Source organism: Podarcis muralis, chromosome 5 (assembly GCF_964188315.1).
Source record: "Podarcis muralis chromosome 5, rPodMur119.hap1.1, whole genome shotgun sequence".
NCBI lineage: Eukaryota > Metazoa > Chordata > Lepidosauria > Squamata > Lacertidae > Podarcis > Podarcis muralis.
In genome coordinates this window covers 76686429-76830607 of record NC_135659.1, presented here as the reverse complement: position 1 = coordinate 76830607, position 144179 = coordinate 76686429, and the positions used below count along the sequence as shown (strand labels likewise).

Sequence of the window (144179 nt, the reverse complement as noted above, 5' to 3'; positions counted from 1 at the left end):
TTAAGGACCCATTCTTCTTCTTTTTTGGTGTTATGTTACTTTTCCATTGTTTAGCAATTACTATCCTGGCCACCGTTACTGCATACAAAAATATTCCTTTCATCTCTTTTGGGATGTCTGTTGTTAATAGGCCCAATAAAAACATTTCTGGGGTTTTTTGGGGGAAAGTATGTCTTAACATTTTCTTTAATTCTTCATAAATAGTATCCCTTTTTAATTTTAGGGCATGTCCACCATATATGGAAGAAATTCCCTTCTTAAGTGAAGCCACTACTTTAAGCTAGCACAGTGCTCAAGTGCAAATGGGTCATTCTTAACAGAATAGAGCCTTCAATTTGAAGGGCTTTTCAGTCCAGGTTCCATTTAAAGATAGAGAACAGTGAGGAGAGAGGGCCTTGAAATTTTCCGTCAACAGTTAACTCCTGAGCAACAGACTGAGTAGGCACAGGGGACACACTTTCGCAGTTTTCCCCACTATGTTGAGATAGACTGTAGCTCTTTTTAAATCACAGCAATAATTGGTAAACTGGAATCTTCAAATGTTGTGCAAGCTTTTGCCCTCTTTTGAGGGTGATGCAGGATGGGGGGGAGGTACCCTTCAAATAAGGAATTATAGCAAAAGGTTTCCGAAAGTGAGCACACATCATCTTCAGGAAGTTGCTGGGGTGAAACACACTGCTGACATCTCCCCACCCCACCTTAAGAGGAGAGTGCAAGGTAGCTGAGAGTCACTATTTGAATTGATTGTAGCGTAACATGGTTGGTTGGTTGGTTGGTTGGTTGGTTGGTTGGTTATACAGTCAAACCTCGTCCTGTGTCCGCCTTCGCTTGTGTCCATTCCTGCGAATGTGCACAGCAAACCCAGAAGTACTGGAATGGGTTACTTCCGGGTTTGCAGCTCGCGCATGCGCAGGAGCACTAAATTGTGCTTCGTTCATGCACCACAAAACCACTCCGCGCGCGTACGCAGACATGGCACTTTGGCCTGTATCATTTTTGGCTTGCGAAAGGGGCTCTGGAACAGATCACGGCCGCAAAACGAGGTTCCACTGTATTTACATTCCATCTTTCCTTCAAAGAGCCCATGGTGGTGCATATGGCTCTCCCCCTTCCCATTTCATCCTCAAACAACTCAGCGGAGCAGGTTAGGCTGAGAGACAGTGACTAGCTAAAGACCACCCAATAAGCTTCATGGCTGAGTGAGCATTTGAACCCGGGTCTCCCAGGTCCTAGTCTAACACTCTATTCACTAACCTGGTTGTCCACATTGCTTCATCAAGGGCATTGTGGGAAAATTAAATGGCCACTTCCAGCCACGGGACATTGCCTAGCACCAGGTAACCCTGCAAGGACTCGCCGAAGTAGGAAATGGGGTCCTTTGCCCTCTAAGAGTGGTTTTTGCAGCCAGACTTCAACCCTGACATGTCTTCTTCTGGAAATTAAGCACTGGGTATTTCTCATACGATTATATAAAATAATTAAGAGGGATGTTAACGGTCCCTGAAGTCACTCTGTGGACTACTAGGACAACCCTTAAAAATCAGCAGCCGATTCCACGGACAAGATACAATGCAGGCTTTCCCCCAGTGACAATGTTCCCAAACGAGACTATCCTTTCACTCAGGAAGAAGTTAGAGATGAGCAAACGAAACAATGATCTTCCGAATAAGTATTACAATAAAATGGAATGGGGGGGAAACACATATTATAAAACATCACCTCCAGGAAACAAAAATCACAAAAGTTATTAACAGTCTGTCAGAGGCTCTGTTGTTGCCTATCCTACCGACCCAGAGTTTTGTTAGTAATAAAGGCAGCTTCTTAATGTTTCCTGCTCTGAAATGCATAATTTACTACCCCCAAAGATGAGGCGTGGAGGAGGGTGGGGGGGAACATAGCATTTTCATAAAAGGCTATGAAGTTGTCCAATTTTCCGGACCTGCAAGACGACAGCATCTGAGTGCTGTATGGTAGAAGTCTGCTTATGCATTATGAATACATAGAGACTTTGCAATTCAAAGTGACAGAGCTTGGCTTTTGCATTGCCTGGCATTACTAGATTATATTGCAGCAACTACAGAATCACTGGAGACTGAGCAAGCATGCCCTGGGATATATAGTGGAAAAATCACCTGCCCAAGACCTAATGCCCTTATCCCAAGACATGCTGCGCCAGCTAATAAATACTTTGGATGAGGCTTATGATGTCTCCTGCTGCCTTAGCCTGAAAGTTATATTGCTATATTGCAGCCAATGTGCAGGGCACCCTATTTGTTGCCAGCAGGGTAGAGGAATTGCCTGCTACCCATTTGTCCTATATAAACCCTTCATACTGTGGGACAGGGGTGCAGGATTCAGCCACGCCCCCTTCCCTAATATATCCAGGTTTATATAAAAAGACACTAGAAAAGTGAGAGTTGAAGCAAATTCAACATTTGGAAAAAAGTCTGAATTGAACTTTCTTTTTGTCGTCTTGTTGGGCTGGGTGCGTAATAAAGGGGAGCCGCACAGGGGTGAAGACATCCTCTTTTGTTTTTTTGTTTTTTAAAAGATATTTATTAAAGTTTCAACATTTTACAAAAATAAGGAAAAAAAGAAAAAAGAAAATACAAAGTAAAAACAGTTAAAAACAAATCAGTTTTCCAAATCTTATCTTTCATTTGCTTGTTTCCCTGACCTCCTCACACCTCCCTTTTTTGTATTCCAGTTCAATTAGTTAGTTCAGCAAATCCTTTCCCTTTTTTATTTTATCTTAATCTTTTATCTTAATATATTATAGCTTTATATCATCACCTGTTAACAAACCATTTTATATATTCCTTTATAACATTGCTACTAAAAACCGCTTAACTTCAATCCAACATCATTCTAACATTCCTTAATTTTGCAGTGTTTCTGTAAATAGTCTTTAAATTTCTTCCAATCTTCTTCCACTGACTCTTCTCCCTGGTCTCGGATTCTGCCAGTCATTTCCGCCAGTTCCATGTAGTCCATCACCTTCATCTGCCATTCTTCCAGAGTGGGTAAATCTTGTGTCTTCCAATACTTTGCAATAAGTATTCTTGCTGCTGTAGTAGCATACATAAAGAAAGTTCTGTCCCTCTTTGGCACCAATTGGCCGACCATGCCCAGGAGAAAAGACATCCTCTTTTGTTTGTCCCCATGCTAGGTCAGTTTGTCGGTTAGCTTTTTTAGTTGGGCTGTTTCCCATACACAACAAGAACCCACCGACAGCATACAAATCGAAATTCCTAATTTGACCCAACAAGCTTTCCCCCCTCACACACGCAACCAACACTCACTGCAGTCAGAGGTCTTTTTCAATTCCTCTAAAAGCATTTCTTTATAAATTATTTTAAATGCTTGTTTTTCTCAAAACACATATTTTCAACGTATCTGTTTTTATTTAAATAATCATAAACCACACTTTCCTAGGAAATATAGCATGACGGTGTAAAACACAAAAACCCAAGTAAAAAAAAAGGGATTCCTAAGACCTGTCTGAACAATGATGTTTTAAAAAGATGTGTAGAATATTCATTTCTTTATTTAAACATTTTGGAATCGTGTTGCAACATTCAGAGAAGTGCAAAAAGCCAGTGAATAGCTAAGTTCTGATCTGCACTTACTCTGAGAGGTATTGATCAGTTTGTTTCATACAGGGATTCACCAAGATCAAATTCCTCCATTATCCCTGCTCTGTAAATACAATGAGGTGTGTTTAGATTTGAACTCTGGTCCTCCTTGAACCCCTGTTGTGACTTGGTTCCCAGGGCATCCAGAAAAGTGCACCATCTATGCTCAAGGTATCCGAGTCAAGATGAAATTAATTTGTATTGCTTTTCCTGTTGCAGATTTTATTCAGTGTTTCGGATTTTACCCTGATTCCATTAAGAACTCAATCTACTTATATATTTCGTATTCCCAAGCAGCCACATTAGTATTGATATTGCTGCGGGTTATATCAGCACAAACATGCCTGTCTGATGTCACATCAATACTAATAGAGGACTTTTCATGTTGGCCACTACTCTATGGGAATTTTCAGACACTATTGTGTATACAGCATAAATATTTATGTACATGCATTTGCTGATGTACGTATATGCACACAGAGACAGCTAGACCTAGTTAATCAGAGTCAGTTTGCAAACTTCATTGCTTGTAGATAAAGAAAAATATATGTGATATTAACATATCAATAGCATATACATGCTGTGAGAGTGATTACCCTTTACATCTCCAGGACACCCAGATATGCCATGGATACATTAACACTCTAGTTAAAATATTCTCTCTATTTTGGTATCTGTCTCTCCACTCTTCCCCCCCTCCTTGTGTTCTCTCTTACATATTCAAATTCTGTTATCTTTTTTGGGGGGTCCCTTTCTCTTTTATATGTCTTCCTCATCTTTCCCCCTCCCCTCTTTTTGGTTCCATTCATCTTCTTCACATCTTCATCCTCTATTCTACACTAATTCCCCCCACCCCATCTTTCCCTCCCGCACACCATCATCTCTCCCTCCCTCCCTCCCTCCCTCCCTCCCTCCCTCTCTCTCTCTTTCTCTCAGCTTGTTTCGCTTGAAAATCTCTACCTTGTGGTTGCGTACTGCTGACTTCACATTTGCTGTGGTGTGAACTTCACATCTGTGAATGGATGACAGGAAAGATTAATAACCCCACAGTTCCCCCTTCTTGTCGACTGTGGGCCTATCTAATGAATGAATAAACAAACAAACAAACAAACAAACAGAGCCATATATCCCCAATAGAGACCCAAAGCCTGGGAGAAAACATTTTGTTCAACCTATTTATTAAGAAAATGGGAGGTTTTGATTCTCTCTATTAAAAAAAACCCTTTATGATCATAGTCGGCATTTTTCATTTCAATATTTTATTTATTTTTAAGGTGAAAAGTTGGAAGGCAAGGAATTAGTTCCTTTTTTTTCTCTCCAGGGCAATCCAAGCAAGGAGCAGCTATACAAATGCAATGACAGCGAATATGCATAAAGTTAGGAAATCAATGTTACGAAATGCATGTCAATGTCACCAGGTTATTGATTGCCTTTTGTGCTTCTGTGGGTTGATTCTGTTCTAGAGCTATTTATTATTTTTTAGCGGAGATTGTTTGTTTCACATTAGAAGCAAGGGATATAACTGCACTTTATTATTATTTTTTTGGTCTAGTGGGATCTCACCAGGGTCAGGACAAGGTCATGGATGGTCATCAAACTAATGTTGCAGCAGCTGCAGTGTAATGTGTAGCTTGGCCTGAAATCAGGTTTTTGTTAAATCAGCTCCTAACAAGTATGAAAAGTCCTTAATGTGTGTACCATTTGTCTTCCCATATTACAGAACAGACTCAAATGGTTTTAAGCTGGGTCTACACACCCATTAAGAGTCTGTGGACAGCATAGGGTACAGCATCGCTCAAGAAAGATGAAACAGAATATCATTTTTGAATGTCCTGCTACATCATGAAGGAATGGAATCCTTGCAAGTAGAAAAGCACCACAGCCGTGAGAAAGGTTCTAGTCCGGCGTTCTCTGTACTGTGCTAGTTGAATGGGGGTGGGTGGAGAGTGAGAGTATGTGTATGGCAATATTCAACTAATGAGTCCTGTCAGCAGAAGCCCTGAACAACAACTTCCACTTGCACACTGGGGCTTTCCTTCCTCTCCTCCCCGCCCCCATGCCTCATGGGCCCCCAGAGAACCCCTAGATTAGACTGTGAGGGGGAAGAGAAGGTGATTGTTCCATCTTGCAATGCTCGCCCTTACAAAACAATTGCCTTATCACTATGTTGGATTCCTCCCATATACTCAAAATGGTGTTCTGTACCTGTAGTTATCATTGTGCCTATCACATCAGAACTCAACAACCACATTCTGTACTGTTCCAACCTGCATGTCACTTGTAAAAAGTACTTGCAGGACAACTGTGAATCAGAAGAGCCTGATTAGACCCAAAAGTGCTCAAGTGGCCACAAAATGCTGGCTGACTGTTAGAGGGGTGGAAATGGGAACCAGGGATGGGTGAAGATGGAATGGACCATGGCACGACCTTTCCAGTCACCCTAGGGGGAGCTCTGAGTTGATGTACATCAACAGGGCTCCCCCTACTGATGGTTAACCCTTTCTGCATGGCAGGCAGGCGTCAGGTGTAGTTGGTTCAGGTCCAGTGCCTAAAGCCAATACCACTCACATTCTGTAACCAATAAAGTTGTGGCCTTTATTAGCCCATTAACCTAAAATACTGATGTCCATGTGTTTTTATTCATTAAAGGAGGGGGTGCAGAGCCTTGACGCACAAAGCAGGGCTGGTTCTCAAGGGATGCTATCCAACTACAGTGGTATCTTGGGTTACATATGCTTCAGGTTACATACGCTTCAGGTTACAGACTCCGCTAACCCAGAAATAGTGCTTCAGGTTAAGAACTTTGCTTCAGGATGAGAACAGAAATTGTGCTCTGGCGGCACAGCGGCAGCAGGAGGCCCCATTAGCTAAAGTGGTGCTTCAGGTTAAGAACAGTTTCAGGTTAAGAACGGACCTCCCGAACGAATTAAGTACTTAACCCGAGGTACCACTGTATGTTTTCCCTGGAGTACGCCCAGTGAAATGAATTTACCTGAGGCCTTGTCCAAACCTCCATTTGCCCTGCTTTGTTCCCCTGGAAAAACCCGTGGTTCACTACTGAATTGGACCAATTGGCAACTGGGTTTTCTGCAGACTGTTGATTGTTCCAATTCAGTGGAACAACCTGTGGGAGAAACACAAAACTCCTTAGATCCATGCCCAGGAAGCAAGGGACAAGTGGAAAAACCTTAGTTTCTAAGAACAAGTGTGGATGAGTCCAAACTTTGTTATGTCCATTAATTTAAATGGGTCTACTGTGAGTAAAACTTAGTTGGATACCACCCAGGATCTGCACACAAGCACTCCAGGGGAGCTGCACAGTCAATGAAGCGGCAACAATCCCATAGGCAGGCATTGTCCTTTGTGTCTCTTGCACAACAAAACCATCAGCAGAGATGCAGAGCTTTGAGTATTCAGCAATGCTGCGGTCTTCTTTCGGAATCAAAAGTTCTCCCAGGGGAGCTTCTTGCAGAAACTATCTAGCAGGTTTATCAGGGCACAGTTTCATCAGGATATTTCGAGTGCATTTGTGTCATTTCCGCCCCTGCATAAAGAATGTGTTCTGAGAATGTGGGTCAAGGTTTCGGTGTGGCAAAGGCATCAGCAGCCTTTGCGTCACTGGGATCAGTGTTCATTATGTTCTGCTGCCAGAAAAAGGATTCCACCCCAGATACAATAGCAGCCTTTGCACCCCTTGAGCTCCAGAAAATTCAAACACTGCATTTGATTATGTGAGAACAAACCACTTAACTTGCAAAGCTGCTTGTTTTTCATAAACGGGATAAGTTTGCATGCTTTATTCTCAGTCTGGTATCGGGCCTGTTTCAGGACGTGATCCCCCTTCTTTTTGGCACAGGATGGTTCATAACAAGAATAGCTATGAGCAACTGGGAGGCAACTGAGGATGTAACTAAACATAACTGAATGCTCTGAGAGAGAGGGGACCCTATTGATCCAGTTTGGTTGTAAGTTCCTGGTTTCACAAACCATGGTTTATGAAGTCAGAAATGAGAGTCAGTGCTGTGCACTTTTCCCTCCCATTTTTGTGCTAGAGCTGGCTTGGAGTTCCCAGCTTGTTTTAAACCAGAATTCCTCACAGGGTCCATTAAACTCTGGTTCAGTGTTGGTTAACTAACCAAGATAATAAGCCCTGATTGTTATATTACATTGTATCTTGGAAGTCGAACAGAATCCGTTCCAGAAGTCCGTTCGACTTCCAAAACATTCGGAAACCAAAGTGTGGCCTCTGATTGGCTGCAGGAAGCTCCTGCAGCCAATCAGAAGCCATGGAAGCTCCATTGGACGTTCAGCTTCCAAAAACAGTTTGCAAACTGGAACAGTCACTTCTGGGTTTGCAACGTTCGGGAGCCAAAACGTTTGAGAACTAAGCTGTTCGAAAACCAAGGTACAACTATGTTGTGTTGTGTTGTTTCACATTATTATATTATATTGTGTTGTGTTGTGTTGTGTTGTGTTGTGTTGTGTTGTGTTGTATTATGCCCATAATGGAGAAGTCTGGTTTTAAAATAAACCGGGATGTCTGGACTAAAGATGGTGCAGGAGGGGAGGTCCTGATGCTCATTCCCAGCTTCAAAAAACACTAATTATGAAGCCAAGACTGTATATCTGAATTGGGCCATTTGGTCCATGCTCTGAACATTGTGTCCAAGTGTATAAGCAATCTCAACATCCATGAAAGCTAGAAATTAGGACTGAAATCTTCAGCTTTCCTAATTAGGAAACAGATACCAGAGTCAACACAAAATTGATGCCCATATAATTCGTGTGAACCTCACAACCATTTCACAGTTGAATTCTTTATTCCACTCTAGATCCGCATCAGAATTATTTTTCATATGTTTTCATTGTTTTATCCCACCTTGTTTGCTGTCCTAGGCTCCTTCGGGAAATAGGGCGGGGTATAAACTTAATTAATAAATAAATAAAACTCCCATCGTATTACTCTGTGCTCTCTATGCTGACTGGAGTTGATGGGAACAACATTGGGCCTTCATTGAGAGAAGGGCAGAGGGTGTGTGACCCCTGCAAGGTAGGCTGATGTCAATACCTCCACAGACAGAATCATAAAACCATAGAATTCTAGAGTTGGGAAGGACTCCGAGGGTCATCTAGTCACTGATGGAGGAAAGGGGGGCAGGGGGAGCGCACTGTTAGGATATAGTTCCGTTCCACCTTAAAAGGAACAGGCATGACTGTTGTGTGTCACATGCCTGTTTACATTCCAGCACAGCTCGCTGGGAACTTCCATTTGTATATTGCTTTTGCTATGCTATACTGCTTTTTGCTTGGACACGAAGGGAAGCAGACATGTTTTTTCCTTTGTTCCTGAACTATGCTGAATAAACGCCTGTAAATAATGCTTACACATGTCTCTGTCCGCCTCTTCCGTTGTGAGAAGTTATTCACTTTGCTGATTGTTGTTGTTTAGTCGTTTAGTCGTGTCCGACTCTTCGTGACTCCATGGACCAGAGAATGCCAGGCCCCCCTGTCTTCCACTGCCTCCCGCAGTTTGGACAAACTCATGCTGGTAGCTTCAAGAACACTGTCCAACCATCTCGTCCTCTGTCGTCCCCTTCTCCTTGTGCCCTCAATCTTTCCCAACATCAGGGTCTTTTCCAGGGAGACTTCTCTTCTCATAAGGTGGCCAAACTATTGGAGCCTCAGCTTCACGATCTGTCCTTCTAGTGAGCACTCAGGGCTGATTTCCTTAAGAATGGAGAGGTCTGATCTTCTTGCAGTCCATCAGACTCTCAAGAGTCTCCTCTTTGCTGATTAGAGCATGCCAAGTCTCTAAAGGTCTCTGAGGCTTGGTTCTCTGATTGATGCTGTTCTGAGAACCGGAGTTCGCCCAGCTGCTGGCCGGTGGCTGGAGCCAGCTGGGGGCCTGCCAAATGCCCCCGTCTCCCCGGACGCATCCCAACACGCACCGCCCCCAGCACCATCGGGGAGGGGGGTACCATTGCAGCCGCCCCGACACCTGCCGCGCACTCCCCCACCACACCACACGGGGCGACCGGGCAGCACACCACACCCCCGGGACGCATGCCATGCCCCCTGGGATGCACGCCAGCCATGCCCCCACCTGTTCTCCACTCTAGTCCAACCCCCTGCGATGCAGGAATCCTACCCACATCCATCCCTGTGTGGGCTCAAAGCACCGACCCTCTGGTTAGCAGACAGAGGCACTAATTCACTGCGCCGCAGAGCTGGGGGGGGGGGGATGAAGTCTTGCCTGAGCTCTCCTTGTCGGTTGCGATAGAGATGAGATTTGAACTGGGGAACTGCTTGCTTTACATTTCAGCCACTGCCAGTATACTGCACTGGCTCTCTCCTTGTTTTCTAAAGCTTGGCTAAAGCATCCTGTTGCCTACACCTTCACCCACACTAACTCTCAGCCAGCTCCCGATCACATCGGAATACACTAATTTTAAATCCAAGTACTAATGTGCCACCCTCAAACAAATTGCTAAAACAACAACACCCTGCCCCTGCACCTCATTCCACTTTAGTATGCAATGACATGGAGCATTTCCTTTTATTTGCTTATCGTCAATTTCTAGTGATGTCCCCCGGTTCATCTACCACTACGTATTACCAATAGCAAGGGCTCACTTGTTTACTGTTGAACAAAGCATATTTTCTTTAAATAGCGCTTCAAGGCGATTAGATGCACTTTCAGGAAAAGGTTTTAAAATAGTTTGTGCAACTCTGCTTTCTCCTTCAATAATGAATCTGACCTTTTATTTCAAATAAAGAAGCTTTACGATGGTGAAAGAAGCAAACCCGGCAGATTTATAAAAATGGCTCTCTTTGCATATTCGCATACAGTTCTTCTGAAAAGCCAAGTGCATGAAACACTTTGCGAGCTTCTCCTCAGCACACAAGTGGCTGCTAAAATGTTTTTGAATATTAACTTACATGGAAAGCCAAATACTGCGTTTGGGGGATCTATTTTTCCCAACGTGCATTCAAAGCATGCATGCCCACCCAACATGACACTGCTTCAGAATTTGATGCAATGAACTAATATTTCTCCTCAAAAATTATGCTGGCATCCCTTTCCTATTTTTCTATTTTACAATCAGAATGAAATTACAGAAGAAAATGGTTTGTAAGTAATCAATGAGTAATTAAATTTATTTTGAAACTGAACCAAAGTTCAAAGCGGGGGGAATAGCTAATATAGAATTGCACAAAAGATCTGCCTGTATAATTACTTATATAGTAGCAAACAAATCTCCTCTTATATGGATTGATTTCACAAACACACACACACTTTTTTGGAGATTGCATTTTGCACATCTGAACTGAAAATACTTTTTTATGAAACAAACACTCAGACGCCTTTGATAATACTGCAAGCTAAAGACCCCAAATAGATATTTAATTTAGATTGAACATGACACTTGCTGTGGCAAATAAATAGCAGTTTATTAATGAAAAGTCTCTTCACTAATGCTTAATGACTGAATCTAAATCTAGCATTTCTATTAATCCGAAATAAATGTGTTTAATAATCAATTGGCATTTGTTTATCATGCAATAATAGTCTTATTAAATGAGAATTAAATGCCCATTAGAGAATGTTAACTTAAAGCATCGCCACATCTTCTGAATGAGGCTACAATAATTAATTCTCTTGCTGTTTAAAAGGGAGTAGCAGATTTCATTGTTACAGTATTGTAATGTACATTAGAAAACCCATCACAAGAACTTTGAACTGGTGAACACAAAAGGAGAGAGATAAAATGTTTCTAAGAGCCAATTAAAAGGAATACTCATCTTTCTAATTCTAACATTCAAAGGACGTCTTGGGCTGGATTTTCATAACTTAACATTTTAAAATAAAAAATAATTGGATCCTCCGGGGGTTTATTATCCAGTAAGGAAACAGTGCTCAGAGTTTCCCTTTTATTAACATCAGAGACATTTTAACAAAGCAACGTATTGTACTTTTGTAAATCAACAAAGCATTTAAAAATAAGTTATTTGCAAGAGAGAACTCACCCTTTAAATGTTAAGGCACATGTATCCCCCTTCCAAAAGACCCTAGCTCAAAATTTTAAAGAAAACAAACTCTACCAAAACAACCCTCACTCCATTTCCCCCCATTTTCTCTCATATTCAAGCTAATAAACACATTTCAGTTAACTTGTAGTCTGAGCCCAAGAATGTGTAGTCAAAATAAAACCCACTCATTTCAGTGGGACTTACTTGTGTGTAAGAGTGCATTTGGATTGCAACCGGATTTCCTTGCTACATTTCAAGAAAGCTACATTATTTTTAATAAATGTAAAAAAATAAAAGGCATGGTGTTGTGTGTGTTTTTAACAACAAAAAGAAACAAAATGAGGGAAAGAAATGACCAGATGATAACCATATGTAATTTCAGGCAGGATCTTCGATAGATGAACTAGCATCTTCAGCACCTAAATATTTTAAAAGGATAACCTTCATATAAGCACAGCTTTTTAAGAAAAGATGTGGACCACCAGAAAGGGAATAACAGAAGGTCAAAAACCATTAAATTATAAGCAAGTAACTCAAAAGGAAGGTATGTGTTTTCTGAATGTAATGTAGATTCACCTCCGTATGGTGAGTGCAGCTATTTTTCTTCAGAGAAAAGAAAGTACAGTGGGAAATTGGTGTCTCATTACAAATGAGAGCAGTCGGCCCATTAAGGGAGCATTCAGATAATCTGGTAAGGTTTGTTGTTGTTTTTTCAGTGCACAAGCAATGGGTTTGTATTCTGCACAAGCTGTAACAAATTAGATTTCAGCTGCACAAGTAAATTATATATGTTCATGGCAAAAACAATTTCATCTACGTTAGTCTGAAACAGCTGACAATTTTTGACAAAAGAAAAAGTTTAACGTGTCAAAAAGATTCTCCCCTTCTCTCCTTCTATCTTTTCTGAAATCACTAAGTGTGGGGTGGAATTAAGATCTCCATACTTTTAAAACTGCCAATTTAATGAGCAGTGAGTGCACCATAACATTTTGGCATCATGCACAAGCACACAAATGTGTTCTCTGCTAAGTTTCAGTTATTGATGGATTGATTCTGCCCTGCATACCTTCCTGCTTTGATTGTATAATACCAGAAATGGGCTGGTAACATTCCAAAGATGATCACTGGGTTGTTTTTTGCACTTTTATTGTTTTCCAGCTAGTTTTACATTTGCACCAGACAACCAGTATATTACAGCATTTAATATGGTCACATTGCTTTAATTTTGAAAATACAACTCTATTTTTCCCACCACAAAAAAAAGAGCAACATATCAACATCTCTATTAGCCTAGTAGGCCACTCGGAGATCTGATAGATGCTTTTGTCCATATTTCACTGAACTGTTTGGATTTCAAATGCCTCTTCTAAACTAGTGACAGTTTAACTGTCGGATATTTAATAATTAAAACTTTCATCTACTTCTCTGTCTATTGACTCACCTTAGTATCTCTGCCTTGATCTAAACCCCCTTATCCAAAATTTGCACTCTGTACTTTATTTTTATTTACAAGCCTGTGTCAATAAGGATCCCATTCATTTCCACTTCTGATTATATTTTCTGTTTGTGTTTTTAAAATATGGGCAGAACTGCAAGTAACCAAACTCCCCAAACAGATTCCCCTAATTCTGGCAGTGGAAAGGATCATAATTAAATGCTCAAGATCTGTCACAACAGCCAGTCAAAGCTGAAGAGATCTGACATGCTTTGCACTCGTTGGCTTTGAAAAGTGCACTACAAAGGGGAGGGCATCCCTTGAAAAAACAAACTAACAGCTGAGTCTTTGAGCAAACATTGCAGGAATATAGGAACGACACGTTCAGTTGATCATACATGAGCAAATTATTAAGCTGTGTAAACTCTCATTTCAATATTAGTAGGCTTACTTGCTGCTAGTGGGCTCTAATATCCTGCTAAGAAAATGTAAGCTGGTTATATAAAAAAACTGAATTCCAAAGGGCCATTGATCTCATATTTCTTTCTTCCTCTCTCTTACGCACACACAATACACACAAGGCTATGGGTTATAGGCCTATAAGCAAACTTGCTTACCGATAGCCAGGCTTAGCTTAGGAAAGTACTATCCTTATGTTGATTGGACTTCAGATAAGCCACACAATATTTATCAAATGTGTGTATACTGATTTTGTATTATATGCTGCTGTAAATTCAGGGAAAGGTCTGAAGGCAAATGATTCAGAAAAAGAACAACTCCAGCCCTCTAAATTGCCTGGATTGTCAACTCCATAAGAATCATATGTATTCTGCTTCAAACTCTGCAAGTGTAACAAATAAATAAAAATATATGTGAGTGAGGAATGCATAACACAAAAGTTGGACTTCAACATTTAAAACAGTATAACCCTATTTCCCTTGCAAAGAAGTTCTGAAACATGGTCACTTCAAAATTGATATATCCTTACAACATAGGCCATATTTTTAAAAAGAAAAAAGTAGATACCTCTTTGTTTTCAGTAGTTTCATCCTCAAGATCACTGCAAAAATACTCAGAAGTTTAAAAAGGCACTTTCAAAACTGTATGTTGTGGGAGCAGCACTGAACGGTGCCATTCAAATTGATGTGCTTGAAGGTGCTCCAGCTTTGGGGAGATACATGCCTGGAACACTCTAGACATAGTTTTCCAGCTTACGGAAGTCAGATCAGTGCCTATGAAAGAGGTACTGGTAGCTGAAATGGATCAGGTATCAAAAAGATCGAACAGTTTAATTCTCCTAGAAATTTAGATACAAGAGAAAAGAATAAACTCACCCTGAAAGCAGAAAGTTCATTTCACTGGGGAAATGATACCCAAAGAGTAAGAAACAGTGGGCATGATTCAGGCTTCTGTACCTAGGTAGTTTTGATTCATGTTAACTGATAGTCAGATGTGAACCAATTAACAATATGATCCCCCCCCCCTTTAAAAAAAAAATCAAACTTGTTTTCTATGTTTCTTCTGGTAGGTACCAGGATAACCAAAGTTCAAAGCCCCAGAGTGCCACCTTCTGGCTGTTCCAACCTACAAGAGAATTGTTAAAGCTGGTAAATAATTTAACTGTTTCCATTGGCAGACAAACTAAGAGGTCAATAGATATAAAAGGCATATGCAAAAGATCTAGGGTTCTTTCCGAGTCCAAATGACTGTGTGGGCCTGAGGCAAAAGGGTGTCACTTGGCTTGCTATTCCGTCACAAATGTGGCATCCTTCTGCTGTAATGTGATGTCTACATTAGTTTCATGTACAGTAAACCCACAGCTTGTGCCCACTTTATGGAGGCAATCACATCCTTACGCAGGTGGGGGGGGGGAATAAACAAATAAACAGAGAGCAGAGAAAACCAACTGCTCCACACTCCATTTCTCTATTTCCCTATCCCACCCACCCACACCCAGCCTGTCATCCTTGCTTACTGGGCTTTGAGAAGGTGACGCAAAGGCCATGAGATGCTCCCAGAACCCTGGCACCACCTCTCCAAAGCCAGATAAGTGAGGTAGTTCTGGCAGCATTCCAGAGACCTCAATGTGTCATCCCAAAGTGTGCTAAACAGCATTCCTGCCTCACGGTGGGGGTACAATTCCAGGGAGTCTTCATATGATTTGCCGTTGCACACAGACCCCTGGAATCGAACCCTCATGAATGTGATGGGCCCACGGTACTCAAACAAGAGGAAGGCTATAGCAAGGGGAACAGCCATCGCTCAAAGGCAGAGTATCTGCTTTGACCGACAGAATGTTCCATGTTCAATCTTCAGCATCTCCAGGTAGAGCTGAGACATATCTGAAATCCTGGAGAGAAGCTTGCTGCCAATGTGACCAATACAAGGCTAAGTGGACCAGGTGGGAAGAAGGGCTGTAGTTCGGTGGCAGAGCATCTGGTTGTTGTTGTTGTGAATAATTTTAGCCTTGTTTGTTAAACATTATTTCAATCTTCAGGGGAAGCCGGATCCTTGTGCTGTTTCTCAGCTTCCTGTGTCCTTTGGTTGACCTTCAGTCCTGAATTCACTCTGTAGGCCTTGACTTCATTCTGCCATACTTCCAGGATTTCTGGGACATATCTGGGATTTGTCTATCGGAAATAGTATCTGGGTGGAACTGCCGAGAAATGGTAAAAATGTCCAGGGAAACCCGGGTGTATGGTAACCCATGTCAGAAGTGTTGATTTTTTTGGGGGGGGGGCAAATTATCTTTAAAAAGCTCAATAACTTTGCCCAAAACTTTTGAGTCCGGATTTTCACTTTTTTAAATATGGCAACCCCACCTCGGTTGATCTCTGACTTCTGCCCATCGCTCAGCCATCACAAAAGGGCTCTTTGCACAAGATCAGGAAGTCTTTTTTTTCAGCATTCCCACTAGTGTGGAGATAGTTGTACAGGTATAGGCTTCAAATGAACACCTAGAGGGCTCCCCTCCATACACTGAAAGAACACTCTTGCCAATAACTATACTTGGGTAGCTATAGGGATGGCAGAGAAATTCAGGTCTTATTTTAATATGAAACTCCCAAACCGGCATGTTCTGAAAAAAAATACACTAATGGAAATGCAGCTAAGCTTTGAAATTCCCACTTTTCTGCAGTTCTCAAACCAAATATTAGTGAGAAGCATGCATTGAAATGTTTATGTTGGTGAAAATAACCATCCAAAATTAGTTGCAGTATAAATTAGTTATACATGACAAAGCCATTTTTCACCTTCTCACCCCTTGCTTTTTCCTGTAAGACCTATTGCAGTCGTTAAGAGTCGTCAACAGGCTCATCACAGCTATCTGCCAATCACCCATTCCCACCACCCTTCTGAGTAATACCCCTCCCCACCTTCTCACTATATAGAAGGATCTGGCAACTTCTGTTTCAGTGTATCTGAAGAAGTGTGCATGCACACGAAAGCTCATACCAAGAACTAACTTAGTTGGTCTTTAAGGTGCTACTGGAAGGATTTTTTTTTGTTTTAATCCAAAATTATGTTATGGAAATTCGCTTGGGGGAAAAAATGTGTTTATCTGGAGAAATTCAGATGAAAATGCTGGTGAATGTTCATGATATTTAAATAAAATAAAATAAATAAATAGCCTACTTGAGAGTGGAAAAGTGAGAAACTGAGAGAAATCTAAATTGGCTTTCATCCATTCCTAGGTGGGTAGCATAGATGAAAAAGGAATCTGGTTAAAGAGCTGATTGACATAGGAAGAAGGAGTAACAGAATGTTCAGAAAGAGCACTTAGGGCATGGGTCAGCAAACTAAGGCCTGGGGGATACGGCCCAATGGCCTTCTGGATCCGGCCCACAGATGGTCTGAGAATAACCGCGTGGATCGGTGTGGGAATTCTGATCGTTTGGGCTGTGCCATTTCCACACACACACACACACACACACACACACACACACACACACACCGCAGTGGCGCCTCCTCCCTCCCTCCTCCTGGCTTCTCCCCGCCCTGCCTAGAGGAGGAAGGGGGCTGGGCTTTGTTGAGCCATGGTTGGCTAAGCGCCATTTTAAACAGCCCCTCTCCGGAGCCAGCCCTTTTGCGCCGCCCATCGCCCCTCTGCCACCGCTGCCACCAACCCCTGCCACTCACAAGGCACAGGTAAGCAGCCACCGGGGCTCATCCGGTGCTGTGGAGAAGGGAGGGGAGAGTCCAGGGGTTCAAAATATAGTCCAGTCCCCCACAAGGTCTGAGGGACAGTGGACCGGCCCCCTGTGGAAAAAGTTTGATGACCCCTGACTTAGGGTGATCAAGGGGATCAGAGTGGGCATTGAAAAGACTGAGCATCAGGACTGTGAGCTGGCATGGAAGACTCCATGGAGTTTTTAGTATTTAGCCTAAGGTGCAAGAAAACAATCCCTAAGGTTGGTCCTGAGTTAGCAGCATCATATGCAGATATCCAAGGCATGTGCTGGCTTCAATCACACTTAATGCAAAGCCATGGATTAGCATTACAAGGACAAGTCACAGTCAGTGTTGTTGCCTGCTACTGATTGCAGATTAAATTGCTCTTAACAGGACTGGGCCCTGCCATGCAACAGTGTGAAGTGACCTGGTTGACTATAAGGCAGGGATAGATGTATGCAAGAACTAGTGTCTCCAGCAAGACTTTTTAGAAAGTGCTGGCCCTAGTTGAGGGAAGGAGTATGCCACTTGCACTCCACTTCAGAAAAGCACTAATTTGTAAGGGCACATGATGAGGGGCTACCAACAACAACAACCTACACAAATCTATTCAAAATTTTTGCAAGCATAAGTTAAAACCTTGTTATAAAACCTAAGGCCAAAACCAATTATATACGAAAGAAATGCTTCACCCTCTCTTTCACCTACTGAATGTCCCCTGCCAATGGGTCCTGATACTATTTTAAGTCACTTTTCTCCTCAGACTCTGAAATAGGAAGGTTGACTAGCAAAAACTGCCGGGGGGGGGAGCAGTCTCCTCCTTCAAATGAGAATCAGCAGGAGCAGGAGGGTCAAGCACTCACACGCCCAGCCCATCTGCTGGGCCTCCCCTTGTAAGTTCCCCCTCACCTCCCCATTCCCTCAACAACCAGGGATTTGGGAACACACATTTGCCAAAATACTGCAAAATCTGCCCTAATCAGACAAAGGAAGCGTAGGGAGCAAACTGCCAAGACTGGAGGAAATAATTTTGGTTTGGGAAACAAACTATCAGGCCTTAACTTTAAAGTCAAGGCATTTGTTTGTTAAGCAATGGCCATTGGCCAGAAATAATAAAAAACTGACTGAAGTAATCATTTGTCCGATTCTTCCCTTGTTGCAAGGGCCCTTGGGGTCCTGATTAGGGCTGTTCCAAAATCTGACCTCCATTTCTTGAAGGTTGTTTTTGCTTTCCAAAGTGGCTTCCAGTTTTCTTTCCAGGAAATCTTTCTACAGCACTCTGTTGTCTCCCCAGCTATCAACACTCTGTGGTATTTTAAAAGCCCCATGGGAGGAATTAAAGATACAATGTCTTCCCCTGGGCCTTAACTGAAGTGTGGGCACCTGAAAAGACTGGCTAAATAATTTGTGCAATAAAAGAGACGACTCTCACAAACACTCCTTGGCTACCTGCAAAGTAAGGTTAGTGCATCAATAACCTTGCACACCAACTTTGAGAATTTCACCAAAATGTTTTCTCCCCTTTGATACTTTTGGAATGCAGTTTATTTTCTCATTAATTGATGGGAAATTGGGGAAGGGCGTGGCAGAAATTTTGAACACAGCACTGGTCTTAAAACACAGTTCTCTCGTTTGGGAAAACACAGAAAAACACATTTCTTAAAAACACAGAGGTCTATTTCCAGAACGAAAGTGACCAGATATCCACCCGTTTCTTCTACACTGGAATCAAGAGACTGGCGACCAAAGTGAAATATTGCCCTCTTCCTAACCCAGGACCATTAATGTGCATATGAGTTTCTGAAAATAGTTTTCAAAAGGAAAAAGAGAGAGAGAGAGGGAAAGGGACCCTGGAGTTTACTAATGTCTTATTTCCCTGTGTTTGCAATTTTTCCTATAATCTGGTTCTGAGGGAGTTAATGCACCTGCCATTCTGGTGCTGACAAACAGTTTTTCAGATGAAAATGGAACATTAAAAAAGAGAGAGAGGGAGAGAGAGAGAGACTCTCAAAGATTGCACTCTAGAGACTTCCTGAGTCCTGCCAATAACTAGCAGGTACCAAACACATGAACATTTTTGACTGCAGTGTGATTGATGGTGTGTATTTGTGGCTTGCTGCCTAAACCTCTCTTTTGCTTTGTGCATCTCGCTTTCCACTTCCCAACTCTCCTCCTCTTCTGCCTTGCTCTTCCCCACCTCCCTTATGTCTTCTTCCTTTTTCTTCTTTTCTTTTCTTTTCTTTTTTTTTTTTTTTTTTTGAATAAATATATTTTCGCCATTTGGGATAAGAGGAATGATTAATCTAGTGCTTTCTCTTTTTTGAACTGCTTTGTTCTGCTGGGAGTTTGGATGGGGAAATAAGTAATCGGTGGAGAGGAATGAAAGGTTGTTATAATGAGTGAAGGCCTTTTGTTTAAGGCATGCCCAAAATTTGTGCTATATAGAAGCATCCATAACAAAAAGCTTGTCAGAGGGAGACCAGGGTTGGCCCAAGACATTTTGCTACCTAAGATGAAGGAAAAGAGGTCCCCCACCCCCCAATTTCACACACAAAAGCTGACCAGACTGGTAGGTGAATTATATTTCAACATTGATGATGACACACCAAATCCTCCATCTCTCCTGCAGACAGCGGGTTAGCACAGGGCAGGCATCCCCAACCTTTGGCCCTCCAGATGTTTTGGCCTACAACTCCCATGATCCCTAGCTAACAGGACCAGTGGTGAGGGATGATGGGAATTGTAGTTCAAAACATCTGGAGGGCCAAAGGTTGGGGATGCCTGGCATAGAGGGCATTTGGCTACCATACGATATGACACATGACACAAACAGCGCCATCATCCAACTCTCACTCCTTCTCCCCAACTGCTTGAGATCTCACTCAACCTCCTTTCCAACCAACGCTCTTGGGTGTTGAGATCAATAGAGAGGCCCTCTTGGTAGTTCCACTGCCCTCTGAGTTTTGGGGGTGGGAGTGTCCCTGATGAAGGCATTTTTCATGGCAGCCCCTAAGTTGTGGAATTTGCTCCCCACAGAGGTGTGCCTGGCACTGTCCTGTTACAGTTCGTGTTGCTTGCTGAAGATGCACATGGTCAGTATACCATATACCAGTATACCGTCGGAGTATGCTGTCTGAATACCAGTTGCCAGAAACCACAGCAGTCAAGAATATTTGCATCAGGCTTGTGGGCTTCCCATGGACATCTGGTTGGCCGCTGTGAGAAAGGATGCTGGACCAGATGGGTCACTGGTCTGATCCAGCAGACTCTTCTTAAGTTCTAATGCTCCTCTTTAGAAAGACACTCTGACACTTGATATACTTAAGACCCATTCTATTGTTCTGATCGTAAATTGTTTCAATTGATTTTAATGTTCCGTCTTTACACTGTCGTAACTCACCCTGGGATATTATGGCGAACGGATGGTAAGAAATCTAAAAACCATAAATAATTATAATACTGGCCCTAAAAGAAGTCCTATCCTAAGAGGCCTTTTAAGCTAGAAAGATACTTTGAAAAGGTTGTGTGCTGTGAAGAACATAACTTCCTGTCCCTCTCTAGATTCTCAATATTCCATTGGCACTTGGAGTGAGGCTTGCCTAAAAGATACTTTCATCTACACAGAGGGTTTATTTTTTAGCATCAAGTACATTACAATTGTTTAATTTAACCCTACCCCCACCCCCAGGGTCTTGGTGCCTGTCCATCTGCAACACATACTGGCTCCATCCATTCTAAACAAGCTAAGCTGCCACCTTGTGGTGCCAGGCCAGGCCAGACCTTCTTCCTTGAAGAAATTCTCCTGAACTTTTTGTTTGGAGCCAGAACACTAAAAGCAACAAGACACCTCCTAGAAAGTGATCCACATTTTAAGTAAATAGCCAATCACCCCTACAATATCTGAAATACATGCCATAATTTGGGATGAGGGAGTTGTTCAATTTCGTTTGCATTTAAAGTTGAATCTACAGAATGCACAGTGTGCAAAACAATACAAGAACTGAAACAGAGCCATCCTTGGAAATTCACTCTGAACTTTTCAGTGCAGTTTTCCAGCTAAGTAATGTGTACAAAAATCCATGTCGAAATAAAGTGTGTGTAAAAAAAATACATATATTCATGAAAGCAGCACACAAAATTGCATTCTATTCAGGGAAATTGCTTTACAAAAATGTGTATATTGAATGGAATTGCAAACAAACATGTTACATTCGAAGAAATATGCACCAAAATGCTGATGAATTTGCATTAAAACTTTTTTTAAAAATATTGAAAACTGATGTAGAAATGGGAAGAACTGAACTTGAGACTGGAAAGACGAGAAACTGAGAGAAACCAAAATTGACAGACTTGCCCATCCCTGTCTGTGATGTTTCCAAGCTCCTGATTCAGTTTCATTAAAGAACTCATCTCTGATACCGAAGTGTGACAAGTATCTGTAATAAATCGGAGCAGACTATTAGTAGTTAAATATGTTAGATCATAGTTAAAGATTTATCCGCAGGCAACCACTTACTATTCTTCCCTGCACCCTGAAACATGTTTTACAGCATATATATAATCTTCTAAACATTAGCTTCTGGCTCCAAAAAGTCAGCTAACATTACCTTTCCTTCTCCTCCCACACACATCCAGATGGGGAGGGGGAAAAAACATTCCATGCTTCTTCGGAAAAAAGTAGAATGATGAATCATCTGAGAGCCAAGCAAATGGGGTGAGATGCAAAAACAAACACCAGAAGACCTTCTACAGTGGTAAGACACTTTGCTCAAGCATGTAGGCCAAAGTATCATTACTTATATTTTATGCCCCTTTCCAGTCTCATATGATTCCCAAGGCAGACAGCAGTCATCTCATCAGAGAGAAGCAAGGTTTGTGTGGGCAGTACAAAGGAGAAGCAGCTCCTTCCCCCTTAAATGGGTAGGGCAAAATGATGCCTTTTGTGCAAGGCACCTATAAAGCATTCCATTTCCAAGTCTGTCCATTTATTTTTAATGTGATAATTTCAGGAGTCTGAATTTTCAGACTAATTTAGGACGTAGTTCAAAAATACCTGTCACTACCTCCCGTACCCATTTTCACATGCCCTCCAACATTTCTCTGATGAAAATAGGGACATCTTAAATAATAATAATAATAATAATAATAATAATAATAATAATAATAATAATAATAATTTTATTATTTATACCCCACATATTAAACATTAAAAAGCTTCCCTATACAGGGCTGCTTTCAGATGTATTCTAAAGGTTGTATAGTAACTTATCTTATTGGCTTGAGGGGGGTCACTTAACTCCCTACTCCCCCCCAAATTTCTCTGATGAAATTAGTGACTTCCTAAGGAAAAGCAGGACATTCCTAGATCAAATTAGAAACTGGGACAGCTTCTGTAAATCTGGGACTGTCCCTGGAAAATAGGGACACTTGGAGGCTCTGTTCTCCCTTGAACATAGTTTTCTCCACATGTACATTTGTGGCAAAGAGGGACTTCCTTCCCAACAACCACAGTAGTTAGGGCAGGGATACTTGCATGCACAAACTCTGCACATCTGATTAGGAACGCTGCTTTTTACAGGAACCCATTCACATAGGCAGAGCCTACACACATACAAAAGGCCTCTTTGCATATCTGGAGCTGAACAATTGGAGGGGAAGGGGGCAGAAGATGGGCACACAATGCCTCTCTCTTTCTCCACAAGTCCATATCCAAAACACATGCTTTTAATTATTTCCATTAATGTGCTTTAAAATAATGCAGCACTGGGTGGGGGTGGGGAGAGAGAGCCTGGAGGACAAATAAAACATTTTCGCCAGATCTCTTCAAATGATAGGAGAGATCTACCAAAGCTGTGAATAAATATGCTCTGTTCACTACAGGGCAGAAAGAATGCCTGTTACAGACCTGAAGAATCTGCAGAGCAGTCCAAGAGTGTCATCTACAGGGCGGAAAGGAAGTTGCACATCTCAGTAGGAAATGGCTTGAGTTGCTATAGGCTGGAGACAGATGGACAAACAATATTTCTAAAAGAGCTGAAAGTGGTGATTCGGTCCATGTAGTGTAGTTTCTTTCTCTCCTGCCTCCTTCCCCCAGGTCCACCTTGAGATGAGCAGGCTTGGTAGACTTGGAAGCAATACAAAGCTGCCAGAACATTGCCAAAAGTGGGAAGCGGCCACACCATGTGGAGCAATCCTTCTTTCTTTCTTTCTTCCCCCCCCAAAAAAAATAATTTTTATTTGATTTTACAAGTGTGGAATTATAACAATACAAAACACATATCCATATTTAGAGACTTCTCAGAACTTCTAGACTTCCCACCTTCCCCTCCGTGGGTCCTATTATCAACCTTTTCAACTGCATATTATTTCATCACCCAAATTTTATGTCTCTCCATTTTGTCCATAGTATTTTCTACATTGTATTTTCTTGTCATGTTGCATGCTGAAAGAAAATTATATGTAAATGATGTACCAGTGGTATTTGACTCCTAGTAAGCTAGCAAAAACCTATACAGCAAGTACAAATATCTGCTGGAAATGTAAAGAAAAAGAAGGCGCCTTTTATCATATGTGGTGGACGTGTAAGGTAACAAAAGCATTCTGGGAAATGATATATAATGAATTGGGGGGAAATGTTTAAAATAACTTTAACCAAAAAAAAAGCCTTTTTAATAGGAATTGTAGTTACCGAGATCCCAAAGGAGCAGAAAAGACTTTCCATGCATGCAACAACAGCTGTGCAGATGTTACTAGCCCAGAGATGGAAAGAAGACAAAGTCCCCACCAGAGAAGAATGGCAAACTACGGTAAGTTGTTGGACTATGTCGAAATGGCAAAACTGACGGGAAAGCTCAGGAACCAAGAGGACCAAAACTTTAATAAAGAATAGGGAAAAAATTTAATTTACTTGAGAGACCACTGTAAGCAGACAAAAACATTAGCAATAATACTTGTTGTGTACAGCAATCCTTCTTTCAAATTGCACAAACTCTTTGGGGTGCTGTTTGAGCTCAGAAAAGGATCATACAAAGGTTCTATATTGTCCTGTGAGTTGAGGCTCAGGGGCCAATGCCTTCAAGCCTCTTCAAGCCTCTCAAACCTGGCCCTCAGGACTCTCCTCGTCCTGCTTTGGGGTTTGTCCCCATAGGCTCATTTGGGAGGAATGGGCAAGGTGGAAAAATAATACATAAATAAAACTCTTTGAGGTCTAGAATCACTGCCCCCAGATCTCTTCAAATTTAAAGCTAAATAGCATGCAGCCTGGAGAAAGTTGAAGGGAAATCGCCAAATTGTCCTGGCGACATTTGCAGTGGCCAAAAAGAACCTCATGGGAAGATTTGATATAATAATAATAATAATAATAATAATAATAATAATAATAATAATAATTTATTTGTACCCCTCCCATCTGGCTGCGTTTCCCCAGCCACTCTGGGTGGCTTCCACAAAGACCAAAAATACACTAAGATGTCACACATTAAAAACTTCCCTGAACAGGGCTGCCTTAAGATGTCTTCTGAATGTCAGGTAGTTGTTTATCTCTTTGACATCTGATGGGAGGGTGTTCCACAGGGCAGGCGCCACTACCGAGAAGGCCCTCGGTATTATGTATTATACCAGTTACTGTATTAAAAACCATGAGTAGAGTGCAAATCAAGATGGAAGGCCATGGACCTCTGTAGCACCATATAATGGAATAAATCACACAAATGTTGACCGTGTGGACTTATCCTTTAATAAAGGATATCTATCAGAGTCCCTGCACTGTAATACTCTGGAAGAATAAAGAACAAAAATAAAGTCTACCAGCTATAGTAAAGTTATCTATTTCATCACCTGGGTTAGCACCACAGGCTGACATGTAAGTGCAGACCTTTGCTACCAGGGGAACAGAGTGGTTGTGTCATTTTTATAGGGTTAAAGAAGTGGAGCCATTGCTCAGTATTAAACTGGAAAGGATAAATGTTTAGTTCCTCAGTCAGCTGCCAGAATAACAGGCAGGTATCCTCTTTGCAGGGAAAGAGGGCCTGGCAAAAATAGTCTCAGAAGGATAGTTGAGTCAGTGGTGTTTCAGAAAGAGCCACATGTTTTGTGGGCAACAGCAATGCTTATGGGATTCCCCTTTGCAGGTCAGGGATTTCCAGTGTGTCCTTACTCATTCCACAGGATGATGGTGCTGCCAATAACCTGGGCTAGGGATGGGGGAGAATTTTGTTTCAGTTCACATTTAAAGGTGAACCTACCTAATTTGTGCTTTCCAAAATAAGCTGAAACACAGCCATCCCTCAAAATTCACACTTTTGGAATTCACTTCTCCAGCCAAGTACAATGACTACTAACAAAATTGAATAAAAAATGCATATACTGTTATAAAATATTGCAGAAATGTATAAACTAGTGGAAAAGCTGCTTTGCAAAAAAAATATATGTGTAAATTGGGCAAAAATGCCTTAAAAATGTGTATTGTACTAACATCTTAATGGATTTTCACGATGAGCTTTATTTTATTTTTTTAATCACTAACTGTTATGGAAATGTGGAGAACTGAATATAAGATTGAAAATAAAAAAAAGGAACTGGGCTGCTCTCCATTTCTCATTTACGCAAACATAATCTTGGTTCATCATATTTCCATATATTTTTTAATTTAAAAAATCGTCCCCCAAAATAGTTAGTGTGCATATCTTCAAATTTTAGTGTGCATACCTTCAAAAATACACATTTTTGCAAGCAAATTTCACTAATATAATGTACCTTTTGTATGTTATTTTCACTAATATAAGCTTACCAAAAAAAATTCAATGAATCCAGGGACACTTTTCAACTTCAATGGGTTTTGTATGGGGACTGATTTGTAAATCCGGGGACTGTCCCCGGGAAATGGGGACATCTGGTAACCTTAGAATCATAGAATCATAGAGTTGGAATAGACCACAAGGGCCATCGAATCCAACCCCCTGCCAAGCAGGAAACACCATCAGAGCACTCCTGACATATGGTTGTCAAGCCTCTGCTTAAAGACCTCCAAAGAAGGAGACTCCACCACACTCCTTGGCAGCAAATTCCTTACACTAACATATACATTTTTATTCACACTTTCCTTTTTATGTTCACATTCATCTGAGATTAGGGAACTGCATCACCAAATTTGGGGTTAGAGAACTGCATCACCAAATTCGGAGAAACACAGATTTCAAGAGACATCTGCACTTCAGTCTGCAAATTATTTTGCAAGGTCCAAATTATACAGGCTTGCATTAAAATGGCAATTAAACCAGATTTCTCCACCACCCCTGGCAGGATCCATTTGGCAAGGCCTTTCTGCTCTGATGTGTATAGAGCAGTTGATGTATCCTACAGCAGTTTTCCAAGCACATTTCACCCCTTGTCATAGTGCACTAATGTGCCCAGACATACTGTTTAGGATCAGTGTCCTAAAATGTAATAGCAACAAGAAGCAAAAGATAAATAAATGACCAAACACAGTTCTTTTTCAATACACACAGTAAAGACTATACTTTCTCTTTCTCTCTTTTTTTTTAAAAAGAAAAGGAATAAAGAAATTAAAGCTTGAGGCGCTGGAGTCATTTCGGGGATTCGAGCAATTAAAAAAAAGAAAGAGAAGCATGTTTCACTGGCTGTTAATTTGTGGCTCTCTCTCTCTTCCTCCCAAAAAACACAGCACCACAATAATCCTAATAGCTGCAGCCCCAGCATTTACTGCACATTATGGCATCTGAGAAAGTGCTGACTGGGACAGCTGACAGCCATTCTGCAATGTAATTCACACCATAACATCATCTCCCAGCCTCCTGGATTTCTCATTGAAAAATTATGTGATTTTTCTTCCTTTCTTCCTTTCTTTAGAAACTCAAAACTGACTTATTGATATGCAGCAATACATGCACACTTGCGCAGAGAGAGAGAGAGAGGGAGAGGGAGCGAGGACACACTCCCCCAATTTCCAGCAAATTAGCTACGAGCTCCAAACAAATGTGCTTGATTTTTTTTTCCCCAGTCTCTCTCTCACCTCCCCCTCAACAGCAGTTTGAGTTTAGGAAACACGTGTGTTTCATTACAGGCATTCTATTGCTTCAACATCTGGGTAAGCTGCTGTATCTAACTTTCTCTCTATTACAGGCTGTTTAATCCCTTCTTAATTTCTCTCATGGGTGTTTACACAAGCAGCCACTTAGGAGCAGCCTTGAACAATTCCACCTTCCGTACACCTCCCTTGGAGGACTGGGTTTTTGTGTGTTTTTTCCAGTTAGCAAATAAATTTGATTCTCTTCCTTTAGGATGGGGTATCTAGAAAACAATTTTTTTAAAAAAAAAAAATTGACATATGTCTTCCCTGCCTCCCCCAATTCATTACTGAGCATAATATCAAGCATAATACAACAGAACAATCCTTATCCAACCAGTAAATCCAGTGGCTTGACTTGGTCATAGCTCTGCGTAAAATGATTTCAGATCCATTAGTTTTGGTATATAGAAGAAATTAACATGCATTGTGGCTAAAGGAAGAATGGATGATTTATTGATCTATTGATGACACACTGGTGTTCTGCGCTGTATATTTTCAATACAACACAATGCATCTATTAGGCAGAGTCTCGTTTTCTGTTGCATCACTTCAGAGGTGTTGCTGGTACCTTAAAAAAAGCCTATGAGACTATTTTCTACATAATGTCACATCTGCTAATTTGCATGTATCAGTGCCTACTTTCAGAGGGACAAAACAAACACTGGCTCTCGATGTCAGGGCTTACTCTGAGCTAACAGGATTCTCTGAGCCCAGTGCAGGAAATGTACATTAAGGCTCTCCACTCCAACACAGGAACACAGAAAACTGCCTATCCATCTAGCTTGATACTATCAACACTGAGTAGCAGCAGGTTTCTGGGGTTTCAAGCAGGAGACATTTGCAGCCCTACATGGAGATGCTGGGGATCAAACCAGGGACCTTCTGCATGCTTATGTATATATTAAAGCTAAATCAGGTCCTCCCTTAAAGAAGTATTGCGGTGAGACCTGGAAACCGACACCCTGTGTTGTGGGTGGGTACGATTGGTCAGCCACAACACCTGATTAGCACCCTTGTAGCTGGGTGCAATCTGGCCAATGGGACGCAGTCCAAACAGTTCGAGGGACCTATTTAAACCAATGCACGTGACCCAGAGCTTCCTCTTTCGGTGCGTGCATTCGGAACACCTGCCCACCTCTCCCTACTTTTAGGGTTTTGTGCTTGACCTTGCTATGCTGTCGTCTGTCGTTGGGACAGGGGCACGGCAGTAATTTACCCCACTTGGCTGATTGGCTGATGCCATTTGGGTTTCGCCTGCAGCTTGTAAGATTGCAGATAGGCTCTGGTTCAGGTGACAGGGATGGGAGAAAGCTCTCGTCATCCCTATGTGAAGGGTATTCTGTTAAAGGGATTCAGGGACTCAATGGTTTGGTCAACCCCTGAGAGGGGGTTGTGCCTGTGCCTGAGTCCAGGGGGACAGTTGGGTGGCGGAGATAACCTGTTCCCAGCTATCCGCTTATCCAGGTGTTCACCCTCGGCTGACCTATGCTGGAACCCTAGGTCAGCGCTACCTGCATGGCAGGGAGCTAGTCAAACCAGAGCCTGTGCAACCATTCACTTTCTGTAATCAATAAAGTTATGGCCTAAATTCTGCCAAAAAACCAAAATTTGAGTCAAGTGTGAATTTATTTGGGGGGAGGTTTCTGGGTCTGAACACGCAAAAGAGGTCTTGTCAAACATCTAACATGACTTTGCTCTTACACACCCTTTCACATATGCATATCCTTTCCCACCCCATCCAGCTATTGCACAAGCCTCTGGGAAAATTAAGATGGCGGCTAGTCCTCATTCGCACTGTACTTTGCAGTGTGTCCAGGCACCCTATGAGGAAAGTGTTTGTTTGTGTTAAAAAGTTTTATAGGGTGGGGGCAGGGATGAAAAGGAAATCTGGAGCCCAACAGAAAAGAATTGGAGCCCCCTGGGCTACCACTTAACAATATTAGTGCACCAGCTAATTTCTTGCCACATCTGGATTTGCTGGGTTTAGAACCAGGTACCTGCAGATCCATAGAGCAGTGGCTCTATGCAATGAGCTACTGTGACTGCAGGCTGGAGTGCTTGCTAGGATTTTAAACTACTCCTTGGGCTGTATATAGGCTCCAGAGGGACTATGCCCACAATGGTTTCCAAGTCCATCTGGGAATTTGCCTGGGGACCAATATTATCTGCTTTGTCTGCTGTGTGACATCCATTTTCCAACTCTCACCCTAAGAACCCAAGCACAGTCTAAGACCATCCAAAACTTGCATGCATGCAAGGAACCAATTACACATGACACAAAAAAGCCACCCGTCTTGAACCACCTCTAGCGTTATGAAACAGGCTGGATCCTTTTACAGGTTCAGCCAGAAAAGAATACTTTGGTCTTGTCTTTTCAAGCACTAGGCCACATCCCTTACCAGCCCAGCTCTGCACCTTTCTCAAGTGCCTGGCTGGAATGTGTCTTTGAACTGTGATAATGTCCCTTGCTTGCCCACATGGAGAGATGTACAAAGGCACAAGCCAGGTACATTGCTCCATCCACTTTTTCCTCCGGTACTACCCACCACTGGCACCCGCAGAAGATTGCTCATGAAGGAATGCAACCCTCAGGCTGCAAAGGTTCCCCACCAGTGACTTGCAGCATACTTAACATACTGGTTAGTCCAGTTCTGCCAGCCTCCTTTCATAGATAAGAAGTGGCAAGAAGAAGAAGAGGAAGAGGAAGAGGAAGAAGAAGAAGAAGAAGAAGAAGAGGAAGAGGAAGAGGAAGAAGAAGAAGAAGAAGAAGAAGAAGAAGAAGAAGAAGAAGAAGAAGAAAGAAAGAAAGAAAGAAAGAAAGAAAGAAAGAAAGAAAGAAAGAAAGAAAGAAAGAAAGAGCTATATAAAATTTCCAGACAGATGACGCTTTCAGCTAGATATGGCCACAACCATAAGCAATAAAAGACTACATATAGGAAGTTCCATAAGAAATTATTTCTTCAGGCCATTTACTGGGTTTCGATCCAAAAGCCACTTTTCTTATATATGTTGCAGTGTGGAGCAGAGGGCTGCATGGTTCAAAGGAGAGGAAAAGACAGAGCTTTCTACTTCCACACTACTGGTTCAAATCTAAAACCTTCCTGAATTACTGCCATTAAAAGCAAGCTGCTGTCTCTCCACTTCCACTCAGTAACTTTCTAATGCTGGCCACTGCTTGATAAGTGGAATCCATGGGAGTGAAAAGGAATCTGACAATCTTCCCCAGGGTTGGATGTGTGTGACTGAGACAGTCCATTGACCTGTTACTAACTGCCTCATTACTAGTGCCACTTTGTTGATTTCCAGGGCCAGGTGCAAACCAAGGCATAACAAGAGCAGGGAATGTTCCACAGCCTCTGTACTAAGTGTTTCCCATTGCCCAGAGGATCAACACATGAAAGGCTGGTTCATACATAAGATCCACACACATGTTCCCTCCCATGCAAGTGAGGGCAATTCAGGTGGCCCATTCAAGTCCTGCAGATCAACTTCAAATAAGTTGCCTCTGCAAGAGTTGACCTATAGAATGAGGACAGTTCCCCGCCCATACATTACACTGCTCATAAACCACACTTGTACAAGCTGTTGAAAGTGCAAGTAACTGAAGGGGTATATAACACATGGGTTGTCCTAAACATCTGACAGATCTCATAAGGTTGGGGAAAGGGTCTATTTCAGTTTGCATTTGGTGGAGAGGGGTAAGAAAGTAAGAGAAGATTTTGTCAGCTCCTTGTGCATTGATAAATGAAGCAGACTACAAAGTTAAATCAAGTTATGTCTTAGAGCTTGTTCATGTATGTAGATAAATTACTTAATTTCTCTCTACACTTGGACTAATAAATCCAATGCAATAGGAACCTGGCTTATACCAAGCCAAACCATTGGTACATCTACATGAGCATTGTCTACACCAGAGCTTTCCAAACTGTGTGTCACAACACAGTAGTGTGTCGGCTGCAGTGTGTAGGTGTGTCGCACGGATGCTCCCCATGGTCTTCCTGGGGCTGGAAAGGGTTAATTTAACCTCTGGTTTGCTAGTAAAGCTGAATTACTGTGTCACAAAATGACGCATGTCTAAAAAGTGTGTCACCAACTCGAAATGTTTGGAAATTACACTATAATTTACACTGTACAATATATGGGTGATACACAAATGTGATTAGAATGTAGATTGTAACCTAGTGACAGGCAGCAACTCTCATGAATTTCAGACACTGTGATCTCCCAGTGGTGCATGCTCTAGTTATCTCCTGCTTGGATTACTGCAATGCGCTCTACATGGGGCTACCTTTGAAGGTGACCCGGAAACTACAACTAATCCAGAATGTGGCAGCTAGACTGGTGACTGGGAGTAGCCACCAAGACCATATAACACCAGTCCTGAAAGACCTACATGGGCTCCCAGTACGTTTCCGGGCACAATTCAAAGTGTTGGTGCTGACCTTTAAAGCCCTAAATGGCCTTGGCCCAGGATACCTAAAGGAGCTATTCCACCTCCATCACTCAGACACTGAGGTCCAGCTCCGTGGGCCTTCTGGCAATTCCCTCACTGTGAGAAGTGAAGCTACAGGGAACCAGGCAGAGGGCCTTCTCAGTAGTGGCACCCACCCTGTGAAACGCCCTCCCATCAGATGTCAAGGAAATAAACAACTATCTGACTTTTAGAAGACATCTGAAGGCAGCCCTGTTTAGGGAAGTTTTTAATGTTTGATCTTTTATTGTCTTTTTAATGTTCTGTTGGGAGCTGCCCAGAGTGGCTGGGGAAGCCCAGCCAGATGGGTGGGGTATAAATAAGAAATTATTATTATTAAATTATTATTATTACCTGGCGTCTTTGAGGATAGAACCTGGGAACTTCTGCATGCAAAGCAGACACTCTACCGCTGAGCTGCAGCCTTCCCCCAAGTATGTGGCATTCTCTGAAATGACATAGCCCACAACTCCCAGAAAATCCCCACCCAACCCCCCCCCAAAAAAAATCAGGGTCATCCAGAGAAGTATTCCAGAAGGTTACAAAGGGCTGTCATCAGACATAAAAACCAGCCACCCTGTGATCCGTGAGTAGGAAAATAATAATAATAATAATAATAATAATAATAATAATAATAATAATAATATCACTCATGGACTCTCCAGTTCCTGGTCAATAATTCTGCACCTACACAACTGCTATGAACAAAGGGACGTTCTTACGCAACTCACTGTGAATGGAGGTGGTCTCCTCCATCCTGGTTTTGCTACCAGTTCCTTTCAAAGAGTTGACAGAATCAATGCATTTATACCATACTGTATATTTGTACTAGTTAAGCAAAAACCGCTCACCCACTGCATTTGAAGTGACAATCCTTCCTCCTTCTGATCAGTTGAACATGTTACCGCCATATGGCATTCCATAATCAACGGCAAAGTTCTACTTCAAGCTCAGCACTGCATTTATAATATTATTGTATGCAGCACAAACACCAATATTTAGGAAGAAAAATGTCCTTTTTATTGGACTCCTGCTGATATCCCAGCTGTTAGCTGGCGCGTGCATAGTTTCTCTCTCTCTCTCTCTCTCTCTCTCTCTCTCTCTCTCATTTTTATACAAAAAAAGCCCTAAGCACTTATTTATTTATTTTTGCAAAAGAAAAGTGGAGGGGGGAGAGTATTACATCTGAAAGGTACATTTTGCCCTGCCCCAGTAGGTCTGTATAACTATGCTAAAATGATTTTTTTATTAGATGAATTGCATCATTAAATTACATTATAAAAACTAAAAATGCACCATTAATTTTCAAAAACAATAGTAAATACATCTCATTTCTGATACATGATTCTGCATTTAATTTTTGCCCTAGGCCATGTTTTTCCCCCCCTCTCCAACAGCCATACTATACTATCTCCCATTATGCAGACTATACAAATAGAGCTAAATTGCCAAAGAGTCGGGGGGGGGGGTTGTTGCTGCTGCTGTTCTTGTTGCCAAATGTCTGTAATGTGAAAATAAATGAATTTCTAATCGGCTGTTGCAAAAAGAAAAATTACTTTTTGATCTCGGCTCAGCCAAGCAAGAATCTACCTACCTTGTTATAATAGGATGGTAGGCCAGTATACAGGGCGAAGAGAGACAAAGGCTAGACAGAGACAGACATGGCAGTAAATTAGGTTAGCACATTTCAGTTCTATATGAGTGGCGTTTCTTAATTAAATATATACAAGTTCCATTGAACTATATAGTCTCATTGCTGGAGGGTCTTCCCATTTAATGTAGCATTGGTTCTAAACAGCCATAGATCACATTGCTCTTTTGCTTCGTTCTTTTCGAAGCAAATGCAACGTGCCCCTTCCATTGGAAGGAAAAAGCTGATAAATCAAAGGAAATGGGGAGGAAACGTGCATGCAAAACTTTTGACTTTTAATCAGGCAAAAATAAATGTTTAAGCAATGTACGTCTGGTTATAGTTTGGGCTTGTCAATTGCATTGCTATCCGCTCAGGGGAAACGCCAAGATTCAGTCTAATATTATGAGACTGCACAGATGCAATGTTAAGTAATTACGGGTCTTCAGAAAATGACTCCTGGCCCACATTTTTAAAATGTGCTGCAACATCACACTATCTGCGCAAACTCCTCTGCCTGGCTCGCAGTTCTTTGCAAACTTTACATCAAAATTTGAAGACAGGAAATAAAAATATGATCAAAACAGTGTCAGTGTATGGGAGCAGTAGGAAGGAGGCAGGAAGGCAAGTGGTGTATACTCCAGATATTTCCAGAATGATTTTCACTGTTGTTCATCAAAAGAAGCTAACTTCACAAGCCCCAAATTGAGCAGATTTTGTGATGAGTTTAAATACCAGCTGTTCTGCAATCCCACTGTGTGAATTCCCCATCCCCCATCTCCAGTTACTTAATTCACACCAATCCTGCCATAAATTTAGGGCCCCTGTTGCATATTCAATATGTTTGTGCTCCCAACCATTCTCGTTTTTATTGCAGTTTGTGCCTGCAGAAATGTTGGAGCAGTCACACTGTTTCATTTCCATTCAGTGCCTATTCCACAATTTCCTGTGGAAATCCTGTAACTTCTTATGCTGCAAACATTTTTTTGTCCTGTATTTGTTGCTCTGTAGCCCATCTGAAAAGCAACAGTGTGAAAGCATTGGGGCAGCCTGGCAGAATCAAGTAAAGGTAAAGGTAAAGGGATCCCTGACCATTAGGTCCAGTCGTGACCGACTCTGGGATTGCGGCGCTCATCTCGCTTTATTGGCCGAGGGAGCCGGCGTACAGCTTCCGGGTCATGTGGCCAGCATGACTAAGCCGCTTCTGGCAAACCAGAGCAGCACACGGAAACGCCATTTACCTTCCTGCCAGAGCAGTACCTATTTATTTACTTGCACTTTGACGTGCTTTCAAACTGCGAGGTGGGCAGGAGCAGGGACCGAGCAACGGGAGCTCACCCCGTCGCGGGGATTCGGACCGCCGACCTTCTGATTGGCAAGTCCTAGGCTCTGTGGTTTAACCCACAGTGCAGAATCAAGTAAGGCAGAATAAATCCTCCACTAATCCAAGTCCATGTGGCAGAATCCATCCAGAATGAAACACCAGTCTGGGGTTGGGGCTCTGAAATGGGAAAGATCAGGCTATACACATGCTTAACTTTCTCCCACCAACAAGACTTAAGAGCTCTTAACCGTGGCTGGATTCTTTTAATGAATGGAAAGTTACATCTTTGATTATTTATAAAGTTTATAGAGCATGTCAGGGCAAACTGCGTCATCTCATTTATCCTCATGGCAGGTGAAGTTATGCCAGAAATGGCTGGACTCCTTTGAAAGGCTGGGCATGTACTGACAGGAACCAAAAGCATCAACTGGAACCTACCCTAAGAAGCCACCTGGACACTCTTGGTGGTTAACTGATACTTGGCACAAATGTTCCCTAAGCCTAATAGAGTTGGGTTGCTGCCAATAACATTTTATGCAGAATTATAGAAATGTCAGGGAGAATGCAATACTGCCCAGTCTTGGTGAAGCGAATCCATTGATTGCTTCGGATGATGCAGGTCCCACAAACAATCCAGGATAAAAGGAGAGGACAGGCAGGAAATAGGCAGGAGGGGTTTAAGCAAGGTTAGGCTTCCAGAAAACAAGGGCAGTCATAGGCAGGTCTTTCAGGATACCAGACAGAGCCCAGGAAGCCCAGAGCTTGCTCAGACAAGAGCTCCATCTCAACCTTCATTCCCTCTAGGCATGACTACCCTTCTCAGGCTCTGCAGCAGCCTAGCATCCCATTCCTACTCCACATTCTCTTGTGACGTGCCGCTGCCTGCATTGGCAAACAAGATCGATGGAGAGTTTGGCTTGGCAGATCACAGACTGAGCAGGGCTAAGGAACAAGCACGATCATTTGGGAATTAAAGAACCCCCCAAAAACCACCATATTTTCATCATTAATTGGTTGTACATCAAGTGGTGGGGGACCTTTTTCAGTCCAAGGCCCCTTCTAGGCCATGTGTTAGTGGTAGACAGGGCCAGAGACCAAAATTGGCAGACCCTCCAAGTCTCCCTGTTTTCCAGGGGCAGTCCCAGATTTACAGAAGTCATCCCGGTTTCTGATTTGATCCCAGAATGTCCTGATTTTCCTTAGGACATCCCTATTTTCATCGGAGAAATGTTGGAGAGTATGGAGTTATGTGACCAGCGATCCAAGGAGATAAGTAACTGTGCAACCTTTAGAAGATATCTGAAGGCAGCCCTGTATAGGGAAGTTTTTTAATGTTTAATGTTTTATTATGTTTTTATATATGTTGGAAGCCGCCCAGAGTGTCTGGGGCAACGAAGTCAGATGGGCAGGGTATAAATAATAAAACTGTTATTATGGAATAGGATGTCCCTGTTTTCGTCGGAGAAATGTTGGAGGGTATGACATGGGTGGAGCAACATGTATAAATTTTACCTTCTACAGTAAACTAGTGTCCACACACACACACACACTTCTAGCCTCCATCTAGGCTAGCACGAGGAATTATCAGAGCTCATGGATACATTCCAGCCTGGCAAAAATATTCAGGGTGCAAAGCAGGGCCAGCGAGGGTGGTGGCCTAAGGACTGGCCTCATGTGCCTAGACCAGAGATTGACATGCACACGATGCTCTCCCTTCCCTGAATTCATTTGTCCCAATGCTCAGAGGTTTATTCATAATGTATTAAATTGTTTGTTGTACTATTGGCAAATCAGACCTTGGAATCTTTTGCTACATCACCAGCTTCCTGAACTGCTGATTTAGTTTTAAGAAACCTCGTCTATTTTTAGAAGGCATATTAATTACCCCTAAGCAGGTGCAAATTTCACCACATGGCTCGCTCCCCATTCTGTTTATTATTATTTCCTTGCCTTCTTAATGGCAGTTGCGAGCAAATAAATCCAGCTAATGCAATAAAAGGATTTATTGTCGCCCAAATTTACACCAGCAGTTTAATCATAACACCTTTTCATCTGACAGACTTTTTCGAGAACAATTTGCCCCACAATTTGTCAGCGGGAAAATGGCCTTGTATAAAACGCCAGGAGGAAATGAATGCTAATATGTACCACCACCAGTCTTTCATTCTTCTAATTGCCCAGGGAATTTAAAGGAGACAGACTTATTTACTCACAGTAGGAAGTGTGCTGCAATAAATTATCACTATTATGGGCCTAAATAAGTCCCTGACATCGACAGAACAGGCTGGGAAGGAAGACGAAGTCCTGGAAATTTACATGCCAGTAAATGGGTAGCTGAGCTCATGTATCTCTGTGTGTTGATAAGAGGAACACCAAGGTGTCCATCCACAATACCCGTAAGACATTTTCTGCATTTCAAAATGATTGCCAGTTAGGGCTAAAGCATTTCTAAAGGGAAAAGTGACAGAGCATGTAATTTTAGCTCTACACTTTCCCTTCCCACCAACCACTCTGGCCCTGATGAAATACACACAAAGTCACATCTACATTGGTGATTTAAATTGGCTGGCACCACCCAGGAAAGAAATCTGAGAATCTCAGCATAATAAAGATGGAGGAATAATTTGCCTCAGTGCACATTTAAAGGTGAATCTATGTAATTCGCACATTCCAAAGCAGCATGCAACCCGAAACACATCTATCCTTTTGCAAAATTCACATTTCTTCAGATTGCTGTTCTGCAGCCAAGTAATGTGTACAAAAAGACCCTCAGTAGAGTAGGCGTGGTGAATCTTTGGGCCTCCAGATATTACTAAACTACAACAAGTTTTTAATATTGAATGCTGTATTGTTTTTAACACTTGATTGGGAGCCGCCCAGAGTGGCTGGGGAAACTTAGCCGGATGGGTGGGGTATAAATAATTTTATTTTTATTATCATCATCATCATCATCCTCCCTGGCCATTTGGCATGCTTGCTGGGGCTGATGGAAGTCCAGCAACCTCTGGAGGGTCAAAGGTTTCCCACACCCATACTAAAGATCAAATGCATACATCAGTGAAAATAAAATATAAAATTGTTTTGCATTGAGGGAAATTGCAAAAATGTATACATTAGGCAAAATCAGATACAAAAATGTGCACAAGAGAAGTTTGCAATAAAATGCACTATATGCACATATTACCCTAGTATGCATTATTTGGTACAAGAACTGCATTGCAAAATTCAGATAGGTGCAAACTTCAAGAGATAGCCACATTTCAGTAAGCATATTGTTTTCGAAAGTGCAAATTAGGTATGTTTGCCTTTGAGTTCGACCTGAATTTAATTGAGTGAGGCAGTCCGCTTCAGATCAATTCAGACTGGCCAGAGAGTGCTCCAGCATGTGCAAGGTCATCGAGGAGGCCAGGCTCACTGCACACACTCCCACTCACCTCTCCATGCATTCAAACTGACCACCAGAGGACGGCTATAGACTGCATCTGTACTAGCACAATGTCAGATTCTGTATATTCTCATGGACAGAGGTCCGCACCAGGTTTGCAAGAGCTGCAAGCAAAGTACCTTTCCCCCTCCACCACCAGCTCCAAGCTGTGCCCTTCTTCCTGCTCCTGATTCAACCTGACTGCCCCCATTTTCTCCTGCCCCTACTGCCTTGGTTGTTCTGTTCTTTTCCTACACTGCAACTGCCCCAAGATTTCTTTTTCTTTTCTTTTTAAAATCTTTGTACTCAACTTTGTAACTTTTTGCACAGCTGGGCTGCTTTCCCTCCCTCTGACAATGCTGCTTCCCTGCTTGCTTAAGTGACATGTTTGCGGAACCAACCGAAACTCCCAACTATCCACCATGTTGGTTTCCCACACAATCCCCAAGGTGTTTCTCAGGAGATGAAGATGGTAGATGGCTGGAGCCTGGCTGGCACAGTACAGACGTAGAATGCCTTGCGAGTCAAACGTTTTGGCTCCTGAACACCGCAAACCCAGAAGTGTTCCGATTTGCAAATGTTCTTTTGGAACCCGAACATCTGACGTGGGTTCTGTGGCTTCTGATTGGCTGCAGGAGCTTCCTGCAGCCAATCAGAAGCCGCGCCTTGGTTTCCAAACATTTTGGAAGTCGAACGGACTCCCAGAACAGATTCCATTCGACTTCTGAGGTATGGCTGTATTTTACTTCATTGCGCATGCCACAGCTTGTTGCCACACACACTCTAGCATCATTTTGGGCTCTGGCTCTTCCCCCCAAATCCTAGACTTTTCCCCCAAAGTCTGTAACCAATGAAGCCAATGGGCATGGAAGTTGAGTTACACACTCAGCCCTAGACATAAGACCCGTTCAAGAGCTGGGGTGCTCTTACAGTGAGCTTGACTTCAGCACGAAGTGGCTCAACTCCTGATATATTGAGAAGGCCCGTGTCTTGCTTTCTTGTGCAATTCCTTTACAGTCTCTCTTGATTTTGCTTGCTTCCCTTTCCTCTCTTTCAGCTGAAATTCTCTCATTCCACCAAAACAAATTGCCCACAGCTTGCTTTCCCATACATCACTGAGTCTGGACCGGGCCTTATCAACACCGCTCTGCTTTTCCCATCTATTACCCAGTTTGTTTGCCCTTTTATCCCATCGTCCTTGCACAGGGGAGAAACCATCCATCATCAGCACATCTGCCACCTGTCACGAAGCTGTCAGGAGTGTGACAGCAAACATGACAAAACTGTTGTAAAACCACACCAGCTCTGGGGCTCCAAGTTAGAGATTAAATGTTACACGGGGCTGGCGGGCAACGGCGACAAGAAGAGTAAAGATGTACGTAATAGTGCTTGGGAAGACATAAAACCTTCCAGGTCTTCAGCACGATGGGCAATTAGCATTTGCAGAAGCCCTTTAAAAGTTTGCATTGGCTTACAATAAAGAAACATGGCATTGAAGGTTAGTGCAATCTGAATAAGTTCTGTGTTGCAGAGCAGCTAGCAGATTGGCTCAGCTAAATGACCCCAAAGGTGGTTTTACACATGACTCTGCAACAAACCTTGGTGTGCCAGCCTGCCATCTGACAAATGCACCTGTATAATGCATGCTGTCTATCTGTCTCCCAAATCGGTTTTACTACCAAAGTAATTTAGGGGTACATCTGAAAATGCAATGTGTAAAGATCCTTCAAAGCAGAGGTGGATAAACTGTGGCCCACCAGATACTGTTGGATACCATCAGCTCCAGCCTGCATGGCCAATGATTATGGAAGATGAGAGTTGTAGTTCAAGAACATCTGCAGACTCACATGTTCCCCATCCCAGCTCTAAAGGCTTATGTACTCAATGTTGTGGTGATCAAGCTAAGCTATTCCTCCCCAGCCTGGAGCCTCCCATTAGCTTAGACTGCAACATCCATCAGCCTCAGCCAGCTTGACCAAAGGTCAAGTATGGTGGAAGTTCTACAGAGCACCAGGTTGGGACAGCCTAAGGTAGGCACAATTAATGGTTACTTTTCAGTGGAAATATTCTCTGCCACATTTAAACAAATAGAACTTAAACGAGAGCATGGCACTGCTCTTGCACAGCTCCCATTCATTTCTATGGTGCTTGTGCAAGAGACATTCCCAGTGGAGAATCCTAACATTTGCATCCATGCTATTCCTCTCACTGTTGTACATGTCTGTGTTGGATCCCTAGTTCTAGAAAAGAATAGCTCAAAATACAACACAGTCACACAGAAGTTGAATGAAGAGGAGCAGTGGCAGACCTTGGGGTCTCAAATTTCAGTGGCGCCCTTTGCGACACCAAAGTTCAGTGTCCCCTCCCCACCTCTCACCTTCCATTCTACATCATAGTTGTGGTGTCTATGCAGACACTGTAGTCTATGCAGTACCACCGAGGCTATACGTCCAGTATGACTGAACTAGTCACGCTGCCTAAATCCACCTCTGAGAAGAAGAGAAGACACACTTAGATATGGAAGAGAGACTTCTTCATCCCAACTTCCTTGGTACTGGAAGTGAACCACTAGGGTCTTCTACATTTTTCTATGGCGAGCAAGACAAGCTTTTTTCACACATTCACAATGTGTGTACAATGAACACATGGAGGAAGAAGTGGGATTATTCCTCCTGTCTTGCCCGCAACTTCTATACATTAATTGTTCCTACATGCACCTAGTCTTGCTCACATGCATTCTGCATACATAGTTTACTTCCTTGCAAATGCACCATGCACACAGAGAAAATATTTGTACATGTGGAACCTTTCCAAACACAAGAATGATAGATGAATGGAAGTTGTGGGCAAGGACTGTAGATACAACCATCTCGTCCTCTTCATACCCAAATTTCCATACATAGGGTTGAATTTTACCGGTAATCAAGATTTTCAAAGTGAGTTTAGGGAAACATACCCTGGACATTATACTAGGTTAGCAAAAGTCCACCTTTTACCTGAGCGGGGCAGAATTCGCACATGAGAGGATATATGCAGTCTTGCAGTCCAATTCCAAGGTTCCAGTTTAATATCTAAACTAGGATATAACCAGCTATGACTCACACATACATGTTTGCCATGTATATCACTTGGGTGATTTTTTCCTATATGCAGTGGCTAGTTGGTGGGTAGATAAGACACCACTAAAAAAGAAAAAGAAAGAGTGACAACTTCACCTGCAGTGCTGTATTTCTGATGGTTTATTTGGATATAACAAATCACTTGATTTTTCAGTTGTCATGAGTGACCCTATATTGCAACTCACAAGTATATATTCCAGATTCCCAAACTTAACTAATACCCTGAATCCTCCTCTTGTAGAAATTAAGCCATGTGGCTTAACAGTTTTATGCAGCACAATTATTTGCACATCACTAAGAATTCTGGGTGCAGAGCCTGGTAGAGAAGAAGTGGAAATCCTTTGATACATGCCGTTCTGATACATACCTAAGAGCTTCTAAGCAGACTGATGTTCCAAGTATTTTTAATGTGAAAAGAATAAGGAAAGTTGGACTTTAAAACAAATAACCAAGTATTTGCTGTCTCGCCTTAGATGCTGTAGTTTGGGTGCAAAGTTTGCTAAAAATGCTGGCAAATTATACCCAAATATCTTCTAAGAACTAAGAGCTGGAGAGGAATCAAAGGGCATTTTAAAAAAACAAAACCCCACTAACAGAAGGAAATGCGTAGAAAGTAAAAAAAGAACACTTTCTTAAAACAGTTTTCACCATCAAAATCTACAGAAAACATGGTTTCAGAAAATCATTTTGGAAATGAAGTACGTCTGAAAAAGCAGCACTGTCTATTAAGTTGCATGATCATAATGATCAAACTACATATTAATAGGTAATGCCGCTAATTAACTCCAATAGCAATAGGTCTTTACAATTAGTAAATAAGAGAAGAGGTCAGCCAAGATCTTGAAAGTGTGTACGTGAGTTGAAAAAGATAACCTGAAATCTTATAAGTTGCTTTTAAAACTTAAAACATACCAGGAGAATTGAGGAATAAGGGCACACACTGTCCATTTCATGAATGTAGCATCAATTCACTTTCTGAAGAACCAAGCTGAACCATTATATTTATGAGCAAAAGAATGTTTTCCGCTAGTCTATTTTCTTGGTGCTGGGGCTATTACCTTCCAAAGTCGCCCCATAATACTGCCTGACAATTTTGCTCAGCAGGAAATAAGGATTGTTATGGCTAAGAAAGCATGGAGAAGCTTGTGTGTTCCTTTCTCCTAACTCCTTTAGTGCTTCTGCTAAATAAAAATCCATTTTTATTCTTAAGGGAGCTGAGTGGAGCGATGTTGTTTTATGTTCCAGTTTTTTGCCACCAGTGATGTATGTCCCTTTTACAAACTTATCTCTGGGTTTTTGCTCAGTTTATAAGCTAGGGGCAATCTTTCTTTCTTAAAGCTTCCTTCCCTCACAGTCTGGAGGAACCTTGAGATTTCCTGCTGGTGATTTAAGGGGCTATAACACTTGCAGGCTAGATTTGTTTTAGTGTCCATAAAACTCAAAAATTTCATAAAACAATTGGCGAAAATAAAATTACCAAAAAATGATGTACTGCCAGCAGACTGTATAATAGTTACGGGGGAAATGGAGAATATGATTCACTGGGGTATAAAAATGACAATGTATTTATTGCAGCGCAGTGACAAGAAACTAATTTGTCCCTTTTACTTTTCAGACAGGGATAGAATTCCGATTTCCCCCCCTTCGCCTCAGCTGAGGCATAGTGCGGCTTGAGAAGTTGCAGGTCCTCTTTTCTTAAGGTTTGTTGCTCCCTGGCAATGCATTTCCTTCAGAGCAAGAGAACAGTGCAGTGATCACACTGTTCCAAAGCATAGCGTAACCAGTAATGGTGTCTTCATATTTTACACTAAATCAGAAGTTTGCAAACACTGTTTCTGGGCACCTCAGAAGTCCTTTTATCGGAAAGGTGGACAAGCTCTCCTGAAAAACAGTTTGCCTACCCAGGACTGCTCTGTCTGTGCATTTTGCAGCTGCCAGGGAGTGTTGCGTATGTTTCAAGGCAGTGGTTGACAGAAGGTAGATTAAAATCTACTGGTAGATTGCAGGTTGACTTCTTGTAGCTCCACAAAAAGCCTCCATAAAAATAACTCAGGTGTAGAATTGCGCTTGTACATGCAGGTCATTCTAGTATGTGACGTGTAGTTAGGTCATTGACTCCACCCTGTGAGCCACCGTTTTGCATCTGGCTCTGGTTGGTTGACATCAGGTTCTAGTAAAAATCCCACAAGTCTGAAGTCTGCTGACACCTGTTTTAGGCTGCACACTCAAGTCACACAGGGATATAGGCAATCCCAACAAGCTAGGTCACAGCCCTGTGTAAGCTGAGTAGGCATCCTAGAAACATGTCCCCCGGGGCCCTCACCAGAGTTCTCAGCAGACAAATCAATGCAGAAAGAGTTTGATTATAGACTTCTTGAAGGACCTGTTAGCCTACATTAAGCAGAACTTATACGGTGAAGTTAAACACTGTGCTGTTACAAATGTTCCATCTGCTGTTCTGGGGGTTTTCCAAACCACCCTGGGACAATTTTGGTGTTGTGATCTGGGGCATGGGTGGCAAGAGTCCAGGACCAGCACGCCGGAACCAGTGTATGAGCAGTAGCACTGGTAGCAGTCAAACTGGTGGGTCCACAGTCAGACGCAAGTCCAGCAGAGCTCAGAGACCAGAGGAGGCCAGGATGCAGGATAACTGGAACACAGGAACCGAAGCAGGCTACAGCTTGGCATAAGGCCACATTGTTGTGACACAAACCAAGGGTGAAATGCAGGCCTTATATGAGTCGTCCTGAGCTTGCCCCCAGCAGCAGCTCATCACATCATCTGAGCATGCCTGCCGGCCTGCACCTGATTCCCCCAAGGCAAGCATGGCCAGAGCCTGGTCCCTGCAAATCCTCACAGTGTTCATTACATTTGGGGACATGGGGGGCACAGAGGGAGAGGAGAGGGAGGACACCCTGCTGTGCAAGCAGAAGCCCTAGTGGAGGTTTTCAGCTGGTGGGGTTTGTTAGCTGAATCCCACTCATAGGGTCATTATCAGGGTTATTGGGGGGGTTTTCTGGTTGGGCTTCTGTCCTTTCAATGTTCTGCAAAAAGTGGCAGAAATTTAGCAGGAAGCTTTTTCAAAGAATACCATACAGAAATAGCAAGTGGAGCAAGTGGAGTTTCACCTCCTGCATTTCTGGGCACACCAAAAAGTAAACAGCAAATAAATTTTGACAGAAACAGAAAGTTAGCAACCCTATTTTTACTACTTGCCACACCCACAAATCAGAAACATGAGGAAGATGTGGAGCAGGATCATTTCCACTTCTTGCCTAGAATCACAGAAATGTAGAGTTGGAAGGAATCCTGAGGGTCATCTAGTCCAACCCCCTGCAATGCGGGAATCTCAGCAAAACATCCATGGCAGATGGCCATCCAACCTCTGCTTGAAAACCTCCAAGGAAGGAGAGTCCACCACTCCCAAGGGTGCTGCCAAACAGCAATGACAGTCAGAAAGTTCTTCCTGATATTTAGTCGGAATCTCTTTCTTTGTAGTTAGAAGCTATTGGTTCCGGTCCTGCTTACTGGAGTAGGAGAAAACAAGTCTGGTCCATCGTGAAATTGTTTTTATAGTGTTTGTTTGATATATTTGTGTGTGTGTGTGTGTGTGTGGAAAAGCAGCGTACACATAAAATAAATAAATGGTGGAATCGAAGGCCACTGAGAAACCAAGATCCATTGAAACCAACAGAACAAGTCAGTTGTGATTATTTCCTGTGCTGTTGCTTTCAATGGGACTGTCAAGATTAAATTTAGCTGAATTGAGGCCATCATCATATACCATATCTGCAAATCTTAAAATGGTTTTTTAAAAGTCACAGAGGAGACTTTTGAATAAGAATTATGAAGGCAAACTCATTTCAGCTTTGAATAAGTTTCTGAATTCCAATTTAATGCACCCATCATAAGTTTATAGTTCCTTCTTTCATTCCCTTCTCCCTACACTCATATTCTGGGGCTGAGAAGTCTATTCTTCGTGGCAGCATTGAGCTCTAGAGATGATAAGCAGAGTGTGTTTATTATTACCACATAAGGTTTAACTTCCCATGGCTAATTAAAACCTGTCTTGAAATCTTGAGAGGAAAACCCTTGATTTTATCAGTTCATCGCCTCCTGTCGTCCATAAGGAGTCAGGAAACTGCATATTACCATCAGGAAATTTAGCCAAGTGAAGCTAATGGCCTTTCAGCTGCTGTGCAAACAGTGAATGAGATATTAGAAAATAGCCATTCCCTTCCACTCCAAAATTAACAAGGCACATTCCTGGATTACCCACAGCTCTGAAATTTCATCATTGCAAGGAGGCCTTTGTGCTGTATTGATAATAGGATCCTCTTCCGGAGAGAGCAGGTCATCACCGCTCTCATGTGATGGCCCTGGAGAATTACTGCAATTCCAATATACAACGTCAAGTGGAAGGGAAAAAGAAGCAGATATCTCTTCCTGACGCCCAAGCAGATGGGCAATGCTACTCTGAGGGCCAACACTATCACAGCTCCCAGGATCTGTTCAAGAAGACGACTCACACCCTTCAAAAAAAAAAAAACCACAGCAGGGTAACAGCTGCAATGCCAGCTGAGATAAGGAACTGCCTAACAGATCAATTTAACCAAATAATGTGTGCAAATTACGTGCATATTAGGGCAAAGTGTGCACAAATATGCACCAATTCATGAAAATGACATATTAAAAAATGCATTATATTTGGGGAAACTACTGGCAAAAATGTGAATATGAGGCAAAATGGCAGACAAACATGTTTATATAAGAAGAACTGCACAGTTAAATACTGGTAAATTTTAGCAAGGACTTTTTATTTAATTTTTTAAATTGTAAACAGATACAGAAATGTGGTTAACATGAAGTTGAAGTTAATATTGGGGGGGGGGGAGAGACAAATGGCAAGAAACCAGAACTGACCGAGTCATCCATCCCTAATAGCTGGCAATATTTGACAATCTACATGTCACATATTTTTAGTAAGCTCCCCTAAGGTAAAGGTACCCCTGCCCGTATGGGCCAGTCTTGACAGACTCTAGGGTTGTGCGCCCATCTCACTCAAGAGGCCGGGGGCCAGCGCTGTCCGGAGACACTTCTGGGTCACGTGGCCAGCATGACATCACTGCTCTGGCGAGCCAGAGCCGCACACGGAAACGCCGTTTACCTTCCCGCTGGTAAGCGGTCCCTATTTATCTACTTGCACCCGGGGGTGCTTTCGAACTGCTAGGTTGGCAGGCGCTGGGACCGAACAACAGGAGCGCACCCCACCGCGGGGATTCGAACCGCCGACCTTTCGATCGGCAAGCCCTAGGCACTGAGGCTTTTACCCACAGCGCCACCCGCGTCCCCCGTAAGCTCCCCTAGCATACAGGAAAAAATAGTTTCTGCGTTACAATTTTATTTGCATGGTTTATACCTCCTGCTTTCAGACGGGCATTCAACGTGAGTTATAAAACACGAAAACACAATAAATCAACATTAAAATGGCGTAAGAACTATAAAGGGGCAGCATGAAATGCCAACTGATCGCTGATCGGATAAAAGACATCTTAATTACTTACAATCACCCCCCAAAATACCTTAAGTACCTTTACAATTTTGGCAGAATATGTTGTGTGTGCTACCTGTTCGCTCGAAGAGTTTAACAGAGGATGCCGTCTCACTTCCAGCCCCGTCCAGCAATGCTCCAGTTGGAAGGGAAGCATCCTGTTCCCTTCGGAGTCACTGTGTACAATCTGGCAGGTACAGCCTTCCAATCCCTGGCCAACCTCAGGCAGGACTGCTGCTTCCAGGAACAGCAGTGAAACCTAGCAGGAGTGGTACATGTAGCAGAAAAGAGATGACAGAGTTCAAAACGGGTTCCCCTGAAAGGCAGCAGACTCTCCTTCATTGGAGGTTTTTATACTGAAGTTTGGTGGCCATCCACCAGGGATTCCTCTGTTGTGATTCCTGCATTGCAGGGGGTTGGACTACTAGATGATCCCTAAGTAAAGGTAAAGGGACCCCTGACCATTAGGTCCAGTCGTGACCGACTCTGGGCTTGCGGCGCTCATCTCGCTTTATTGGCCGAGGGAGCCGGCATGCAGCTTCTGGGTCATGTGGCCAGCATGACTAAGCCGCTTCTGGCGAACCAGAGCAGCGCATGGAAATGCTGTTTACCTTCCCGCTGGAGCGGTACCTATTTATCTACTTGCACTTGACATGATTTCAAACTGCTAGGTTGACAGGAGCAGGGACCAAGCAAGGGGAGCTCACCCCGTTGCAGGGATTCGAACCACCAACCTTCTGATCGGCAAGTCCTAGGCTCATTGGTTTAACCCACAGCACCACCCGTGTCCCTTAGATGATCCCTACCAATCCTACAATTCTATGACAGAGTAGATCAGAGTGCAGCTGAGTTTTAAAATGCTTCCCTGAAAAAAACCACACATGCACACGCACAAAACTACTGCAGCTGAAAAATGAGCAAAGCCAAGAGGACTCTGAGATAGAATTTTGATTTGGCAGGGTCCATTCTTGTAGGGTTGCCATATTTCAAAAAGTAGAAACCAGGACACCCTGGAAGTTGGCAGCTTTTTTAAGGAAACCCCCAAAATTGTTAAGCTTTTTTAAGACAAACCCCAAAGTTGTAAAGCCTTTTTTATTTTATTTTTTACAAAAATGCCAAAAAAACCCTACAATTTTTTTCTTCACTTGCCTAAGATCCAGGACAAAGTGCCCCCTTTCAGAAATTCCCCCGGGTTGTCAATTCCGCCTTTGAAATCCCAGTAATGTCTGGGAAAATCCAGGCATATGGCAGCCCTAATTCTTGTCACTAGGCAAGGAATTTCTTTGTGTGATTCTTTGTATTATTTAGCAATATATATATCTATGCTACTGACTCAAAGATACCTCTAAGCCGTTTACAAAAGGCAATCTGAAACCTTCATAAAAATACTAATTAAAAACAAGTGACATGAAAAGTAAAATACGAACGAAATCAGTTATTTTAAAACAATTATACTAACTAGAATCACATGCTAAAATTGCACGATAACTTTACATGCCTAGGTAGGGTTCCTTAGAGGGGGAAAATCTTTTAGCAGGTGCTTAAAACAAAACAGTGAAGGAGCCTGCCTAAGATCAAAGGGCTCCAAAAAAAATTAAGCAGTCAAGTGGACACTTGCGGGGTAGTTGATCCTGGGAATAAACTGGCACTGAGCTGTTGAGGCCTTTAAATGCTTACAACAACACCTTGAATTTGGCCCAGTAAAAAATCAGGAGCCAATGAAGATCTCCCAGCAGGGGTGTTCAATTGTCCTGCAGCATTCTGCACTTCTGAACCAAAATACAAGGGGAGCCCAACATAGAGTGTTGCAGAAACCCAACATTGAAACTTCCAGTGCCTGAATTACCACAGTCAAGCTATCCCAGGCATTTTTTTTTAAATGTATCTGCCAACTGCAGAATGTAGGTTCAGGTAGGTAGCCATGTTAGTCTGACACAGTCAAAATAAATTAAAAAATTAAAAAATTGTCCAGTAGCATCTTAGAGACCAACTAAGTTTGTTCCGGAAAGCTTATACCCAGAACAAACTTAGTTGGTCTCTAAGGTGCTACTATGGGACACGGGTGGCGCTGTGGGTTAAAGCCTCAGCACCTAGGACTTGCCGATCGAAAGGTCGGCGGTTCGAATCCCCGCGGCGGGGTGCGCTCCCGTTGCTCGGTCCCAGCGCCTGCCAACCTAGCAGTTCGAAAGCACCCCCGGGTGCAAGTAGATAAATAGGGACCGCTTACTAGCGGGAAGGTAAACGGCGTTCCGTGTGCTGCGCTGGCTCACCAGATGCAGCTTGTCACGCTGGCCACGTGACCCGGAAGTGTCTGCGGACAGCGCTGGCCCCCGGCCTATAGAGTGAGATGGGCGCACAACCCTAGAGTCTGGCAAGACTGGCCCGTATGGGCAGGGGTACCTTTACCTTTACCTTTAAGGTGCTACTAGACAATTTTTTATTTTTTTAAATTTATTTTGCAGAATGTAGGGACAGTGCTGTAGGAGAATGAGGTGGTAGAACTGTTGGTTTTAGCCTGCAGGTGGAGAATGCCATTATTGAGAATGCTCCATTTGTGTGTTAAAAACAACAACACACAGGCCCTTAGAACTGGCATAGGCAAACTTCAGCCCTCCAGATATTTTGGCCTACAACTCCCATTATCCCTAGCTAACAGGACCAGTTGTCAGGGATGATGGGAATTGTAGCCCAAAACATCTGGAGGGCCGAACGTTGCCTATACCTGCCTAAGAATATAGAACTGTAGAGCTGGAAGAGTCCAGCCCCCTGTAATACAAGAATTTGCAGCTGTTCCATATAAGGCTCAAACCTGCAACCTGGGCGTTATCAGCAGTGCACTCTAATCAACTGAGCTACCCAGGGACCTTCTTTCCTGCTGTGTTGCTTTTCTAGACGCAGGCAGTGATTTTACCTTTGAAGAATTCAAAGTTGCATTCCCTCTCCACCTTGCACATACGTGCGCATGAAGCCTCCATTCTTCCTCTCCAGTATTCAATGACCTCAGTTCCTCTGGACTCATAAACCAGGGCAGGCGGGTTCTGAAGATTGGCTGCCTCCAGCAAAACCTCTTTTGAGTTCTAACTAGTGGAGGGTTTATATGTCTGTTCAATCCAGAAGAGCTCAGGGTAATTAATTTTAAGTCATTTTGCCCTTGCAGATGGCTGCTCTTTTGTATATGAAAAATGTTGCATGAAAAATGTTTTTCTTCCCCAAGGTTGTTGTATTTACATCATTAGTGCTTTCCCTTGAATTCTTGAACTTGATTACAAGGTCTTTAAGATCATGGATTTATTATCCAAATGCCACAAGTCTTATTATAAAAGTTGGACAAACTAATGAAAGATGCATATGGTCTTCTGGTATTTTTTATTTCTTTATTTTTTTATATAAAAAATACATTTCCTTGCTTGTACTCTTTGTGTAGAGTGTAATATCCGCGTAAAGTTGGAGCTCATAACTCATTTTGGGGGGAAGGAGGGGCAAGCAATGGGAATGAGGTCACCGGAAAGTCATCTGATTAAAAGCTGTGCTGCAATTGGACCATTAGAACTTGATATCTATATGTGGGTTGTTAGCACTGCTCTAACAAAACTTGTGTTTTTGCTTTTTCTCTTGTTTTGAGTTTGTTGTATTCCCCTACTCCCCTCATGCCAGGGTCCTGATCCAGTTTCCCCATATGTATCAGCTATCAGTATCAACTACTTGCCAATCATTACATATTACTTTGGTTCTTAAGGTCACAGCCACACCAACACCTTTAAAGCCATCTTATACTGTGTTAACAGTCATGGAGAATCCAATGAACTGCTGTTTGTTAAGGGTGCTGACCTCACAGACATACCATTCCCAGCACTCTGAAGAAATTGTAGTTTTCAGGAATCTCTGTGACTGTTAAACAAGTGTAAGAGGGCTTTAAATGTATGGTTTGGATGTGACCTAGTGGATTTGTAGAAATTAGCAGGGAAAGAAGGGAAGTAAGTACCATTATCTACTGATGTCTACATGTCTAATGGCAAGTTGCTGATAAGCATGCAAGTGCTGAGACCAGTCAAAGAAGACATTGGCAACCCTTGGGAAATATAGGCAGCCTTCGTAACAACACAAAACAGGTGTGAACAAGCTGTTACGTCGTTTGTGGTGTGTAGAGGCTACATGCCTACCATAAGCGAAGGGCTTGCTTCTCTCTAGAAAGCACAGCTGAGGAAAAATCTGGGATGGTCACAAATCACCACACTGAACACAATCCTTTCTTGAGTGGTGGGGTGGGGGGCTGAAAGCTGCAGACTTGTGCATAGAATCATATAATTGTAGAGTTGGAAGGGACCCAAATGGTCATCTAGCCCCATCTACAAGGATAATTTTCAGGGGGGGAGCACATAGAGAAGAAGTGGGTTGCTCTGTTGATATGCCTCTATCTCAGCCAAGATGAAGGGTGCAGTGGTAGATTTTAATGGCGGCTGCCATAAAGCTGGGTGCCTCAGCTCCACCCACCAAATAACAGATCATGTTTAAAACTGCCATTTGTACCTTGACAGCTTGCGTTCGTCCCTAGCACTGGGCTGCCGAATGCTTTTAAGGGAAGAGGGTGTGGGTGTCAGGAACCAGAGCTTTAAAGCTTTGATTAAATATAGGGAAAGTCCTGTGTGCCCAGATTTTACTGTCAATTTTATAATGGCATAAAACTTTACAGCTGCAGGTGACCCTGTACACCTCTGAGAACATTGCCACTGCTCACACAGCAAGCATGTTCAAACTGACCTGCCAGCTGCTCTGGCGTTCCTCGCTACCTCTCTCCATAATTGATTATTTATCTAAAGCAAGGCTGAAATTAAATCCTCATGTCAGATTACAGTAAGAAGGAGGGAACGGGATGGATGAGGCTGGAACTCATCTAATAAGGTATGGATTTCCTGAGCCACTGTACAGCTTTATAGACCTAATCTTTGAATCCTGAAATGATAGCTACACGTCTTATCAATTTCAGCAAAGAAAGCGCCTCTCCTCAGCTAAGCATTAGAGCAGATGGAATGGTCAGCCCAAGAACTAGCAATGCTATTACACCCTTATCAGGAAATGTTACTGCCTGCCCTGCTTTGCATCAAGTTGTACCAAGAATCCAAAGCCACAGAAGGAAAAGATTCTGCACACAAAGGCAATCAACTAACCAGCTCTTGACTTCCAATTCCATTCACTGGAAATTCCTCTTATTTAAGGGGAAGATGGTATCAGAAGAGGCAAAACACCAAAAGGCGATTCTGCTCCCAACCTTCCCCCACCACACTCACAATACAGTTGATAATATGAAAGCTCTTTTAATAGTCCCCATCTACCCATCTTGCAGCTTCCTCTGACAATTATAGGCTAGTCATTCCATTATACTGATTACATTTTGCTGTTTATCATATGTCAAGTATGTTACAGGGAAGATTCTATATGCATATGTGTAAATCAGTCGTTCACTGTAAATTAAGCAAAGAAACAGGAAGCTCAGTTCTTTGGATCAGCCTTTACTACACCAATGCAATTGGCGATTTCTGAGGACTCAAGAGACAGGGTGTAATAAATACATTTGATCAGTCAGTATGAATTCCTTGCAAACATTGGCTAGCCATAAAAATAAAGAGAAAATTTTGCAAAGGGGTGTGCAGTTTGTTGGTACAGAAATTCTCTGTTCCAAAATGCTATCCTGCCAATAACCCACGTTGAAATTCTGTACTTTAAGCTGTGTTGCTGACTTCCGTTTAGTAGCCCAGCAGTTTACAGATGGATAAAAGCACCACAGAGGATCATATGGAGTGGAGAAGTTCAGAATAGGTTACAGGAATTCTTACTCCAAATATTTATGCTGAGGTGTATATATTCGGTTGTCTCCACACCCTGTCCCAAGGGTTCATAGTGGGTGGCATATTCACAGCAAGTTTTTCCCCCCTGGGAAAAGTTGGTATAACTTATGTACTCCCTATCTCACATCAGGTTACTGATTGGTGCAGCACTTCTGGGTTGGATCATGGGAATGTGAGTTCTTCATTATGGCTGAGGTCCTAAGTATATTTGCTCTGGGATATATCATATTAAATGTGCTTCAGATCACACTGCACAGACATCACTAGGATTGGTGGGTCTGCTCATTTATCAGCACTGAAGGCTATCATGTAAAGAAGCATAAAAAAAGAAGAGCCATCCAGATTCCTGTAGGAGCAGGACCTAAATGTACGACACTCTCCCCACTTGTGATTCCCAGCAACTAGAGTTGAGAGGCATCCTATCATCAGCAGAGGAGGTGGGAAGATGTCCAGAATAGCTGTTTTCCATTGATACCTTCCATGAATTTGACTGATCTTCTTAAGCTATCCAAGTTAGTAGTTATCACCAGCTCTTATGGGAATGAATTACATGTGCCATGTGTAGAAATACTTTCTTTTGTCTGTCCAGAAACTCCCAACTTTCAGCTCCATTGGACGGCCCCAAGTTCTAGTAATATGAGCCACATTATGATTACGGAAGCATAAATCCAGTGACTGTAAGAGCTTCAGAGGCTGCCATTTGGAACAGGCCTTCCTAACTGAACAATACCAAGAGAAGGATGGAGAAGACACCATCCTCTGGACTAGAGCTTTGTAAAGGTAAAGGACCCCTGGATGGTTAAGTCAAAGGTGACTATGGGGTTGCAGCGCTCGTCTCGCTTTGAGGCCGAGGGAGCCTGCGTTTGTCCAAAGACAGCTTTCCGGGTCATGTGGCCAGCATGACTAAACCATTTCTGCTGCAACAGGACACTGCAATTGAAACCAGAGCACACGAATACACTGTTCACCTTCCCGCCGCAACAGTACCTATTTATCTACTTGCACTGGCATGCTTTCAAACTGCTAGGTTGGCAGGAGCTGGGACAGAGCAACGGAAGCTCACCCCGTCATGGGGATTTGAACCACCAACCTTCTGATCAGCAAGCCAAAGTGGCTCAGTGTTTTAGATAACAGCGTCACCTGCGTCCCAAGAGCTTTATATCCAAACAACAATGCAAAGCAACCCAAGTCTGCCATTCCCACTCCCTTTCTATAGCTGGGAATCTGAGTTTCCTACATTGTACAAAAGCAAAAGCAGCAGCAAGGAGTGCTGAAACTACCTTCCTCAAGGGCACAACAACACTGAGATTCTCCTATCAAGGCAACATCTGAGATGGATTTTTCAGCACCCTCTCCAGGCTCTGCCTTCTCTTCTGCTTTGCCTTTTGATGCTGCTTCCACCTCTTCTCTTTTTCCCACATCCAAAGCCAACTCTCTTTCTGCCACATCACATTGGATCTCGGAACCCTTTGGCTCCATCTGTGCATAAATATTGTTTTTAAAGGAGAGAATTCCTAAAAGCTTGGCAAGGAGTGTGAGAATGTGGAGCCAAAGACTGCTTCCTTGGTCATCCTGTGTACACATTTCAGCTTCTCTAAAAATAAATCTGAAGGCTAAATGCTCCTGCCCGAGCACACCAAAACACAGCGGGCATCAAATTGCATTAGAATGTTTATATTGAGGAAAATTGCATCCTGCAAATCTAAATTATCTCTCTCCTCCCACCTGCCATGGCCCATTTCCTATTATATTTTCCCCCCTAACAAACCAATAGATGCTTGAAATCACGGAAAGCCATAAAGAATTGGAATCAAATTAAGTCTACATTCTAACTGCATTAGGTGCTGTCAAGCATAGTTTACTCACTTTTCACAGTTCTATCTAGAGGCTAAACAATTTTGTACCCTTTTCTCTACTAATCAAAACTGATTACTCTGATAATGGACCCCTGACGCTGAACACTTTATGAAGGTAAATTATGCCAGATTGAACAGGAAAGGGGAATGGAGAAATCACCCAGCAATAAATAGGTCTAAAGATGCATATATTGATCTTGCCCTCATTCTTTATCTCTTTCAGTGCTTCACCATAGCTATAGGCCCAATCAATATTCTCAGTGCTGTAATGCCATCTTTCATAATAACATCATAATTGGCTGTTCACACACTTTGCCCTACAATGAACTTATACTAAGGCCTTTACGTTTCAGGTCTTTTGTCCTCATCACATACCCTTCCTCATACTATTCGGAAGTTTGCTGGGGGCACAGAGAGTTAAGAGGATGCAAATTTAAATGCATCCTATATCATTCTAAACACTCCACACTCTCTGCCCACAGTTACATAAGTTGCAATTGCTGTCTAACTCAGCCAACAAGTGCACTCTGATTCATTCAAATGATATACATGTATAAGCATATATGATGATCCAATGCATTGGTAATTTTTGTTGTTGCAAAAAGCAGTATCAGTTTGCTATACAGAATATTCCTCCTGGCCCAGCTAAAAACAAGAGGTTTCTTCGCACAGGGACTGGATACAGTGGTACCTCGGGTTAAGAACTTAATTCATTCTGGAGGTCTGTTCTTAACCTGAAACTGTTCTTAACCTGAAATACCACTTTAGCTAATGGGGCCTCCCGCTGCTGCCACACTGCCGGAGCACAATTTCTGTTCTCATCCTGAAGCAAAGTTCTTAACCCAAGGTACTATTTCTGGGTTAGCGGAGTCTGTAACCTGAAGCATCTGTAACCTGAAGCGTCTGTAACCTGAGGTACCACTGTACTGTTAAAACAGATTTCGTAATAGGAAAAGAATTCTGTTGGTCAGAGTGGACTGTGACTGAAAAATAAAAAAGCTAGAGGAATAAAAAACACAGAAGTCTTTTAGTCCAACTTAATAGCTTAGTTTTCAGTGAAGGAGCCAATCTAGACTATGGCACTTCAGACTGAACATTGAGGCTCATGTGATTGAATGTTCTTCCAATATAAAGAACACATTCACATAGACAATTAGCATATCAGTGTGAGGGCTATGTTGGAATCTTTCCCCTTGAGATTTCATTTTGTATGTGAAGAGGTTTTTTTTTCCTGTGGTGGAATATTTAAAAATTTGAGCACCTCCCTGCAAGTGGGACAGCCTAGATATAGATTTGCAACCTTTTACCCACTAGCTGTCTTTCCTGGTGGGATTCCCAGAAGTGGAATATATATCTATGGATACTTCATCTACAACCATGGTCCACTAGGGCAATGGGGCAACTTCACTGCAGACTCACCAGCTCTGAATGGGAAACACCTGGTTCAAGCTGATCTCCTCACTCCCTCTCCTGATATTCAGTGACTTACCCCATTTCATCTTCAGTGCCATTCCCTCCTAAGCAAGATAATTGTCAAATTAAGCGTTGTAAATTGTGAGTTTGCTAAAGCACACCAAACACTAAAACAGGCTCTTCCACCACCTCATAAGTACACATCTTGCAGAACTGGAACCGCTGGCTTAAAACAGAATTTCATGAAAATTATCTCTCCCATTCCCATTTTACCAGCAGACCTTGCAGAACTTTATCACAGAATAAGTACTTGGCATCCACACTGTGAAATATGAATGCACACCACATTTTGAAAATTTGTTACAAGCAACCAATATCTCTGAACAGGGTCTGCTCTAGAATTTAAACTATACATTGAACTAATTAAGAGCGCAATAGATGCCATGGCTGGTTTAAAGATCACAAAGGTATCTGATATGGAATCATCTATAGGTGATAATGATTGGAAAGCAATCTGGCTATCTAAACCCACGCAATCAGTTTCTGCATATACAGAACAACGTTGTAAAGCTCACAATTGAAAATATCATTGAGATGTGATTTCAGCCATACAGCGCCATCTGGTGTCACAGTGTTATAACAGATTTATAACCCTGTATTTTGACCACCCTGTAATGTGGTTGAGTCCACAGTAAGACCACAACTTATGCAGGGGTTACCATTCCAGAGATCACACCTAAAGCCAAAATCGAGTATAGTCAAAACACATTGTGTTCAATAGCAAGTGGGATTGCCAAAGCCTTTAACTTCTGAGATTAACTTGGCTGGTGCTATTCAAACCCAAACCAGAGAGGTGCTAAATCACAACTCGGTCTACACCAGTTCATACAAATATACAGCATATTTGTAATGTGCCTAATACCAGTTTCTGGTATTGGACAGGCCTTGACTTCTAGGTCTGTTTGGTGTAATTGTGGCATGACGAAAATACACACACATCAGCACAAGCCTTCCTTCTTCCACACATCCAGTTCTCTCTCACTCAATAATTGTCACACTTACATAATAGGAAATAATGGCCCTCCAGAATCAATAAGATGCAAAACATACTGCAGTCTGTTTTTCCAGGCATATAAAAGCAGGCTAAGAGTCAAGTAGCCATGCATCATCCATCATTTCATTTGTGCAGAAAGAGATGGGCCAGTGCAATTCCTCCCCCTGCATCCTGAACAGATGAACTTACAAGCTTGACCAAAGCCAACTCGCAATAGCAGAAACCATTCCCACTTCCTTGGCAAGCATTCTCTGCTCGGTGCCAAAACATGCAGCCTACAGAATTATTTTAGCCGAAAGCTGCTTTGCAAAGGCCACTAATCTGTATTATTTTCATTCTAAATATATTTACTGGAACTTCTTTTTTAAAAAAGCAAAAACAAACATGCACATAGCGGATGGGACACTTATAAGGAAGGCTATGGAAATGGCTACCTTGGTTCAGGAGAGCTGCTTCTGCTGGTCATTCCTAAATCTCAATCTCTCTCTCTCTCCACCTTCTCCATGGTGGCTGCTTCCATGGGGTGAGTCAATCATCTGAAGTGGCTCACTACACAGGAGAGTCTTTTGTCACCACATCACTTGTAGTTAATTCATTTCAAATCATTTTTATCCAATTTCCTATTGGGAATAATCAAAGCAGATGATGTGTATAATTCATTAAACAGCATAAAAAACAGCATTGTTGTTTTTTAACTGTCTGAATGTACTGTTTTATAAACAACACATAACCAACACGCACGCACACACCAGGAGTATTAAGCAAATAGCTTTTGTTTTATTATGTATTTCGTGTTTTCGTTTTATATTTTTATGTTTTGAACCACCCTGCGATCTTCAGATGAAGAGCAGTATACCAATTTTAATTAATTAATAATAATAATAATAATGTTTGACCAAACTGCAGGAGGCAGTGGAAGACAGGAGTGCCTGGCGTGCTCTGATCCATGGGGTCATGAAGAGTCGGATACAACTAAACAACAACAACAACAATAATAATAATAATATGTTGGGGATTATATTTCTTGGCAAGTCATTAATTGTCCTGCAATGAAGATCACTCTTATCTCTGAGCCTTTGTCACACTTAAATACTGATCTCAGTGACTCGGGAAAAGGGCAGAGATAGAGAGATAGGGCCCACCCTATTCCTTTGACTGTAATCTGTTTTACTGTTTGTAATTCTGAATTTTCAATTGTTAGGACTTGCTGCTGAAGGGTGGGCAATAAAATAACAATAATAACTAAAATATCCATGGCAGATGACCAACCAACCTCTGCTTAAAGATCTCCAATGAAGGAGAGTCCACCACCTTTTGTGGGAGTCCATTCTACTGTCGAATAGCTCTTACCATCAGAAAGTTCTTCCTCATGTTTAGTCGGAATCTCCTTTCTTGTAACTTGAAGCCATTGCTTCAAGTCCTACCCTCCAGAGCAGGAGAAAATAAACTTGCTGCATCTTCCATGTGACAGCTCTTAAGATGTTTGAAGATGGCTATCATATCATTCCTGTTGCCGCAACCCCAGAGTAGTCCGTGACTGGACCTAATGGTCAGGGGTCCCTTTACCTTTTTACTCCTTGATCTCAGGAACCATCATACAAAAGTTGATTAAAACCAGTGCAGCTTAAAAAGGTTCAGTTGGCCATCTTGAATCAAAATGGTGTCGTAGTCTCATTGCTGAGGAACAACGAGAAGAGCTCAGTGGAAGGGGAGGCCAGCTAACCAGAAGAGTCTCTGAGGTGTACTTGCTTGGAGGCAGAGTAAGTTTCCAAAGTCAGGTTCAGTCTTAGGGTCAAGAGAACATCAATCTGTGTGGTCAGATGGTCCAGGCATCAGGGAATCCAATGATCATGGGGTCAACAGTCAAGACAAACAGGAAGCAGCAAGGTAGAACCAGGAATGACAAGCATTGTTACCAACATCTGACTGCTTCTGGAATCTCTGCTTAGGAAGGCTGAAGCTAGCTGGTTCTCATCAGCGCCTTCTCCTCTGTGTCCTTGAAGGCTGATCAGCTGCTGGTGGAGTCACTCTGCTTTCTCCCCTTTCAGGTTGCTGTTCAGCAGACGAAGCTGACTCCTGGCCCCATGACAAATGGTGTCTAATTGTAAGTGAACATAGACAAAAACCTGCTCTTGATTCAGGAGTGCAAAATTTGGTTGGGTATCCAAATGCATAGTGAACAACCAACTTCCCAAAACATAAAGTGGATCATGCACCACATCACAGCCTCAATTTCAAAAGATGTTTTCCATGTGACATGGACAGGTCTTCTGTCTGAAAAACACTTGTTGAAACTGAACTAGCCATAGTCTTCTTTAGATCCACATCTACAGCTTGAACTATCAGCTTGAACTGGGATGTTGTTTTGTACAAGACATTTGAAATGAACAGGACTTGTATCAGAGCATGGGCTGTAGTATCAGAAAAAAGTAATCCCTTAATCCCAACAGGTTGTCAACCACAGAGTTGCAAGGTGCATGCATGCAAGTACAGTACACACATGCAGCCTGTGTGTGTGTGTGTGTGTGTGTGTGTGTGTGTGTGTACACAACATATTCCTATCTGCAGCTTTCTGCTCGTAGCTGAAGCTCAACAAGATAAATGTTCCCCTCTCAGAGACAAGATACCTATTCCACAAATCACTGCTCCCTTCCCTCCGCACCTTCCCTTCCTTCTAACCCTCCTCCATTACTCATCCACTGGAAGAAAATGCAAAGAGTAATAATAATTAGACAAGTACAAATAGCCAGACAGCGATATGGATGGTGTGTCCCACTAAATAAAGGGCCGTTACCATACCAACAGGCGGGCAGAGTGCTGATCTAACAGTGCTTGGAGGCGCTCAAGCAGTGGCACATCATCCGTTATCCGACAACTTGGGTCTGGCCTCTCAAAAACACAAAACGTTGCCCGGGACTATGTGCCCCTTCAGTGTAAGTCAAGGGAAACTACTGCTTTTCATTAAGTGCTAAATAAATAAATATTGTTGGTAGCAGCGGCAGCACAGGAACAGCCCTCCTGGATCAACTGCAAGGTCTTGTCTAGTTCAGAGATTTGCAGCAGGGAAGAGTTGATTCGAGTTAAGGATGCCCTCTTACTGTCCATGGGGGGGGGGGGACACAAAGAAGCTAAAGAGCAGTCAGATGTAAAAGTTAATTGTTCAATAGATCGGGTGGTATCCAACACACTTGTTCTGCTAGTGCAAGGTTATATGGTTCTGCAGTGGCATGGCTCCCATCACATTGCCCCAAACCTGCTCCAGGGGCTTGGGGAAAATCCCAGAACAGATTTAGGGGACATTGCGGGGGGGGGGGGAGATGGTGAAGGTTCCATTGCACCAGCTTAGAGCTATGTTAGATACAGGCCATAGTAACAAAATTAAATACTTTTTAAAAAGTATTTATATAGGTTATGTTTAGATCAATTAATGATAAAGGTTCACTAAGCAGCTTACAATGTAGCGCAAAAACTGGGGGGGGGGGGGGGCTTCTGCTGCTTATAAGCCTCCCCTGCAATAAGGATATGGGAGCCAGCGGTATGTCATCTAGCCTGATGAGAGGCCCCCCTCCCTTATGTACTGTATTTAAGACAGACTCCTTGCAGTGCAGGAAGACTAGTACCGTAAACTTTGTTGTCACTTAACTCTTGTTTTGCTTTATATTTATGTACTTAAACCTGTAGATGGGATGGGTTATTTGTAGCATTGAATTTATTCTGTGTTTGTTAAATTGTTGATTCATCATTTTTTTAAAAATTATCGATGAGCTCTGTATTTTGTTTATTGTGTTTTGATGTTTTGAGTGTTTGCTGTAAGCTGCCTTGAGCACAACTCATTGTGGAAAAGGTGCATATAAGTAAGCTCAATCAATCAATCAAAAATTTACATCTGGGAAGGGGGGAACAGGAGGGGTATGCAGAAAAGACAAGGAGTTGAAAGCCAACTATTTGGAAATGATCTCATCCGAATGCTCTGTATGATATGAGTGAGCAAAAAGACAGCAACGCCACTGTGCATCTTTTGAATCTTAAAACAAAACACCTGTTTGTCTTTCGAGATATAACAGGAAACATGCAGGCAGTATTCAACCCAACACAGATCAGTAAGAATCAATGTACACTTTACACAAAATGAAGCAGTAGATTTTGTGATTGGGATGGTGTGGTGTGTAGGTAGAATTCTGGACTAAACCATTTCAGACTCCAGGTAGGAAGACCATATTTTTAATGCTCTCCCACATAAACAAGCTCGAGCAATTTCCTGCATGTAGCAAACCAATACAGACAGAGAGAGAAAATAGTAGCCTTATATGTTACTTTTACATGCAGTCAATTAAAAAAAAATGTGGGAGCAGTCAGAATTACTCTCTCCCACCATCTGAAGTGAGGCAGTTCAGAGTTTTTAATCACCTCATTTTGGCAATTGGCTCTTGGGACCCAAATGTCACAGAGGGGACAATTTTCCTTCATATCAGGACACTCTCCCCCTCTTTCTCTCCTGTAACTCTTCTCTACTGAGACTTCAGGACCAAGCAGTAACCCAGGTGTGGAGAGCCTTTGCCCCTCTAAATGCTGCTCAGCTACAACTCCCATCATCCCTGGCCATCTGGCAGGTTAAAAGTTCTCCCCACTCAACAGTAACCTTTTACCCTAACCTTGAGGCCGCCCCATGCTCATAACCTGATTCTTGTTGTACTGGGCCTCCTTCTATCTCTACCTTAGGTTCTTAAGATGCTCACTCTGCAACCATTCCCTTCCCACAGGTCAAAGCACAAACAACCTTCAAAAAGGTTCAATCCCACTGTTTATAATCCCCTCATATTCTGACTCCTGAACACAACATTGGCCAGGTCATCATCTCTTAGTCTCCACACCTTACATCAGGAGCACCAATTATCAAGCCTGCCTCTTACTATATATAAATTATTTTCATAAAAACACAGGATAGTCTGCTGCTGAGGGAGGTACGCTGGTTGCTGATTTGCTACTAGGCCAAAGCCCGAAACTCCTCGGGCCCAAACAACCTTAAGGATGCTGACGCCTTCTCAGCGAGCACTTCTGGTGCCCCTGAAGTTTGATGTGACTCCTGTGGAACTGCCTGCCAGGAGAGGTTTGGAAGGAACCTTCCATTTCCCCCTTTTTTCAGGCATATTTTGAAAGCGATATTGTTCAGACAAGCCTTTGCAATATAATTTTTCTCATTTTAACCGAACAATATTGGTTTTGTCGATGTTTATAATAAGGGTGTTTATGGGGTTGGTTTTTTCACTGATTTTATTCTGATATGTTGCATACCACCTGAATGCATATTTTTCTGAAGGTGCGGGTTATAAATACATAAATAAATAAATCCTCTCCGCTCTGCTCATGTCTGGTGTGTCGCAGCTGCACTTACACTGTCCTTTCTCTGCATCACAAATGGCAGGATGCAGCGTCCAGTGTAACCATGCGAGTGCAAAATGGTACACCGGCACTTAAATGCAGTGTTATTCTATCCTATTCACTCAAGCAGCTTTGGCAGAGGATACAATTGCACTATTAATAGAAGATTAAGCCTGAGCTTGCGGATTGTGTTTCCACTCTTCCTGTCTGTCGAGTCAGGCAATCTCAACTGTGATAAAGTGAGAGAAATAGCTCTCACACAGAGACACTTGCCTCTATTTATAATGACTATGTAAAAGGCCAGCTGTAAGGCAGGCCAGCCCAAAAAACGTGAGTGATAAGGCTGACTTGCTTTCAGCTAATGGGCTTGAAAGGGAGATGCTGGAAACTGGACCACCAAAATCAGGAGAAGATGCAGCATGAGAAACAGAGGTAGCAGGTGCCTCTTGGGACAGGTAGGGCAGAGCACTGGTCAACAGCAAGTGGAGCAAGAGCTCTCTAGCCTACAAAAATATTTACTGCAACCAACTTTTTCATATTTAAGATGCTGCAAGAGTCTTTGTTGTTAGTGCAGGTATCATCCATATACAGTCAAACCTCGTGTTGCGTCCCGCTCATTACAGACTTTCAGCTTACGAACGCTGCAAACCCGGAAGGGTTCGCCACCCGCGCATGCGCAGAAGCGATCTGCGCACTTCGCGCACACGCAGAAGCACTTGATCGCGCCGCTCACATGCGCAGAAGAGGCACTCTAGTTGCAGACTTTTCAGGGTGCAAACGGCACCCCGAAATGGAATCAGTCCACAACTAGAGGTACCACTGTACAATAGCTGGAAGTTTGGGTGCAACTCAGTTTGCTGAGAGGGGGTTGCATGGGGTTAAAACAAATAGAATAAGAGACCTCCAGATTCCCAGGCTATCCCTGTGCCTTTGACCTCTTTGCTGACCTCCCTATCCCCTTGAAGTCTAGACTGATACATCTTAGGTTGCATCCTGTTTACAACCTCCTCACACTTCTCTTTTGGACCTCAAAATGAGAGGTCACCTTGACTCTATCCTCTGAGGGGGGGAAGGCACAAGCATGTCTTTGTCGTCTCTAAATTAGTTAGTGAGATTGGAGCTAGAAACCTGTTTCCACCCACGTTGTGCACTTCCTATCATCAACTACGTTGTTAATTTTCTTACGCCTCGAGCATCTCTCTGGGTGTGATCACAAAAGGGAGGTGCTACTCTCTCACCCAATTCACAAACCGTACGCTTGCATTGCATGCCCGCTCTGCCCATTTAAGAGCTCCGATAGGTAATGGGGCTCCTTTTCAACGTAGGTACCTGCTCACTTTTAGTTTTGATGTGCAAGGAATGATTAAGCCTCCACCTTGCCCAGCCCTTGCACTTCGCAAGACAAAGGAGACGGTTAACAAGAACTCTCACAGCTAAGCCTTTTTCTCCCCCCTCCCCTTATTTTTTAAGACCTTCGCAAACCAGCTCAATCTGATCTCATAGCCTTCTTGCTGATACGTCTCACTTTATTGGTGAGTTTGGCCTTGGGTGTCTCAGCTGTTTGATCAATATTGCAGGGGGTCAGTGATATTTTCTCCCTTTTAGTGTCTTGCTGCCTTTAACTTTGTCACCTGATGAACAGCGCTACCCCTTGAACGCTTATCTTGTATCGATTTTCTCAGCTCTCTTTCTGCATTTCCAACTGTCTCACCATTTCCTCTCCTGTCACCGGATGCCCATTTAATGTTAACTTATCCCCTTCTACACAAACTCCTTGTTCTTGCAGGGATCCTTTTTTTTTCCCTCCCTCCACCACAACAGCAGATTGTCAAAAAAACAATTTCCTCCTTTTGGAGGGGAACTGACTCATTGATAGCCTTCAGCCATTTATTGTCTGTCACAGGGATTCTTGCTTTCTCTCTTTGCCCCCATGATGATGATCACTGCAATTTCAAAAGGGAGAGGAACACTGTAAATTGAAGTTTCTGTTCTGTATTTTCGTTGCTCCATCCCCTGATAAGCCACTTGATTAAAGGGGCCTTGTGCCAGGGTGGAAGAGCAAATGGAGCCCATCCTCAGACATATTTATTCAAAATATATATAGCCCACTTTGCCAGCTCTTGTTCAAAGGAGCTTACAACAGCAGAGACGGGGCAGGGGAAGTACAATCATATAAAATGGATGAAATCAGAATGAAACAGGGGAGACTCACCTGTGTGGCTCTCCGGAAGTTGAACGTCAAATCCCATCATCTCCATCCAACATGAGCAACGGGCAGGGGTGGTGGGAACTGCAGTTCAACAATTTCAGGAGGTTCACAGATTAGCCACCCATGGAATAAAAAGAGATTGTGTGTGTGGTTGTGTATGTATGTATATATGCACACACACATCAGTCATTATGGGAAACTGACTAGGACAACTTTCCACAACTTGGTGCCTACTGGATAATTCCAGATGGAGGCTGATGGAGCTGGAAGTGGCTGATGGACTGCATTTTAAGCTGTTTTAAACTGTTTTAAGTATTTGTAATATTGAAATATTAATACTGTGTTTTAATTGTTGTAACCCACATTGGGACCTTAGGATACAGAGTGGGTAATAAATTGGGTTGCTGATGGATCTGAAGTCACCAGGAGGAATACAGTTGGGTCATACTGCTCCTTTGTGAGCATACTGATGACAAACTCCCTAGTTCAGCCCTGGAAACTAGCTTTGAGGACTCGGCCATGCCTGCCCCAATGGAGAGGAGAGCATTAAAGGTAAAGGAAAAGGGACCCCTGACCATTAGGTCCAGTCGTGACCGACTCTGGGGTTACGGCGCTCATCTCGCTTCATTGGCTGAGGGAGCCTGCTTACAGCTTCCGGGTCATGTGGCCAGCATGACTAAGCCGCTTCTGATGAACCAGAGCATCGCACGGAAACACCGTTTACCTTCCTGCTGGAGTGGTACCTACTTATCTACTTGCACTTTGACGTGTTTCGAACTGCTATGTTGGCAGGAGCAGGGACCGAGCAACGGAAGCTCACCCCGTCACGGGGATTCGAACCGCCAACCTTCTGCTCAGCAAGTCCTAGGCTCTGTGGTTTAACCCACAGCACCACCCACATCCCTTGAGGAGAGCATTAGAACCCCCCAAATTCTTCTCCAGTTCAGTCACAGACGACTTCCTAGTTTACCACACATCCATTCAGGACCCATGGACCTGGGGGGGGGGGGACAGAACTGACATGATTGGTCAGTTAGTTAAGTATTTCTATTGTTTTACTTGATGGGGGACAGCTGCCCCTCTTGACTACGCCCATGTCAGGACCCACCACTGAGAACCACTGGGACAAGAGATTATTTAGCAGCAAGTCACTGTTTCTCTCCCGCCAGATGTTTTTGAGGCCTGTATGATAAAGCGTGTTCTCCCTAGCAGAGAGCACGTGTTGCGGTTGGGAACAGGCCACCCTCCGGTGACTAGGCAAATTTAGTTGAATCCCGACCATTTAATGGTTAAACTGGGTTGCTGGGGTGTTTTGATTGTTGCCATTGCGGAGGAGGGGTCAGAGTCTATATATACAGGGGCCAGACTTTGGCACAGCCTCTTGGCCGTTTTGCATCGGATCACCCGCCCTCCCGCCCTTTTATAGGGTGGTTTTTTGTTTTGCTCGCTTGACCTTGCTATTGCCTGTCATGGGGTCGTCCGCCTTGGTGCGGGGGCCTAGTAGGAATTTTGCCATCTGGCTGATTGGCTGGTGCCATTTGGTTTTTGCCTACTACGTAGCAAATCGTCACAACTTGTAAGGTTGGCGGTTAGGCATTGGTTAAATTGGTGCTTGGAGGGGTAAGTGCCTACCCCTCCAAATGATGCGAATGGGAATTCCGTTAAAGGAAATCCAGGGGCTTGCCATTCTTTCGTCCTTGTCCCCGGAGTCGGACTTGGGCCGTGCAAGCCCCACAGGAACATGAGGGTGAGAAGTAATGGTCTGGTTCCCGGCTTTATTTCTCACCCAATACTTGTTTCCCACGCTGGCTTCCGCTGGTGTCCGGAAGGCCAGCTCTGTCCCTGAGGGCAAGGACAGATAGTCATAACCAATGCCTAAGCAACCACTCACATTTTTTGTATTTGAATAAAGTTGTGGCCAAAAATTATGCCAAAAACCTTAAACAAAAATTGATGTGTGAAGTGTGAATTATTGGGGGGCTACTGTGACTCAACACGCAATTGTTGCTGCAGAAGCCACTGGAAATATTCTTCCAAATACAGTGGTACCTCGGGTTAAGAACTTCATTCATTCTGGAGATCCGTTCTTAACCTGAAACTGTTCTTAACCTGAGGTACCACTTTAGCTAATGAGGCCTCCCGCTGCTGCTGCTGCCGTGCCACCACCACACAATTTCTGTTCTCATCCTGAAGCAAAGTTCTTAACCCAAGGTACTATTTCTGGGTTAGTGAAGTCTGTAACCTGAAGCGTCTGTAACCTGAAGCATCTGTAACCCGAGGTAACTCTGTATTATTGTCTTAGATGGTGGGCTTTACCTTTGCCCCCCCCCCCCCAGGAAAAAATGGTTTCCTGTGTGCAGCCCTTCCAAACAACCCCAGTACAACTGATGGCATTGTGCAATATCATCTCAATCTGTTTGTGAAAAATTTCAGAGTGATTTGGAAATGAGTCAAATCAATGTAATTTCTGAGCCAATTGGGCATGAGCTGGACGACTACTTTCTTTTGTCTATCTTGAATCTTCCAGCAATCCACTTCATTGTATGGCCTCAAGTTCCAATGTTATGAGAGAGGGAGACAAAAATTCTCCATCTACTTTCCCCACACCATACTTAATTACTGATTTCTCAGATCACATCTTCCTCCCATCAAGGCTAAACTGTTTCCTGGACTGGTTGAGCCTAAAGAAATCAGGAGATACCTATAGGTAATTGCCCTTAGACAAAAGCTCACTCTCAACTCAGAAACTAGCAAACTAAACTTTGTGTATAAGAATACAGCTCAGCCTTGGATGCAATATTTATAAATGGGAAGATGGGGGCAGGGTTAAATGGAGAGGTTTGGAAATACACATTTGTCTTTGCAGAGGGTGTAGCACACCATCATTATTCAAAGTGTGAAAAAGAGATATTGATTAAAAACGCCAGAGATGCAAAGAGATCTTGATAGGCCTGGATGAAGAGGAAGGAGCCCTGTGACCTAAACTGGACTACATCTTTCCATTTCTTTGATCCAATTATGCACAATTCTATTAACTTGTAAAAAAAAAAGTTGTCCCTGGGGACAGAAGGGGTTAGAAATGTACTGCACTCTGCTTTAGTTGTCTGGGAACTTACTGGGTAGTAATTTAGGTCAATACAATACAGTGAGCAGAGAAAGCCAGGCATTTCAGTGTCTACAATGTGATCTTTGCTTCAGATCCCTGATATAAAACAAGGTAGCCTATATTAATGGGACGTGGGTGGCGCTGTGGGTTAAACCACTGTGCCGCTTGGGCTTGCTGATCGAAAGGTCGGTGGCTCGAATCCCCGTGATGGGGTGAGCTACCATTGTTCGGTCCCTGCTCCTGCTAACCTAGCAGTTCGAAAGCATGCCAAAAAGTGCAAGTAGATAAATAGGTACCACTCTGGCAGGAAGGTAAACGGCGTTTCCATGCACTGCTCTGGTTTCACCAGAAGCAACTTAGTCATGCTGGCCACATGACCCGGAAAAACAGTCTGTGGAAGCGGACAAATGCCGGCTCCCTCGGCCTGTAAAGCGAGATGAGTGCCGCAACCCCAGAGTCATTCGCGACTGGACTTAATTGTCAGGGGTCCCTTTACCTTTACCTTAGTCTATATTAGCTTCCCCCAAATTCTGTCCTACAGATGCTTCCGGCTACAGTTCCACTCAGCCCATCAGCCCTATTGCTGCACAGACATTTCCCAAATGTATCTTCAACACTGAACATTGTTACAGCTCAGAATGGAATGCATGTATAAAAAGCAACAATGACTTGTGAATAATTTTATACTTGTCGGAACAATCATACTACCTACTTATATACCCATATATCGTATTGTTATCACTGTTTCAAGCAATTTTTTTCTTTTTGTTTTGCCTTGTTTTCCTTTCCTTCGCTTTCTTTCTCCACAGAAAAATTTCAATAAAATATAACTAAATTAAAAAGAATCATTACAGCTCAGAATTCTTTGAGGAAAATGTGTGCTTCGAATGTGCTTTAATGCTATAGTTGTGTATACAGCCAGTATAATATTGTTCTTAATGCTGTAACCTGCCCTGGGACCTGATGGTGAAGGGAGGGTCATTAGTTAGTTAGTTAGTTAGTTAGTTACGTATGAGGGAAGGATTCTCACATCTTGCCCCAGGGAAGATGTGCAAACCCTCTTCCGCAGGGGTTGGCAAGGTTTACCTCTCCTGGGCTGGTTCACTCCAGCGGAGATCCCTCCAGCGGAGATTTCTGGTGCGTGCACAGACGTGATTTCCGGTGCCACAGAAGCGAGTTCCCATGCCGCGCTGTGCCAGTTTAGTGCAGCGCGTGGGGACTTGCCAAGTGTGGTGCCCTGTCCCCAGTGAGCTTCTGGGGAGCGGGGCACCATCCTGTCCTTCAACCCAGAAAGCAAAATTGTTGCAAGTGCAGAGATGAAGTCTTCCAGTCAGCAAACACCGAACTTACTCAGCTACCATGCAAGGAGTACATGAGAGACACACAGTGTGGTATAGTGGCTAGAAACTGGATTGAAATCCCCCGTGCCCTCTTTCAACAATGAAGCTCACTCAGTAACTATGGGCCAGTCATGATTTCCCCCTCTAATGGTAAAGGTAAAGGACCCCTGGATGGTTAAGTCCAGTCAAAGGCGACTGGGGTTGCGGTGCTCATCTCGCTTTCAGGCTGAGGAAGCCCATGTTTCTCCACAGACAGCTTTATGGGTCATGTGGCCAGCATGACTAAACCGCTTCTGGCGCAATGGAACACCATGGCGGAAGCCAGAGCTCACAGAAACACCATTTACCTTCCCGCTACAGCAGTACCTATTTATCTTCTTGCGCTGGCGTGCTTTCAAACTGCTAGGTTGGCAGGAGCTGGGACAGAGCAACGGGAGCTCACCCAAATGCGGGGATTTGAACCACCAACCTTCCGATTGGCAAGCCCAAGAGGCTCAGTGGTTTAGACCACAGCGCCACCCGCGTCCTCTAACACACCTCACAGGAGCCTTGTGAGGATGAACCGGGAAGGTAGATATACCACCCTGAGGTAGTTCGAGGAAGGGTAAGATAATAAATTATTAGGAATCTTGTAGGACTCAGGGGTTTAATTCAAGCCAAACTATGGTTATAATTATTCTTTTCGGGAGTATATTTATGATAGGTTGTAATTGGATGATTTAATATATTGTGATATAAATTTGAATACGTGCGTTTGTGTGTGAAATTACCAGACAGTGCAACATACACTGGGCTAATAATATTTAATATTTTATCCTGCCCAGTTTTATTGGGTTTCATCCTCCCTCACCAGATGCAATGTGATTGTTGTGGAGGTTCTGCTTTTGGACCACAGCTCTGTCGCTGTGGGCTGTGGTGTTAAAAGCTGTGATTTAACATACACAGTCTCTTTTATTCATCTAACAAGTTTATTCCTTTGTCAGGTACTGCCTCGTATCAAAGGATTTTTACCGAGGTGGGCGTGCAGGGAATTTATTGCTGTAACAGGTTTATTCTTGCAACCTTTTATTCATTTATGCAGACTCCCTTCCATTTGGCGTCTCTCTGCATAAGTGGGCAAAAGATCCAAGACCGTGAGACCACAGCGCCCCCTTGTGGTCCAAAGCGGCACCTGACAGCCCGAACATTAATCATAGCAGCAGGAGTGTAAAATTCAATTTTACCTCTCCATTCATTCTGAGATGAGTTGAAGGGCGGCCTTGTACATATAAACCACACTTTACTTCATCAGAGCCCCGGTAACAAATGGTGTGTCTTCTTCAGGGAGTTTAACCATCAAAAAACAGCGCACCATTTAATTCCGCTCGCGCCTAGGGTCAGAGCAGGAGCTCTCGGCATCAGCAAATGCTTCAGCCCTCAGCTGCGCAGTAAACTATGTTTTAGAGATTGTTCCTCAATATGAAATGATCAGCCCATTTATCTGCTAAAGGAGCCCATCTCTTTGTTCAGCCTCCCAATATTTTTTTCCGCTGACCTGATCTGGACAATAAACCAGAGCCGTCTTAAGATATTCACTGTTCAATTTGTTACTTGAGCGCCTACAAGCTCGGCTGTCTCCCGTCAGAATCCCAGCGTCCAATTTCCACTTTCGCCAAGCTTGCCTGGATTCACACTTGGTTTGGCAAGACAAAGGGCTGGAGCCATCCTCAGAGATGGTCCGACAAGGCCACCAAAGATATAAAAACAAGAACCTGGCGCCCCAACCCAAATTATCCCAAAGTATATCACCACCATCAGTCTACCTTTCACTCTAAGGTTGGCTACAACATTAAAACTTTATACAGCAACACATCAATAAAAGATTTTGAAAGTTTAAAATAAATTGCAATCACAAGAATAGGGTGGGTCCCAAAACATACATCTCAAGTGCCAAAGACCAGTCTCTCCAACACACAGCAAAAACTGCATGGAGAAGGTGCAAGAAGAAACTCTGTGGGGAAGGAACTCCACATTTTAGGGGCTGCCACAAAGAGATTCCAAGCCACCAGCTCCTCAAGATTCAGAGGGTGGTGGAACTACTAAGAGAGTCCCCTGTGCTCATCTCTAACACCTGAAAGGGTTCATAAGGAAGGAAGCAGCCTTTCAGCTACAGTGGTACCTTGGTTACATACGCTTCAGGTTACAGACTCCGCTAACATAGAAATATTACCTCAGGTTAAGTACTTTGCTTCAGGATGAGAACAGAAATCGTGCAGCAGCGGCACAGCGGCAGCAGGAGGCCCCATTAGTTAAAGTGGTGCTTCAGGTTAAGAACAGTTTCAGGTTAAGAACAGACCACCAGGACAAATTAAGTTCTTAACCCGAGGTACCACTGTATTTGGAACCTAAGTGTAATGGTTCTAGGGGTTGCTTGTGTGTAAATCAACACCACCCTTGGCTGGTTGCCTGAATTAACCCTTTCTGTCTGGACAGCCACGCGCCCATGGCTGTCTCAATCGCTGGCAGAATCCGTTAGTGGGCGTTTCTTGAACTTCTTCCAGCAAAGAAGCTCTTTGACGCCTAGTCTCCGCCTAGCTTCTCTGCGCGGAAGCCTTCTGCGCAGGGAGGGTGTGGGCATCGGAGGACCAGTGCTCTCCCCACTGGTTCCCGGCGAGGAGTCTTGGAGCCACCTCACCGATTCCCCCATCTGCCCCCCTTCTCCACTGGTGTTACGCTGATTTCCTTCCCCAGAAGATGTGCTGCTTCTCTCCCTTCCGGGACGCTCTTCGGAATCCCTCTGGAGCCCTCCCTCTCCCTCTGGCTCCGATGGCAGTTCCCTGACACTAAGTTATTCAGAAATACTACCTTGGGTTAAGAGTTTTGCTTCAGGATGAGAACAGAAACACCAACATGAGCACCGTGAACTGGATCTGGAAACAGACTGGAACTGAGCCAGGATTTCTGCCCAAAGAAATTTTGGCTCTGGAATGTGGACGGGTGGCTAAAAGGGGAATATTACCATTCATCATCCCTGTTTTTACATTTATATCCTGTCTTTTCCCCAAAGAATTTTGAGGTGGCATGCATAGTTCTCTCCCTCCCCATTTTATCTCCACAACCACCTTGTGAGGTAGATTAAGCTTGAGAGTGAGTGATTGGTCCAGCGTCACTCATCGAGCTTCATGGCCAAGTGAGAATTTGAGCCCTGGTCTCCCAGGTCCTAGTCCCACACCCTAACCACTACACCCTACTGGATTTCCCAGACTCCCTCCTTTACCTTTGAAAGTGTATGGCCATATTTCATTTTAATTATTTGTGCCCCCCCCCAAAAAAAATACAGTGGTACCTTGGGTTACAGACGCTTTGGGTTACATACGCTTCAGGTTACAGACTCCGCTAACTCAGAAATAGTACCTCGGGTTAAGAACTTTGCTTCAGGATGAGAACAGAAATTGTGTGTCGGCGGCGCGGCTGCAGCGGGAGGCCCCATTAGCTAAAGTGGTGCTTCAGGTTAAGAACAGTTTCAGGTTAAGAACAGACCTCCAGAATGAATTACGTTCTTAACCTGAGGTACCACTGTACTGTCATCACCAGAGACAATGATGAGGCTCTTCTCAGTAGACAGAGGCCTTCAGCAACCTGTGTGCATTTCTGTTTGGGGTGTGTGTTGGGTCTGGATGAATCCCATATCAAAGAACCAAAGCAGGGCTTGTTGAAAGTTGAAGCTGAGAGCTCTGAACTGAAGCAGGGACCTCCAAATCAATTCAGATGTTAAGAAACGACAAACAGCATGTCTGCAAAAATTGAAAGGTTCCTTGCCATATAAGGAAAATTCCAAGGGATGAAGGAGAGCTCTTTTTTGTCTGACAAGTCTAGCTTCTCATCATTGGGGATGGCTTTACCAGGCCTCTCCAATCACAGCACTTCTCTGTTCCATCCACTTTGCTACTTCTGCTAGTGGTGCTTGCTTGGAAAACGCAGGGCATGGCTACATTTCCACTTCTGTCAAATCAGCTATGAACTTAAGGCAATATTCAACTAAATTTTTGCACAAGTGCAAGGTTTAGTGCTAGTGCAAGGGGATTCCCTACCTCTCCTTCTCCTCCACCCACAAACTCCACTCTATCCCCAAATCTGCTCTGGAGGGTTGGGGGGGAGCCACAAAGCAAATGTAGAGGACACATGGGAGAAGGAGAGAACATTCCACCCAGCAAGGAGAAATTCTTGCACTAATGATGGAACCTTAGCTTTAGTACTGCATTGCTTCTGTGACTTCTGGTGCGAGCTGAGCCGAACACAAACCTGAAGCTGTTTTCCATGGGTAGGCAAACTAAAGCCCGGGGGCCAGATCTGGCCTAATCGCCTTCTAAATCCGGCCTGTAGACGGTCCGGGATTCAGTGTGTTTTTACATGAGTAGAATGTGTGCTTTTATTTAAAATGCATCTCTGGGTTATTTGTGGGGCCTGCCTGTGTTTTTAAATGAGTAGAATGTGTGCTTTTATTCAAAATGCACCTCTGGGTTATTTGTGGGGCATAGGAATTCCTTCATTTTTTTTCCTTCAAAATATAGTCCGGCCCCTCACAAGGTCTGAGGGACAGTGGACCGGCCCCCTGCTGGAAAAGTTTGCTGACCACTGCTGTTTTCATTTTATTTCTCACAACCCGGTAGCCCATGCACCAAATCTTTTGAAATTTTGGAGTATTTTTACAATGTAAAGGATCTCTGACAGTTAAGTCCAGTCACACACAACTCTGGGGTAGCGGCGCTCATCTCACTTTACAAGCCGAGGGAGCCGGCATTTGTCCGCAGTTTTTCTGGGTCATGTGGCCAGCATGACTAAACCACTTCTGGTGCAATGGAACACCGAAACCAGACCTTCTGATCGGTAAGCCCAAGTGGCTCAGTGGTTTAGACCACAGCGCCAAACGTGTCCCCTCTACAATGTAGGTCATTTTTATTTTTAACGAATTTGTCCCCAAAACCAGAGGGAGGGAAGTTCAGTGGTGCCCCGCAAGACGAATGCCTCGCAAGACGAAAAACTCGCTAGACGAAAGGGTTTTCCGTTTTTTGAGTCGTTCCGCAAGACGAATTTCCCTATGGGCTTGCTTCACAAGACGGAACGTCTTGCGAGTTCTTGTGAGTTTGTTTCCTTTTTCTTAAAGCCGCTAAGCCGTTAATAGCCGCTAAGCCCTAAGCCGTTAATAGCCGCTAAGCCGCTAATAGCCGCTAAGCCGTTAATAGCCGCTAAGCCGCTAATAGCTGCTAAGCCGCTAGGCCGCTAATAGCCGTGCTTCGCAAGACGAAAAAACCGCAAGACGAAGAGACTCGCGGAACGGATTAATTTCGTCTTGCGAGGGCACCACTGTTCTCCCTACCAAATCAGTCTTAGAGGCACCTAGAACAAAAACTGCTTTCTTAGCTGGGGGTGCCTCTCTGACATGCTATTTTCATACAAATGGTCAAGCAAATCCGTTTTTACCCACTCCAAAACTGCAGTTACATGAAAACTACTGTAACTATCCTTGTGAAATGTGAAAGGATACATCTTGCTTGCAAATTTCATTCAATTCTGCCAAAAAAATGTGCATAACCCTTCCTTTTTTAAAAGGTGGCCGGCATCATAACAACAAAAACCCTAGGCTTAATACGTCTGTAATTTGGCATGACATGTCCACTCAGGAGGGCCTACTATGCCTGCAAAATTCATCTGCTTCTGCCAAGAAGCTGTAACCATTTTAAGAATTGCCTCATAATAGCAAATGAGACACAAAGTTTCATTTTTTTCCCAAAATGCACTTCTGGACTGACCTGAATCAGCAGCCTCTGAAGTGCCTTGGACCCAATCGGGCTGTTTTCTGAAGTGCTGACTCAGGGCCTGAACTGAATCTTGTGCTTGGTACACACCCCTGGTTTCTGCAGCACTTGAAGATTAATTCTTTGCATTACACAGAACGGCTAATTCAAGAGAGGATTCACGAAATGTGGGTGCCCCAAGGCCCATTCTAGCACATCAAGAAGTGCCATTTAGCCTCAGGTTTGTCAATATAGGGGCAGGAGAGGTTGACTACAGGCCATTTTGGCCTTGTGCTTTCTGTAGTGATGGACCTGTCACCTAAGCTGCAATAGAACAGGACCACAAGTTGCTTTAAACCAGGGGTCAGCAACCTGCAGCCCATGAGCCACAAGCAGCCCACGGGGGTCATTTAAACGGTCCACAGGCCACCCCTGAACCGAGCCACCCGCTCAGTGAATCCCTGCATGCTGTTCTAAACTAGCACATCACGGAGCAGGGACTCGCTTCCACGGCGCCAGAAATTGCGTCTGCACAGACGCAATCTGGCCCACGGAGCGATCTCCATGGGAGTGAACCGGCCCAGGCAAGGTAAACCTTGAAGACTGAAACACTAGTCCTGCTAGTCCTGCTCAGATTAGAGCCATTTCTATTACTGAACATGACTTAGGTTCATTAACTTCAATGGGTCTACTCTTGAGTAAAATGTTGTTGCTTGGGTCTGAACTGCAGAGAGCTGGAGCTTGTGAAGGGATTTTGGAAGTTATAGTGTACAAGAGGCCCTTTCAGATAGTGGGGGGGGGGGGGGTTTAGACGATAACCACAGGTATTTCCACTGACATATCAACCAAAACTAGCAACTTCTGAAGATTCTCCCAGTGAAGTATTCAGTCATGTAATCCAATTCAGGAAGCCATTCATCCCTCTGCAAGCTTAAATTTAATCAATGAGTACAGAACAAGGTGACAATGTTAAATAATATAGCCAACTTCAGAATGTGCCCCACACTTGTTACCCTTTTGTCTTTCTGCTTATCTGTATAATTCTGCTTGAGTGCCTGGATCTTTCAGAAGTTCCAAGCAGCCAATATTCAGAACTATTGATTGTCTTCCCATGATTCAACATTAAGTACAAAAAAAGCACATAATGAGGCTAATGGGCACAGAACCCAGCTTTCTGAGTACGTAGCCTTTAGAAAAATAATCTCTCACCTCTTATTAAAAGAGGGAAGTGATAGGCTTGATGGCGTGTATTATTATTTATTTGATTCATACGATTTCTCCCCTTTGTATTAAAAATGAAAGAATTGCACAAAGGAAAGAAAAATGTACAAATCTTGAAGTACATAATTTGGAACGGTCTCCTTTGGGAGGCCTGCTTCATTAATTCTCTTTTTAAAATGTAAAAAAATTATAAACATATTATTAAAACAATAAAACCTCTCAAGTAGTTTATAATAAAAAATCCCAACATTCAAAAAATTATCTAACAACTGGATAAAAAGAAAACAGAAGTGCATATCTCAAATAAAGATGAAACTGAGCAATGTATAAATAAAATAAAAAAAGTTAAAAGACCTGGAAAGAGCTTTTAAAAGGCACTTACAGAGAACAACTGTCTCCACCTCTTGAATTACCTGAGGGAAGGCATTCCAGAGAGTGCATGCTGTTAAGGTAAGGCTACCAGATTTTTTTCAATGAATCCGGGGACACTTTTCAACATCAATGGATTTTGTATGGGGACTGATGTGTAAATCCGGGGACTGTCCCCGGGAAACTGGGACGTCTGGTAACCTTATGTTAAGGCCCACTAAGTGACAAACTTGCTAGCTGTGGAATAACCAGCAAGATCTCCCCAAATCTTATAAGGCTTGGCTTGTACCAAGAAAGGTAGTCCACAAAGTACCGTATTTTTCACCCTATAGGACGCAGGGCCCATAGGACGCACCTAGTTTTCAGGGGGGGGGGAAATCAAGGGGAAAAATATTAATTCCCCCCCGCAGCTCTGGGAGCAGTGGACAGGCCGCACGCAGCCTGTGCGCTACTCCAATACCTTCTCCATGCTTTTGCAGGAGGTGGCGGAATTCCCCCACCTCCCGCAAAAGCCCACAGGAGCCCCGCGTGACTCCTGCGGGCTTTTCAACCAGGAGGGAGAAGGGACTGAAACGGCCAGTCAGTCCCTTCTCCCTCCTTGGGGAAGAGGCCCCAAGAGCCGCTCGCTCTTTAAAGGGTGCGTGGCTCCTGCAGGCTTTTCTAGGTGGGGGAATCCCCCCCCCGTAGAAAAGCCAGCAGAAGCCGCGGAGCCCCTTTAAAGAGCGCACGGCTTTTGCCTGCTTTTGCGGGAGGTGGGGGAATTCCCCCATCTCCCGCAAAAGCCCAAAGGAGGGTTGGAGAGTAGCGGCAAGGCGTCGCGCACCTTCCTGCTGCCCCCCATCCTCTGGGGCTGGCAATGGGGGAAGCGCTGCTTTCCCCGCCAGCCTCAAACCCAGGTTGGAGAGTAGCGGCAAGGCGTCGCGCACCTTCCTGCTGCCCCCCATCCTCTGGGGCTGGCGATGGGGTAAGCGCAGCTTTCCCCACCGCCAGCCTCAAACCTGGGTTGGAGAGTAGCGGCAAGGCATCGTGCGCCTTCCTGCTGCCCCCCATCCTCTGGGGCTGGCGATGGGGGAAGCGCTGCTTTCCCCACCGCCAGCCTCAAACCTGGGTTGGAGAGTAGCGGCAAGGCGTCGCGTCCCTTCCCGCTGCCCCCCATCCTCTGGGGCTGGCGATGGGGGAAGCGCTGCTTTCCCCACCGCCAGCCTCGAAGCCGGGTTGGAGAGTAGCGGCAAGGCATTGCACGCCTTCCCGCTGCCCCCCATCCTCTGGCGCTGGGGGAAGCGCTGCTTTCCCCCACCGCCAGCCTCAAAGAGCAGACTCTCCTGCGCAGGCTTCGGAGGCTTCGCATTGCTATCGCTGAAGCCAAGGAGTCTGCATTCGCCCCATAAGACGCACACACATTTCCCCTTCATTTTTGGAGGTGAAAAAGTGCGTCTTATAGGGCGAAAAATACGGTATCCTGCTTTGCAACTTCACCAACCCATTTTCCAACGAGTACAGTGGACGCTCAGGTTGCGAATGTGATCCGTGCAGGATGCACGTTCGCAACCCGCAGCAGTGTGTCTGTGCATGCGCGGGTTGCGATTCGGCGCATCTGTGCATGTGCGACCACCGAAACCCGGAAGTAACCCGTTCCGGTACTTCTGGGTTTCAGCAGTCCGTAACCTGAAAAAAGGCAACCTGAAGCGGCTGTAACCCGAGGTATGACTGTATTTGGCTTCTTTCGACAAAACTTTGGGCCTCATCTCTTGGTGACTCAGTGACTTTGTGGCTGTTGAACTGTTGGTAATTATATGTTTGTTTTTGCTTGTAGAGCCTGTGTGTGTGTGTGTGTGTGTGTGTGGTTTATTATTTGTTTTTAAAGTAATTACAGCTGTATGTAGGGGTAGGGGGGCAACACAATGGCAAAGTTAAAGTAGTTTAATAAGTAAGTCTCATAAATAAATGTATTTACTTCACAGCTTTTCTTGAGAGATGATTTTGATTAAGTTGCAGAGTATACATGACGATGCCAGTGGATGTATTTACAACAAATTCATTCTCCAAAACAGCTTCCCACTGGTCCATAATAAAACAAAGTCCTAATAAGTGATGCAGATAATTAACTTAAGAGGTTCCACAACTTAGTAAACATGAATAGGCACAACAATCCAATAGTTCTTAATTCCACAGCTTTATTTATTTTTTCTCTATAAAGTATGATACCAGAGGACAAAGCAACATGGAAATTTACACACTTTGTATCCGGGTCTTTGTAAGCTCCTTGAAAGGGAAAACAGCTTTTAGGTACAAGTTCAGATGCCCATAACGGAGCGTCAACAATATTCTGGACACCACACAGTACATAAAAATAAAAAGACAACCCCGGCTCTACAGAGTTCACATACAGAGAGAGAGAAAGAGAGGGACAAACCCAGTTGCATCAGAATTCCAGGGGTGGGAATGAAATTTTGTTAAGCTAATATATACAGCACAAAGACACTGAGTGGACCACATTCTGACAGAACAAGCTTCTTTGCAGGTTTGTGGGGAGCAGAATGGGAGGGAAGGTCTGAAAAAGTGGCTCTGAATGCACATCCAGGGCAAGGAAGACCCTTATTCTGTGTAAAAAAAAATAAAATGCTGTCATTTACATATGTTTTAAAAAGAGGCGAAGGAACAAGGTATTCAAAAAACAACAATAACAACAATAACAATCTAATGTTCTAAAACCAAACCCACACATTGAAACCACATCACTGTAAATTAAATGTTTTGTAAAAATAAATATTTACTTATCTGAAACTATATTGCTGATGCAACAAAAGGTTTTTGTGTGGAAAGGCAGCAACTGCAGTTTAACCAGTGCATGCTACAAAGACCACGCTTCACCCTTGAGGAAGGTAGTCATAACAGCTGCTAAGTTCACCATGTATCCTATACGCTGTTTTTTTCCAAGGTTCATGGAAGCACAATGGCGTTCACTGACCTAAAGGCAGCGCCATCAGATAGATTTCACTAGCTCACTCGGCAACAGGAACTTTTCCTGAAAACGGGTCAGTTCTACAAATTGCAAGCTGGGAACTTAAAACTTATTGCACTCATTCTAATCAGATACTACCTCTATTCAGGAAAATTTGCACTCAAGGAAAGGGATTAAGAAGCATAAGGAGATGAGAAGACCCAACTTCTCCTCATAGATCATCTTTCAATCTTATACTGTAGTGACATCAGAAGCAGAATAAGGAATGGTGTGGGTTTTTTGTCTGGAAATAACAGGAAGTATCTTCGAGACTCAGTGGAGGTCTAAGTGGCCCTACCTCTGTCCGACTTCCTGGTGAAAGGCACCTCTTCAACTTCCTCCTCCGCAGTCTGGAGAACAAAAGAGGACTTCCTCTCAAGATGGTCCTCCTGTGTCTATCTAATGATGGCACTCCTCACTGGTGTGCAGTCAACACTTTTTTCCTGCAGGTTCCCCCTTCCACCATCCCATTTATCATGTTATATGTTACCTAGATGGCTTCCAGGCTGCAAAGAGGTTTATACTTTTGTAAAATATATAATTGCCAATTGGTGGTGGCAATCAGGACTCTCACTCCAAAGCAAGATTTGCAAGACCACGGATCCAGCACGGCAGTTTTTCAACATCCACAGGATCAAAAAAAAGTTAGTAATACAACCAGATTATTTCTGCAAGAGGCGGCCCCTCAAGTTATTTCTCATTCTGAAACAAAAAGGCAAGCAACTTGCATCCAACCTTGCTTGCGAACGTAATGTACATCCTGCCCAATTAAACTCCTCTCTAAAAGAGCTTAAACTTTGGGGTGGGTGGGAAACTTTGGTGCACGTTAACACATCATGTTTATGGAAACAGGTTCGGCTTGAAAGCAAGTCATGAAAAAAAATGTGAAGGAGAAAAGAAGGGAAAGTCAATAAAGTATTAGAAACCTATTGCTTGACAGCAAAAAAAGGAAAATCACAGCAGTTAGGCACAATCACAGTTTCAAGGTTTTCATTGCAACCCATTAAGGTATTTCAAGGCTTTGCTTGTGGTCCCAAATCTGCCTACAATTTGCAGGCAGGTCTAGGATGACCAACAGCTTTCACAGTGGTCTAAAGGATCCTGAGCGCCACCTCCTCATTCTGAGGGTGTCATTCCCCACCCACCCACCCTCCCCCTTCCTCCCCAAGGGGTTCAAGTGTTGCTATCCACATATTGCGAAATTCCCTACAATTTTGTTATGTCTTCTTTTGTATTGTTAGTTTCAAACTACCTAGTTTAAAAGGAGCAAAATTGCCCTGGGGAACAGGAGCGGTCATCACATTTAAGACTGTAGGATAAAAAAATATCCACAATGCAAGCTCTACTTAAGTGTTACAATGTATTGGTCATGCAAAAATCCCTACAGGATCCTGGCAGGCAGGCATTTCAACAGTTATAGTTGATGTGGGGTCAGGTTGCTAATCAACTAATTGTTGGATGGACAGTAGCACAGTTTCAAATTGGCGGCAGGTTCTGCGTCTCGCGCTGAAAAGTTCCACAGCTGCGGCGAGTCAGTGATCATCCACTTTAGTTCTTTTGGCTTTCAGGGAAAGGTGCTGCAACAAAATGAAAGCATCGTTTTTGTTTTTCGTAAAATTCATAAATGCTCCAAGCGATATACTTTTCTATTCCAAATTACGTCAGTCTCCATGTTAGCAACAAACTCTACGCCAACTAAAATGTCATTTTGCAATAGCCTAGAAAACGCATCAAGCCCGCCAGCATTGCTAGTATAGGAATCAGTGCTATTTAAAAAGCCATAGACGACTTCACTGCCTGGTGCTTAAACAAAAACACCCCTGCACACCTGCAACATTGCTGAGTTTTGTAATAACTTGTCTTAAGGAAAACACCTGCTATATTGTTATCTACCATAACAGTATTAATGCTGTCAGGGTAATGCCTTTATTTATTGCAAAGACAATAGGTTATCACACCAACAGCAACTCTAGCATTACAGAGGCACCCAACCAGTCTTTCCAAGAAAAAGGTTTCTGCCTACCAGTGCATGCTTGTGGTGTGGGATCAAGCTATTTACAGGAGTTCTTTTATTCGAGGTATAGGCAAACTCGGCCCTCCAGATGTTTTGGGACTACAACTCCCATCATCCCTAGCTAACAGGACCAGTAGTCAGAGATGACGGGAATTGTAGTCCCAAAACATCTGGAGGGCCGAGTTTACCTATGCCTGTCTTATTCCTTCTCTTCTCTCTTTGTCTCCAGAACCATACTATTACCCAACCTCCAGCATGTAGCACTAGCAGGTACGCCTTAGGGTTACTTTGAATTTTACATGGAGAAATGTGGCTTCTGCCATCTTATGGTTGCTCCAACATTACTCCACAAGGTATAAAATGCTGGATCACGCCTGTTACACAGATCTGAGTGCATTTACACAACATGGTAGCAATAACTGCCTTGAAATTGTGCCCAAATCACTTCGGGGGGGGGGACCCTTATACTGCCAGGGTGGCGTGGGATACAACAATGTGGCACCAACAACATTGCTCCAGGTAACAGATAACGACTATTTTAAAGTCACTTTGCGCATTCTTAGAAGTGGTAAAAAGTAGGTATGTGAGTTACTCACATTTCTACTTTTCAAGCTTCAAAATAGGAAGCTGCATCCCAATATGGTAGGAACTCAGGATACCTTAGGGAACACCTCCATGCAACGATTTCTACCTGAGCTCTCGTATCTGGAGATGCCACTAAGTCTCACAATTTAGAGACTTTGCATCAAATGGTTCACAGAGCCAGATATCCTTAGTTCCTGCATTGTAGAACAGCCTCCTAGTTTCTTCTGTTGACTGCATTATGTCCAAAGATGGAAGCATTTTTAAAAGAAGAAGATGAAGTCTTCCTGCTGATACGACTATTATTTTCCAATCAGGACAAAAGCAGTCAAAAATAGATTGCCCCCATCTCCTAAAACCCTGGGTTGCATCAATCAAGTGATATTTAGAGTAGACACAGTGAAAACAACGGACTTAGGTTAACCATTTCCATTAACTTAAATGAATCTACTCTGTATATAACTAACACTGAACAAATTCTCAATTTAGCAAATTTCCGTATATTTGTGTAATTCTGACCAATCACACATAACTGATATTATTTTTAAATTGTGCCAGCCTTTTCACTGAGAAGTCTCTGCCAGAATTTCTAGTCATAGAAGGAGGTACAACATGCCTATGGAGTCATATAATATGAAGCTATGATAATTATGAGCAATTACTATAGCAATTGCCAGTTACTTTTGATTAAGTAATGGAATAATGATTTGCATAACTGCTGTGTAGTTAAAGGCACCACTTTATATGTGACACAGGGAGGCACAATATTGGAATATTTTAGTGCTATCAACTCACTTAATTACAGATACCGGATTCCTAGAAGATTTAATATAATGGTGGTGTTGGCTCATTTCCTTCTCAAACCATACCTGAAACACTTTTGCTAAGTGGCCAAAACCACTTCCAGAACTTTTTTATAAAAAAAAGTTACATAAAAAAGTTCTGCAGCACAACCGATTTGAATGCATTACAGGACACAAAGCAGACAATATCAATAATTTCAGGATGGGTTCACACACTGCCCAAGCATACAGGTTTTGTGTACTGGGTTGCATATGGTTACTGTAGTGCCGTATAACATTGAAAATGCAAGCAGCAGATATTCGTGTGAAACTGATTTTTCTAGATCCATTATCACTTAGCTTTCAGGCCACTGTTCTGAACATAAACTGCTCTGGTGAATTATTTGTACCAAGAACTCAACTGAGGGAGCACTGCTAGACCTCTAGAAGCCTTTGATACAATTGATCATCAAACTCTTCCAGACCAGTTGGAGACACTGTATTGCAATAGTTGTAGTGCACAAACTGGTCGGAGCTTTCGGCAACAGCTACACTACAACTTGGACTACTTATCCCATGAGGCACTGCTAGAAGAAATACTGTGATTTTAAGTTAATTTATCAGCATAATACTGTGATATAATCTTTATCTGGAACACAGTTTTATTAATTAGTAGTAACTGTCAAACAATTAAATAAATACAAGCAAAAGTTGGGGTAGTGGGGAGAGGGGATATACTTATGCAAACCCATTTTGCAAGCACAGGTAAAAGCATAGAATAACAAGAGCTGCCAATACGGCAATGGTACCGTTTGGAGGCTATGCCGAGTCCGTACCGTTCCTTGCTGGTAAAAGTGAGGGGCCAGTTCCAATAGCCAAGCAGATTCAATTGCTGTAACGTCTCGCATGTAATACTTGGAGGTCTGCATGACTTCATTGTAGACAACCCTAAAAATATAGCAAGAAAAGGCACATCCACTAAGAGAACATTTGGATAATATTGCACTTAATATTGCATTGGAAATGTTTCAACATCTAGACACCAAGCCTTAATTCAAAAGTCACTGGGTGGTATTCAACTAAGTTTCACCAAGAACAGACCTGACTTAGCCATGTCCATTAATTTCAATGGATTCACTATGTATAAAATATGAATACCACCCACTATCTTTATGCATGTTCCCACCTGAATTCCCTATATAAAAGATCCCTCTCTATGTTGCCTACCTACTCCTTATGACTTGATGTGGACTGGGTTACTAGCCAGCCTGGAATGTCATTCCCAATGGTTGGGAAACCATCTAATGCAAGTGTACGTTTTTGTACTGCAATCAAAACAAAAGGCAGCACTACCAGTTATTGCTCATTGCCTCATCCTTCAAAATTGGAGGATATGCATAATATATGCTGAATTTCACATGCATGCCTTCGTAAAGGCATTACAAACCTCCCCACTCTCATGGAAGCAAATGTTTACATCCTCTCAGATCAAAAGCTTCTTGATCCTGCGGTTTGGGAGGGAGAAACCAGCTACTTGGCTTCCCAGTCATGCAACAACTTCTACAACTTGTTGCTGGTAGTGCTCCATCTACCTTTATCGCTTTTTCTTGATGTAAGTGTAGTGTGGAATGAAGAGTACAGCACGTATTCTGAAGCCACAATCTACCAGATGGGCTGTGTTCTGTGAAAGAAGCAACTCTCAACGATGTAGAATGTCAAACTTAACCAGCACACTAATGAAAACCTTTTCAACGTACCAACGAGGAGGCTTCTCTGCATACAGCACTGAGGTGGGGTGTATATAAAGTTCATGGTCGTCGCGAATAGTCCTTGAAAGAAGAAAAATTATTTTAGACTTACAATATTTATTCATTACGCAGCAATGGGACTGTGCCTAAAAATACACCTTTCCCCCCTCAATTATAAGCCTGATCATAGATAAGCAAAACTATCAAAGGATGCTGAAAACTTGTTTATTTATTGGTGCCTCTTATTCGTCTGAAATATTGCTCAGTCCACTTATTGGACTGCTTCAAGTTTTTTCCAGCCTCTTCTAAGCTGTTGAAGCTCAACTAAGCCAGGAGACAAAATGCCAATTTGTTTCAACCTGACGTATTACCAGTTGATGGTACTGACAAGAAAGCATTATTTTTTTATGGCTACTGGCTTTCCAATGAGCCCTTTGTTAAGGATTTAAAGACAATTCTGATCTGTATGGCCCCACTATGTTCCCTTCCATCTTCCCCTTACTCTCAGAGTCCTGAACTACAGTAATTATCACTAGTAAAGCCAGGGCAGTGTTTTTATTCATTTTGGGATGTTTATCACAACAAACCTCACATTTACCTGTATGCTCCGGTAGAGTGAAATCTGGCTGCGTTAGCAAAGAATCCAGAAACTATACACCTTAGAACAGGGTCTGGATCTCCTAAAAGAAGGAAATGGACCAGTCATTCCACAAAGTTCATCAGATAAGACCAGCTTTCTCCAACATTGTGTGCTTCAAATGTTTTGGACTACAACTCACATCAACTTCAGCCAGTGTGGCCAATGGTCAAGAGCAAATTAACTGCCTAGTCAAATGATCGCAAACGAGCAGGGGGGAAAGTGGAACGCTGGAGGAATTTCAAAAATCTCACTTAATGTAGTACTCATTATTTGGGATGTTAAGCATCACATAGCTGTTTTATCTCTTTTGAAGCTCAATAGATGATTGAATTGTTATCACAACCAGATAAAATAGGTGGAGCTGATCATTTATCTGTGGAAATCACTTTCTGAGATGTGACAGATCTCTGACATCTTTTGGAAGGACCAAACTAAATTTTACATGGCAAACACATGTAACACGTTGTCTGGTTTTTTGTTTTTTAAAAAAGTTTAAACAAAAACCAGCTGTAGGAGTCTGACATTTTGAGAATAGAATGGGAGGGAATTCTTAACCTTTCTCTACTGCTGGTTTTCTGTTCAACGCCACTCCCTCCCCCCAGCTGCTCTTCCACTTGCAAAGGGAAATGATACAGGCACATATCCTTTTCTACCTAGGTGAAAAAGGAGCTGAGGGAGGGGAGGGCGTAGAGCCAGATGAAAAGTGGCTAAGCTCCCATCCCTTCTTATGAGTGTGCGTGCGTGTGCGCGTGCACACACACACACACACACACACACACACAATTCATCTGCAGAAATCGACATCTGCTTTCCATTAAAACAACAAAAATCACTGCATGCGTCTGCCCTAAGCTTTTCCTTACTGTGACAACTGTTTAACAAAAAGAGGAGGAGGAAAGCATTCTTCCAGACATCTTTCGGGGGCTTTTGTTTTTACATACATAGGGTGGTATGCAAGTAAGTTTTACTCAGAGCACACTAAGTCATATTAATTAATTTCAATGAGTTTCCTCTGAGTAAAACTTAGTTGAATATCACCTACAATTTCAGTAGTTTTAAAATACACTGAACTTCAAGTACTATGGCGGGTTACATTTTATTGTATTGTACTACAGAACTGGGTTTTTGTTAGCTATCCTGATAACTTAATTGAAGGGTGAAGAATAAATCTTAATAACAATATCCCTGTGATTACATTTATCATGTATGACCTTTATGTTTACAATCACCTGGAACCAAGGTATGCACACGTTTAACTTATGCCGAGCATGCTTCTGATTATTGTGTTCTCTTTAATAAGCACCTTCCTGCTTAAGGTACATAAGCAATTTTTCTGGTTAGGTGTGTTCACTTCTGTTTCCACAATACACTATACTGTTGCCTGGCTCCCCACCCCACCCCCATGCAACATATAATCTAGTCAAACGTAAATAGACTTTGCAGGAAAGAGGGAAGTCTCAGATGCCAAAAGGGCTGTCTGCAAGATAATAAAGTCTATTCCAGTTTCCAGAACCCATGAGTTTAAATAAATATTCTAGCTTGTTATACTAAGACTGAAATGAATGTAAAAGTGAGGAAGAGGTGCTCTACACTTAGTACATTAGAAAGTTTTTACAGTAGTAAAAACACAATATACATCACTGAAGCAAATGGATAAAAAAGATCATGCTAGAAAAAGCAAGAGTGGAATCCAACGGTGACTGTCCACTGATGGAAGGCTTTCATTCAGCAAAACAGGAGGCGGTAATTTTTGTTGGCACCCCTACCCATTACTGCAGTCCCTTATGACACACTAAATCTGCTCTGTAAGGTACCTCAACTGTCTGGAGCAGATTTAGAGTGGGCATGGGCTACAGGAAGATTGGGAGACCACCACAAATTGCCACATTCTGTTTATGGATTCTCTTCCATCAGCAGACAGCCACCACTGGATTAACGCACAATGGAAAGAAACCAATGCTACAAATGTTGTGAAGCTCCCATGCAGCTTACAGTTGGCAATTCTGGTGTTTTTTTGTACTAAACAGAGTATATGCAATAAATAAGAAATTGCTAAGATCTCTTCTCTCTTGGTTGTACCTTCACTGGACTTTTTTGGTACTTTGAACTTGACAAGAAGTTTTTTCAGCTGCTCTCTCACAGTTGTGGCTCGGACAAGGCCTTTATAATTCAGAAAGTGATCTTGACACCACTGGGAACTCTTGTTGTGCTGCAAAGAAAAAGGAACAGCTGAACGACCTTATAAAGCTTGCTTTATAAAGGTGTTAGCTCTGACTTTATCTCTAGGTTTCTTTTCCTAATATTATGGGAATGTGGATGCAAGCACCAGCCAAAATTCAGTTTCCAACAGGTCGGTCTAAAATCCTACAACTCTCCAGGCAAGAACAGGTCATGCTGAAGTCCGGAATCTGGAAAGGAGACTCTGGTACTTAGCTACTCCAGCAGTTCAAACACATCAGTTGATCCTGGGAGAATCTCATGTTAGGAATGTTAAGAAGAGCCTGGCTGAATAAAAGACACATCTAGGCCAGTAGGTTATTCTCACTGTGACCAACAAGATGCCTATGGGAAGGCCAGAAATAGGAGCTGAAAAGAACTTTTCCCACTTATGGTCTGCAACAACTGGTGTTCAGGAGCAAACTGCCTCCAATATCAGAGGCAGCACCATCATAATGGCTAGTAGCCATTGAGAGCCTTGTCCTCTGTGAATTTTTCTTAACAGCATTTAAAGTCATCTAATTTAGTGGCCATTACCATATCTGGTGGTAGCAAATTCCGGAGTTTAAATATGTTCTGTGTGGACATAGAAGATTCAGGACAGACAAAAGTTAACTAATATTCAGTTTCATTGGATGACCCCAGGTTCTAATGTTGTGAGGAATTATGTGTGCCACTATCAAATTTCTTTTCATTCTGAATCTAAATTTTAGTTGACAAAGCCATTATAGATGAGGGAGTTCTGCAGTCAAAGCATTATTATTATTATTTTACACTCCAAGTGTAAGTAAACATGATGGTAAACAAATATTCTACAAGGTCATGGGTTGGCAGAGGACATGGTCTGTGTGAAACTTGAGAGCCTCAGCATTTGTTTTAAATATCACAACATACACACACGTTCCTAGTCTTCACTGCAAAATTTACTTCAGAATGTATTGTCATAATATGCAGGGCATGCTGTGGATCTCTGAATTCAAAGAATGGATGAATGGAGCTTTTGGTAATGTACTCTAATACTTTAAATATATCTGTCAGGGGCTCAGGAGCAGAAGCGCAGGGGAGAGAGGAAATGGAGAGCGAAGGGGAAGAATCTGAGGGCAGCGGAGGGCAGAATGACAGTGACCCGAGAGATTCCATGAGCCTCTCCAGTGAATCAGAAGATTCCCAGAAGGGGGCGCCGATGGCCAGGGCAAGGGGGGTCCCAGGGGGGACACACCAGAAGCAGGGGGCCAGCGGAGACTCCCAAAGCAGTAGCTGGAAATCAGGGCCAGCTTCCCCACCGGAGCGTAGTGGGGGGGAAGAGTCCCATAGGTCAGAGTCAGCGTCTCCTCCGGCAAGCAGCGACAGGAGCAGTATAACGGTCAGAAGGAAGGTGGCAGGCTGGGCGCGCGCGCCAAGTTCAAATGTACAGGCGCGCGGGACAGCAGAAAGCCCGGATTGGGAACCAGGTCCTAAAGCCCGCCGGAGGGAGGGGGAAGACTCGGGGGAGTCAGCATCAGAAGAGTCTAGAAAGGGGAAAACCCCGGCGGACAGGCGGACCCAGAGGAAGAGGGAGCAGAGAAAGAGGTGGAGCAGGGCTAGGATCTTAAACTGGTGTCTGGGGGGAGGAGACTCAGACGGAGCTTCGACGGTCTAGGGTTTCAGACGTAGGGCTGCGCGCCACGGCTGTCAAACCAATAATGAACTTCAATAAAGACTTCTGTATATAAAGAGGAACTGGCGTTGGTCCTTTGTGAGCTGGGACCAGGGGCAGCTCTGACAATATCTAATACCAGTGGGGCTGTGATGTTACACCCCAGGACAAACCTAGCTCGATTTAGATGAATATATTCTCCGATCAAACTAAGTGGAGCTTTAGGGCTCTGTACAACTCCCTGCCTACATCAAAACCAGAACTGACTTTGCTTAGCTCACAACACACATCTGATCCTGTTAATTACTATGTTGGACGTCCCCAAACTTCTAACATCCACAACAACTGGATTCAAGGCCGACAAAAATCTCATACCTCCTTTTGAGCTTACTTACTTTTATAAAGGCTTCATACGCATTAAGCATAGTGAGATGGTCGCCTTCCTCCACAGCAAATTTTCTGTGTTCTCTGATCTGAAAAGGAGGAACATTTTGGAAAAGTGGCAACATCAAAACCCCACAGACATCCTTTAGACAAAAAACCACATTCAGCAATATCAATAGGACTCCATTTGTGAACAAATTTGAGAACAGAAGCCTCAACCTTTACAATTTTCAGTGCATCTACCCTCACTGCTTATTCCTTTCCGCATTTAGTACTTACAATTTCTTCTATGAATAACATTATTTTGTTAAAAGCATTTTTAAGGGAAATAGCACACATACCCAGTATTTAAAACTACTATGTATTTCTAATAAATCTTTGGGGAAAAGTTAAACATACTGTAATTTTCTCATGCTCACCGCTTGCCACCAGAAGGTATGCACAAATAAATGTAATACAATGTTTTCAACTTAGACGTAATTTGTATGTCTGTCCAACATTTTTTTAGTGGAATAATCTCTTTAGCTACTGAATCATTCATTTTCCAACCTCTCAAAAAAAGTTGAAATGAGTATTTCATTCCTTTCCCCACACCCTGAAAGCAAGCAGCTCACTCAAAAAAATATTCTATTACACCTTTCCACTTCTTGCAAAATATGCCCAAGGTGCTTAACAGCAACAAAGATTAAATAACAATCACAATTAAAATGCAAAGCAAGAAGCATCATATGAAAACAACAGAACTGAAAGAGCCAGAAATAATGAGAGCCAAGGCAACAGAACTGCTGGAACAACATTTTTTCAGTTTGCATTTCAATACCAGTTAAGCAGTGAGGGCAAACAGATTTCCTGGGCAGTGAGTTCCAGTGGCTGAGCACCAATGTAACAGAGCTGAGTTCAGAAATGGCACTTACAGCTTGTGTCTTTTGGTTTGGAGGAATCATAAAGATATTCTGGATCTGCATCATGGCTGCAATGCTCAAGATCTCCTGTGAGCAACCAAAATTCCCTGCAAAATGAGTTTAGGGGAGAAGGAACTTTACTTTTACACTGACAACACAAAGCACATTAAGAAAATTTTATCTTCCTCACACTTGCTGGATTAAAAATAGCTAAAGCAGCTTTCACAGAACTATATGACAGGAAACACTATGGGTTATATAAAGTGGTGGCTCCATCTAAGAGAAGTTGCTTCTGCAGGGCTGGGCAACCAGTCTTCACCAATCCCTCTAACTTAATACAGTCCCTCTTCCCACCAAAAAAAGCTTCCCTAAAGGCTAGGTGACTCCCTGGAACTGTATGAGATATAGCATAGAGGGCCGCAATGGGTTCGAGGGATTGGTGGAAATGTGTTGCCTCACTTTGTGCAAACGGAAAAACTTTCGCTAGCCGGATGCTATCCCTGGATACAATCCTAATATTTGGTTTCTGCTATGTAGTGGAGAACAGAAACTCTAAATGTCATTTCAAAATGCTTGTTGAAGCAGCTATTTTCTAGGCTAGAACATGCTGTAAACAGCCCTGTGATCTTCGGATAAAAGGCAGTATATAAATTTAATTAAATAATAATAACAACAACATAGTGATAGCAGGCCAAATACCAGAACAGCAGCTGCTGATGGACTACATTTATTTAATACACATGTTCAGTTCTCAATCAAGTTGAGGAAGGGAGCGCAGGATGTCTGCTCATCACTAGCAACCACACAGAAGATAATCCAACTAAAATCCCATATTGCTTAAGATTCTGGCAGCAGTCTAATACCATCTACTGTGGAGTTGCCTGTTACATCTCCAGAGCCATGCAGTGGATTAAAGGCTTCCAGCTCAATGTAAAACCTAGGTATGCAAACTACTTTCTTCACTATTCTCTGTTGCATCCGGCATTCAAAGACTTATTTGTTCACATTATGGTATCCAGCTCGAACAACAAATAATCAGTTTACGGCAACAAAACCAAACACAATAGAGGTGGATTTATTTATGGCACTTGCATGCCATGTACCACAACACAGAAGTCACTGGGAGACTTAAAGCAAATTAATTAAGCTGGACTAATGATACACAAGCTGATTTACAGTTGCATGGCACTGGCATTACCTGATTCTAGGAGCATCTTTGCAAACATGGGGTTCAAAGGAAACTCAGCTATCCTGATTCCAAGAGGTTCCGTGAGGCGGCAATATTTATCAAGCCCTGCAGGAAAAAGAGCAGCAATATAAAATGCAAATACATACTGATGACTCAACACAGGGTTATAAAGTATTTCAAAACAAATTAATTATAGGCATGACTCTCTCCACAGAGAGGTACTGTGATACTGCATGTACTATTCTGCGGAACTAAAATTCTAGCTAAAATTTATTCCTGCGCCTAAAAAGCAGAAACTGTGAGCTGCTGGGAGAATCAGAGACGAGCCATTCTGCAGCATGCAAGATGGGTTTCTTGGGCACTCCATGGGATTATAGACAAGCTGCTGTTTATTAACTCCACCAGTAAGCCAAAAGCAGCAGCCTGAATACCACTGCAGTACTGACTTCATCCACGAGGCAAAGCAGAAGCATTTTTATTTTACTACATTTAAGCCCACCCTTCTTCTACCATGGAGCTAAAGGTGGTAAGCACGGTATTCCCATGATGGCTCCCATTCAGCTACTGACCAGACCCGTATCTTCCCAGCTGCCGCAAGGTAGCTGCCTCACATGGTCTCTGATCTTGTAGCGGCACATATATAACACACCCTTACTTCTTTTACTGTAGGATTTAATTATGCATGCTTTGCAAATAGATCTGATAGCAACCTCAGATTATAGGTATTATCACAGAGGGCAAAGAGGGCTCCTGGAGCTTCTAGCCAAAGCTACTATTAGCAGACAGAGGCCTAGCTATCACTCCCAACTTGGCTATATAAGTTAGTGCCTTCTTTTATATAAAAACTACATAGTCAATATCCATATAGGCTGAGAATAGGAAAGAGAGAGGGTTCTAATGAAAACCCCACACCTTGAAGGACTGCTTTACTTATTATAATTCTCAATTACTCCAACGGACTATATAATGAGAAAGGCTTGTTCACATGTCTGTACTTGCAAACCACCCATGAAAATCCATCAGCGGCTTGCCTTGCACATGCGTCTCCATACGAACCAAACAGAATTATTATTATGGGAACACAATGTGAAAGCAACTACAGAAAATCTGAGCATGGAAACCCGACTCAGACAGTGATTGTAGAGATAAATGACTATCTTGAAACCACAACACCTTGTTTAAAGAAAATGCATTATCTCCCAGCATCTCAAAAGCCTGACATGCTCTTCATGAGATGCTAATAAAAGTCTACTATTACAGTTCAGTTTTGCTTTTAACATTTTGGAGTTAAGTCTAAAGGTGCAGGGCCTTAATGAACTTAACAGCATTGCTGGCAACGGTGCACAATTCAGCTGAAAAATATGACGGAAATCAGCAGAGGAACCTTACCTCCTAATGCATAGAGCAGCTCCAAAGCTTGCACCATTGACTGAGCAGGTGGAGGCTGGGGGAAAAACACATACATACCATTTGTTCTGCCTACTGTAAGGACATTTATTACATTACAATGAACTCAAGGGACACAGATAAGGGCTCCCATGTGATCTCTCACCCAGGTCCCGCTTATGCCTGCAGGTATTTCCAGTCAAAAACCTTTCTAGATATTTCCTGAAAAACGTCGTGAGCCATGCAGGTGAACACTGCTTCACAGCCTTGTACAGGCTGCGAACATCAAGACTTCAAAATCCTCTGGTTTTGCTAGCTACTCGAGACAAATTTCTCTAGCAGTCATGCTGGATAACATCTCAGCAAACTAGAGCCTTGCGCTCAAATGGTTAGCTCAGGTGTCTTCAACTCGGTGCCTGCAGGTGCCAGCACCTTTCATGGCACCCATAAACGATCTCAGTAAAAATCCACAAGAGACTGTTTGGCTTTCCTGCTTAGTTCTTGTCCACAATGCCTCAGCATCTTTTAATTAAACAAGCTCCCTTAAACATGTCTACATTTTATTCAATGCAAGATACAAACAGCTTCTCTCTGATGTGGGTTCCTTTAACCCATTATTGATGGGGCAGCTGATAAGAGGAAGAATGGCTGCACCATTTTGTGGTCCCTTTTCTTTCTTTTTTGCTCTTTTAGATGTGGCAGATGTTTTGTGTTATGCCATGCCCACATTTTGTGACTGTTGCCCACTACATTAAAAAAAAAGCTGGTGACCCCCGATTAACATGAACAGAGTTTCAGAACTGCCTTGTGGAGGCACATAAAGCACAGAAGTCCAAATATTAAGTACAAAACCAGAAACTTTAAATATTCCAGAACTGCAAAGGGTAAGGTGGCACTGGAAAAAGGAAGTTATATATAGGATCTAATAAATCCAAAGATTTAGAAAGCTGCAACTAAAACATCTGCTAGTGGGGGAAATTATTTGAACAGTACAAGTATGCTTACATTTAATATATATGTTTTATTAAATTGCTCATGACAGCTGGAGTGTGTTGAAGGGATGACAGGGGGAACACTGCAAAACCTAGAACCATGTGCTCCAATACTTTGGACAGAGACTGGTATTGAAGGCTGGGATGAAAAGAATCAGGAATCAAAGAGACACTGGACTTGTATGAGACGGAATCAGAGCGAAATAAAATTTTAGTGAATCATCTGCCAAAGCTGCCCACAAGGGCACAATGGACAACTCAACTGTGCTAGACTGATGCAACATCTTTCCATGCTACATCACCAAAAACTCTCTCTGTTGGAACTGACTATATTTGTTCAGTGCAATTTCAATGGCTCCTGGTCAGAACAAGTCCAGGGTGCTGTGCTGCTCAAAGACAGGGTGCTCTGGGCATGTGGAACCTGACCAGTGCTGCTGTGACCAAAAGCTATTCAGTCCCAGGTTACTCTATATTCTACATGCTGCAGCATGTTGGTAGCCATGAAGACCCCTAGATGTCCCCATTCAGCAAATAATGTTCAATCACAAGCTAAACATGGGAAGAGATTGTGAAATCTAGTTAACAGATCTATATATTTATCGTTATATACCACTTTCTCGGCTATTCAACATCTCAAAGTAGTTTACATTTAAAACCACAACCACCAAGCAGTCTATTGGCAATAACACCAACATTGTCTGCACCAGAGGGGCTGCAAGGCAGAGCAAAGGTAGGGTAAATTCCACTGTGTAAATTAACAAAACAGCAGCATTGGATTGGAAAGCCATCTGAAAATGGATGCTTTATTTTTATTTTTCTGTGGAGGTTCCAGAGGTGCTTGCTTTCTTTACTACAAACACAGGGCTCTTCAGAAGCATTTAGGCAAACACTCGACCTTGGTGTTAGGTCCACCCTATCCTACTGCCTGAGTGTCAGAGCAATAGTTACTAGGCTATGAACCATTGACCTCTGATGGTCTGCTACCTACTAGTAATGTTCAGAGAACATTCGAGACTTACAAGCTCTTTTTAACCTCTCTCCTTATAGCCTGCAGGCATTTAGAACCTTTATTCCAAAATAGCCATGAGACAGGCAGAAACAAAAGAGGACATAAAAGCAAAGGAACACTTCTTAATCTGGCATTTAACAGGAAGATATGCATATGGTCCACGTGAACACAACAGGACAGCAGACCTTGCAGTCCTTGTAAAATGGCTTATACCGTGTAGACAAAGTTGACAAACCACAGAACACGGAAAAATTAAACAAGAATCCCATACTTACCGAGAGGAAAGGAAATCTAAGCACATTGTCAATTCCTAAAGCCTTGAGCTGCAAGATGACTGGTGCCAGGTTACTGCGCTGCATCTCGGGAATGGTGGACTGTGGCAACTTCTCAAAGTCTTCCTCTGTGAAGAGAGCACACGTTTTAAAATGCAAATCTTTTAAGTCAAAAAACCTCTACAACATTCCAGAACTTAAGAAAAAACAAAAACACACGAGACATTCCTAATGTTAACCATTATGCTTAGTAAGGAATTGAGATAAACACGACTACTTAACTAAACAAGACAATGTTGGCAAAAGGTGTTTGAAGAAGGTAATTTTGCAGTATCTGGTGCCTGAGAATTTTTATCTAAATGCAAAAGTGAGTAGTGAACATGTCAAGCATGTAGAATCAGAGGTGGAAGGGTTTGAATCAGGTGAAACAGGCCTGCAAAGTGAATGTTTCTGAGAAATGTAAACAGAGGGAAACTGATGGAAAGGGGTTTCCCCATCCCTTCTCACCTGGGCAATCCCTGGTGCCCCACCCCCCACCCCAAATACAGCAAGCTGGTGGGTCAGGGGACACCACTGAAGAGAAGACGAAAGATTTTTAAGTACAGTGCCACCCAAGCCACAAACAAAAGAGCAAAGCTTTAAGTTTTACACACACTTCACCTGTATAAAGTCTGTAGCATTTTCCTGAGCGGTTCCGGCCTGCACGACCTGCTCTCTGATTGGCAGAGGCCTTTGATACTGGGACAACCACAAGGCATTCAATAGCTGTTTTGGGATTATACGCACGGAGTTTCACAAAGCCACAGTCAATCACAAATGAAATTCCATTGATTGTGATGGACGTTTCTGCAATATTAGTGGCCACTATCACCTGAAAGAATAAATAAAGCCAGTTTGTTTGGGATTTATTATGCTTGCTGATTCCTGACTAGCTAAGTTTAAGAAAATAAAAGCAGAAAAAAGTTTGATATAAAGGGAGAATCACAATAATGGGACTCTAATTCAAAAAGTTTTCTAGGAGTGGTTAGGCTAGCAGCAATAATGCTTGCTTCAAAAACTGCATTAAAAAAAAGAACTAAGCACACACACACAAAACCCTGAAGGTGCTGCAAAAAAGAGAGCCGTTGATTTGTGTAAGGGCAGATATGTACTCTGGAGCTGAGAAGAAAAACAAAAAGTCTTCAAATAATTAAATAAGATAAAATAAAGCAACATATTCACTACAAACAACCTGGGTGGGCATTGTTGCAGGGCAGGGGTTGTAGTCTTGCATTCAGCATTTTGAGGGAAGTAAATGAGCTACCATGAACTACAGCAGCAAAGCATTGAGATGATTAATCTCTAAGTCAGCCCTTCTCAACCTTGGATCACCGTATGCTATTGGACTACAACCCCCATCATCCATAACTAGCAGGGGCAGCAGTCAGAGATGATGAGAGTGGTAGTCCAACAAGATCAGGGAGCCCAAGGTTGACAAAGGCTGCTCTAAGTTGATCCCAAGAGGGAGACTTACAGAAAACCCTACAGCATCTGTTACCAAATGCAACGTGGGGAAACACATTGTTACCATGCGGTTACCAAACACAGTGTGGCGAAACATTAATCGATGGTGGGCAATGCCACCAATTCGCAAGCACAGTGCCCTATTCATTTATGACAACGGAAGCAACTTTACCTTTCTAACGTTGGGAGATACCCTCTCAAACACTTTCATCTGCTCAGTAGCAGGTAATCCTGCATACATTGGAAGAACTCGCAGGTGTCTTTTCATCCCTGTGCGAGCAAGGACCCGGGCCTGTTCTATCAGCATAGATGCAACTGTTTCCACTTCCTCCTAGAAAAGCATCAATATAAGAAACAGATCAAAATGCATTTAAGCATTTAAGCTCCTATATCATATCATGGAGACTGAAGCAGATTTAGAGAATTTAAAAAACAAAATACAGTAGCGTCTTGCTAGAATTTCTTCTCAAGTGCCAGATGACCGGCGATCTTTATCCAATACTCCATGGGTAGGCAAACTAAGGCTCAGGGGCTGGATCTGGCCCAATCGCCTTCTAAATCCAGCCCACGGACGGTCTGGGAATCAGCGTGTTTTTACATGAGTAGAATCTGTCCTTTTATTTAAAATGCATCTCTGGGTTATTTGTGGGGCCTGCCTGGTGTTTTTACATGAGTAAAATGTGTGCTTTTATTTAAAATGCATCTCTGGGTTATTTGTGGGGCATAGGAAATCGTTCATTATTATTATTTTCAAAATCTAGACTGGCCCCCCACAAGGTCTGAGGGACAGTGGACCGGCCCCCTGCTGGAAAAGTCTGCTGAACCCTCCAATTACTGCATCTTATCGTTCCATTCCAGCAGACAGACAAGAATGAGAATCCGACTTTGCAGTTCATGCTTAAAGGCTGCATAACATCCAACTTCCGAATCACAACCTATCAAGAGGTCTGCTTTGTATACAACAAAAAATGACAAGATGCACAAGTGATTTCTGCTTTTTCTCTCTCTTGACTGAACTAAGATTTTCTTGTGATGAGAACTGCAAGCTTCAGCAGTTAGCTGGACCACACAGTGGGATAGTTCCAGGAAACCCCCCTTCCACATTACAAGCTGTAGCAGGGAAAGAGAACTTCTGAGCTGCAAATACTTTCGTTTAAGTGCTGTAAGAAACAGCTCAGCCTTTCAATTGACCCAAATAGCTATGCTATCTCCATTTCTGGAACTCCAAAAAGGTATTCGCACATAATTATTCCATACAGGTAATACAGTTGTTCTGATTAATTTAGAGGTACTGTAATAAATTTTCTTTCTCCCTGGGTAATAGAACAGTTCATACTAGCAGTACAAGTGACAGTCTTCAGAATCTACATGTTTTAATGGCATCTCCGTTTGAGATTGCAGCTTCCAAACATCTGAAACACACAGGCCAAATTCCCTCTATATTGTCAAAATTATTTCAGGGAATTTTTAACACTTGTGATTTGCCAAGTCAAGTGTGCACCACTGCATCTCCTGTCACTACAACCTACATTGTATCTGTGCAACAAGGAAGGCATACTGTGTTAGAGACAGAAATATACATGGTGCTACAACCGTGGACACAGTTTGTAGAGGAGGAAGCGTAATGCTGGTGTAGTTCTCTCCTGTACATCATCATTACTACTTTCACAAGTTGCTGCTATGATCAATTAAAGCCAAAGAGCACAGGCACCAGTTCAGACACATCCAGAGCTGGAAAAGCAAATGGAAAGGACCACATCTGAGGATCTTAACAGAAAGGAATGCTAAATTTGCATGGTATTGTTGTACAATAGGAGTAGCTTGCGGAGTAATAATAATAATTTATTATTTATACCCCGCCCCCAATCTGGCTGAGTTTCCCCAGCCACTCTGGGCAGCTCCCAATCAAGTGTTAGAAACAATACAGCATTAAATAGTAAAAACCTCCCTAAACAAGGCTGCCTTCAGATGTCGTTTAAAAATAGGATAGCTGCTTATTTCCTTGACATTTGATGGGAGGGCGTTCCACAGGGCGGGTGCCACTACCGAGAAGGCCCTCTGTCTAGTTCCCTGTAACTTAACTTCTCGCAATGAGGGAACTGCCAGAAGGCCCTTGGCTCTGGATCTCAATGTCCAGGTAGAACGATGGGGGTGGAGACGTTCCTTCAGGTATACAGGACCAAGGCCATTTAGGGCTTTAAAGGTCAGCACCAACACTTTGAATTGTGTTCGGAAACGTACTGGGAGCCAATGCAGATCTCTCAGGACCGGTGTTATATGGTCCCGGCGGAGTAAGTGGGAAGCTCAAGCTGTACCGAAATACAACTGATTGAACGAACTGAAATATGGCTGATGAAGCAAAACCATAGTAAGCAGGTGGAAGCAGGCGACTTAGAAGCTTCCCAAATCAGATTAGAACCACAGTGGTATTTCACAGTTTAGTATAACCCCAAACAGGTGTATGCAGCAACCCTAAATTCTAGAATTATTGAAACTGTCATTTTACATCCTTGCTCCCTCTCACACACATTCTGCATAAAAAAAAGTTTTCAGAATTATTGCACAGCACAAAGTGAACATATCTTATACCAAAGTAACAATTTCAACAGGACAAACATTTCTTTTGTGTCTACCTGGCCAGTTAAAAATGCCAGTATATCCCCATCACCTTCTGTCTGATGAATTTTCATAACAGTTTCCACAGTTGATTTCACATAATCTGGAACAGGACTGTTGGAAAAAGCATAGACATGAGTTTCAAGTAAGGAAGGCAAAACTTGCTCTTATCACCAGGATAAAAAAGGGTATAGTTAGATTTTCATAAGTAATACAGACAGCTCACATACTTGAAGTATGCTTGATACATGACCTAAAAATTAATCCTGGCGCTAGCTGCACCTTTCTGAATTCTTCACAAGTCACTTAAAATAACTTCACTAGTTTCTTTGACATTATCACAAATCCTGAATGTCTGTATCGAGAGAGTCCTCCATCTCTATATCACATACACGCACAAGAATTTATTTCACAATTGCAGAAAAACAGTTCAATCAATATATTGCTTCGACCTCTAAACAAGTTACTTTTTTAAACAGTTCAGCTGTACTAATATTTGCCTACAAAGCACTCAGCATTGTACAAACACACAAAATTGCTTATTACCTGAATAAATTCTATGCATCTATTATAAGGGCTTGCAATATCCAATTTAACACAACAAGCAAATTTTGAAAGAGCCTCTAACATGCAGAGAAGGAGTTCATTGCCCTATATGAAAATTTACATCTAACTATGGACTGGCTCACACATGGAAGCTTATTACTCAATGCCTGCATCATGTGATCTTACATATGCAAGAGGGTCATCACAGATACAACGCCATCCACAGAATTTCCATACCACATCATACAAAAGCTTTCCAGTGAAATCAGTGCACCCATTCAGCTGGTAGGACCAAGCATATAGGAATCAAGTTATGTACATGCACATATGAGGCAGCCCTATATGCACTAGCAAGTAGCCACGTGTTGTTGTTGTTTTAAATCAAATAGCTGTCCTAGTTTTCCTCAGAAAAGAATGGAAATTTGTATATTTAAAATATTAAAATAAAAATTGGAGAGATTGGAAACTCAAGCCTCTAATATTTGCATAATACGCCATCACCTCATACAGTGTTTAAGGAATGAAAAACAAAGGACTAAATAACTACACCCATATATACGCACTGCTTCATGCATCTAATGATATAATAAGCCCTGAAGACTGTCTGCTGGTTCAGCTACCCTAGACTAACATGGCTACTCCCCCAGAATGCTTTGCCACTGTTACTCGAGCATTCCTCAAAGATGCCTGACACAAACATAGTAAGGTCGCAAGAACATAAAAGGGACACGATTCACAAAGCACACGATTATCCGCCTATGACACCCACATTTCCTTGCCCAGCGCAAGCACAAAAGCAAGCACTGTGTGTGCAGGGGTAAAAAAACGAGCCCACTTCTGCCACCGGACCTGTCCATCTCCTTCTGTGGAGGAGGAGGAGAGAGGGCATGAAGGTGCTGCCAGGTTTGCCCATATCCCTTCTGTGGAGGGGGAAGGGAAGGACTAAGATTCCAGGGGAGGAAAAGCATGAAGATTCCACCGAGTCCCCGTAGCACTCGTCTGAAGTCTGCTCCAGCTGGCCGGTGCAGAAGGGGACGGGGGAAGGTTCCCGAAGCCCTCCTCCACTGAAGTCTGCGCCTGTTGCTCACAAAATAGGAGAAAGACACATTCAATTGGAAAGCAAGATTTCAGGTTTACATCCTCAACGTGCCGGCACCCATGTAAAGACAACTCTTTAAAATAATACCTAAGGTCCGTTTAATGCTTCCCTTTCCCGCCCAGACTTTTGGTCGACAAGCGGGTGTCACAAGATGCACGCTCCTCTAGTCACCACTTACGAGTATTAAACAGGAACAGACCTCTGAATGTAGAAGACATCCACTGGAAATGTTCGCCCTTCCACTGTAAGGATCATGCTGGTATCTTTGCTTGGGTCACTGGTCTCATTTTGGTTAAAGAAATCCCTAAATTTCTAGGGCAAAGATAGCAAACAATTTTTTGAAAATCAGTGCGTTATTTAAGAGAGTCCAGTTCCTAACTCAGGAGCCAAAGGTAGGGTGTTGCTACTATTCTCTTTCAAAATATAAGCATAGGGAGGGACCTAACTAACTCGTTCTGTCACTGGCAAGGATTTCTACTTGAGCAATGGACCTTCCCCCATTCATCTCCCTGAGGGTGTTCCTTGCCCTCCTCACATCTGCTCTGGAGGACTGGGGAAACCCCCAGATCAAATTTAAGAGACACATGGCGAGTTCCACTGCGCAAGTGAAAATCCTTGCACTGACAGAGCAGATTAGTTGGATATCACCTGTTATTTTCTGGAAAGCAAGACATTACAGTGAGCAACTTATGTTCCAGGTGACTTCATTTACTTATCCACATATGTATGGAAAAGCATACATAGGTCCTGGGATTTAAGAAGAACTTTTCCTCCTAGTGTTGTGTTGTTATTGGGAGGAAAAAACATTCCACGTAACCTGGCAAAGACACCTATAATCCCTCATGTATCGCTGCAAGCAGTTGGTGACAGGATGCGCAAAGAGGGAGAAGACTTCTGACACAGATTTTGCTGGTGGTGGTAAATTAAAGTTAGTTCCTGCTAGGCTACTTAGAATGACTTGGGCAGGTCTGACCCAGCTTGCAGGCTCAGATTTGCCACCCCAGCCCAGAACCTATGGAGGTCCAGCAATAATTTAATCCATCTCTGTGAACTTCTGATATTTTATGCTGCTACAAAACATACTTCAATATATAACCTAATAACATTAACAAGTACATTTCCCCATAACTAGGGCTGAAATATTTTTCAAAGTAGCAACCAGTCTAGGTATCCTTGGTTTTGTAATTTCTTCCTATTTTGCTTAATCTAGTAATTATCAGATGTTTTGGATAAAATATGGCTGACATCAGAAGTTTTAAGTTGTGTCATCAATGTAAATGTTGCAGCTTTTTGATTTTTAATCAAAAACAGGGGGAAAAACAGATCAAACTGAAAGAATGCAAATTTGCAATTTCTGCAATAACTATTTCATAAATATGAATAAATCTCATCCCTTTTAAAATAAACTGACCACACAATTTCACAAGCTGGGTATTATCTGCTCTAAAACCTTCTTAAAAGGATTCATTTCACAGAGTTCAGGGAAATAGCATGTAGTGTAACCCAAAACTAACAGCAATTAAGCTTAAACTTCATGCACATTAGTACCAGCAGATTAAGTGTAGGCAATGCAATCCAAATTTTATTTTACTTGGATTGGAAATACAAATCTTAGTGGCTTCATAAATGTTCACCTCAATGGAAGGCAAGCATTTCAGCTGTGCAAGTTCTCTGGGTGAGATTAAAATTCAAGCTGAAAACCCTTTCCCCATTCCACCACCTCCAAAATTTTCATTGTTAAGAAATTAGTTCCCCTGCCCAAACTGAATGGGGGTAGGGGGAGAGACCCAGTAAGTTAATGGGAGTGAACATAAAATCTTAACAGTGATTTTGTTCAACTGCCATCTATTCTGATGGGGTTTGGTCTGCCTCTGCATGAATGTGTTGATTAGGCTACCATGTCCCATACTCTACTGAAGAGAACCTCCAGATGTTATTAGCCTCTAACTCTCATCAGCCCCAGTCAGTATAGCCAGTGATAAAAGATGATGGGAGATGTCAACATCTGGGGGGCCACAGGCTCCCCATTACTCTTCTATAGAATGAAATACAAGATGATAATTGTTTCACTTTCTATCAGAAATAAAACAGGAAAATTATTTGAATCTAATATGTTAGTTCTACCTCTGCATCCAGTGTAGCTGATGCAACAATCAGGCGAAGGTCTCCTCGTTTCTTTTGAACCTGTGAGACACAGCAGGGGTTTTTTAATGCTCAATTATGGTTAATCACCACAGAATCCCAGAACTGTTTGTCTAATTTATGAAAGACATTGGTCTCATATGCATACAAAAATAGCAAAATCAAGTATCTCTATTTTTCAGGAAATGACTTATCCTATTCAGAGTCCATGCACCACAAACCAAGCCAGATATTCCCACGTTTGAAAATCATGTAGGTGTATGAGCTTAAGTAATATGATACCACACGGGTGGCGCTGTGGTCTAAACCACAGAGCCTAGGGCTTGCCGATCAGAAGGTCGGTGGTTCGAATCCCCGCAACGGGGTGAGCTCCCGTTGCTCGGTCCCTGCTCCTGACAACCTAGCAGTTTGAAAGCATGCCACTGTAAGTAGATAAATAGGTACTGCTCTGACGGGAAGGTAAAACGGTGTTTCCGTGCACTGCTCTGGTTCTCCAGAAGTGGCTTAGTCATGCTGGCCACATGACCCGGAAGCTGTACGCCGGCTCCCTCGGCCAATAAAGCGAGATGAGCGCCACAACCCCAGAATCGGTCACAACTGGACGTAATGGTCAGGGGTCCCTTTACCTTTACCTTTTATCACTAAAATAATCCTCACCACCAGTGTATCATGCTTACAAACCTTAGGAAAATGTTTTATGAAATGATGTTTGACTTAAAGCCCTGTAAACTATTAACAAGTATGGTAGGATTCATCTTGCTGTTTCCATCAGAACTGTTCCTTCTAAAATAGCATCCATTATGAAAATCAACTCAAAATTAGCACCACTGCAAGCTTAACAGAGCAGCAAACTCTTTGATAGTAGGGCCAAGGTAATTAAATGTGGGGGAATGGAGGTAGGATGCACAAAGAGAGCTCTAACCTTTTTTAATAAGCCAATGGCAATATCTGTATATAAGGTCCTCTCATGGGCTTCATCCAACATGATGACACTGAATCAAAGAGAAAAGAGCAGAGTTCCAATTATGAGATATGAAAGCTGAAATTAAGTCCACCTGAAAAATTCCAATTTACCAAGTGTAACACATTATATAATAGGCACAATTCAAATAATTATGGAAGTAGTATGCAAGCTGATCTTGAAAGTCACACATTTATGACTCAGCTGAATTTAAAACTCCAGCAGAGCTGCAATAACCATAAATTAAACACGACTGTGGGGGGAAAATGGAATGGGTAATAAAACGCTAGGGATAGTTCTTCTTAAGCCAACGGTAAAAGAAGAGTTTGGATTTGATATCCCGCTTTATCACTACCCGAAGGAGTCTCAAAGCGGCTAACATTCTCCTTTCCCTTTCTACCCCACAACAAACACTCTGTGAGGTGAGTGGGGCTGAGAGACTTCAAAGAAGTGTGACTAGCCCAAGGTCACCCAGCAGCTGCATGTGGAGGAGCAGAGACGCAAACCTGGTTCACCAGACTACGAGTCTACCACTCTTAACCACTACACCACAAAATGTGAGGCCTGAAGATTGTGCATGCAAGTTCATTTATAACGGACAGGGAACCAGTTTCAGTTTAAGGGCCACATTTCCTTATGAGCAACCTTTGGGAGGCCGCACATCAGTACAGGTGGGGACAGAGGTAAAACTGGGTGTGACTACAGTACTGGGTAATAAAAGTTGGTGGAGCAACAAATGTGACTCTTTCCTCGGTTCAGCACAATACTGAGAACAGAACAGAAATTGTGCCCCATTAGCTAAAGTGGTACCTCAGGTTAAGAACAGTTTCAGGTTAAGAACGGACCTTCAGAAAGAATTAAGTTCTTAACCCGAGGTACCACTGTACATTCCAACCACACAAAAGTCAGGGGTTTCCACACACACACACACATCCCTTCATCTTCCTCCTAGGCAAGAAGGCGGCATTAACACAGTTCAATGACACATCTATGCCTGGCAAATGAAGTCAAGGACAGCACAGAGCAGGACTGGTGAAGGGTACAGCCTGGGGCAAGGGTGTGTGGCCTGAGAAGAGGCCCAAGAGCTGGATGCAGTAGCCTAGACAGCTGTGTTAAGCCCCCAGGACAGAGGTTCTTCAACCCTGACAAATTGTGGTATTCCTCTGGGATCAAGGGCACTGTACTTCATTGGTGCTGCTCCTAATTTGATGCACAATTACAGAAGGTGGTGCTCAGAATTTATTGTTTTATTAAGTTCCGTAAGTATCCATGGCAAATTACAGAACAATAAGCAAAATGAAAAAAGTTAATCACTGCTGCCAAACGAAAGATAAATGTGAGCAAAAGGAAAAGGTGGGGGAAGCCTTACATCATTCATGTATACAGCAGTTAAAAGGGTTGTTAGCCTAACCTGTATCTTGTTAGCAATGGATCAGCCATCATTTCTCTCACCAGCATCCCATCAGTCAGGAACTAAAACACAGATACAAGAACAATCGATGACTTGTTCAGCAACATCAGCAGCACAAAACTCTAGGCAACAGATACACAATATCCTGCATTTCCAAAGTTCAGAGCCAAGAATGCAACTTTGTGAAGCCAGGAAAGCAATATCCACATACAAGAAGGTACCAGCGTGATTGTGGGAACTCCAAATTGTGTAGAAGTGACAAGCAACTTTATCTAACAACAGAAAGCTAGGTGGGGGTGAGGGGAAATGGAGTCTCCTGGAGAAGGGCATGGCTAGCTGTCTGGAATACTGAACAGATGCTGCAACATGTACATTTTTGCAGGTTTCTCTTGCGTCTAATGCGTTTTCTCAGCCTATGAATCTCTACTGGCTATGTGTGGTGCTATGTATAGTGCTGAGTATGGAATAGTGTTTTAGTGCTATGTATGGAATAAAGAAATGGGTATACATTTCACTGGATTAGGAAGATAAAGGGACACAAATTTCTGCACCTATGGGTCACGGGCATTTGTTCAAAGATGTTACCTTAATCCTTGTAGCTTGTGGATCAGTACAATCATCAAATCGTATGCAGTACCCAACTTCATGACCCAGCAAGGCACCCCTTTCCTCAGCTACCCGGCCTGCGATCTAATAGAAGGAGGAGGAGGTTTAAAACTGTAGACATCAAACAAAACTTAATTCTTGAACTAGGCCTCATTAATAATAATTGACATGTGTCTGTAGTTAGAAACTGAATTCAGCTAATTTGGCTAAACTGAGCTAATCCTGTTGGACAATTATATAACTTCTGCACAAGCATCCCTCGTATGACAGGGATCTTTTAGGATCAGTGGAGTTGCAATTACTGTGCTTCTACAGGGACTGCACAACCTACAGGTTTAGCACAACCTATATTTGAAAACTCTACTCATATTAGTGACTCAACACAAGGTTTTGATTGCCCAAACAATAATAGTAACAAATAAATAATATTTTTTATTATTTATAAACACCATCAAACTCAGAAAGCTGACACTGGAACATCAATGTAGCTAGAATCCATTTATACAGCAGGCAGGCTATTTATAATGCATGTATTCCCTCAATTACAATCAACCACTTGACTCTGGATGAATTCTAGTTGTGCCAGATGTAGCCCCAGGATATAACGGCCTACAATTGTATTAGCAGTTAGGCTGGCACTTCATGATGTATTAACACTTTCCCTGGTATCCCTCAGTGCCTTGCATGCATTGCAATATTTCTCAAATGGTCACAGATAAAAACATCTCCTCTCAGGAACCACCTATACAGTGCTGGCTTACTGTCAGCCTATGTGAATTAAAAAATAGGATTGATGAATGGTTAGAAATAGGAAGGTGGAATCACACAGTCAGCTTAATTCCTGGATATATGGATTAACAGCTAGCTTTCCGCCCTCTCAATTTTCATACTTTCCTAATTCAAGAGAGAAAATTTTGAATGGCAGAAGTCTCAACATTAAAATGCCTGAACATATACAACTAGGTTTTTCAACCCAGAAGGCCACTGCTCAAGGATAAGGGTCTAAAACACACCACCAGCTTCTAGCACCCAAAAGAGTGGGGTATACCCACCAAATTTTATGCCACAATACATTCCTGCCATTTTTTAAGTGTTGCAGAACTTTCCTGTTTTGGAACGGGAGACTAATATAACTACTTCTACAGACCTATTTTTAGAATGCTTGGCTATTTCCAAAGCATAAGTTGCACAAAAGCACTGAAGCCTTTTCTGTGTACATTATCTTCCCATTGTCCCTTTCTTCTTGACTCCATGTTTTCAGGCAATATATTTTCATCTCCTGCACTCCCAATATTTCCAGCTTACTGAAGAGAGAGAGAGACTAACAAGCTTAAAACCCCTCACACTTCATATGAATAGAAAAACTGCATTGTACAAAGCCAAACCACTTGTCCACTAGCCCAGTGCTGTCTGCTCTGTTTGGCAACAGCTTTCCTACAGAGGAAATTCCTAGCTCAGCTACCTGAACTCCCTTAACTGGAGACGGCAGGCTGAAAATTGAATCTGAAGTAGCCACTCGAAACTGAAAATCGAATTCTCTGCAGCCACTCAAAAACTGAACTAGGCTTCCTTCCCATGTCATGCTTATGTTTCTTCAAGACTGCTTTCTCTAACAATGTTCTTATCAGCAATAAGCAGCCCACTCTAAAAATCAATTTCAATTAGTTATAGTGCTACAAATGAAAGCACAAACTGGATCCATGAAAGGCTCTTGTGCCAAAGGCTGAAATATCCAGGCACGTTTCACATTTGTTCATCAAAATGGGCCATATGGTAAAGCTATGCAGCCTTGAAACAAACTAAAAACAAGCATAAAAATGCAAATCCAAATTGTGTGTAAATACACAGCCTGGAGCACATTTTAGAAGAGGCAAAAATTCTCTCTAAACAGAATGCCTGTAATATAGCATTCTCTCTCTTTCTCTCTCTCTCTCTCTATATATATATATTTATAAAATCCCTGCACATCATAACTGCTAGTTCAATATTTTGTAAAATAACAATGACAACTACCCTTCTGGCAAAGAACAATCACACAATAAATGAACAACGGCTGCAAAAATGTTAAATATTTTCTGCACCCTACTTCAAGCCCTTGTAATAAAAAATATATGAACCATGTTTTAATGGTTACATGCTTCTTTGGATCCTGTACAAAGCTGTTCTCACCACCCTAACTTCCTACTTTTAATTACAGGTAGATAGCTGTGTTAGTCTGCCATAGTCGAAACAAAATTTAAAAATTCCTTCCAGTAGCACCTTAGAGACCAACTAAGATTGTAATTGGTATGAGCTTCTGTGTGCATGCACACTTCTTCAGACACTCAGATCATACCAATAACAAACTTAGCTGGTCTCTAAGGTGCTACTGGAAGGAATATTTTTTATTTTGTTCCTACTTTTAAGCTGATGAGCTTTAAACTGCTATGCACTGCATCTCCTCGAAGTAAAATCTTTTGCTTGACCATGATGTTATTCCAGCAAATGGCTTCCTTTGAGAGAACCACAGGATGCGGCAGTTTAAACCCATTGACAAAAAACTGGAAGCAGGACAGCAAACCCTGAGAAAGAAGCTTTCACCAATACTTGCTCAGTGTTTCAGTCAAAACAAGAAAGAATTCTTCACCAGAATTCATGCTCAATTGTGATGGGGAAATAAATAAATTACTTTGTTCTTACTACACACATCATTAGGAAGGAGGGAAAACTGGGCTAACACCCTATTGCAAAGATTTTCACTGAAAACATAGGGCCTTAAGCAAGTCAGCATCTGTCAGACTCTGTATCAGAAGACAGTTACGGAGCCCAGTTAAGGTCCCATTACCACATGGATATTAATGAGATTCAGGAATGCTTAGCTATGCACTGGGTTGTGTCAAAAGTTGATATAAATGGTGCTATACAAAAGGTTGGGACGCAGGTGGCGCTGTGGGTTAAACCACAGAGCCTAGGACTTGCCGATCAGAAGGTCGGCAGTTCCCTGTGACGGGGTGAGCTCCCGTTGCTTGGCCCCAGCTCCTGCCAACCTAGCAGTTTGAAAGCACGTCAAAGTGCAAGTAGATAAATAGGTACCGCTCTGGCGGGAAGGTAAATGGCATTTCCGTGCACTGCTCTGGTTCGCCAGAAGTGACTTAGTCATGCTGGCCACATGACCCGGAAGCTGTACAATGGCTCCCTTGGCCAATAAAGCAAGATGAGCCCAGAGTCAGTCATGACTGGACCTAATGGTCAAGGGTCACTTTACCTTTACCTTTATATTATCATTCCCCAAAAGAATAATACGTAGACAAATAGTTTGAACTGGAGGCACTCACTGAAACACAAGCAACTCTCCGGGGTTGTGTTACTCCCACCACTCTCCCTTCGGCAGTCCAGCCAGCTTCTGTTAGATACTGTAATGAGGAAACAAAGTTATTAACATAGATGGTATAAAAATTCTAAGTTAAATAGTTGCACTAGCGGAAGCCGGTGCAACAATTCCTGTTAGCACAAGGAACCTTCCTGCCTCTCCTTTCTATCTAAGTTCACAGCCTGGGGCCAGGGTACCTGAAGGATCACCTGTCTCCACATGTTCCTGTTGTTCACTATGATCCTCATAAGAGTTTCACAAGTTCTCCTACTATCTAGGGCATTGTGAGGGGTTTTAAGGGGGGGGCAGTCAGTGGTGGTGCCCCAGTTTTGGAATGCCTTCCTCAGAGAGACTTTTCAGGCACATAATGAAGACATCATATTATCTCATAACTTTTTTATTTCATTTGATCCATTTTGTAGATGCTGTATTGCACCCAACGCTGTCCATGCTAAGAGGCTCATGCAACAGGACTTCAAACTTCTTCATCTCTCCTCTGCAGCCTTCTAGGTGCCCTCAAAATCTGCTTTAGCACTAGGGAACCCTCCAGAGAAAATATGGACAGCATGCAGGAGAAAGAAAGGTGAAGTCCCATTGTTAGAGCAGAAGTCCATTTATACAATGTTGGACTCTGTTCTTTGCATTTATGCTGCTTTTATATATTCTTCTGCTTTTATTGTACTTGCAAACTACCCTCTGTACTGGATTGAAGGGTAAGAGTATAAATTCCTACAGATGAAGAAAAACGAATCATTTCATACTCACTTGAGGAATCTGAGTGCTTTTCCCACATCCTGTTTCTCCAACAATCACCAATGTCTGATAATTTTCTACCAGATAAAGGATGTGATTTCTAAGCTGAAAGAAAAATAGATATTCAAATGTGATTTAGAATGGCTGAAGAAAACAAGTTCAAAACATCAACTGAGAGAAGTGTTTGCGCAAAAACAGCATAGATTACAACCTAGCACAAACTCCTTAAAACCCACTGAATCCAACATGTGCCTAAACTGATAGTGGGACGTGTGCATTTTCATCCACTCAGAGTTACTGTACAAAATAATTGAATGTTCTAAAAAATTATTTTGTCAGAGGAAATGCACATTCTATGTTGCAAATGCACTATCAGTTTTCATACTGCAAAACAAATGTAGAAGAAATGGTAAAATACCCAAAAGATAATGTGCACAATAATTCAATGCAAAGTACTTAAAAGAAATTGATACCTTAAAAACTGGTAGTTTTTGCCTCTGTTGTTCAATAGAAAGGGAAACATACGGATTATAGATCACTGAAACACTAGAGCTTTCGCCAGCGCTCTGCCTCTCCTCTGAAAGGCTGACACCAGGCCCTTCTGTCCCTGTATGACCAAATAAATAAATGTCACTACTAATAGGATGACAAGACTTTTAGACAAATGCAAAGAAAGTGGAAAATTAAGTTTATCAGAATTAACCTCTGTAGCTTTTGTAACATCCAAGGCTATCATGCAAGGGAGAATTACAAACCAGTGTGAATTCTAAGATATTCAAAATTTGTTTAAACCACTAGACATAGCTTGCATGTGGCCCTTAGCCAGTCTCAGTACAGCACACCAAGCCCCAGGAAGTCCCACCCACCTTTCCCCACTGCCCAGCTGATCTTCCATGGGGAGGATTGAGTATCTATACATAACCAGTGTGTGTCTGTGTGGGCAATGCAAGGCCTATAAAACCTTGTCCCCATTTTTATGTAAACAAGTTTTACCGAGTTAAATAGAGCCTTCCAAAACTGTCACTCTATGTGGGTGGTATTGGCTGTCAGCTGGGTACTTGTGATATAGAATCCTCCATGAAGTTTTAAATTTATTTTTCTGTCGAAAACTTCGCTGGACTGGTCATGTTGTGAGGATGCCTGATGATCGTCTTCCAAAGCAACTACTCTATTCCAAACTTAAAAATGGAAAGCGTAATGCTGTTGGTCAACAAAAAAGGTTGAAAGACTGTCTCAAGGCAAATCTTAAAAAATGTAGTATAAACACTGACAACTAGGAAACACTGGCCTGTGAGCGCTCCAGTTGGAGAACAGCCTTTACCAAAGGTGTCATGGGCTTTGAAGACACTCAAACTCAGGACGCAAGGGAGAAACGTGCTAGGAGGAAGGCACACTTGGCAAACCCACACCGTGATCAACTCCTGTCCGGAAACCAATGTCCCCACTGTGGAAGGACGTGTGGATCCAGAATTGGCCTCCACCATCACTTACGGACTCATTGTTAAAACCGTGTTTATGGAAGACAATCTTACTCGGCTACGAGTGATCGCCAAAGAAGAAGAAGAAGAACGTAGAATCATAACTTCCATTGCAAAGGATCCAGGTGTCTACTCCATTGAACAGAAAAATCTGGAACTTAGGTCTGGGAGTCTGCCGCTGGCAGCCATCCAGCTCCAAGGTAGTTATGAAGCTGGAACAATCCACGGGAAAGGATATCACACCATATAAATATTGCCAAGTAACGTGTCGGTTAAGGCCCTTAACAGCTGTAATTTCCTGACATTTTGGAGATTGAGTGAACATGGAGAGCTCTTAAACACGACATGTTAAACCAAAAGGTTTTAGTTATTTGAATTTGGGTGCATTCTGAGAAGGCTTTTCCTACAACTCTCTCATCAGGCAAACTTAAAATTGAAAATGAGAAACTGGTGAGAAAAGGGAAGAAATACCCACATTAAAAAGAAGCGAGACACCATTTAGAACAGCAGGATTGCCTATTGGGACCAATTTAATAATTGAAATAAGGTTAGAAAAACGTGTTCCAACATTTTCCTAATCATGCCCCTGTGTCTTTAATGGGGCTGCCACTGTTTGTAACAACTAGTGTATTCAGTGACATTAGCAGGGGGTCATGCTGGTTCTCATAGCGTACAATCACCCCAGCTAATTTCTATGGCTGTTAAAATCTCAGAAGTGACTGGGGGGTTTCTAGGTAAGTTGGCAAGCCTTTATTTAAAAGCTTGCAAAATAAAAAAGGAGAAAATTCAGCACATGTCATTTTCTAACTATAAGACACAGAACTTCCCCACTCCCTCATTTCTCTTTATTAATGATGGAATGCAGTTCACCACAGTCTAACAAATTATGCATTTATTTATGAGTAAGCCCTACTGATATCACTAATGATTACTTTTGAGTAGGCATGCACAGAAGCCAACTGCAAGGCCCAATCCTAAATGCATTCATTGAATAGGGACCTGAAGACAGCAATTCTATGTACGTTTATTAAGAAATAATTTCACTGAATCCAGTATGGCTTAGCTCCTTAAGAAGTGTGCCGAGGATGACAGAGCCTGCTCAACTCAGAAGGACTTATCACGCATATAGGATGCATGTTTCAACATGTTTTATCTTTTCGAAGGCTCACTTAATAATGCCCGCAACAACTACAAACAAACTACAAACAAACATTTAGTCAGAAATAAATTTACCTTTCAAAACCATATCATTAATCCTTGTGGATTTGCTGCAGATTACTAAAGAGCTACTGACAGCTGTAAGTGCTGAATCATGCAACTGATGTTCCAAGGAGAAAACAACACCCCCATCATTATGGATATGCATAATTTGCAGTTTTCCCTACGCAAGTTCATTGAGATGCCCTTCAGTTTGTAGGAGCTATGCCATATGGTTGCAGAACACAATAAATGAAAACCTCTAATTATGCCAGGCTGACTTAGGCCCAGTCAGGATACATTTCCAGGATGGTATGAGCAGTACTCAAGTAGTATGTGTGTGTATATATCTTTGCAATCACAATTTTGAAGATCCCCATGCACCAAGTTTTTTCCAAAACTTGGTTTTCCTGACATATTTGTCCATATGCATGGGGTGGTATTTGACTAGGTTTATTCACAGTACTCCTACTGAATTAATGAACATGACTTGTTGTTGTTTAGTCGTGTCCGACTTTTCGTGACCCCATGGACCAGAGCATGCCAGGCACTCCTGTTTTCCATTGCCTCCCGCATAACGTGACTAAATTAGGTCAATTAATTTCAGTGGGTCTTCTCTTGAGTAAAAGTGTTTTCTGTTAGTATAAACATGTATGTCTGGTTACATACATATGTGTGGTTATGTATGTCATGATGGTCAAGTTGTTATTTTGTAGAGTAGCACTGTTTATCATTCACGGGCTTCTCAGTAGTTGGTTAGTTTACAGCCCAACCTTCTACTTCATTAAGCTCAGATGTGATGGTGACTTTTAGTTCTAGGAAACTTCAAAGATTTCGTCCATTTGTCAAAAGTAGTTCAGAACTGCACAGCCATAATGACAAGCATGAAACTTTCCTCACTATGCATCAGCATCCGAACACATTTGGTAGCCAATATGCTTCAATTGGCTGTTCTTCGTGATGTTTTGGACAAACTGAAGATCATCTCCGGGTGATTTCTTATTCAAGGACAAATCATTGCCATGGCTTGTTTTTGACTCAACTGTGCAGCACTAAATGGTCCCAAAGAAACCAGCACTCCTCAAACAAACTTGAGAAAGGTATCAACATGGGGACAATACAGGCATAATGCAGAATTCAACACTTGTCCTGCTAATGGACCCATTGAAGTTAATAAACGTGACAACCTTTGGTTTTATCAATTTCAATGGGTCACTGAGGAGGGCTTAATTGTATACAACTCATAAATGATAGCTAATGTTTCACATTCATTATACATCTGCCACCATATTCTAAAGGTAAAGGTACCCCTGCCCGTATGGGCCAGTCTTGACAGACTCTAGGGTTGTGCGCCCATCTCACTCAAGAGGCCGAAGGCCAGCGCTGTCCGGAGACACTTCCGGGTCACGTGGCCAGCGTGACAAAGCTGCATCTGGTGAGCCAGCGCAGCACACGGAAATGCCGTTTACCTTCCCGCCAGTAAGCGGTCCCTATTTATCTACTTGCACCCGGGGGTGCTTTCAAACTGCTAGGTTGGCAGGCGCTGGGACCGAGCAGCGGGAGCGCACCCTGCCGCGGGGAATTGAACCGCCGACCTTTCGATCGGCAAGCCCTAGGCGCTGAGGCTTTTACCCACAGCACCACCCGCGTCCCCGCCACCATATTCTACAGGTACACAAAAAATGAATTCAGGCAATAACGAAGTAATTGGTCACTTCCAAATTATTCCTGCAGAGGCAATAAGAGCCATTACATCCCGGCCTGTTTCTCGTCAGTTCCAATTAAAAATATCTGAGAGTTCAAGCACAATCTTTGTTAAAACTTGGCTCATGCTGGTGATCAATAGAAGCAACACAATGTCCAAAGATGTATCATAAATATATATGGCATGAATCATGTACGTCACTTCTGCAAATGCAATGTTCTTGTCAGTAGCTAACAAAAGAATTGGTAGAACCTAAAATCCAATCAAATTATAGTTTCTATGGCAGTCAAGGTCATAAGAGTTATAAGGTTTAATTTGCAACATTGCCTGTGGTAAATAAACGGCAGTATAATACTTAACAAAAAATAGTTTCAGATTAAATTTACCATCCAGTATGCTCAAAAGAACCAGTTTCAAAAAGCAGCAGTAATTTCCTCAATGCCAATCAATATGTGTAGATAAAATTACCAAGCATATAGAAGAGCAGGTCTTGCTGGAGCAAGACTGACTAGCATCTGACTAACCTTTCTGACTGTGTCAGTGAGCATGTAGATAGGGGAAATCTGGAAAAATATTGTGTACTTGAACTTTCAAAAAACTTTTGGTGAAGTCCCTCACCAATGACTCCTGAATAAATTTGCAATCACGTAATATGAGGCAAGAAATCCGCTTTATGAATCAGCAACAGGTTAGAGAACAGAAAACAAGAATAGGAAGAAACATCCAATTCTTATGCTAGGGATCTTTAGGAAAGGAACTGAAAACAAATCTGTTAGTATCACACTGCCTTCATACAGATATATGGTTGACTACCCTAGAAATATTACAGTGGTACCTCGGGTTAAGAACTTAATTTGTTCTGGAGGTCCGTTCTTAACCTGAAACTGTTCTTAACCTGAGGTACCACTTTAGCTAATGGGGCCTCCCGCTGCAGCCGCGCCGCCGACACACAATTTCTGTTCTTATCCTGAAGCAAAGTTCTTAACCCGAGGTACTATTTCTGGGTTAGCGGAGTCTGTAACCTGAAGCGTCTGTAACCCGAGGTACCACTGTATTTACATTTCCGGTTGCTATTCCCAAAAAAAGGATATTAAACAGAAAAGGGTGCTGAAAAGAGTAAAAAAAAACAGTGCTGGAGCAACTCCCGGATGAAGACAGATTTTTTTTAAGGTTAGACAGAAGGTGAGTAAAGGTCACGGTAAAATTAGGCAAGGTCTGGTGAAGGTTTTCTCCCTCTTCCATAATACTAGAATTTGGGGACATCCAATGAAGCTGAATGTTGATTTAGGACAGTCATAGGACAGTAGTTGCCTTAAGTTTCCTAGCCTAGCTCGAAGATCAATCCTATCAGAGGCAGTTTTAGGGTGCGGCGCCACAACAATGCTGCAGAACGGAGCGCAAGTGAGGGCACCAAATTTCAGCATCACAGAGGGCAGCGCTGAAATTTGAGAGCCCACTGATCCTCTGCATGTTGATTCAGAAAAGAGACCCACTAAGTAGGGACGCGGGTGGCGCTGTGGGTAAAACCTCAGTGCCTAGGACTTTCCGATCATATGGTCGGCGGTTCGAATCCCCGCGGCGGGGTGAGCTCCCGTCTTTCGGTCCCAGCTCCTGCCCACCTAGCAGTTCGAAAGCACCCCTAAGTGCAAGTAGATAAATAGGTACCGCTTTATAGCGGGAAGGTAACCAGCGTTTCCGTGTGCTGCGCTGGTGCAGGCTCGCCAGAGCAGCTTCGTCACGCTGGCCACGTGACCCGGAAGTGTCTCCAGACAGCACTGGGCCCCGGCCTCTTAAGTGAGATGGGCGCACAACCCTAGAGTCGGACACGACTGGCCCGTACGGGCAGGGGTACCTTTACTAAGTTCAATTGAGCTCCCTCTCAGGTGCGTATAAATAAGATTGCAATGACTTGACTTCAACAATTTCACATATACCCAAAACAAACATTTACATAACAATAACAGTGCAATCATATGCATTTTTACTCAGCAGTAAATTTAAATGTGTTCAGTTGGCCTTACTCCCATGTAAGTGTGTATAGGATTGCAGCCTAAAGGCTATTATTTATATTTGTTCTACCAAAGTGGAAGCATAACACTCCCAATTACTTACACTCCTGTGCAGCCCTTTCTTTATGATAGAAACAGTCCAAACAAAAACATGTACTAACTTCTGACTAGGCACAAAGAAATATACACTAAAAGAAACTATTACTACAAACACTGTTCTTGAATTTTTGGGCAGGTTAGCTCCAGACCCCAAAGTGAGCAATACTCTAATTTAAATAAATATTAATAGGCCTATAAAATTTCATCCACGCAGTGAAACACTGTCTGCTAATTATCCTTCACGCCAGGACAATCATCTCAAGAGCATCATGCATATATCAAAGAGGTAGCAATGCAGATTGCTTAGCACTGCAGAAACCCTTTACTGCTAAGTTTGTATTGTTTCATAAGCCATGAGCCAATGAGGACGGTATCTAATTTCACCAGATGAAAATGTTGACCTTGTTGCTTTTTCAGTCACACACAAGCTTTTCCTAATATTTCACAGATGTCCCTTATTTTCACATTTTGCCCTTTTAGTAATGTACAGAGATCAATATGGAAACATTCCATATTATTATTACAGCTCTGTGCAACAAATTACATATATGGTTTAAACTTCTCCCATTTGTTTGAACCACTGCGTTAGCACTAGATAACATCTGTTGAAACAAGCATTCTTTCATTTGATAAACTGCAGGCAGAAAAGATGCAAATCCAATCACTGCTAGGTTTAAACTGAAAAAGTCCCATGGTTTATAATGCAGCTTTATTCCAAGTGGCAGGATAGAAGAATGACAATTAAATATAAGGATTGCAGTCTTGCCATATGTACATTTACCCCAAGGTAAATTCCACTGAGCAAAACGGAGTTCCTAATGAGCCTGGTTCGGAATGGGAACCCAGAATAAGGTTATTTGCCTATTAAGCTGAGTGTAGGCTCATTATGCTTCATTCATTCATTCATTCATTCATATTAAATTTCTATACCATGCTTCATCTGAGGATCACAGGGTAGTTAACACAAAAATATACTACATAGTAATAAACACGATTTCTACCCCCCCCCCCCCCGAGTTTAAAAGGATAGATTGTTTAATTAGCTAGGGAGAAGAGGAATGTTTTTGCCTTATTATAACATACGATGGGGGGCAGGGGTTCAAAGCGGTTTTGAGTACCTATTAACAGGTAGCAGTGAAACTGAAAGAGGACTCCAACACAGACCCTCCCCCTCACTGCAATATACTATACCTATCTAGTTATCTATCCAGTGCTTTTTTTCTTCTAAAATAAATAAATGGGGTACTCTCATTTTCTTACTCATATTGAAATAATGCCCCTCAATGAGGCCAAACTTAGATTCACAAAATGTTTAGGGGTATGCGTCCCCCTAGAAAAAAGCATTGTATCTATTTATCTCTATCTATATCCCACCAGGAAGCTGGGAGTAGCGCTATAAGCTCCGTTTACAGCACAGCTCACTCGAGCACCCGTTTTTTCAAACCAGCAGCAACAGCGTAAGGATGGCGCGGGTGAAGGTGCTCTCGAGCACGTGCAGAGTACCCCCTCTCACGCCGCCACGTTCCCAAGGAAGGACCGCTAAGTCCAAGGAGCCTCACACGCCTGCAGTGTTTTTATTTTGGTTTGTCCCACGAATACACGGCCTGGGGTGGCGGTGGGGAGATGGTTATCCACCCCCCAGACAATGCATCCTTTGCAGCGCCGGGGGAAAAGAGAAATAGGCTTCTCCTCCTCTCCGTCCTCCGCAAGGAAAGCGCCTCGCAACATCCCGGACCCCGCCCACCGAGCCCTCCAGCCGCGCGAAAAGGCGCTTCCTCCAAAACTTCCCCCAGCGGCCCCCCCCCCCCCACCCTCAGCTTCTTGCACTCCCATCCCCCCTTTCCCCAAGAGGTTCAGCCCTTACCCGGCTTCCAAAACTTCAGCGGACCGACGGGCGCCGCCATCTTGGGGTGAAAGGTCAAAAGGAAGCGAAGGAGCCCGCTCCGCAACAGCGCGGCCCCGGAGTGCGCGTCACGTGCCCGGGGAGGGCTTTGCTATTGGGTGCGGGGTTGCCATGGTTGCTTTAACTCTCAGGCTCGAGCTACCGCCGCCTCCTTCCCAGCCAGGCTGGCTGCGAGGGAGAGCGGGAGCTTTGCTTTTTTTGTACGGTGCTGCCTCATGAACAAATGCAAAGCCTTGCGTGGTATTTGCAGTCGGCCCTAATAAAAGCCCTGTCCTGTTGTGCAGTTCTGTATCCAAAATAATGGCTCAGGCGTCTCTGCCGCTTTGCTTCACTTGGCTTTGGTTGCATTTTGTCTTTTACTCCGTTGCGAAACCTGGCGAATTCCAAACGGGCTCTCTGCATCCCATAAGGAGCAGGAATCGCTTTATTTTGTCCTTTTCACCACCATTTGCGGCGCAGGAGTCCCGTGGCAGGCAGTTAAGACTAGCACGCCATGAGCGAGGCACCCAAGAAGCTTGCCCTTCTTATTTATAATTTTAATAATAATTTTATTATTTGTACCCCGCCCATCTGTCTGGGTTTGCCCAGCCACCTTGGGCGGCTCCCAACAGAATATTCAAAGCGCGATCAAACATTAAAAACTGCCCTAAACGGGATTTTTAGAGCCCTGAACCCGCTTCCCTCGCTGGAGGCTTCTCCCAAGTTTCCCACGTTGGCTAAGGATGGAGAGATGGATGGGCGTCCTCTGGATCAATCTGGGAGCGCTGAGTTCAAGTCGCTCCTCCTCATCCCACGTACAACCCACGCGTTCCTCACCCGGCACGTCTGAACTGGAAGCTGCGTCCCGTTTGACAGGTCCCTTGGGTCGCAGCCCGAGGCGCCTTCCCTCGCTGGCACCCGGAGGTGGAGAGGAACTGAGTCAGGCTGTGTTGGCCGAGCGACGCCACCAGCTTCAGACAAGACCAGGGCGGGATTTAGGTTTGATGAGGCCCTAAGCTACTGAAGGTAATGGGGCGCTTTATATGTCCATCTGTCCTTCGTCAACAACAAATTGTTGCTGTTTCTTTGTGTTGAATATATGCTATATGGTAATTTATGGATCTAATAGGTATCTAAAGCCATTTGCACGTAACAAAATACATATTTCATCAAAGCTTGCTTTTTATCTTACATTTTGGAAATGTACATCAAGTATTTTTTCCCTTTAAAAATTTTTTTCGGGGGGGGGGGGGGACAAGAGAGTGCGGCCCTAAGCTACAGCTTGTTTAGTTTATACGTAAATCTGGTACTGGACAAGACAGAGGGGTTGGGCAACACAAGCTCACTGTTCGGGGAAAGTGCTTTATCTGCAGTCAAGTCCATTGATCCATCAAGATTAGTATCACCGACCCTGGCTGGCAGCAGCCCTCTAGGGTAAGGTTACCAGATTTTTTCCAGTGAATCTGGGGACACTTTTCAACTTCAATGGATTTTGTATGGGGACTGGTGTGTAAATCTGGGGACGTCTGGTAACCTTACTCTGGGGTTTCAGCCAGGGACATGTCTTGCCCTACCAGAAGATGCCAAGATTCAAACCTGGGGCTTTCTGCCAGAATGGTGGATGCTACTGCAGTATGGCCCTTCCCCCAGGCAGATGCGCTCAATAAGAGGTCCTTCTTGCAGTTGTGGGGATCAGAAATGGCGCTACAACTGGGCCTGTGTGGCCAAGTTCTCACAAGGTGAGGTTCAATCAGGGCTTCTTTTTTTCAGCTGGAGCTCAGCTCCAGCACCAAGTTCACAGTGAGCTCCAGCACCTCTTTTTCTAGAAAAAAAAACCCACTGGGTGCAACTTGTTCCTGGATGCAGCAATTTAGACAACACAAAGGAGATAACTGTACTTTTCTCATAAGAGAACATCTCCCAGCATGTGTAAAGCAAGCAAACATAGCAGAGGCCACTCTAGAATTGTTCACCGTAATATCTAGGCTTAATAACATAACAGCCTTACTGCATCAGGTCAAAGGGCCATTAAATTCAGCATTCTGTTCTCACCAAACTAAAGTAGGGCTTCATAAAAAAATAAAGTGCAACGGGATTGCTCCAGCTATGTATATGGGGGCGTGGTTTCAAACAGTTTCCCAGATTCTTACATTGCAAGCAACCACACCTCTGGTTACTTCCGCCGTGAATCAGGCATAAACTCACTGCAAATGAAAGGATAGCTAAAAAGGGCATTGACCAACATCCACTCAGCTCTGCAGCTTTCAACACTGAAATTTCATTTGAGAAGAGCAGATAGAAAGAGCAACCAGAATATGACATGCAGATTTGGAACCAGCATAAATCTAGCTACCATATTTTGGGGTTGCCTGTTCTCTAAGAATTTGGTGCCCTGAAGATATCATAGCCAAATTTTGCATAATGCTTCCTGAGATCAAGGAGATTTATCTATGTTTAGATACAGTTGAATGCCATTTTGAATCAAGATAGCAGCCAACCTTTCAAACCTGAATTGTTTTTTGTGGGTTTTTTTGCTTTCTTAGAATTCCCAAGCAACACTTCACACTAATAATAAACCAGAATGTGCTTAGTTTGCAAAATGCAATTCACTTTTCCTTATTTATTATCTAAAAGCTAGAATTTTGCTGCCGAACCCTCTGCATTCCATTCCAGTCAAATAAATGTGTTGCAATGTTCAGCTGGTTGTTCATTCAGTCAATTGCATTGGGCTCCATTTAGGAAATGAACTGTCATCAATCAATGGTGTTCACTTATAGACAAGAAATAAAACAGTGCAATCCTATGCTCGTGACTCAGAAGTCATACTAGGTCAATGAGACTTCGTCTCAAGCGTTTATGTATGCATAGGATTGCAGGCATGAATAGGATTACAGCCGAAGGCTAATGGAAAAGAATGTTCTAAGTTATTGGCATTTGAAAGGCAAACAAGATGTATCATGTCTCTCAGAACTAGTTACCACAGTACTATCCAGCAGTCTTAATTTTCTGTTTGTTATGTGTTGCTTGTAAGAGCTGGGAAAGATGGCCCTAGATCTAGTGGAGGAATACTATTGCAATAGAATAGGCACCACTTTTGAGAGAGAAACTGCATTCTGTGTGCTGCAATACCACAGGAGTACAGAATCCTGCAGAATGTGTTGGGGGCACTGGATAATTCAGCTTGTTGAGAATTGCAAGCTTCTAGCCCTTGTGCATGCAGAAATATGTTTGCATCATGTGTAAACTGCCTGCTGAGATCTCAAAACTAAAGGCTTAAAGAACCAGGCAGAGGGCCTTTTCAGTAGTGGCGCCTGCCCTGTGGAACACCCTCCCATCAGATGTCAAGGAAATAAACAACTATCTGACTTTCAGAAGACATCTGAAGGCAGCCCCGTTTAGGGAAGTTTTTAATGTTCGATGTTTTATTGTGTTTTTAATATCCTGTTGGAAGCCGCCCAAGGTGGCTGGGAAGGCCCGGCCAGATGGGCGGAATATAAGTAATAAATAATAATAAGTTGTTGTTGTTGTTGTTGTTGTTGTTGTTGTTGTTTTGTTATATAGTAGAATAAGATTTCCAGGGGATCAGTGTCCCATAAGAGTTTAAGGTCTTCTCCTTAACAAGCAGTGCCCAATTTATTGTTATTATTAATAAAACATATATCCCACCCTTTCTCCAAAGAAGCCCAGGCCAGCATGTGAGAAAACACAGTAAGAAAATGTGTCAATTGGCATACTTTAAATAAAAGGAACACTAAATTCTGAGCTGAGAATTTGTAGTCTCTTGGCAGAGATTATGTTGGGGGTTATTTTGGTGACTGAGTCTGCAATCCCAATCATGTTTACACAGAAGGAAATCTCACTGAATGCAGTGGAACTTACCACCAGGTAAGCAAGTTTAGGATTGCAGCCTTATGCTTTTGGAAATATAGAGTGTAAACAGTCCCCATTGTGACCTATATTGTAAGGAAGGCAAAACTGTCAGAGACCCAAAAGCCTCGTTCACCAGAGATAGCTTTCAAGCCTCTACTACCCGTAGCTGTTCTCTCCCAAAGTGCAGGTGCTGCCATACAAAAAGATCGATTTCTGACAAGTGCAGAACAGATGTTATACTTACTCATCAAAGAAGCTGGATGTACTGGAGATACATACAGATGTGGGCAGATCCCCTTAGAAACAAAGGACATATAGATTTCAAAGTTGTCTCTTTGCATTATCTGGATGGCCTTGTTCAGTGCATTTTTGAACAAAGTAAAATCTGCACAAAGTAATATTAAACTGAGCCACATCAGACTTTGCTTTCTTCTTTATTCTGAACTAATTACCCTTATGGACTGAATAATAAGCTTGGATCTGCATTTAAGTTGTTCAAGTCACTTGGTCCTGAACTGACCCACCTCAAATGGCTGTTAGGGGAAAAATGAAATGTGAAGACATTTTGAAGTCAAAGTTGCAATCCTTAAGCACACTTGCGTTCAAGTAGAATATAAACTGATGTTTGGTTTGACACTATATTACCTTTAAAAAATCCTCTAACTTGGGAAAGATGTGTTTTCTTTTTTGGAAATGTTTTATTTTTCAGAGTCAAATAAGAGTTATATACAGAAAAGTAGAAGACAATGAAAATAATGAACAACAACTGGGAAATTTGCCCTAAGATATGGCCACAGTTGTTGGAAAAGTTATGAGTCACTGAACATTGTCTTTTGTTAGCCATCGGTTATCAGGCCATCAACTACAGGGTCATACACTTAAAATATTTTTACATGCTCCTATATTGGGACAAAAAAAAAGGCACTACTGTGGTTTTTTAAACAATCAAAACAGCTAATATTTTTGTCCCTTGATAAAGTTACCCCATGATTTCTTAGACCAAAAAAGCAGTAGAAAGCAACATTTCTAAGGGCAGAACAGAATTGACCAAGTGTGAAGGCAGGAGCACTTACAAGTAAGCCACAAAGAGCAACGTGAAGTAGTTTCCACGTGATAGCTACCATCGTGCCGCTAGCTATAATGTGTATATTGGCTTGGCATTCCAAACCGTTTTTCTCCATGGCACGGCAAAGCCTGAGAAAGGCTTGCAGTATCACAAATATGGCTGGGCAGCCAAGTTAAAACAACAACCAACCCAGCAGCATGTCCCGTACAGCAATTATGTGTGCCAGCTCTCACAATCCCATTTCTCAGAAGCAGTCATTTGATGAGTACAGTGCAAAGTCTCTGAGGTTTATGAGGCTCGTGCTGATCCGCTGCCTAGGCTTTAAGTTGCACCTCATTGGGCGGCAGCCTATGTAGTTTTCTGCCACGTTGCCCCTCCTAGACAGCATGGAAACCATGTGATTCAGCTTGGACCGGATGACGGAGTAGTGGAATTCCCTCTCCTTGTTCAGCTTGCGGAAATAGTCGGCCCTGTGGTTGGCGGCATAGTCTATGGACCTCAGGGATGTCAGCGAGCCCGTAGAGCTTGCCCGAGAGCACTGGGAAGAAAGCGAAGAAAGCGACCGAGCGCTGGATGAAGTTGAAGTGGCCTTCCTAGTAATGGGAGATACTTCTTTAGATGGCACCCTCTGATCAGGAGATGCTTCTTTGAAGACCACTCTCTGTTCGGGCAGCCTTTGATCAGGCACCCTTTGATTCTGGACCACTTCCGCAGCCTCCCTCTGCTCGGTCTGCGTTGTGGCGGTCTTGTACAAAACGGTCGTCTGAGTGCCCACCATCCTGGATCGAGTAGTGGTCTGGGTGGTGGCTGTTGCCACTGAAATGCTGGTTTGTGTGGCGCAGTTAAAGAGGGTGGTGGCGGGCTTCTCTTCCAATGGCTCGGTCTGAGTTGACTGGCTATTTGTCCCCTTAGGGTTCGCTAGGACCTCTGGGGCATTGTGCCACTCCTCATCGCCACTCAGGTGAGGGCGCTTTGCGGTCACCCTTCCACTTTGGAGTTCTCTCGCCAGCTCCAGTTCTCTCTCAAGCTTCTTTGGGCTGCTCGAGAGCCTGGCGAACTCTGCTCTCAGGAGGTTATGCACAGTGAAGTCTTTGCACGGTGTTGCTTTACTGTTCATGTGCTCAGAGGCATCGCTGTTCCTGTAGCTGGATGGCTGCTTCGGGTCAAGAGGTTTCGATCGTGCGTACAAGATGCGGAACTCCAGATCAAAGTGTTCAACCACTTGGCCGGAGAGTAGCAATACATTGCTGCTGTTTAGTTTCCCATCAGTCCACGTGAAGCTACCAGGGGTTGGGGGTGGAGGAAGAGAAAAAGAGTATTATGCTATGCATAACCATTCCTTTAAAAAAAAATGTTTTATGGCTGACAAATGGACATAGCATTGCAAACTGGCTGGGGAGTTGGAATCCAATGTGAAGTTCTCTGATGACTGGTTACCTTTTCTTCATTAACTCCAGGGGAAACTAGACCACCTACTCCTCACATTCTCTCACAGCATCAATCTGGTTGTGGTATCTGTTCTGGTACTCAGTCCCTACTTAGCGATTACTTCTGAGTCCAGCCTTTTGCAATGTACATGTGTTTTTGCCTGTGGGAGGGCTTGTTCTTTCAACATGGGACACATGTTCTATGTTTGTTTGTTTCAACCTTTTTATTTACTTACATTCTGTAGCATTTACATGTTTCTGGGTTTTCTCTGATAAAATCCCAATAAAAATATTCAGTGCTTTTTTCTTTAAAAAAATGTTCAGCGGTACTCTCATTTTCCTACTCATATAGAAATACTCAACTAGGCCAGACCTAGATTCACAAAATGTTTAGGGGTATGCATACCCCTGCATCCCCCCCAGGAAAAAAGCACTGAAAATATTATTTAAAACATTTTTTCATGGCCTCTTCTTGTTGGTATGAAGTAGGTAAGACTGAACTGCTCCCCCTTGTGAGACAGAACAAGAATTCATTCCCATTTAAATACACATTTGCTACTTCTTTTTCTCCACAACCCCCATCCCCTCAGTAGAACTTCAGTGCCTTTTTACAGCTTGTCTAGCAGAAATTCAACAGCTGCTGCTTGGACAGTCTGAAAGGCCATATGTCACTTCTGCATAATAAATAAATATACATACACTACATTCTATACTGCCGTGTCTGCATATAAATACAAATCAGGAGTGAAAGGAACTAAAAGCAGCTCAAGAAGACTAATCAATCTCCCCCTGGCCCTTCCTTATGCCCCGCTTCAAATGAGCCTTTGTCAGTTTCTTAAAGGGTCTGTTAGGCAAGGGGGCATGTTTGTACCAGGGAAATGATGCTTCAAGCACAGGCGATGGGTATTTGTCTGTTGAGGCTATCGCAGACTTCCCATCAGACTACACTCTACAGAAGACTCTCGGGTTTGTTAAAGAAATACAAAAGGTATCAGGTAGCTTACCTGTAAGAGCCTGTAGTCACTCTTACACCATCAACCAACATGAACTTCTCATGGACACTCCCAATTATCTTGGCTCCTGATCTTGCATAATAAGTGTTTCCAGTAATAGTTCGGACTCTCATCAGCTGTTAAAAAATGGCACACAGTTTAGGCCAAAATGCCAAGCTCTCTTCAAGCCAGGACTGTATCCCAGTGATGGGCCTGATAGAGCTGCTGCAGCAAACTAGTTGAGATTTACCACCACCCCATGCATAGTTCCCATCCTGGCTGGCACAAGGTCTCCAGCCACAGTTTGGATTGGTCTCTTAACTGGGATGTATCAAGGGAACCTCACTTCTGGGTAAAGGGTTTAGCATCCAAATGTATTAGACAAGGAAAGGGAAAAGCAGCTTTGAGCATGAGACTTTCCCCCTCTCTTGAATAATGGGCTGAGGTAAATCCAAGATCAATCTGTTTTCCACTTGTAAAATCAGAAGCGCCCCACAACTTACAGGCTCCTGTTCAGGAGAAAAATCCAGGTTTTTGCACATCTCGATAAAATGACAAAGGCAGGCCTGATCCAGGAGGATGTAGACAGGAACCAGCCTCTTTCTACAGGCTTCCCGGAGATCACTGAAGATGTCCATGTCTGTGAAGGAGTCCATAACTATAGCGATAACCTGGAAGATTTAAAAGTAAGAAAAAATGAATTATAAGAAGTTATGTGCAGAAACTTATCTTGTAACACGCTTTTGGTCAAGGGAGGGGATGTTGTTGGACTCCAACTCCCATCAGCCCCAACTAGTGTGTGGTCTGTCGATGGGCGTTGTCGTCTAACAGCATCTGGAGGGCACCCCAGTGGATGCCAGACAGACCTAGCAACTTGTTACATTTAAATTTTCTTGCATAGTGTTAGAACAAGGGTGGGAAACCTGTGACCCCACCCCCAGTGTTTTCCTATTCCAACTCCCATTGGCTCTAGCCAATGTCAGACATCATAGGAGCTATAGGGAAATAAGACCTTGTCTCATCATGCAATGGTTTTTTTCCACCTGCCTTGCCCCACCATCCAGCCTTAGGAGCCTTCAGAATGGAGTTGCTGCCACGGACCTTATGTTCATGTGTCTTTTGATCAACTGAGTGGAAGACTATGAGTCATGGGGGTGGGAGGAGTGTTTCTGCGAATTCAACCATGCTTAGTTGGTTTTTGGTTTGTTAATGTTATTTTGTGCATCACGGGTGCTATAACGCTTTGTGAATCTTAGAATAGGGCTTCCGTTGTGGTTCTGTTGTTTAGCTTTTTCCTTTTAGTTTTTTGTTAATAGTGTTTTATAGAAGGTGGTTGTTTTACTGGTGATTTGTAATTCTTTTACTGAGGATTTGTTAATTATTTTATATCTGTGGTTCCCAATGTGGGGCAATTTGATTTTTAAGGTGGGCAATTTGAGAATGAGTTATTAGCAGCGAATGGCCTTTTAGGCTTCCTCCACATGAATAGGAGTTCACTTTTTGAATAATAAGAATTATATGTCACGGTGGGGTGGGGTGGGATCAGGGTTTTAGAGATACTTAAGCTGCTTTGTGACTTGTGTGAGTGAAAATCTGCATGGAAATATAACAAATGGGGGGGATGAAATAAGCAACATCTGGAGGGGCACCACTCCTGGCATAGGTATCTGTTCTCATAACCCAGGGGGTATACAACGATCCCTCTACCACCAGCACCACCAGCACGTCTACTGAGGAGCCTGCATTTCTGTGGTTTCCCCTGAATCAAGGTGTTCTGCTGTTAATCTCATGCCATGGCCTGAAGAGAAACTGTGGCAGAGTCAACTATCAGTCAACATTTTCCTCCCCTCCCTTCCTCCCAGGCAGAGGCTGGGCCATGTACTGGCTTGCTGCAGGTGTTTGTTAGGAAGGCCAACACAGCTTATTAAAAGGATTTGGCGTTTCAGATAGCAAAGCCAAGTCTACAAGGTACACGTGACTTCTACCATGTTTTTTTTTTCTCTCTAAACGCTTCATAAGCATTGAGGAAGGGCCAAAAACAGGCAAAACCTTGTGTTAGCATTGCATAGGAATCTCAGGTATTGTCAGGTGCTGGGAGGAAACAGTGAAGTGTGCCAGAGATTTTTCAAGCACTGCGTTAGGAAGGAAGAAAAATAACATTCTTCCTCTTGAACTGGAGAGCCCACTTGTAAAACAGAAATCAGGACTTGCCTATAGGGGTGTTGCAAGGACAAAGAGGCAACACTTTCAAAGTTCTAATTGAAACCTATTAAATTGTAGCCCGCAATGCTAGCCCTACCAAAATAATTATTGTCATTATTTTGTATTAACCCGCCCTTCACCCCAAAGTCTCAGGGTGGGTTACAACAGGCATAGGCAAACTCGAGACTACAACTCCCAACATCCCTAGCTAACAGGACCAGTGGTCAGGGATGATGGGAGTTGTAGTCCCAAAACATCTGGAGGGCCAAGTTTGCCTATGCCTAGGTTACAACATCAAAGCACAATGTTAAGCACAGTTTAAAACAATCTACAGTCACAGAAATAAGGAAAGTAAAAAATGTACACCTGTGTCAAAAGCCAGGGTAAGAGGTGCATATTCAGCATTCACCAGAAGCTGTACAGTGATGGTGCCAGACATACCTCTGTAGGGAGGGAGTAGCTTAGGGGCCACAACAAAGAATGCCCTGTCGCCCAGCATCTTCATTGGTTACAAGTGCCTAATAACCCAGGAGCAAAATGTGCCTGACACCTGGCAATTTTTGAACACTGGCACCAAATGGCTCAAGGATAATGGATATGAATTCTGAAATACGTATACATCTCACAAACTAATGTATATACATCTCACAAACTAATGTATTTTTTTTCACGTTGCTTGTTTTTTCACAAAGAAACAGTATTTGATGACACATGGAGATAACTAGGATTCCTATGAATGTGTGGGTTTAGCTTTGAAATATGACTGGCTGTTAGAAAACAATCATGTGTGATTTCGAGTAATCACACATTCAGTCTAAAAACTGTAATAAGATCATCTTCATTAAGCTTCTTTATCCATGGAACCATATGACAAATTTGCCAGTGAGACAAGACCTTACTCTTTGGGTTACTAGACAAAAATAGGCAAAATTAGTTAATGAATTCTAGATGTTCTGCCTCTTCAGGGTCAAACACAGGTGAATGATCAGAGGACAGTTTTTCAGTGTTAGCCTTTGGGCATGAAACAAGACTTATGTGCCATATTTTTGGTTAGTTGACTTTTTTATTTTCACGTAAGTTTAAACTCATACATACCAAAACATGTACAAGTCACAACACAAAGAAAATAACTAAACAAATGAACCCAATATAAAAACAAAATATACAAGTTATAACAAAACTATCAGTGAGGGGAAACTTAATACAATGCCACACCTTTAAGATGTTACCAAGTAAAAAAAAGCCAAGGGACAAAGCATTTAATAATCTATGTGCTTGCAGAGTTGAGAAAGGATCTGTCTCTTCCTAAAGAAAGCTATTACAACATATGAGAAAACCTAGTATCATAACCAAATCCTCTTGAATCCTACTGGTGGCGCTTGCCCATGTTCCGTCTTGTTGGTGTAATCTATGGAACCAAACCACACTGCAACTAACATTTCTTTTACTGTGACCTCTTGTGACTCTGATTTTGTATTTCCTAGGAGTGCTATTTCTCAGACCACATGATGTTGATATTCTGTGTTAGCCTCACACAAATCTTTCCAGAGCCTTGCAGCTGTCAGCAAAAGACTGATTAATTCTTTATTTTTCAAAACTTTGTTGCCATCTGACCACAGGTTCAACAATTGCAGTTGCAAGGATGGCACAATATTCTGTCTGACTATTGCCTCCATTTCCTTAAATGCCCAACACCAGAAAACTTTATTTGGGGGGGCAAGATCTATGCAGCTATTAAAAGACACAGGAGTCTTGTCTTCTTGCCTTACTCAGGAATGTACATACTGTACAGCCATCTCCTGTTCACATTGACTCAAGAACTAGTGGCAGCTAAGTCCATTGCCAAGACAGAAGGAAATTTGTGGCTTTGGGGTGTTTCTGACAGCGCAGTCACTGAATGGAAGTCCCAAGGCTAAATCAAAAGCACAAATGTTGACTCACCTGTCACCAAGCAATATAAAACTGTTTCTATTTAATTAGTGTCATCTCCCTCACTCTTTAATTATATTTCATTTGATTACTTTAAACCCTTCCCTCTGGTTGGACCGTGAATGACCTCAAGATAAAAGCCTCTCTACATGAGTTAAGATTGCATGGTCCTCTATTCCACACACCTCACTCCTTTCAATTAATGTCATCAAACAGAAGCTTCTATAGAGTTTCCGCCATACTAGTTGCCTGACTTGTAATGTGTTCTTGATCAGCAAAGACTTCACACCCTCCTCCAGTCACCGAAACCACACAGTTTCATCCTCCCCAAACTGCTCCTCGCCATGTCATTTTCCACAAAACTCAACTTCAGGACTATGGGGGGAAACCCACAAGCTGTCCCATTTCTTGAGGAAAGGATATCGAGTCTCCGTTTATGGGAATGAGTTATTCCGGATTCAGAGCTCTAAAAGGAAAAAGGCTGCCCACTTTCCACTGTTAGGTACTAGAAAGAAAAATGTCTGATCTGCACAGACAGAAGAATGAAGTCCAGAGGTGGTAGACAAGCAGACTGCAAACAGAAGAACCTTTTTTAAAAAAAAAATATCCCACAATAAAAACAGAACTCCCTGCTGAAAGGGGAAGGGATCTTCTGTTCTGCTGATCTTCTGTTCTGCAGGTGTTCTACTTGCAGGGAAATGTTGTTTAGTTTTCCACTCTGGTCAGTGACTGAAATAAATCGATTCATTCGTGTTTAGTTTTAAGTGCCAGAAACATTCAGGAATGCTATCTCCCACCTACTATCTGAAACACTTGTGACCAAGCTACTTGAAAGTTCACCTCCTCCCACTTACATCTGCCTGGACCATAAGGTCTTTGTCAAAAGCTCTTCTTGAGGTGCCCCTGCCTAAAGAGATGCCTTTTTGGTGGTGGCACCCCTATTATGGAATGCCCTCCCCCAAGAGGCTCACATGGTACTTACTGTACATAAGACATTTTCAGAACGAGGGGAATAACTTTTTCATTTCTCGTGCCTTTTAGAACCATGCTTTAGTACTTGGAACAAGATAATTCTAATTTTTTACTTTCTTTGAATTTTTGTAAGACCCACCATGAGGACACGTGTTAATGGGGTGGTTAATAAGATACACAAAATAGGTGGCTCAATCTACTCTCAACACCTCAAGTTTCACTCCACTACATGTCAGGTTCTAATCAAAGCATCAAATACCAACATTCTACAGCAGGGGTGGAGAATCGTTTGGGCCCAGTGGACCAGATCATCCTCTGTCCTCACCCTACGGGCCAATTTTGGCAAGCAGGTGGGGCAACTCACCTGTCAATCACCTGGTATCATTGAGACACGTGCCAGGCCAAATTTGGGATGGAGCTTCACTGATCACCTGAACCATGGGAAGAAGCAGTGGAGGTCCAGAAAAAATATGACCTTCACGAACACTCTCTCCTCAGTCTCTCGGCTCCTTCTCCTGTTTTCTCTTCCTCGGCTGGTTAGCTCTTCCCAACCCTGTAATTTCAATTATGATAAGCCTCATGCTGCTATTGAGCTTTTTCTAAGCTTAATAGCAGAAAGAGTGTGTGTGGAATTTCCATTAGGATGGTGAGAGAAGGGGGGAAGATTTAAATATTTCCTCACCCAGTGATACCCATTGTGTTGCTCAGCTGACTAAGATGCTGATCAATAGGGGGAAATGTTGTGGGCCACATAACATTAGGCAATGTGCTAGAAGCAGCTCGCAGGGATGCAGATTGCACATGTCTGAATCGCAGGGGGGGGAATACACGTTTCTGGGAGGCTATGCATACTGATCAGATAATGTGTATATTGCCTGGAGTATGCACAAAATGCCGTTGAGATATGCATCATTCTGCAAGGCCTGTTTGGCAATTGTGCATCATGGCCAGAGAATGTGCATACTTCCTTCTTCATGGATGGATGATGTGCACATTCTCCATGATGCCTGGTGAATGTGCACAATGGTCAATGGCTGTGCACATCATCCGTTCAACTTGCAGTTCTCCTAACATATCTGTTTCTCTGTCTTCCTCTTCCAGCTAATCCATTCTGATCTCCATCCACTCAAAGGTTTCAGTCACTCTGCACTGAGTTAATAATGTAGGACTGGATTTGGGGTTCCTCCTCTTAGAGATTTTTCCCTGCAGATCTTTTTTTCTAGTTATGCATGCTTTTCTAGCTACGCAGAGTCTACTGCTACCTCTCTCTCATGCATGGTATGGTTTTGGGGTATGTAAGAACAAGCAGAAGACGACTTCACTTGGTATTAGAACATGGATGTACTAATATTGCCTGCAAATATGGAGGTTCTATTTACCTAACAGTCATTGCCGGATCCACATTCTTAAAAAGGGATTTAGTCTTGTGATCTTTGAGCTGGCAATACCCCAAAGCCAATTACAGTGGTACCTTGGGTTACAGATGCTTCAGGTTACAGACTCCACTAACCCAGAAATAGTAAAAACAAAAAAAAATTCCTTCCAGTAGCACCTTAAAGACCAACTAAGTTAGTTCTTGGTATGAGCTTTCGTGTGCATGCACACTTCTTCAGATACACTGAAACAGAAGTTGCCAGATCTAGTAATAGTACTTCGGGTTAAGAACTTTGCTTCAGGACGAGAACAGAAATCACACGGTGGCAGGGGGAGGCCCCATTAGCTAAAGTGGTACTTCAGGTTAAGAACAGTTTCAAGTTAAGAACTGACCTCCAGAACGAATTAAGGTCTTAACCAGAGGTACCACTGTATGTATTAACCATAGGGATCAAGCATAAATGAATTACATGGATAATCAATTTCTCTGACTCATTTATATAGCATTTTGGTAAGTACTTTATTTACTGCATTTCAAAGGCATAATCCCATCCTTCAACACACATCCACTCTGTGTAGACAACATGTCCCATCCCCCCCAAAAAGGCTGAGAGAGCACACACAGAAATCAAATAGCAATTATAGTTTCCTCCCATCTCCTGTGTATGCATCACAAGAGTGTCACTTAATAGCTCTTTCTTGCCTGGCATTTCAGGAACTTTAATCGCTTGTTTATTTCTCTTTATCTGAGGGTGCATCACCCTTTTAAAAAATCATTGCACTCTTCTCATGGCAAAGGAAAAAAGGAAAACAAGATCTGCATTTGATCCTGTTTAAAGACAGCTGGATTATAAAGGTCACCTGGAGGCACTGCAGAACAGGCATGGAGCCAGCATCTGAACTAGACATTTATTTTACATTTTAAAAGAATTAAAAAACCCTAGAGCAGTTTATACTGTGCCTCTTCAGTGTATGATAGCTGCCGCCACATATTTCATATTTAACAGTGCACAAATGCAGAATGCAACTAAAAGTTGCAGCATGGAATGCTGCTATTCAGAATTCCAGTTAGACAGGGCCAGGTTCTCCACCCCACCTCCAACCCCTCCCCCCAAAAAAAAATTCACTTAGCACTTCAAGACCACTAAGCATGTTTAGTCCTTATTGGGTGGGTGGGGGGTCTCCTTAAGGTTTTTGTGATTCTGCCAATATTCCCAAAAGCCTGCTGATACCACCTTCTTGTATATGTATGGTGGTGCCATTCTACCTAGCTGTATGTATATAGGATTTTGATCAAAGCAGAGGTATTCCAGGAAAAATGTGTTAAACACCTGCTTCTCTGGCCACCCTTCAAGCCATGCAACCGCAAAGATATCTCCAGTGGCTGGACTTGAGCGAGAAAATTAATTTCTTCTAAACCTAGTATTGGACAACTTATAAATATTATCAAGCACCTATTCAGGCTTCTTATACAAGGAACAATCTTAGCTGAACACCCTGGTGAGAAGCAATTCAGCAGTCACCCTCTCTGAATGATTCATTCTGAACAGAATTAGCAAAGCAACTAGAGCCTTGAAATCTGTAATGCTAGCGTACCTCTCAAAGTGGCAGGCCGTCAGTTTTAAGGCAATGATGTCACTGAGCCCAGCAGCTGGAAATACTAGTGAAGTGGTATGTACCAATTTCAATCCACCCATTTCTAGGTGGAGCCGCCATCAATGCTGCAGAAGGCCACAGCGATGGGAAGAACACGCTACACAAGTTAGCAAACTTAACTGGCAGACAACTGATAGCCAGGCCAGAGCACCACCTGGTAAGGCAGAGACAGCCCACCGATGCCTCAGAGGCAGTGCAGGGGTCTCAGATGCAGCTGCCGGGCTGCCTCCACCTTCCCTGTCCCCCGTTTTCACCTGGCTGCCTTCAGGTGGTGCAGGAGGCTCCTTTGAACTTCTCCCTTGAGGGGAGCGCAGCCCCGAACCCCTCAATGGAAAAGTGTGATGGAGCCTACACATCCCCAGCTGAGCAGCCCCAATCCAGCTCCATGCAAACAGGAGCGAGGTCCTGGCTCTCCCAGCTGGAGAGGAGGGGCTTGCACTCCCCAGCTGAGCAGCCATCCCGCTCAGACTTGTGTGCAAGCAAGAGCAGGGTCAGGGATCTGATGTTGGGAATTCCATTCCATCCTTGCTGCAGATATGTGGGATTGTTACATGTCACATGTCTGTTTACATTCCAGCACAGATTGCTGGAGTCCCATGAGCGGAACATCCACTCTGTATTGCTTTTGTTCTCTCTTTCCGAGAAGAATGACAAGGAGAGAATCCATGTTTTTCTTTGTCCTGATTTATGTATAATAAATGCGTAGTTTAGTATAGTATCCATGCCTCAAGCCTGATCTGTTGTGTGTTTACTCTGCTGAGTAATGTGTGCTCTTGCATGCACAGCAACTTGAGTTGCAGACGTACGTCGGAGGAGGATGACTGATGGATCTCCGCAGCGGCAAGGGTGAGAAGGGAGCCGCTCCGGCTGGGCCAAGCCAGCTGGCTTTCCATCCCATGGTTCCGACATCTCTCAGCTAAGAAGCGGGGAATCAGGGCTCGCTCAGTTTGTTGCAGGAGTCTTTCCTCCCCACAGCTGAGCAGCACCTCGGCTCCCACCGTGAGAGCTGAGGCAGTTTCTCCCAACGCCTCGCCAGCTGGGGCCAATGTAGCTTGTTTCAACATAGCGGGTTTATTGCCAAACCACAATGTTTTGCTGGCGATCTATCGCAATGTTGAAAACTTAACATTGCCCACCCCTAGCAGGGAGGTTAGACTACTGTACATCTGTTATTTACTGAACATTCTTTCCTATTTCTTTGCAGGGAGGTCGTCCCATGCTGGGTCAAGCAAATGTTATTCCACACTTCCCAGTGCCTTTTTTGTAGGGTGGAAAGTCGCTTCTTTGCACAAGAGCTCAAAAAAAACCCCAACTTTAATTGCTCAACTGGAGCTGGCCAGTATGCGACTGAATCTCACCTGCAAAATACTGACAGTCTAGCAGTGCCCCAAGACTGAGCAATGGTAGCTAGATGGAAACGCAGTGTGGCCAGGCAGGTTTCCATGGCACATGCTACCAGGTGGAATCAATAAGGAAGATGACATAATGTGTCATGGGGAATGAAAATCTAGCCAATCTGCTTACAAGAATGTTGTGAGTTATTGCCGCTACAAATTGCCACAGTTATAATCATGCAAATATCCATGGCATTTGAATTACACTATAACTACCCTTTATAAAAAAATGGTCATGTACAAAGATGGAGCTAGTGGTGGCATCTTCCATAGTGACTTCAGACCCCTTCACTTTTGCTTATCCTCCTTTTATACAGACTTTGTCAGTCTCTAAGAGTGTAAGTACACATTCAAAACATCTGCTCTTCCCACCTTTCTTTCCCCATTTTTGCTCACCTACTATACGGCCCTTTCTCAGAGTAGGTATGTCAGCAGTGCGCAGGAAAAGAAGCAATCATCCACCTAACAGCTCGCTGGTTTGCATCACACTGCAGTCATAAATCATGGGAACATACCCAACACGAGAAAATTCACTGCTAATTATTGGCTCTACACAATACTACAGGTACCTCTGCTTCAGTATTCTTAGCTCGGATTGCCACCCAGTACTTCAAAATTAGATCACTAGACCTCTCCCATGTCAAATATAGCCTTGCTGTATGATGCAGGACAACATTGCCAGGTGTCGCTTATTTGCAAAGAGTCTTGATCCAGAACCCTGTTTTAATATAGGTTAAAAGACTCCCTGCTGTTGGGAAAGGTTGAGGGCACAAGGAGAAGGGGACGACAGAGGACGAGATGGTTGGACAGTGTTCTTGAAGCTACCAACATGAGTTTGACCAAACTGCGGGAGGCAGTGGAAGACAGGAGAGCCTGGCGTGCTCTGGTCCATGGGGTCACGAAGAGTCGGACACAACTAAACGACCAAACAACAAAAGACTCCCATTCAAATCGCAAAGCTATTGTGATGTATTGTTGCTGAAAGGGAAATCATGGAAAGATGAAGGGGGGGCAGAGTAGTTGCTATGAGGAGTTGGAGCAACTCCTCTCTTCAGGAAAGATTACAGCAACAGATTTTTTTAGTTTAAAGTCAAGAGGGGACCTGATAGAAGTGTATATAATTATGCACAAGGTGGAGAGAATTGATAGAGAGGCGGTTTTCTCCCTTTCTCATAGTACTAGATCTCAAGGACATTAAATGAAGCTGAATATTGGATGATTCAGAACAGAAAAAATAAAGCACTTCTTCCATAGTCAAACTATGTAGTTTTCTCCCACAAGATGCACTGATGGCCACCAGCTTGGATGACTGTAAAAAGATCAGAGAAATTATTCTTATGGAAGATAAGAATCTCAATGACAACTAACCAAATGTCTATGCTCTTATTTCCACTGTTGGAGGTAGTAATACCAGTTGCTGGGAATCACAAGAGGGAGGGATGGGAAACCAGCAGGCAAGATCCTTGTTTCCTCACCCTGTAGGGCCAAATTCGACTGGTGGGCAGAGCCAACTACTGTCAATCATGTGATGCTGAGCTTTGTAGTTCCAACGGTAAGGGCTTTAAAGCACAAGGTAGGGCTGCTTGAAAGCCCCTTTGCAAACAAACTCCACACTGCTCTTCAAACCTTTTTCTAAAAAAAAGTTTAGAGAACAGCACAGGGTTCTTTGCAAAAGGGCTTTCAAATAGCCCCACACTGTGCTTTGGCTGCCTGTGTTTGTTCTCAAGAGGGGAATAAGTGTGCAGAGCAAACTGAGCAGGACTGAATCAGCTGGTGAGTGGAGGGTTGAATTCTGCTGGTTGCAGGGGGTCTGCATCAACAACATGGTCCCCATAGGAAATGTGGTAGCAAAGCTGATCCCAGCAGGACTGAGTTGCACCCATCACCTAGTGATTTCAGCTGATGGCATTGTGCCCCAAGAATGGCCTGCAGGTCAGAGGTTCCACACCTCTGTTATAAAGGAGTTGAAGCTGGCCTTCCCAATTTCCAGCTTAAAGCCTCAGCTCAAGCATAAGCTCTCACCTTAAGGCAAGCAACCTCAACTCATAACCGGACTAGCTTACTGGGTTGTAATCAAGGTAATAAATATCAATGCATCTGAAGTGTTGTGCATGCATGGACAGAAAAACTCCAAGGAAGACTGGACATCATACATCAATTCAAAATCACTTCTCTCTTCCATCTTTGCCTTCCATCTAGCACAGTACACTAATTGGTATTGGCCAAATACTCCACCTCATTCCATTTCACAAAATGGATGTGAGACATATAATGATTGACTTGATCACATATGTCCCAAAGCATGTATTTTACAAATAATTTTGTTGGATTTCTAACTTATTCCTCCTAAATTCAGCTACAGTACTGAAATTCACATGGATGAGGGATGAAAGAGAACACTGCATAATGGTTACACCTAGTCTGAGGTGGTATTAAGGTCGTGCAACATCATTCTGTCATAGCTTTTATCTGGCGGTGCATCTCATGCTGGTATTATTTTTTTTAATGTGCATTACTAAAACTAGAACAAAGTGTGGAAAAAAATTCAAGTGCATCAGAGCCATCCTGTTCCAACAGCCAGCACGGGCGCCTTCAACTGTCAGTTATGCAGCAGTTCTATGGTACTCATTCATCTATGGCAGTCTCAATTAAAAAGGTGACATATAATCCTTTCATGACTGGAGAGCTACTACCTCTGCCCATGCTGCATAAAAGAACCATTCCAAGACACCTGTTCTATTCAAACTAGGCTGCTGACCATTTCTGATGCAGGCTACACAGCACATATATATAGACAAGAGCAAATGAAGACTGAGAACCACCATTCTAGGGTATTTGGTCCATCCATTGGGGCAGGGGTCTTTGTGTTATCACAGACCCCCTCAGCCCAAAAGATCAAGCAACCAAACAGAAATCAGACAATCTTACTTCGCTCAATAAAAGAGGTGTGGTGCCTATATAAAAAATACTTTTCTTAGCTACATTTTGCCCCATCCTCCCTTCCAAATGGAGTTCAGGGCAGCATATATGCAATCCAATGTAACAAAACGTTAAATACTCAAAATAGATGCCACTGTGGGGAACAAACAGTTCCACAGGGAGACATTTATGTGGCAGCCACTAGCCTGAATGGGAGAAACCCACTGGCTGGACCATAAGCAAGGGTCCCCTGTTATAGAGAGCCTCACTGTGGTATAATGGTTAAAAGCGCTGCTCTATCGGTCGGGAGATCCAAGTTCAAATCCCCACTCAGGCAGGCCTTGTGTCTCAGTCTAACCTACTGCAAAAGGCTTTTGTGAGAACTGAATGGGGAGGAAGAAACTAAGGTTTGTCAGGCCCGAGCTCCTTGGATGAAAGGCTGATTAAAGCTTCTAGATACCGCGCGAAGGCTTCATATCCACATTCCGGCGCCCTGACATGGTCTAAGGAACAGCTGGGAAGTGTTGGAGAATCTCCGAGGGAATAGGATCGGGGGCAATAGGTCGTTCCTCGGGAATCAGATAAAAAACTGGATTCCCATGCAGCCGCGGCTAATCCAGTCAAGCCTCGAAACGGAGCTGCCGCTGCTTCCCCTGGACGGCTCTGACTCACCTCCCTGGCCGACCGGATCTGCCTGCGCACCACCTCCTTGCAGGGGTAAATGGTCTCGCCAAAGCTGGGCTGGAAGTGCGCCTCGACCCGGGTGAGCCCCCGGAAAGAGCCGCCGACAAAGGCCGGCCAGCCCAGCTCCAGCACAGGCGGCTCCACGTCGGACTGCACGGGGAAGTAAGTGAGAGACGAGCAATCCAGAGAGGAGTTGGGGGACTGATCCGAACTCTCGTCCGCGCCCGGCGGAGGCACGGCGGCGCGCAGCACCGCTCGGATCTCGGGCTCGGAGAGGAACGCGCGCAGCTTCTCCCGGCGCAGGAAGGCGTGGAAGGCCGGCCGGCCAGCGGCGATGAGCTCCTCCAGCGCTAGGCGCTGCGCCTCGCTGTAGACCTGCGGCGGGCTGGGGTCCCACAGGGTGCGGAAGCCCCGAAAGGGCGCATCGTCCAGGCACTGCGACTGGTTCGCCATGCGGGCAGCCGGTGCCTCTTTAAAAAAAAACCACGACGCGCTCCCGGGGGACTAAGAGGATGCCAAACACGACTGCGCCTTTTATAGGGAGTTTGAAACTAAACTCGTCCCCGCGCCTCTGCTATTGGCTGCAGGTGCGAAAGCGAGTCTCTGGTTGGCTGCGTTTGAAGACCTTTCGCCAATCGCATGGCGAAGAGGGGGAGGATTTCGGCGGCTGTAGCAGTTTCTGCCTCCCGTAAGTTCTTAGGCGCAACATGTATCGTATCCATTCATTTCGCCCGGAGCTTGGGCGCGGTGGGAACTGAGCTCAGACGGGTAACCGCTCCTGCGCTGCGATCAGGTAGGTATAAGGCAAACTGCGGCGTCACCTGGATCACGCCGGAGATGGAGGCTGATAATAATAATAATAATCTCAACCTCTGAGGCTGCGTCCTTGCTTGAGCGCTTTTCTCTATCGGCAAAGCAAGTAGACCGCCAGCCGAGTTGCAGCCGATGTTTACTTTGATCTAAGCCCTGTTTAATTCTATGGGGTTTACTCCCAGGTAAGTAGGGTCAGGACTGCGGCAAATTCACACTGAAAGAGGTTTTGGACAACTTGGAGACAAACATATTACAGCGCAATCCTGTATATGTTTACTCCCAAGTAAGCCCCCCTGCCTTCGGTGTGGTTTACCGCCTGGTAAGTATGTGTAGGATTTCTACCTTGGCCGGCAATGAATTTACCAGGCACTAAAGAGCTCCCGTTGCTCCGTCCCTGCTCCTGCCAACTAGCAGTTCGAAAGCACATCAAAGTGCAAGTAGATAAATAGGTACCACTCCAGCGGGAAGGTAAACAGCATTTCCGTGCGCTGCTCTGGTTTGCCAGAAGTGGCTTAGTCATGCTGGCCACATGACCTGGAAGCTGTATGCCGGCTCCCTTGGCCAATAAAGCGAGATGAGCGCCGCAACCCCAGAGTCAGTCACGACTGGACCTAATGGTCAGGGGTACCTTTATCTTTTAAAGACCTCTGAAGGTAGCAGGACTTACTTTTGTGGCATTGTGCCACAATATATCTTTAAGCTGCCACAACCCTACCCCCTATCCTTTTCAAGATGTGATGGTTATTATGTATTTATGTGTTTTCATCTGGAGGTTCTAATTTACTTCCCCCAGCTTTAGAAACAGGGGGCTGCTTTATACAGTAGTCAGGCCATTTGTCCATCTAGCTCAGTCCAGCAGAGGAGAACCTTTGCTGAACTACAACTCCCATCAGTCCTAGCAAGCATAGCAAAGGGGCAAAGGTTCCCCACACCTGGTCTACACTGACTGACAGCTGGGTTCCCCAGGGTTCTCTTCCAGCTCTGCCAGGAGAAAACAGGGATTGCTTTGCCTTAATTCTTTTTGCATGCAAGATTGTCAAATTTTTCTTTTTATTTCTGAAGTATATTGTCTGTTCTAGTTTCCAGTCTGGCTGATAGGGACCGGCGCATCACGTGGGTGTATGTTGCACACAAGTTGACTTCTGGATGGGGCATCAATCTATAGCAGCTGACGGGCTACAATTACTGGTGCTCTGGGCCTCTGCTTTATGGTGGTCCATCATTCAAACCCCAGTTACATTCATTCATTTATTGATGGAATAAATCTCTTTAAAAACTGCCTCTGTGAATGAATATGGTAGGAACTCCTGAGAAGGAACTAGGAATTGGCTTGAGCTTCTCCTTGTGTACCAGGATGCTGTTGGTGGGTGGGTGGGTCAGTTTTCATTGCTTTGCACATTATTTTTTATTGTTTTTTGAAATACCGCCCTATACCCGGAGGTCTCGGGGCAGCTCCAGCAGGACGCTTGGGGATGATCTTGTGTATGTGGAGATCTAAGAAAGGTCTTCCTTTGCTGTCCATGGTGGACAGAAAAGAAGCTGGTGGTGAAGCACTTCCAATACCATTAGGGGCTGTCTTTTACAGCTTGGGTGAGTGTGATCTGACAGTATCACTGCCCTTTGCAGGACCCTGAAACCATAGAGTATGCATTGCATACACAGGCCCATCCGCTAATTTTTAGCCATCCCACAGAGCAGTGATTGCTGGCAAACGAAGCAGCCTCTTCAGCTCCAGCCTACTGATGGCAATCTGGAAGCACAGGATGGTTGCACACTTGCACAAGCCACTTCTGAGTACTTATGCACTAGGCAGAAAGCAAATTCTAATCAAGAGAAGGGCTAAGGCTCTGAGTTCTTCCTGTCTTTCCCAAAGCCATGGAAGGTTATGAGTTTCAGCATGTGTGTATACAGGAATGCTCAGAGAGCACGAAGAAAAATAGCGGGCGATGAAAGAATGCTTTCTTTGCTCTCCATGGTATGCTTGCTACAGTCATCCACAGCTGTTCTGTGGGCATCTTTGGCATGGCACAACTTGTTTTTTTCTGGTCTTTGCTTGTAGAGCACACTGATTAGCATGCATAATGCCTTGCTACACGATTGATCTGGAAGGAGAGATCACAGATGTGGAAGATCTTGTTTTAGGACTGGGGTGGCCTTGGACAGAACATGGGTGGTACAGTAGGAATTAGAGAGCTTGTGGGCTGTAAGAGCCCCAAATTCTTGTGTACCTCTCATATTTATCTATACATTTGTACTCCCACCTTTCCTCTAAGGAGTTCAAGGCTCTCTCTGCCCCATTCTATGTTATCTTCTCAACAACCCTGTGAGGTAGGTTGGACTGAGGAATGGTGACTGGCCAAAGGGTTTGAACTCAGGTCTTAGTTTATCCTCGCTGGGGCTGATGGGAGTTTTGGTCCAAAACATCTGGAGGGCACCAGGAACAAAGGCTGTTTTGCAGTTACCGGTACTTATATTATACCACATGTGCCACTTCGTTTCATTTCCCCAGTGTGGCGAGATTGCCTTTAGAGCACATGCATTCCACCTTGCTTTTCACCATCCTGAATCATCTAGTGTTGCCTGAAAACATGGTCATATTCTGTCATCCCTGACTGCAAATAATTTTATGAGCAAGATAAACAGCACCCATCCAAACAGAGAGCCTTGAGGCCCATGTTGCTTACTTCCCTCTATTGTGGGAAAAGTCCTGCTATCTAATACTTACCACAAAGCCCTTTCCATGTGTTTGAATGACACTCTGTAAGAAGTTTAAAAGGACTTCCCTTTTCAGAGGAGAAGCTGGTTCTTGCTCAGCCAGACTTGTTTCTCTATATTATGCTTTTCACCAACATAGCCAAGGCTTATTTCCCAGCTCCCCTCTGCGTTTCTTTTTAAAAATGAAATAAGGCATTATATTGCCTACTTTCACTAATGGGTGATGACCAGCTACATATTTTTTAAAGAGTTCCCCTTTGAGCCATTTAAGAATTCTTAGATGTATCCCATAGATAACCAACCAGCTGGTCTTGAGATGTAGCTGGACTCCAACCTCCCATCAGCCAACATAGCCAATGGTCAGGAATGATGGCAGCTTCTGTCCAGCAATTACTAGGGGGGACGGGGACACTAAAATATCCATTCCCACACTAGAATATCATCTCTTGTCATCTCCATGTAACTTTGTTCTTCAGGTGCATTTCCCCCAAAATGGATCTGTCCAACACAAGGAAGACAAAAATGACTTAAAAAAAAATATTACATAGGAAGCTGCTTCAAGCCACACCACTGGTCCAACTACTTCAGTATTGTTGGCACTAAATGGTTGGGACGCTTTCAGGCCAGTCCTACCTAGAGACCCTTGCGTGCAAACCTTGACCCCTGAGCTATGGACCTCCCCAATTACATTCTCTTCCAGTATAATATTTCATTGTAGGGTGTTTAGTAAGTAAACCATGCAGCAGTATTTAAGATTGCTTGGATCGCAATCCAAGCACGGCTATTTAAATAAGAGTAGAAGCCAGATTAAATGCTAATCTACATCCCTGACCAGGTTCGCAAAAAGTTGCTATGCAGGGGAAGCGGGAACATGTGCCTCAGTGACTTGTATGTGAACTATGCATGACAGCACACTGCCCCCAGCAATAGGTTTAACACTGCTGTTCACATACCAGCAGGGCAGGAAGTGAAGGCAAGAAGATCTGCCAAGGTGTTGGATATGCTTCAGCATGATATTCAGTTGCTTCAAATAAATGCAATACACCAAATTTACCACCAGGTAGAGGTAAATGACAACCAAAGTTACACAAAAGCAAATGCTGTATAGTTTAGGGTTACCAGATGTCCCCGTTTCCCCGGGACAGTCCCCGGATTTGAAAATAAGTCCCCGGACAAATTCCATCCCCGGAATGTCCACGGATTTCATCTAATGTCCCTGGGAAATGCAGCAGCGGCAGTCTCAGCAGCCCGGAGCAGTTGGCTCTGGCTGGCTTCAGGAGCTGCTCGGAAGTCCCCATATGGTGGTGGTGCAGAGACTCTAAGATGCAGCTTCCGGGCTGCCTCCACCTTCCCTGACCCCAGCAACTAAGCTATGAAGGGAGGCTTCATGCTGCCTATCGGAGCAGCCTCCCAACTCCTACTTGCATGAAAGCAGGAGTGGGGCGGGGATCTCTCAGCTGTGAAGGGAGGCTTCATGCTGCCTATCAGAGCTTGCATGCAAGCAGGAGGGGACAGGGATCTCTCAGGCATCGGGAAGCCTCCCTTCCCAGCTGAGGGATCCTCACCCCCTCCTGCTTGCACGGAAGTAGGAATGAGATTGGGGTTGCTCCGA

General features: G+C 43.2%; 2 protein-coding genes and 1 long non-coding RNA gene across 6 annotated transcripts; 1 reads left to right on the top strand and 2 right to left on the bottom strand.

Annotated features, from left to right (window-relative positions):
- Positions 1–78598: 78598 nt before the first annotated feature.
- DHX35 (DEAH-box helicase 35) lies at positions 78599–122687 on the bottom strand. 4 transcript variants are annotated; one of them, XM_077929251.1, is made up of 23 exons: positions 118537–118686; positions 110658–110791; positions 110197–110289; positions 109397–109474; positions 106062–106166; positions 105477–105538; positions 104027–104096; positions 103087–103146; positions 101162–101274; positions 100713–100940; positions 99335–99431; positions 96874–97032; positions 95859–96069; positions 95202–95326; positions 92929–92983; positions 91549–91644; positions 90363–90457; positions 89460–89537; positions 87291–87420; positions 85170–85251; positions 84581–84652; positions 83633–83771; positions 78599–81022 (listed from the first exon to the last, which is right to left on the bottom strand). In XM_077929251.1, the coding sequence occupies exons 1-23, from the start codon at positions 118574–118576 to the stop codon at positions 80978–80980; spliced, it is 2367 nt and encodes a 788-aa protein (XP_077785377.1). In that variant the 5' UTR covers positions 118577–118686; the 3' UTR covers positions 78599–80977. The 4 variants fall into 4 exon arrangements, with proteins under 4 accessions (XP_077785377.1, XP_077785378.1, XP_077785379.1 ...); XM_077929252.1 differs by lacking the exons at positions 100713–100940; positions 118537–118686 and adding an exon at positions 122669–122687 and having other exon boundaries at positions 83660–83771; XM_077929253.1 differs by lacking the exon at positions 100713–100940.
- A 413-nt stretch (positions 122688–123100) lies between these two features.
- On the bottom strand, positions 123101–139492 carry FAM83D (family with sequence similarity 83 member D). The gene is made up of 4 exons (XM_028734994.2): positions 139028–139492; positions 126413–126580; positions 125922–126046; positions 123101–124770 (listed from the first exon to the last, which is right to left on the bottom strand). Exons 1-4 carry the CDS (start codon positions 139490–139492, stop codon positions 123735–123737), a joined length of 1794 nt encoding a protein of 597 aa, XP_028590827.2. The 3' UTR covers positions 123101–123734.
- A 30-nt stretch (positions 139493–139522) lies between these two features.
- On the top strand, positions 139523–141131 carry LOC114599548 (uncharacterized). Its single transcript, XR_003707330.2, has 2 exons — positions 139523–139727; positions 140932–141131. It is a non-coding gene; the product is annotated as an uncharacterized LOC114599548 (long non-coding RNA).
- Positions 141132–144179: the final 3048 nt, after the last annotated feature.

Bases quoted from the DNA above. Each gene is read 5' to 3' on its own strand.
- DHX35 (XM_077929251.1), bottom strand. From the start codon at position 118,576: ATGGCGGCGCCCGTCGGTCCGCTGAAGTTTTGGAAGCCGG. The intron at 97,033-99,334 runs GTAGACACAAAA...ATGCTTTTCTAG, and splicing joins TGGCATTTTTAACTGGCCAG to GAGGAAGTGGAAACAGTTGC. The intron at 89,538-90,362 runs GTAAGTGCCATT...CCTCCTTTTCAG, and splicing joins CAAACCAAAAGACACAAGCT to ATCAGAGAACACAGAAAATT.
- FAM83D (XM_028734994.2), bottom strand. From the start codon at position 139,492: ATGGCGAACCAGTCGCAGTGCCTGGACGATGCGCCCTTTCGGGGCTTC. The intron at 126,581-139,027 runs GTGAGTCAGAGC...TAAATCTTCCAG, and splicing joins AGATCCGGTCGGCCAGGGAG to GTTATCGCTATAGTTATGGA. The intron at 126,047-126,412 runs GTAAGTTGTGGG...ATTTTTTAACAG, and splicing joins TTTCTCCTGAACAGGAGCCT to CTGATGAGAGTCCGAACTAT.